Raw genomic sequence first — 144179 nt, forward strand, 5'->3', positions numbered from 1 at the left:
TGGAGAGAGTTTCAGGTCACATGCAACATTTGGATTTCTGTGATGTTCTGAATGTGTTGTTTTGCATATTCTGCTTACTTTGGTTGATTCCCAAAAAAAAAAGTAAGGACAAAAACAGGTACTATTAGCTGTCTATTAGCTATTAATTGATAGAAATGTCTTCAATGTATGCATATAATGCCATAACCTTGCTTCAATTTTTTTTATCACGTTTTATTAGTTTGTTTGTTTGTTTGTTTTTTTGCATATATTATTTTATAAAAAATAAATATAATGAAATAATTATAGTAATATAGTAATATAAAATAAATACAATCCAGATCCATTGTTTTGCACTCTTCTCTTGTATCTCCGTCTTCAATGGGTGGAAAATTACATTAAAAAAAAAAAAAACAGTAATGTTTTGCCCTATATGCCATCATTTTTATCTACTTTTAATAAAATGCAAACACAATGAAAATTATTTCTTAATTAATAAAAAAATAATATTAATAATATTAATGAAATAATTATATATATATATATATATATATATATGTGTGTGTTTGTGTGTGTGTGTGTGTGTGTGTGTGTGTTGTTGTGGATAGCTATGTTTTTATAGTTGATAAATAAAATAATTTTAATAATATAATAATATAAAAAAATTCTTTGTAATATGTATTTTCTGTTTTACATTTTGCACTCATTGTATATATATATATATATATATATATACACACACACACATATATACTTATTTTACATTATTACATTGTATTATTTAAATTATATAATTTATACATTTGTATATTATTTATATTATGTTATTTTAATTATTTTAATAAAAAATATATTAAATAATATGATAATATTTAACGTGCTAAGAAGTTTTATATATATGTTTTTCATACATATCATGAATGCCTGGTCATATATGATATGATTCTGTGACATTTTAAATCTCTCTCAATTATCTGTAAAAAACATTGCAAATGCTGACATGCAACCGTTCAGGGCTGATGGGACAATTTTGAAATTATGATGTTACAGGAAGGTATCACACTTCTGCTGACAACATCCATTGTTGCCATGGAAAAATAAAATCCATCCGCAAACAAAGTCACCCATAAAACACATCCCAGAATGCAGCAGGGAAATGATGTACGGTGGACAGGATGCGGCGAGGATGTGAGTGAGTGTGCAGAGAAACTCCTGAGGAAAGCCAGAGGAAACTTTAGGGAGTGGGAGAGAAATGCCAACCAATAACTAACATCATCAACAGCCACCGGCTAAATTTACACCTCAGCAGGAAGTGACCTCATGGCCTACATCCTGTCCTGTCTCACGGCTCTCTTACCCCGGACAGGAAAGAACCACATAGCGCACATGACCTTTACGTGACCTTTACGTTCTCTCTCGGTAGACGTCGTGCTCATCCAGGCCTCGTGAGCGCACATCTCAGGGTCAGGAGTGTGTGTGTGTGTGTGTGTGTGTGTGTGTGTGTGATTAGTTTTACATCCTGAGGGCCATCAGACAGGATTTCACAGCCCTGTAACTCTTAAGAGTCTCTCTTTCTCGTGATCTCTCTTCTCGGTTGCCTCTTTTCAAAATGATCCGTATGAAAGTCCATGTAGATATTGAATGACAGGCTGATATTAAAATCCTCACTCACAGTTACGTGATTTTGACCCTGCAGGCTTAAAAGCAGAAGATGGATGTGACAACGTGTAGAAAGAAACTCCATAAAGCAGCAACAGGAATCTACAGAGGGCAGACAGAAAGAATAAGGCAACTTTGATGCATTTATATTAATATTGCAATCTGGTAAACATTAAAACACCGATCGTTCCGGTCCAGATCTTTGCTAAGCTGAAGTCACAGGTCAGAGCTTACTAAACTTGAACTTTGTAACGTAATAGAAGATGAAAATGCATATGAATGGAAAACTCTTCCAGCATAAGTATCGTGCTTGACTTTTTCTTAATAAAATAATGTTTTGATGAAAGGTTTCCTTAATATTTGTATTAATATTACATATTTGTTTAATAATAATAATAATGAGTTGTGTAATATACAAATAATATATATTTTAATATTAATTTGAATAATAATAATTTGCAATAATAATAATTTATATTATTAACATTAGTAAAATATGATTAATTTGGGTAATATTTGGAATTAATATTATATAAAATACATAAATATTTTAAAAAATCAATGTATTTACACTCAAAGTCAAGCTACAGAGAAAGAAAGAATATGGGTATAATGATGCAAAATATCAAATCTAAATATATTTATATATATATAAATAAACATATAATACACTATACTATACATACACATACACACACACACACACACACACACACAGAGAGAGAGAGAGACATTTTACATTATATGTATTATACAAATATTAAAGATAAAAAAAAAATAGTAAAATTAATATTTATCTGCATAATAACTTGCAATAAAGAAATAATAATATATAAAATTTACTTTACATTATATATGTGTATATATATATATATATTTATTTCTGTTTTGAACAATATTCATATTTATTTTATATATATATAGTCTTTACATTAATGGTAGCCTATATATAAAAGGTTATATTAATTGAGTCTTTCAAAATAAAATCTTTCACAGTACAACATAATAACATAAATCACTCCAGAGTTATGAAAGAGTCACTATACACAGTATGTATATCATGGAGGTGATTTTAAAATGACTGACATTAGTTAAATATTTTCTCAGCCAAATTAGCTAATAAAGCCCATGGATCAGGTTCAGAGGCAGCGAGAGAGTGTGTATCTGTGGGAATATGTCTGTTTTAAGGTCTTTGCCATCTGGGTTCACATGCTGAGAGCAGGAACAAAAGGCCAAGAGAAGGAAGTTACAAGCAGAGGCGACCCAAAATAACGAGTGAAAAGAAAAACAGCAGGAGGGAGAGAAAGACAAATAAATAAATCACAGGTGGAGCTGAGACTAGACGCTACGACATACACCTGACAACACAGAGTCACAGAACAACACCAGCACACACTCCTGTAAGTCCAGATCTGTTTCTGTGCTACTGTTAACACAGAGTAAATCAACCCACTCCCACACAAGCACAAGCACGCTGGACGGGAACAGAGGTCATTCACCGCAGACTAAGCATGTGGGGGGATATGATCGTGGACAGCAGCCACAAAATTATTTGGACAATTAAAGGAATAGTTCACCCAAAAATAAAAATGCACTAATAAATGTACTCATCCTCAGGCCATCCAAGATGCAGATGAGTTTGTTTCTTCCTCAGATTTGGAGAAATGTAGCATTATATCACTTGCTCACCAGTGGATCCTCTGCAGTGAATGGGTGCCGTCAGAATGAGAGTCCAAACAGCTGATAAAAACATCACAATAATCCACAAGTAATCCACACCCCTCCAGTATATCAATTAACATCTTAAGTGAAAAGTTGCATGTTTGTAAGAAACAAATCTATCATTTAGGTGTTTTAACTTCAAACGAGTCCTCTATCCATAATATTGCTTTCTCCAGTAAAAAAAAATAAAAAATCATCTTGTCTGAATCAGGAGAAATATGCATAGATCAAACATTGTTTTGAAGCAAAAACAGTTCAAAACAGTTCTAAACAAATATGTGGGTGGATTTTGGAATAACAGGATAACAGGGGATGGACTTTTTCACTGGAGGAAGCGGAATTATGGATTATGGACTCGATATTTTGGCCAGAAGTGACAGTTTAACCTTAAAAACGTCCCAATCATGGATTTGTTTCTTAGAAACATTCAGCTCAAGCACAAGCTCTTAACTGATGGACTGGAGTGGTGTGGATTATTGTGATGTTTTTATCAGCTGTTTGGACTCTCATTCTGACGGCACCCATTCACTGCAGAGGATCCATTGGGGAGCAAGTGATGCAATGCTACATTTCTCCAAATCTGTTATGATGAAGAAACAAATTCATCTACATCTTGGATGGCTTGAGGGTGAGTAAAGTTTCAGCGTTTTTAAGGCCAGTGGATGTTTATGCAGTTTAACAGATTAGTCTCTTTGTGCAATCTTAAATTGATGATCGAATAATAAAACATCCAATTTGATTCACTTTCTCCATGATGTCACCATCGTTCTGTGTGTTTGACTGCGGTGTACCACAGCCGTTTGCTTTTTGTGTAAGATTAGTAGCGTGTGTTTTGCCATGCAGAGTGAAATTCTATCCTCTGCACGCTGTCTGCATAACACTTCAAATAAACGGCCTTCAGCTTCTTCCTCTATGCTGATTTTAGTATTACTGATATGTGACCCTGGACCACAAAAGTGTGGTTAAGTGTCAATTTTTCGAAATTGAGATTTATACAGCATCTGAAAGCTGAATAAATAAGCTTTCCATTGATGTATGGTTTGTCAGGAGAGGACAATATTTGACCGAGATACAACTATTTGAAAATCTGGAATCTGAGGGTACAAAAAAATCGAAATATTGAGAAAATCACCTTTAAAGTTGTTCAAGTTAAGTTCTTAGCAATGCATATTACTAATCAAAAATGAAGTTTTGATATATTTACGGTAAAAAATTTACAAAATATCTTCATGGAACATGATCTTAATTTAATATCCTAATGATTTTTGGCATAAAAGAAAAATCGATAATTTTGACCCATGCAATGTATTTTTGGCTATTGCTACAAATATACCCCAGCGACTTAAGACTGGTTTTGTGGTCCCTTTTATTTTTCAAATTTGACAAAGTTTTTCAACTTTTTAATTTTAGTTTAAGTTTAGGTTTAGTTATTGTAATGTTGTTGTTTTTTTGTAATTTCTATAACTTTTTTTTTTTTAAATATGGTATATTTATATAGATATATGGTACATAGATATATTTAAAGATATATATATATATATATATATATATATATATATATATATATATATATATATATATATTAAGTTGTAGCTTTTTGTTTTATTTAGTTTTAGTTATTTTAATACTTTATCTTAAACTAAACGAAAATTAGAAAGTTGCATTAGCAATTAGCGGAAATAAAATTATTTATTTTATTATATAATATTTTATTTCAGTTAATGTTTATTTTATTTCTAGTAAAAAAAAAAAAAAAAAAAAAAAATTTTTTTAATAGTTTTAGTTTTAGTTAGTGATTATAAACCTGATGCTGACTGCAACAAATTCCATCTATTTAAAGCTACAATTTACCCAAAAATGCAAATTCAAATTGACGGCAGCCACTGACTTCCATAAAAAATAAAATACTGTTAATGTCAATGGCTGCCGTCAACTGTTTGGTTACCAACATTCTTCAAAATATCTTCTTTTGTGTTCATCAGAAGAAAGACGCTCATTCAGGAGCAACTTTAGTTTGAGTAAATTATGACAGAGTTTTCATTTTTAGGTGAACTACCCCTCTAAACTGGAGATGATGTGAATTAGAAAGTCAGTGGCAGGATATCTTTGGTGGGTGTGTTTCAGGATTCAGTATTGTTGGCCATGCAGGAGGGCAGCAATGCTGAAATCACTTCCTGTCTTTGTTCCTGGCATTATTTTCAGGCTTTGGAATGTAATTCCTCAGAGACGTGAATGTAAAGTCCCAGAAAAACTAATGTCTAAAAGTCTATCAGCATCTTGTTTCATTCTTGTCTAGCTCACTCAATGCATACAGTTGTCATGTAAACAAATATGGATTTAATTAATATGTGTTTGTTGGGTCAACATGACTCTGGGATTTCAGTATTCATAGTCTGTGTGTGAGAGATGGTTATTTCTCTGTAGGAAACATCTGTCAGCACTGAAGTGATTTGAGGGTTACTGCACATTTTCCATCCAGCATTAATATCACAGTGTGTGTGTCTGTGTTTGTGTGTATGTGTGTGTGCGTGTGTGTGTGTGTGTGTGTGTGTGTGTGTGTGTGTATGTGTGTGTGTGTGTGTGTGTGTGTGTGTGTGAGAGAGAGAGAAACATAATTCTTTCGGTTGAACAACCCAACTCAGATCAGCACAATGTTTTTGTATTGTGCAATTTAACATACATTTAACATTATGTCTATATGCTTACTTCTGAAAGCCAATTTGTTAAAAATGGCCTTAAAAATATAAAACATGACAAAAAACACTATTTGAAATTCACATGTCGGCCAAATTATATTCTGCTTTAAATATACTAATATGGACAGCTTAGTTTATTAAGTAAATAATAATTTAAAAAAGTTTAAATTCCCTAAACTTTTTTTAAAATTATTATTTACTTAATTTTAAGGCAATGGATTTCCTCAGGTTTTTTAAGTTGCCAGCTTATAACTTTTTACAAGTCAATTAAATAATACCATCAGATACAACTTTTGATTTTAGTAGTGCATTAGTAAATGTTGAAAATAATATTAAATTAATACATGCTATAAAAGGATTTTTCTTTGTTAGCTCAAAGCCTTGTTGTAAAGTGTTACTAAACAGGATTGAAATAATTAATTCACACAAAAAACAATAAATCAACAGAAGAATCATTTAAAAACTGTAAAAACAAGTAAATGTGCACACCAGTGTTATTTTAGTATCAGTGAATCATAATTTGATTTTATCCTTTTTTTTTAATTAGTTTAATTTTGTGTGTTTTTGTCTTTTTTTATTCGTTTTTGTTTTAAAATGTCTATATTTTTTCTGTTTAGTTAGTACATCAAGTTAAATTAAATGAAAATGAGAAATGTTTCCTTGACAACTACCTGAAATAGAATAAGTTTTTCATTAACGTTTATTTTATTTCAAATAACATCTACATAATTTCAAATTATTTCTTTTATGGTTTTAGTAATAAACCTGGTACATTCTCCCAAGCATGAGCTAAAAAGATAAAACATGTTATTTGCTTTGTTTTTTTCATATAATAAGAGTGATATAGTAAACTCAACACTGCCAGCGTAAACTGAAAGCACCTTGAGACCATCAGTACTAAAGTCTCCCTAAAACACACCCACACACTGTGCACCTCATGAAGTCACACATCCAAGGCGCGAGGTTCATTAAAAACGTGTCAGAACTGTCACTATCTGTGACTTTCTGTCAGCAGAACTACTGACTAAAATAACACACATGCACACACACCTGGGGGGTATTATGGTAATGCATAACATAAAACATAAATACACAAATAGGTCAGTTGTTTAACTGAATTAAAATGCATGACATCACAAGTCTGGTCAAGCAGATATTTGCATGTGAATACTAATGAACCTCTGATTGGTTCCTTGTGGAACTCATAACAGCGCAGACAGCAAATCATCTGTGAGAATTAGCATTGAGATGAAAAGCATGACCTCTGATTCGTTGTGTCAGCACCTGAGCTGCAATAACAGGCGTGAATGAAAACTGAGCAGCCAAACTCCAAACACATGTCTGGAAAGACACACTAACTATTATATATGAAAGAAGTAAGTATGTTCACTACTGAAAAGTGGAGTCAGTAGGATTTATTTATTTAAATAAATAAAAAAGTCTCCAATGCTCACCAAGGCTGCATTTATTTGATTAAAAATACAGTAAAACCTTCAAAATTAAGAATTATTTTGCCAATTTAAAATAACTGTTTTCTATTTGAATATATTTTAAAATAGAATTTTCAGCATCATTACTCCAGTCTTCAGTGTCACATGATCCTTCAGAAATCATTCTAATATGCTGATTTGAAACATTTCTTATTATTATTAGTGTTGAAAACAGTTGTACTGCTGCATATGTGGAATACGTGGAAACTGTGATACATTTATTTTTATTTTTATTGCTGACCAGAAACCTTTGAACGGTTGTGTATATATGCACGCAGCATACACATAACCTTATATTTCATGAATGCACCAAAATTGGTATCTAATATTATTTGTAACTTTCATTTACTTATTTTACCAGACTGCCAGCAGTAAAGGCATTTTCACATACAATGGATTAAAATGATCAAATAAAAAGATGACAACTCAACATAGTGAGATCATGTGACAGCAATTCAGAATACTATACTGTCTAAACACTTCCATACTGAGTACTGTTATATTTATCAGTAGTCATATTTATACTATTTTCACACTCTAGGCACTAGAGTGTATATTTAGTAGGCACTATGTAGTATAAACTGTACAGTAAGCATGTTAAATAAGTGAAAGAAACAATGGGAGAGAGAGTTTAAAAAACTTGTCACTGCAGGAAAAGTGAACATACTGTCCACTGTGTGTGTGTGTGTGTGTGTGTGTGTGTGTGTGTGCATGTTTATGTGGTTTATGAGGACACAAATTTGTATAATGACATGGGTATGACAGAGGTATTACAATATGAAGGTGGTTTATGAGGACACTGCCTATGTCCCCGTAATTCAAAAGGCTTAAAATACATACTAAATGGTGTTTTTTTGAAAATCTAAAAATGCACAAAGTCTCCTGTGAGGGCTAAGTTTAGGTGTAGGGTTGGTGTAGGGCAATAGCACACTCAGTTTGTTCCGTATAAAAACCATTACGCCTATGGAGAGTCCCCATAAACCACAAAAACCAACGTGTGTGTGTGTGTGTGCGTGCGTGCGTGCGTGTGTGTGTGTGTGTGTGTGTGTGTGTGTGTTATTGAAGGGATTCAGAGTCTAAACACTGTAAAGTCCATGAGTCAATGTGAGTTCAGGAACAGCAGACACATGTTCTTTCTTTCACTCCGTTTATTTCTCTTTTCTTCTCTCTAACTCTCATTTTCTAATGTTCTCTCCCAGAGGAACATTACTCAGAAGCCACTCTTAGATAATGAATTTCTCGGTTGTGATTCATTAAAGTATCAAACTTTTCTAAGACGTTTCTCCTAAAAATCTTTGGTACAATAGTTGACAGTGTACAGTACTGTAAGAGTATAGTGCATCTAATTAATAGAGATAGCAAATATCAGATAATGTTTGTTGACTTTAGATTCTGTACTTCTCCTCCACTTCACTTTTTACAGTAAAGAGTTGGCACAGATAGCAATGCCAAGGTTGTGGTTTAGATTACCAGGGAATGCATGAATTAATTAAATGTATACCTTGAATGCAATGTGAGTTGGTTTGGATAAAAGCGTCTGCAAATGCATAGATTATTAAGCAATGCTACAATTATTCAAATATGAATGCAAATTACCGACAGCATCTGATACTGAGGAAGGTTCTCCACTTCTCTCTGAAAATCAATGCTGACACAGATATTCTGTGATGCATTATGAGTGTACTGTAGATGTGTGTGTGTGTGCTGTTCCACTGCTTCCCTCAGCACTGAGGAATCTGCTTGCTATAATGAATGAGCCAATTTGACATATTTCCACAAACACACTCACACATGTAAAACCATATGTGCTCTCTCTCTCACACACACACACACACACCGTCGTCTTTTCCAGTGGTGACGTGTGACAGCAGGTTCCTGTTTGACAGGATTGTGCAAACCTGCTGAAAGAGTTTATCCAATCAGATAATAATGATTCACCACTGAGATCTAAAATATGAATGCAGCTCAGGATCTATAAACATCATTTACTGATAGATATACTGCTGTTCAAAAGTTCGGGGTCACATTTTTTAAAGAAGTCTGCTCATCAAGGCTGCATTTATTTGATCAAACATTACAGTAAACCTGTAAAATTATGAAATATTATTCAAATAAAGGTTTTCTATTTTAATATATTTTAAAATGTAATTTATTCCTGTGATGCAAAGCTGAATTCTCAGCATCATTACTCCAGTCACATGATCCTTCAGAAATCATTGTAATATGCTGATTTGCTGCTAAAAACATTTCTTATACTATTATCAATATTGAAACTCATGCTGCTTGATATTTTTGTGTAAATCGTAATTTGTTGAGGTTTCCTTGATGAACAGAAAGTCCCAAAGACAAGATTTATTTGAAATAGAAACCTATGTAAGATTTCTATATAAAAACAGAAATCATAAATAATAAAAAAATAAAAAAATATGAATGTCTTTAACGGTCACTTATGATCAATTTAATGCAATTTAAAGCATCTTTGCTAAAGAAAATTATTTATTTCTATAAAAAACAAAGAAATGAACAGCGTCTGTGGCATGAGCTCACTGAACAGATCATTTTGTCTTCTCTCGTTCACTCTCTGAATCCGCCACTTTCCCGCCCGGCTCTCACGCTGACGCAGGACTCTTTCCTTTAAGCTCTTACTCTCATTGTTCACTGTGACCCAAAGCACAATCTTCCTCTTCCACACACTTCCTGCTTCCTGATTCACAGGAAACGCTGTGCAGAGCCATTTCCTCCACTTATTTGGACTAATACAATCAGAATCAGACTCTTTCGTTCTCAAACACGTTCAATAAATATGTAGATCAAAGAAAATCTTTTCAACTCCACTGTGTGTGCATCAGAACACATCACATACCAATTAAACCCTGTAAGCATTACAATGTCAATGTGTCAGAAGTTGAAGCATGAATGCTAAATCTACCAGACCTCTATTCTGCTCTGATTTAATCTGATGGTTCAAATCACCAACCCATAACTCATGACCCCCACCCTCAGCCATTAACCAGACTTAAAGCGATAGTTCACCCAAAATGGAAATAGCTACTGTCATCAGACTTCATGATGTGGTCAAGCTCCAAAGAAAGACAAAATATAACCATAAATAATCCAAATGATATCACATCAAGCCGCACACACAGGACTAAATTTAAGATTTATGTACAGTATTTTAACTGCACAAAAATCCATTTAGATCACACAGATTCATAAACAATGCGTATTTGTCAGTCGTACATAAATGAAAGATTTTTGTTTTAAATACACAATAACCAGATTTATATATGTATCGTCAGTAAATCCAATTAGTTTAAATCTTAATATTGCATTGATTATTGCAATTGAATATCATTTGTTTCACAACTAGCTGCATTGACCCATGTTCATTTTTTGTAACTAAATACATTTTTTACAGTTTTATGCTGATTCAAAGCAATTTGAGTAATATGATTATTTAAATAAAATTAAATAGATCAAATAAACAATGCCACAATTTTGCATTACTTGTTTTATGTTAAAACCATGTGATCCAAATGGTTGGAAATTGTATATGCAATTCAAATACATAAATCTAAATTTATTTTTTAGCGCATACCAGTTTTTTTTTTTTTTTGTGATACTTTTTTTTGGAAAGACTTATGTAATGACTTAAATAATGACTAAAATCTAGTTTTAGGGTTTTTTTCTATTTATTATTATTATTATTTTTTCTAAAAACATTATGTATGTATATATATATATATATATAGTGAAATATTTTTATGATTTTAAATTTATTTTAATATATTTTACAGTTGTTTAGTTATTTTGTAACAATGTTAAAGCCTTTACTGGCACTTTCGATCAATTTAATACCTCCTTGTAGAATAAAAGTATTAATTTATTTCTTTCTTTCTTTTTTTTAAAAGCCCAAGCTGTAGTAGGTTACATGAGAGTATGGCAGTAAATCAACATGGCTACATCAGCAAATGTCATTTTAAGGGTCAAGTCAGAGAGGAATCTCTCCTGAAGGTGCCACCTGCACCGTTTCACTTCCATATTCTTGTAAATATTCCTAGGATAATATTCCTAATATTAGTAGTTGAAATCAACAGGGCCAAACTGGCGCAGTGGTCCGATAGAGATGTGATTAGAGGGACTTGAGGGGCATGAGGAGAGTGTTTGTGCAGCCAGAGGGTTTATCAGCTCCAAACACTTGCAGGATTTCCGGTTTGGGATTGTCCATCCAATTCCTGAGTTCCACAGGAAGCGCGGAATAAAAAGCAGGAGAAAAACGCCCAAAAGCATCTCATTCCTCGCCAGTCGGATCACGGGGAGCATCGAGATTTTGACCGCACGGTGCTCTTTATCAGAGAGAAGAAGAGTTTATAAGAAATGGTGGCCATGGAGAAGCGCGTCAGAGCGCGCGGCAGGTGGATCAAATGGCATCGAGCTCAGCGCGACATCACGTGATTTTATTAACAGGGTGAGTGTGCGAACGTGTATTTATATCTGCATGGGGATTTTCTTTGATTACACTTTCGGTAAGCCTTTGAACATTATATATGGAGCACTTCATATACAAATCAGTATGAATGATATATGAAATTAAAGTTTCATAACTATTTAAGCGGACGATGTAAAATTAGGCTGTTTTTGGAAACACTTAATAAAAAAAATAGCTAAATATGGGCTATTAAAGTTGAAAAACTTTTCATAATTATTAAAATAGTTTTAACGAAAAATAGTTTCTAAAATTTTAGAAGATGTGATTTGGGGAAGCTTTTAAAAAAAATGTTTTCAACATTTTATAACTTATAAAATTAAATTGTTTTCATTATATATCAAATATATAATTTTTTTTCATGATCGTGAAGACATGCGCAGGCATTTTAGGTAATTCATATTTGTCAAGCATTATTCATAAATTCAGTCAGGTAGTGACTAGTAGTGGCTGTCGTATTCATTTATTTATTTATTAACAGCAAATAATATTTGTATCTGGAAGTGGCGTTTTTTTTTTTTTTTGGAACTACTTTAACTTGTCCAAAAAGGATTAAAGCTTCATTGCGTTCTCTTTTATTTCCCCCGTTTATTTCTCGGTGTGTGAGCTGCTGCGGGTGACGTCACGCGGCGCGAGCGTGAGTGTTTCTCCCGGGACGTCCCGGTGAAGGAGGGGCAGTAGTGGTGAGGTTACCCCCCTGCACGCTTTGACAGTTGTGAGAGAACTGAGTGTGCAAAAAAACTCCTAAACACGGAGAGCCGAGCCACGGGAGGCGCGCGCAGGAATTGCCAGAGCGAGTTTGGGCACATGTGTGTTTTTGGACTATTTATAAGATTATTCCAGCCCTGGCCTCTGAGTTTGGTGGGAAACTTTGTTTTTGGGACGCGCTGGGGGACCAGTCTATTTCTTTCCCTTCTTACATCCACGCACGAGCGGTTAATCTCGTGGATACGAGTGATTCAGTGAGTCATTGTACACATATTTGATTTTAAATTGTTTATGTAAATTCATGCATGCATCATGCACTTCATTATTATTTATTTGGGCATGCATCGGCGTAGTACAGGTCATTGTGTGTGTTTGTGTTACTATAATTATAATTAGATTAGACTGAACTGGATCAACACTGGAATCTGTGAATGGTCGCATATAATGTTTTAGAGAAACAGCGCCGCCTGCTGGTCGTTTACCGATAAAGCGGTCAAACTGCATACTATACTTACAACAAACCATGTTCAGAATTGCATACTCCTCTTATTATTTTAATTATGTAGCATGCATACTGTGCATAGTTTGAGTAAAATACTCGCATAACCCACAATGCAATGTACTTGACTTGATCTTGTTTCCAGTGATGAATTGGTTTTTGCAATTGCTTTTTGAAACTATTATAAATGCATATTGCATTTTGTTTCACATACTACTGTTTAAGAGATAGTATGCAGTATATACTGCACACTAAGCAGTATGCTAGTGTTTCATTCCAAATATAAGCACACACACATTAATTATTTTTGTACAAATATCTGAAAATTCCTAAAACAAGATGCATTTACATGAGAAGGAAAATTAAATATCAAAACATCAGTGAATTTGTTTAAAAGAAGAAAAATATCTTACAACGTTTGTTCTTGTTTTAAGCCTAAATTCACTTAATTTTCATACATTTTTCAGAAAACAAGACGTATGTCAGTTTTTCGTCTCAAGTAAATGAATCTTCTTGATTTAAGAATGTTTAGATATTTTTACTGTAAAATAAGACAACTGTACACTTGTTGCTCTGTTATTGTGATTTAATGATGTTGATGGAAATGCTGGAAGTTTGCACCATTATATTTATTATTTATTCTTCCTTAAAATAATAGTTCACCCAACAATGGAAATGTACTCATCTTCAGGTCGTTCAAGATGTCTCTTCATCAGAAAAGATTTGGAGAAATTAGCATTACATAATTTGATCAACAAAGGATCCTCTGCAGTGAATGGGTGCCGTCAGAATGAGAGTCCAAACAGCTGATAAAAACATCACAATAATCCACAAGTAACCCACACCACTTCAGTCCATCAGTTAACATCTTGTGAAGAAAAAAGCTGCATGTTTGTAAGAAACAAATCCATTATTAAGACTTTTTTACCTTTGCTTCCAGCCGTCTGGATCAGGAGAGAAATACGCACAGATCAAACAGAGTTAACAAGTTAAAATTATCCAAAACAGTTTGATTTTGATGTGAGATGACAACAGTGAATAGACTTTTTCACTGGTGGAAGCATTATTAATGATTATGGACTAGTATTTTGTCCAGAAGCAATGATTAAAATGCTTTAATGATAGATTTGTTTCTTACAAACACGCACCTTTTCCCTTCACAAGACTTTAATTGACGGACTGTGTGGATTACTTGTGGATTATTGTGATGTTTTTATCAGCTGTTTGGACTCTCATTCTGACGGCACCCATTCACTGCAGAGGATCCGCTGGTGAGCAAGTGATGTAATATGCATTTCTCCAAATGTCATCTGTATCTTAAATGGCCTGAGGATGAGTACATTTTCAGCAAATTTTCATTTTCATTTTTGGGTGAACTAATCCTTTAAATATTTAATTGCTAATTATGATCCCTCATCTTGCTTGAAAGACTTATTTAGTGTAAATCTATTGGTGTTGCTGCATCACAGCACAATTATGAGATGCACAATGTGTTACACACACTGCTTTTCAGAGAGCGTGAGTCAGAGATCTGGCAGCATTTACATACGACACGTGGTAAGGGTTTACACATGATGGCGATCAGATGAATTGTGGGAGACGCACACATATACAGCATCTGTAACTGAAACAGCCTGTAGGTACGGACCTGTAGAAACCATTAAGCGTTTGGCAGGAGATCTGTATGAAAGTCATCCAGAAGTCCTAAACCCCTTTAATGCCTCATTGTGGTGTCGGACGCTCTGCGGTGGGCCGGCCAACTCAAAACAGACAGGTGAAAACACTATCTGACCCACAATCCTTAGGCTGTCAAACCTCACCAGTGCTTCTGTGGAAAGTGTTGTTATCTTAACAAATCTGATATTAAACAAACAGACGCACACACAGAAATGCTGTAATGCACCTGAGATGAGGAATCGCACACGATTAGCCAGCTACACACACATCTGCATAACTCCACTCATTTCAGCTGAATTTCTGTGATGTTAGCATGTTGCTAAGCTAACAACACAATGCTTAAATAAGCATAAAAATACAAATAGGCCTATTGCGTAAACTGGGTTAATTGTTAATTACATTAAGTTTTTAGCCATTCATTTTGGTGCTGAATGAAACACAAGTATATTCATAACTAATTCTCATTTCCTCCACCATCTTGGGTGTTTTTGTTTCTCATCTGTTTTGTCTACAAATGATACATGTGATTGTCTATTAGAATTTTGTAAAAAAGTATCTTAGATTAGAATGCAGGATAATAATGCTGCCTTTGTGTTAGCATATTGCTAAGCTAATGTCAATGCTTAAATAAGCATTAAATAGATTAAGAAACAAATTTAGGTTAAATACATTTTTAAACCGATTAACTATTAGGTACCCTTGTGTAAAAGAAATACACTGTAGCATACTTTTAAAAAGAGCACTTGAAATTTATAAACTTTAAACAAATATACTTGTTAACTGAATAATGCTTTCAGATGTTTAATTGCATGGTATTTGCAATTAAATGAAAATGTATTATATTGTAAATTTATATTAAATGCAGTTAGACTTTTTTATGTCATGTATTTAAATATATTTGTAATTACACATTTGCAAAGATGAAGTTGCAGTTTGGTCCATTTAAAATATATTAATTTTACATGTAGTATCAAAATAACACTTCAGTGAAAATTATAATCATGTACTTTACCTGTGTTTTAGTATGTTAGTCAATACATCAATGCAAGTGCACTTCTTTAAAGCACAACAAAACATAATTAAAGAATAATGATTTAAGTTGTACTTTAAAGTAAAATGTAGTGTACTTTAAGGAAGCCTAAGTGGCCTTTTATTTCAGTGCTATATTATCTGTAAATATATGCTTTTTTTTTTATATCCCCTTAAACTTTGAAGTACACTAAGTACACATACGATACAGCCACTGTAAGTGCACTTCTTTTCATTACAGTATGTTTTGGTATTTAATTACCAACACACACACACACACACATGTTGGGTTTCCATGTTTTATGGGGACATCCCATAGGCGTAATGGTTTTTATACTGTACAATCTGTATGTGCTATTGCCCTACACCAACCCTACACCTAAACTTAGCCCTCACAGGAAACATGCTGCATTTTTAGATTTTCAAAAAACTTTATGCTGTATGATTTATAAGCTTGTTTCCTCATGGGGACCAAAAAATGTCCCCACAAGATTAAGATTTACTGGTATTACTATCCTTGTGGGGACATTTGGTCCCCAGGACGTGATGAATACCAGGTGCACACACACACACACACACACACACAGGTGTGGTAGATATAATAGCTACAGCTTTAGGGTTGTTGTCAAAAGCTCTCCGGGGAACACAGAGATCTGTTTTACACCACGCTCTAAACCTGAACTCATTAAAGCAGCAATAACCTAATGATTACTGTAAGCTCTTCAAGATGAGAGAACACACGTGTGTGTACATGCTCACATTCAGATCAACCCACGAAGAGAAATTATTTTTAACATAGTTGGCTTTGTGAAGAAATAGATATTTGTACATGCATGTGTGTGGCAGGACAACGTTGTTTCAGTAATCAGAGCCATGTTTTTAATAACATGTTTTTATGAAAATAATATTCAATACCTGTATAACCTGAAATCTTCACGGAAACAGAAATATCTGTTTTCATTACACCCAAATAAAAATTACATTTTAGCTGCATTATGCATTATATTATAATCTGACTGATTTCACTTTTAAATCAACCATACCGTTATAAATGCAAACGTGCAAGTATGTGTGTATTTACACAGATTTCTCAGAATGTTTATGTTCAGTTCAATCCATTATGACAAATGCACTTCTTAATGATGATTAATTGTCTCTGATTCTCTGCCTTTAAAATGCATTAACTCTCTCTCGTTTAAACATGAAACGGGTCATATATCTATCTATCTATCTATCTACAGGTAGCTGATAGAGTTGGTTGTACCTGAGGTGGACACACTCACCTGAGCGAGCGACAGATAGACAGACAGCGAGAGAGAGAGAGATGTACACAGTGGTGCTGCTCTCCTCCTCTTTGTTTCTCCTGCATGTGACCTGCACACCTCAGATTCACGGTCACCACGGGTAAATGCACACACTGTAGTGTCAGGAAATGTCAATTCTCATGCTTTAAGGCCTCAGGGGTCAATATAAGGTTAAAGGTCAATGCATGTAATAGCAGCTAATTACATCAGACTGTCATGTCCAGTTACAACTGATGGACAGAAAAGCTTTTGGTGCAAAAACAATATGTACACATCTTCATTTTGTTCAAAAGTTTTCACCCCCCGGCTCTTAATGCATGTTTTTTCCTTCTGGAGCATCAGTGAGCCTTCTTTAATAGTTGCATATACCTTAGTTGTCCTCCGTGTGAAAAGATGGATCTCAAAATCATACAGTCATTGATGGAAAGGCTTCAAATACACAAAAATGCTGAAAATCCAAAGAATTTGTGGGAGCTGAAGGATTTTTCTGAAGAACAGCAGACAGTTTAACTGTTCAGGTCAAACAAGGGACTCATGAACAACTATCACTAAACAACAACAACAAAAAAAAAACAGTTGTGGATCATTCAGGTAACAACACAGTATTAAGAATCAAGGGGATGCAAACTTTTGAACGGGGTAATTTTTATAAATTCAACTATTTTCTCTTGTGGACTATGTAAACATCTTTTATGTCAAATATCTTATTCAGGTCAGAACTAAATAATAACATGCATTTTGTATGATCCCTCTTATTTTGGTAAAATAATTAACATTTTACAGATTCTGCAAGGTGTATGTAAACTTTTGACTTCAGCTGTATATACATACTACTGTTTGGGGGTCAGGTTTTTTGTTTTTTACTTTTATTCAGCAAGGATGCATTAATTTGATCAAAAGTGACAGTAAATGTATTTATAATGTTATGTTTCTCTTTCAAATAAATGCTTTCTATTCATCAAAAAAGCCTGAAAAAAAGTATATCATGGTTTCCACAAAAATATTAAGCAGCACAACTGATTTCAACATTGATAGAAATGTTTCTTGAGCAGCAAATCAGCATATCAGAATGATTTCTGAAGGACCATGTGACACTGAAGACTGGAGCAATTACATTTTAAAATATATTGAAAACAGTTATAATTTTTCATAATTGTACATGTTTTACTGTATTTGTGATCAAATAAATGCAACCTTGGTGAGCAGAAGTGGCTTCTTTCAAAAACATCAAAATTTTACCAACCCCAAAGTTTTGAACAGTAATGTATATATAAGCAGTATTTGTGTGTAGAAGTGTGTTTGTGTATAATTGTGTGTGTGTGTGTTTCAGGAGGAGAGTGTGTGTTGGAGATGCCTGGAGTCATCGTGTGTCTTACAGCTCAGAGTCGTTTCTTCAGCCCGTACACAAACCTTACATCACCATGTGCCAAAACCACCGCATGTGTAGCACGTACAAGTAAGAACACACAAAACACATCAAAATACACGTGACCCTGGAACACAAAACCAGTCTTAAGTGTCATTTTTAAAAATTGAGAATAAATCTGAAAGCTGAATAAATAAGCTTTCCGTTGATGTATGGTTCGTTAGGATAGGACAATATTTGGCCAAGATATAACTCTTTAAAAATCTGGAATCTGAGAGTGCAAAAAAATCCAAATATCGAAAAAATTGCCTTTAAAGTTATCCAAATGAAGTTCTTAGCAATGCATATTACTAATCAAAAAGGAAGTTTTGATATATTTACGGTAAGAAATTTACAAAATATCTTCACGGAACATGATCTTTACTTAATATCCTAATGATTTTTGGCATAAAAGAAAAATTGATAATTTTGACCCATACAATGTATTTTTGGCTATTGCTACAAATATACCCCATCGACTTAAGACTGGTTTTGTGGTCCAGGGTCACAAATTATACTTCATAATGTATCAGTGTTTCACTGGACTGTGTTTTTTACAGGACAATCTACAGGGTTTCCTACAGGCAGGTGAGCAGAGCAGCTCCTAATGTACACATTTACCCAGAATGCTGTCCGGGATGGCGACGCATGCATTCACACAACTGTAATCAAGGTAAACGGACACCATACTGCATATAAATGAGCCCTAAATGTGTTTTCTCTTGGATTTATAACTGCATGTGTGTTTGTGTGTGTTTTTACATATGTTTCTCTCTCTAGCGGTGTGTGAGCAGTCTTGTGCAAACGGAGGCTCGTGTGTAAGGCCTAATCACTGTTCATGTCTAAAAGGATGGACGGGACGATATTGTCAAACAGGTACTTAAAAACACACACAAATGTTCATTTACAGTTATGCTTATGGCACATGCTGTATAAATGGTTGCATACACAAAGAATTGATTTCCATGGACAAAACCAACAAATATACATATACAAATAAATACAAACACAATTTGAGTCTATAGTTTTGCTTTGTACATTTATTTTAAAGGGCTTTTTTTGCTGTTTGGTTATAATAAATACACACACACACACATATATGTAATTAAACACAAGAGCAAGAAAAGCCCTGTAGATTATTAAATTATTTATTATTATGTAAATATTAATATTTTTGAAATATTTTAATATTTTATATATATATATTTATTTTATATATAACATTTAAAATTATATTTATAAAAATAAAAATAGTATTTAATATTATTAAAACAGGACTTTTCTTGTTATTTTATTATTTAAAAAATCTTAATTTAATTAAAATTTTATAAAATAGTAATAAATATATAAATAATTAAAATATTTTTGTAAATATATAATTATAAAAAGCTTTGAAATGTGGTTTAAGTGTTGAAAGTGGTTATGAGAAACGTCATTTTGACGTTTTAGTGCAAGAAAGCTTTACTATCATTAAAAGTAGGCTTTGGTGGAAAAATACTGAAGATTTTATGATAACATATTTCTAAGACATATTTCAAAAGCCGTCTTTCTCTGTCAGATGTGGATGAGTGTAAGGAAGGTCATCGCTGCTCACAGAAGTGTGTGAATACGGTGGGGAGTTATCGGTGTGTGTGTCAGGACGGATTCAGTCTGGCCGAAGATGAAATAACGTGTTCTAGAATTCCTGCTCCCTCCCCGCCGCCCGCCGGGCCTCCAAAAGCAGACGATCGCTCATCCAGAAGCCATGCTGGTAAGACATGTAGACATTATCATCAACCGCAGACATACTGATGTAGAGACCCATCATCCACACTGGCTTAACACTCAGACTCAGAGTAATAGATACAAGAACGATGAATCCCCAGACAGAATTTCCAGACATGAATTTCTTTACAAATTTTTTTGTCCCCAACTTAACATTTTATTTTTGCAAATCAATTTGCTTATTTATAATACACACTACAGCTATATACTTTGTTTGTGACGATATCAGGACATAAATTACATACGTTTAAGTATGCAAGCATTGGGACACATTAAATGCACCACACTGTTCGTATCTGGATGCATTAGCCTACAATACATCATAAGTTCATACATTTATAAACGGTTTCGTTCCCACATTCCTGACCACTTTTCTGCAACTGAAAGTGGGAAGAGGACAGTCTCAGATTCCCACTTTTCCATTGCGCAAGGCATTGTGGGCAATATTAAACCAAAAAGCATGCACAGATGCATACTTCTCAAATCCCCTGAAAATCCCAGCACTTTTACATACTGCTTTCAAAAGAATAGAGACACGCTTATTCTAAACTTGCATACATCTTCAGACGAATAGTACATAGTAAAAATGGTATTAAGTGGTACTACATTACAGTGTCAGAAATGTGTATTTGTGGGCTTTTATACCGCGGTATATGAGTGTGCCCCCTGCAGGTGAAGCCCTGACCAGCCTCACGGTTCATTATTACTTTTGGTACGCGCTATGCCACTCTCAACTCGTACCGTGAGTAATAGTGCACTGTGACTGGTGACCTCAGCAACAACATACAAACCTGGACCACATCCATCTGAAAACCACAATAACAGACCCGCTGAACAACACCCAGTGGCTCATTCAACAACAGCACGCGGTTTCCTTACAAATACAGTCTCTCTTATTGAGCTTCTTTGTTAAGAGCATAATGTCATTTCACTTTGTGGAGTTGAATTATATTTCTTCAACAGATCTTGACAATAATTTTTTTCCCCTCTAGAAATTAATTATACATATTGTAATAAAATTAAACATTTTACTACATAAAACAAATATTAAATATATATATAATGTAAAAATGATAACTACACTTTTGCTTGAAATTATAGTTGTTATTAATTTTTAATATTATTTATTATTTTAATATGATTAAAAGTGATTCATATTTTGAATGGATTTTATTTTAGTTTAAGTTTAATTTTAATTTTTAATTAATAATTTTGTTATGTGCTTTTGTAATAATAATAATAATAATTATTATTATTATTTTAAACATCACTATTTAGGCTTAATTTATTTTTCTTTCTGTTTTAGTTTTAGTTAGTCTATACAACAACTAATCGTTTGCTTGAAAATGACAGCATGCAGAACAAGTGTTATTTTAATATTATCATAAATGTATGTTATTAATATTTATTAATAAAAATTAGCTTTAATTTTTATATTTTTGGTTTTCATTTTAAGTATTTAAAAAAAAAATTAATGTGTGTATATATATATATATTACAATTTACTATTTAGATTTATTTATTTATTTCTATTTCATTTTTACTTTTAATTTTACTTAATCTATTACAGTTAAACTTTTGCTTGAAGATTATTATTAATATTATTTGAATGATTATTTAATAATTATTTTAAATAATTGTATAGATTTAAAATATTAAATAATATTAATAATAAATAGTCAAATAGTTGTAAATTGGAAATAGTCATTAATATTTTGAATTATTTAATATTTATTAGTGCTGTCAAACGATTAATTGTGATTAATCGCATTCAAAATAAAAGTTGTTTACATAATATCTGTGTGTACTGTATATATTTATTATGTATGTATAAATACACATGCATGCATATATTAAAAAAATATGTTATGTTTATATTAAATATATTTATAAATAATATAAATTATATGAATATACATATATGTATGTAAATACATATTTTCAAAATATATATACATGCATGTGTGTGTATTTATATATAAATAATAAATATACACAGTACACACACATATATTATGTAAAGAAATTGTTTTATTTTGGATGCGATTAATCACGATTAATTGCTTGACCGCACTAATTTGAATATTTTCAGTTTTCATTTGAAGTTTAGTTTGTCTCTCGTTTAGTTTTTCTTTTATATTACTATTTAGGTTTCTTTGATTTCTTTTATTTAAGAGTTAGTTTTAGTTCAGTTGTTATTTATTTCATTTTAGTGCTTTAACTTTCCTAAGATGAGATGTAAAAGTTTAATTTAGTTTTCACGTAATATTTATTTTTTGTTTCAGCTTTATTCCAATTAACAAAAATGTTTTAATAGTTTCATATGAAACTTATTTTGAACTATAACAACCCTGTGCAGAACGAATCACAGCTGATGTGCTTATACTTGTCAGCCTAGTGATGTTTCTTTCAGCTGAGAAGTGTCTAATGTCTTTATGAGAACTGTTGAGCGTTATCCTCAGTTCGTCTGTCTCTCTAGTTTGCCAAAACTTGCTTGTGTTGGCAGCATCTCGCTCCTCTCCTCTTTTTCTTTGTTTCTTCATTTTTCTCTCCCTACACTATTTCAAATCTGTATGCGAATTAAAAATAACAGCAGGATCAGAATCTCCTCCGGCCCTAGATAGTCTTGTTTCCTAGCGACAGGCTAAAATAATCACCACTCGTTCTGACTGCTGGCCGGAGCTCAAACACACATTCCTGGAGTTTGAACAAGAGCACATTTCTACGTCTCAGCTATAATGTCTGGATCCACGCTAGTAGTAAGGACACCGAAATGTTTGGTGAAAACCTTGTTTCTGTAGGGAAACACATTTTAAAGAAAACCTTTAAGTGACCCTGAGCACCAGTGTGGTTGAGTTTGACCCGGAGTCACACTCACACATCAGCATCTGTCTGTGGGACGTCCGCTGGGGCTCAAGGTGTTACATGTTAAATACATGTTAAAGGCAATGTGTGCATGTGTTAAAGATATGTTTAAGTCATTTAAACATGTCTTTCTTGCATTGTCTGTCTTTTTTATTGTTGGACTAAACTTGCTGATTTTGCACATTTTTACACAAGTGGAATGAGACCGTATTTTTAACTTTGGCTAAAAAATGACATTCCTTCTCTTTAAGTGAATTGTTGAAATCTAAAGAAACAGAGAAATATATGGAGAAAGAACATTGCTCTTTGCCCTTATCTCTAGTTATAATGTCATTCTGAGCACGTAAATGAATGTCCAAATGCTCTGTTGAGTTTATGGGGTCCAAATCCTTTTGTAGAGGCCACTGCCAGACACCATTTGTAGCTGTTGTTCCCGCTTTCGCTTTGGCTCGATCTGTAGCTCGCATTCCAGATCTATCAAACTCAGACTGCTGGGGGTCACTGCTTTCCCTCACACAGCGGCTCTCGCTCGCTCCCACGTGTCTTCATAACACCACACATCTGGGACAGATTGACTGGGTTTCAGTGTGTGTGTGTGTGTGTGTGTGTGTGTGTGAGACCCATTGACTAGTTTTTAGACTGCCAAAACATTCCGAATAACTGCTAAGGGGCGGGGCTTACTGGGCTGAGCTCTGATATGACTGGGTGTCAATCACTTCCATTCACAAAACAGCCAATCACAGTCATCGGTTATTCTTTTACTAGAGCTTATGATGAAATTTGACCTGATTTCATGTACAGTGGGGTGAAAAAGGGATTTTCTCAATTTAACCTGGAAATGAAGAAAGTTGTAGGTTTTTGACTCATTTTAAGCAAAGAAACATGAATTTGATTAAATTATTTTGTTGTCCTTCTTGGTCACAAGTAGCAAATTAGTGACATGTGACTATTTGCAAAGATGGCCAGATGTTCCTGCTTCCACTGAAGCAAAAGATGTTCTTTTAGACAATTCACATAGAAGAATCAGATTTTATGTTACCTTGAGTGCTGGTGTTATTAAAGCAATAATATTTAATAAATAAATATTTAATAAATTGTTTAATAATTAAAAACGAAATAAATAATCTGATAACAAATAATTAACTAAATCAATGCATCATTTTTTATAAATAATTTAAAATAAATATATATATGAATAAAATATATGAATACATATTTTGAATAAATAATTTAAGAAATTAATAAAATGCATTATTTAGTAAAATAATTTAACCAACAAAAGCATTATTTCTTTAAAAAATAATTATAAAGCAATATTTCATAAATAAATGTTTATTAAATTGTTTAATAATTCAAAACTAAATACATAAATCATCTGATAACAAACAATGAAATAAATCAATGCATCATTTTCAATAAATAAATAATTTAAAATAATCATAAATAAAATACATGAATAAATATTTTAATTTAGGAAATTAATAAAATGCATTATTTACTCAAATAATTTAATCAACAAAAGCATAATTTCTTTAAAAAACAATAATAAATTAAATATAATTGTAATAATATAAAATTCAAAATAAAACTTAACTAAATAAATTCATATAAATAAATAAAAAAGTTTAACCAAAGAAATAAATGCAATTTTTAAGTTTAAATTATTTTGTGGTTAATATATACTTTGTATTAAATAAAAAAAATATTTCCTCTAGTGGTCTCAGACTTTTGGACACAAGTGCATATTAAATTATTTGCATCACATTCTTGCCAAACCTCAAACTTTCCTGCTTTTCTCACCCCCTCCACTCATTCTCTCTCTTTCTATTTATGTCTGTCTTTTTATTCATCTGTGCTCTTTGGTCTGCTCTGGGATCGCTATGGATATTAATCACAAATACATGAAAGCAGAGAACATGCAGAAATCTAACATAAAACAACAGTGCTTTCTGGAAGTCTTATAAAAGCTCTCAGTCAGCTTGTGTGTTTGCATGTTGCTTGCTGAATATAAGCATTATTTGTGTTCAAAGGATCTTAAAACATCAAAAATAGAGTTGTGTGCTGCATTACAGGTTTTAATTAAGGCTGAATGCCTGTGTGTGTGGCCCATCTCTAATTTCTGTGTGTTTTTCTTTTGTTCTTAAAGGTGGAGGTTTGGGATTGGTGGAAAATGTTACAGAAGAAGTTCAGATCCTTAAAAACAGAGTGGAGCTCCTCGAGCAGGTCTCACACGCGCGCGCACACACACACACACCCTCGGGACACATCCCACTTCAAACGATGGGAAACTGTAGCGCGTTTGCCAAAACAGCTTACTGGTTCAAAGCCTCACTAATAGTTTAATTAAAAGCAGTAGTGAAGCTCACACATCACAGATTCTTACGCATTAAACACAGGCAGATACAGGTGACCGTTAACTGCCTTTGCCGGTCAGAAAAGAGTGTGTTTGGCAGATATTGTTTGGAAATAACAATTACAACACTTGCAGCACACACTCATTACCTCACAGAATTGAAATGGAAACAAAACAATACTCACTTACTGCAGAATATGCACTAAAAACGGCCTAAAGTTTCAATTAAATAACAGTTTGTGACTGTATGAAATGTTATTTTAGCATTACTGATATAATATTGGTTTTAAATTACATTTATATTTTATTTTCATTGTAATGTTATCTGTTTAGTATCATTGAGATACTATTATAGTTTTTATTAATAGTTAGGATTTTTTTATTAATAGTATTTGTTTTCCATTTTAGCTCATTTTTTGGTAATTTGTTTATGCCTTTTTAATTAATTTTAGTTTTTTATATGTCTACGTAGTTTTTATGAATGTTTATTTCAATCTTAGTAATTTTAGTACATTAAGTTAAACTTTAATTTCAAATTTTACATTTTAATTTTTTTTTTTTTTTTTTTTTTTACATAATGTTTATTTCAAATAACAACGTTTTGTTTAATGGTTTATTTGAGTTAATTTAATAATCCTGCAGTGCATTTGTGAATTTTGGAGATTGTAGTATGTCATCCATGCATACAAAAAATCTGCAAAAACATACTGCAAAAATAGTATATAGTATGCTTAATCTTTTTTACAGCATTTATTAATCTTTGTTAAAGACGATTGTTCATGTTAGTTCACAGTGCATTAACTAATTAACAACTTTTGATTTGAAAAATGTATAAGTAAATGCTGAAATTAACATTAATACAATTAATAAGTGCTGTAGAAGTATTAACTATTGTAAGTACTACTAGAAATTATCTCCTCATATTTGCCATTTGTAAAGTTATGATTTCAGTGTCCTCAAATGTTAAAAAAATAAACCTTCTTTTCTGTAGAAACTGGAGATGGTTCTGGCTCCCTTCACCACGCTCTTCCCCTTGGATGGTATGGGAGACACTAACAGCTTCCTGCCTGAGAGGAGCAACTTCCTGTCGCATTCTCTCCAGCAATTAGACCGCATCGACTCGCTCAGTGAGCAGGTCGGATTCCTGGAGGAGCGTATCGGAGCCTGTAAGCATATATTTGTGTGTATGTAACTTATCTGTACAGTCCGTTTCAATTGATAAAATAACAAACACATCTTTATTAGGTGCCTGCCAGGAAAACTAGACGATCAAAGATGGGCTGGATCCTCTGACACAAGTCACAACCACACCCTGAACCCCATAAACATGTTCAAAAGCATGTAGGGACTCAAAATGTCAAACACACAAACTCCTGTTTGGCTACAATTGAGTTTTCTGGCACATGAGCTGGTGCTTGGATATTTTGTCATATTTTTCTATGTATTTCTTTCATTTAATTCTTGGTGTAAGTGCAGCTGTATGGTCTGGAGAAAAGTAAATTTACATATTTATATGTTCATGTCCTTCCTGAGTATTGCTATTGGGAAAACAATACAATATTTTTTTTTGTATCATTTTTATGTTTACATTTTTGTAATAAAATTGCTTAAACTTTAAATGTTTCTTGAGTTGTTGTTCATTAAGTTCACAATTTGTACAACATTGATTATCTGTGGTTTATAATTCTATAGTTTGGAGAAAAAAATTGTTCCAGAAGTTGCTTTTACTATGGAGCTACAATAGTTTCAAAATCAGTATATTTATAAAATATGCAAACTAATTTAATTCACCTAACTTACATGTTACGAGTTGAATTCCTGTTTGTAAATATATAAGCTTATTTTAATGTGAATTAAGCAGCTGTGAATAATATTTTCTAAATATATTAAGCCAAGTATGCAAATGTTCAACCAAATTTACATTTTACAAAACATTTTTCCAAATTATATATTTTGTGAATATAAATTAGGTTATATATTTTATGAATTACTGTTTGCAAATATATAAACTGCTTTTTGTGAATATTTTGTAAACACATTATGTAAATATTCCACGAAATTCACAAAATATTTTTTGTGAAATTTCCAAATTTCATTCTGTGAATAAATTAGGTCATGAATTTGTGAATAGCTGTTTTGCAATAACTTATGAATGTGAATTGAGCATTGGTGAATCATATTTATTTTGTAAATATATTAATAAGCAAAGCATGCAAATGTACATTCACAAAATTTGTTTGTGAATTTCTTTTTGGAACTATATGAATTTTTTGTGAATGAAATTTGCGTGCACATTTGTTAATCCATTCATTTTGACACAATTTTAGCTTCATACTTTAAGTGTGTATATCGGTCTTATCGCAAAAATGCCAAAAATAAATCTTAAAAAAAAAACAGATTTAGTAAATGTGCAAGTAAATAGGTTGACAGACAGACGTCAAGAACAACTTCTACCTTTCCTATTGACGATTTTATTGACTCTTTGTCCTAGATGTTCTTAACACAGGTCGCATCCAGATTCTACCACAATCAACATTTTTATATATAATCATCTTCTTATATGACTTTACAGATTTTACAATGGGCTTTAGCTCATTTGTGTGTCGGGTCACCATACAAACACATTCAACACACACACACTCTCTCTCTTATACACACACACATACACAAGGCTGCCCGTGAAATGTCTGACAGGTTCGTCTAACAGATCGTTTACAAGCTTCACCTGTTGTACATCCTTAATAGCTTTGGTGAAAATCACACAACACCTTGTACACACTGTTTTATGAACGCAGCACGGTTTTCAGTCAGCACGGCAAAAATGACATCGAAAACAAGGGCCTTATAAAATCTGTGAACTAATACACAACATAAAAGGGTTCATATTTGTACTGAATAATAAAAATAACAGGGCCTAATTTGGACATTTAGCAAAAACCAAACTGAACATTCGTTCAAAGCAAAATGTCTTTCAGCTCAACGAGCCGTTATAATAAGTACAATTCAGTCCTCTTAAATAATATTGTACATATTAAATTAAGATGTTATACATTCTTAACAAACAATAAGAACTGCAACATCAAGCATTAAATAGAAGATTCAACAATGCAATGCGATTAGAACGTAATAACAAAATTTAAATATTTAATAATCATCTTACTTTACTGCCCTAAGCTGTCGATACAGTCTGGTTTAATAAATAGGTGTTAAATAATTGGTCATTTGACATATTAAGATTTATATATATTTATTTTTATAATTTTGTTTAAAATATGGACTTTCTTGGTTAACCTGTAAAGTTGAGGATAAAGTTTAATACCTGAACTATGAGCAGAAATAAGCGAACGTGGCTCATTTCTAGACTGCAATTTAGCGTCATTTATGATCACGTTCGTCGACATCCACTTAAAAATATTACAAACCTCAGCATTTTACATTATAATTTCTCGGGATAATTTTACAGCAGGTTTTGGAAGAAACATCCAAGTTTTGCAAACAAATGTAAAATAGATTTTTGATTTTGTCCATGTATTTGTCCTTCAAAATCTGACTATTAATAATAATGGCTCTTAAACACATTTGAGTTAAATTGGTTGCTTAGATAATGCCATAGTCTATATAATGTGTTAGATAATACTTCTTCGATTAGTTATTATAATAACAATTCCCTTGCAAATGATTTTTAGTTTAAACAAAAGGATTGAACAATGTTAAAAAACAATGTTTGTAGCCTGAAAACAAACCAAACAGAGCAAAGCACTGAACTAAAGCCACCTGGAACGTATTTTTATCCTAAACGCTAAACAAACAATCCTGATCACAGATCAATAATCAATATTTTTCCAGAATATTCTCCCATTATACGCAGCCAACTGTTGAGACACTTTTGACACATGGCACAGGAAGAAGCCGCACTTTGTAACGGTGCCAATGGAGCTATACGTTACGAACTACACCTTTTAATGACAAAAGTGGAAACTGAAAAAAGTGACCTACACAAACTAACAGAACGAGTCTTTGTAGATCAGTGAAAGGAAGAAAAACATGGAAAAGGCATGCATGTCGAACGCACATCCACAATGTTCTCAGGACGTCGCTCCAAAACTCAACCCGTCGCCGACAAATGCAGTCTGAGCTGAACCGACATCGAAAATGACATGGCGTCAGAACGCCGCTTAGCGCCCCCTGGAGTCCAACAGGAGATCAAAACTAGGCTAAGATAACATCTTCTGTATGTACTGTAGTCAAGGTGAATGTATGCGTGTCTGTCTGTCTGTATGGACATGTGTTCCTGCTTCATGAGGACGTTGGAGAGGATACTAAAGCGCCTGGCTTTCATGGTTAGCATCACCACCTCCACCACGACGACGATGACGTAGTCTCAAGCCATCCTTGTTGTCGGAGCGAATGAAAGGGCGCGACAGCTGCAGGGTGCTCAGTGGGTGGATGGCCCGTTGCTCTGCACTGTTTGGCGGGAGATCTCCAGGAAGGCCGAACGCATGATGCCAAACGATTGCTCGGAGAGCGTCGTCACATCGTCTGCCGTCAATCCCTTTGTCTCGATCTTTGGAAGGATTTTCAGAGTGATGCTTCCTGTGCAGAAAACGTCATTACAGCCATATTAGCCGACATTATCATCAACATGCTCTTGTTTGTATGGAAGCTTTTTTTCCATCACATAAAAAATTAAAAAGATAATTGCGACTTTTAATCTCACAATTCACAATTTTCTTCTCAGAACTGCAAGTTTCATAAGCCTGTTTGTCCTTTTGCCTTAACATCTCACAATTGTTTTTTTACAGTACAAAATAATTTTTTTTTAATAAAACTTTTTCATTTTTTTTCCCCTCACAATTCTGCTTTTTTGTTTCTGACTCAGAATCTAAACTAATTAGATCTCGCAATCCTTGATTTTCTTCAGAATTGAATGTTTACATCTCGCAATTGTTTTTTTTCTTCCCACCAGAACTCAACCAAAAAAAGTAATTCGGACTTTTCTTGCAATTCTCTCGCAATTCTAATTTTTCTATCTGACAATTCAGACAGAGAATACCCACACAAACACGTCAATATTCAGATTTTCAAGTTTATGTCTCACAATTCTGTTATTCTTCCTTAGAATTGTGTTTACATTCCTTTTTTTTGTCATAGAATAAAAAGCAAAAAAGTAATTGTGACTTTCTCGCAATTGCGAGTTAGTTTTTTGTTTCTGCAACTGTTTAAATCTCACAATTCAGACTGTTCATCTTAGAATTGCGAATTTTAATCTTTCTTTTTTTTCCCCTAAGAACTGAAAGACTCAGTACTGTGAGGACAAAAATAAAGAATTAAGAGATCAAAAGTCATAATTATCTTTTTTATCATGTGGCAGAAACTCAAGCACTAATAAAAATGTCTCACAACATTTTGATCCTCATACACTGTTATGTTATATACTGTATAGCACACAGGTCATATGGGTTACTATTTCTGCTATTGGTTTAGAACAACATGAAGAAGGGTAAATTAAAGATTTTCATTTTTTGGTAAACTTTCCTCGCAAAAGGCCTTTTGTTTCTCCATAGCATTTGTTTGTAATGTGCATTACCTGATTTGAACTGTTTCTCTTTTCGTAGGTAGAAGTTACTGTAGGAAGAGAAGACGATGGGTATGATGGGAACCTGAGAGAGAAAGAAAGAGAGGGGTGGTTGGATAGTGTGCGGCGCAGCAGACAGTGAGCCAACAGGGATTAGAAACGCTCTCACACACAAAAATATGATCACACACAGACCGAACTATCCTCCCAGATTAATAATAGACCCAGAGAGTCATCGTTTCTCATGACGACACAGCTGGACAGTGTGTGTCAATGTGTGTCAGTTTAACCATCATTAATAGCAAAAGATGGGACTCAAAATTATGAATGCCACAAAAATTAAACCAACAAATAAAATAATAATAAAAATTAAACAAATACTAATTTTGAAATTCTAAACAAACAGAAAATAAATGTAAACTAACAAATAAATATTTTAAATGGTTTAGTTCATGTTTAAAGACAGGTAAATTTAACAGTAAAATTACAATTTAAATGTTAAATTGCATTTTGAAAGGTAATCATTTTGCATATATTTTACATGTAAAATACATGCATATAATAAATAGGAATATTAAAGAATCAACTACTAATTTATTTAAAAATTCTAAATACCAAATAAATATAAATCGGCAAATTAAAAATTCATTTTCAAAAATGTAGTTAAATAAAACAATAACATTTATTTATTTAAATATGAAACTACATTTTAAAAGGCTACAAATATGTTGAACATACCTATATAAATATAAACAATAAATAAACTACTAATTTGAAAATTCTAAACAAATATAAATTGTCAAAAATGTTTAATTAATATTTAAATGTATTTAATAGAATGATTCTATAATAATAATAATATTAAATTGCATTCTACATACATTTTTATTTTACACTCATTTTCATAAATATTTTTCCAAGCTTATTTGCTGAAATTCCTACTTTATTAGACCATGTCTAAAATTCCTAGGGCGCACGTTATCTCTATACAATGCCAAAATGCAAAACACAGATATAAAAAGATAACATAACACAGATTGTTCACATTTTTTACCTTAACTAATGAGAACCATCAGGCCTCCATTACTTTGGTCTAGATTAAGTGATGTCTGTCTGCTTCAACTCAACGCTCATCTGGTTTTGATTATGTCGGCCTGCCATTTTTGATATCAGTATGCATCATCACACACATGATTCATATTACTTTATTCTGAACTTAAAAAGCAGCTACATACAAACTTAAAAAAAACAACTAATTACAGTTTTCAGCACAAATTCCTCATTCGGTAACCTCATATGAACTTGTGACAAATGATCTACATGTACAGTCATTACAGCAATCATCCAAAACATTTTCTTGTGGCCATGGAAATGTAGTTGTAGTGATTTACTTTTAATTGAGAGAGACGTGAAAGCCTGGAGTTTTGTTGTTAGATTAGCTTCGAGGTTTTGTTAGCACTAATCAATATGCTAGTGCTCTCCTAAAAGCTGAAAAAATTTAATATTTCAAATTTGCATTTGAAATGCACAGTCCTTCAACTGAAGCAAAAAATATTGAAAACCACAAAGTGGTTTAGTCAGCTGTGACGCACTCTATTGTCTATTATAAAATGAAAAAAGGGAAGCATGTTTTATGACCTGCCCGAACATCCTGTTTCAAAAGAACATGTGTCAAAACAATAAGAAAAACTGCTTTCAAACCTTTGTCAGGGGCCTATAATTTAATGGGAATTTAAAAAAAACAATGTACAAATCATTAATTATTTGTCAAATGGCAGTCACCTGTGTTTGGTATCTCATAACTAATTAGCAAGTAACACCCACAATAAAACATTTAAAGATAGGTTTTAAAATATAATACTTATTTTAAATTGTAATATTCACCTTTAAAATGTAGTTACAACAATAAAATGATGAACAGTTAAAATATTAACTAGCATTTTTTAAAAGTTAATAATTTTGCATATACCTTTATATTTACATGTATAAATATATGCACATAATAAATAAAATAATATTTGTATAACAATTCTAATTAAATATAAACTAGCAAATAAATACTGAAAATTATTTATTTCTTGTTTAAGATTGTAGTTAAATAACAATAAATTATTAATTAATTTACATAAATTGCTTTTTGAAAGATAAAGAATTTCTTCAATATATATACATATATACACACACATGTATATAATATATTTCTACATTTTACATATGTATATAAATAAATCAACTACCATTTTAAAATAAAAATAAATATGTTTAAAATGGTTTAACTCATGTTTTTAAATACTAACTATATGTAGTTAAATATAACAGAATTAGCCATCAATAACATTAAATTGTATTTTGAAATATTTTGCATATATGTAATTAAACGGGAAGCTTAAAAACTGAAAAAGGAAGTATTAAAGGCAAAAAACTGCCAAGCGTTTAATTTTTCCAATACAATCCAATTGGCTTAACTCTCAAGTTTATTCACAAGCCACATGAAAGAAAGAAACACTGAAGGAATGTTTCATGTGGCTTTGGAAATGAGTTTGTTCAGATTCTGTTCAAAATGCACCAGAATGACAGTTTTTATGTGGCTGCGCTAAAACAACACAGGAGCTGAACACTAAACAAGGAAGGACAGCTCTCTCTGCTGGTGAAGACAAGACACAACACCACACCACACCACATGAGTAAAGTCTCCCTTATGACCTCTGACCTGGGTTAATGAGGGACCTTTGAGCTCAAGCTTGTTCAGGTTGTGCCAGGTAAATTACTGAGGCTATGTACGTTGCACTTGCAGGTCAGGTTATATCAGGTCAAGTGTAAGTGAAGGAGGCTAGGAGCAACACTCACCTGTGCTTGAATGGCCAGATGAAACGCTCCCTTTTTAAAGGGCAAAAGCCCGCCGTTCTGATTCCGTGTGCCTTCTGGAAACACCCACAATCGGATCTAGAGAAAGTTCAATGCAATCACAAAATGAGATTGTTTACAGCACCTCGTCCTTACCACATCCCTACTACAAGCACTAAAGACTGATAGTATTAGATCATGCAATATTAAATAAACAGATGGCAATGACATCTCCACCATTGTTTGAACGTTTAGCATTGAAAAATAATGCAAGTTAATAGAAAGCAACAGTCCATGTCTTCAGTGGTCTTGGTTTTATTTTCTCATTCATTTTCTCTATAGAAACCTCTTAGTTCTAAGCCATTAACCAAATAAACTTCATATACAAATTAAGCAAAAAGTATTTTAAAAGCAGGAAAAATGGTCAAAAGGACAAAGCAGTTTTATTTTAATATCATTGAGATACTATAGTTTTATATTAAATTAGATTTTTATATTTCCTACTCTCATGGTAATTTTAATAGTTAATAATTTTTGGTGTTTTTGTGATTTTTATTATATATATATATATATATATATATATATATATATATATATATATATATTTATTTTCCTGTCATTTTTATAAATATTTTTAAATATGTCTATATACTTTTTATTTAATTATTTTATTTAAAATAATGTCAAATCTTTCCACTGAAACTTGCTGGAATAAAATGCATTTAAGTTTTTTTTAAATATTTTTATTTTTCATATATATATATATATATATATATATATATATATATATATATATATATATGTATATATATAGTTTTTACTGAAGTATAATAACCCTGGGTGAAAGAGAATGAACTACAATCACTGCAGCATTACAAATAATGTACTAAAAAAATAAAATAGAACTAATGATAACTGTGCAAATGATTGCTGATTTTAAGCACAAAACAAAATATTTTTAAATGTGCATCAAAGTATACATTACAGATAAAAGTTTGAGGTCTGTGAAACTTTTTAATATTTTTGAAGTCTTTTCTGCTCACCAAAGCTGCATTTATTTTATGAAAAATACAGTAAAAACTAAAACATTGTGAAAAAAAATATTACAATTAAAAATACCTGTTTTCTATTTGAATAAATATTAAAATGCAATTTATAAGGAAAGTTCAAAAGAACAGCATTTATTTGAAACAGAAATCTTTTGTAAAATTATAAATGTCTTTACTGTCACTTTTGATCAGTTTAATGCATCCTAGCTTAATAAAAGCATTCATTTCTTTAAAAAAAATCTTACTGAATGCAAACTGTTGAACAGTAGTGTACATATATATACAACTATATATACAACTATATAATACTGTATGAGGACCTTGTCCTGACATGTTTGCAATGATTTTCTCTTCAAGATTGCTGGGAAGTGAAGTTTTTTCTACCTTTAAGTTAACACAAAAAAAATTACACTTCAATAAGATCCTATAACATCAGTTAAAGGTGCCCTAGAATGCATTGATACCGTATTTTAAATTGTTCTCTGATATCTGATAGAAGGCATGTAGCTTAGGTAAGGGCAAAAAATCTCCAGAAATGATTTTACATGTCCATTTACAACCCTAGGATTTCTCCCTAGAATGAAACGGTCTGTTATTGGCTTATTTGGCAGGGTCATGAATAATAATGAGCTCTGCTCTGATTGGCTGGTTCACAGTGCGGCTCATTTCAGTAACTCACAGCAATAAGGAAACATAGGGAGGAAAATATATATTTAAATACTTTCTCTCGCAGTTATATCGTAGGGTAATTATACTGTATATAAAATGCGGGCATCAGGGAGCCGTTATTAATACGTGAGGCATTGCTTTTGAACGATCGGTCGATCGCGTTATAGTTTCACTTTCAAGATACGCGATCGCACGAACTGTTTATATCATGGAGCAGCAGTACTTACCACACATTTTACAAGATCAGATGTTTGTCATGGTGCTCAGGATCTGTAAATCATTCGCCATCATCCTCATCTCTCCTTACTCTGTTTATGTGGTTAGTGAAATCGTATGTACTGCAGGGTAACAGGCTACAGCTAGCAAGGAGCTAACAATGTCCCTTTAGTGGCTCGTGTTAATTTAGTAGAACACGTTATTTGCCAAGGTAAAGACAGTTTTTCATTCTATGGCACCTTTAATAACCTAAAAGCTCATGCGAAGTGGTTAAAACTGAATTAATTGTTGGGTAAACTACCATTTGTCAGATGTGAGATCTTGGCAAAGACAGACCTTGTCGGCCAACATGGTTTTAGCGGCATCACTCATGACGTTCTTGGCGTCGCTGGTCTTTTGGCGGTTGATGAAGACGATTCCTCCCAGCCAGCAAATCATGCCCACCGTCCCGGCCCATATCAGCTCCTTCTTAGCGACCATTGTGCAGCGGTCCGGCAGGATCTCCATCATGCCTGCAGAGAAGAGGAGAGAATCAGCACAGAAAGACTGGCTGCACAAATACCATCATGTGACATCTGGGTGTGCACATAAAGAGAAGTGAGTGCATGCAGGTCTGGTAATGCAGATTTGATCCTGTGGTAATAATAATAGTAATACTGAACACGCTGTGTTGTGTTGATTGGTCGAGTGTATTCGTTCACCTAGCACGTCGAGTGATGATTGGTGGTTGGAGATGACGACGTATGGTCCGTCTGTCTGTAGATGTTCCCAACCGCTGACCTGATAGCGCACACCCAAGAAGTACTTCACATGGCGAACTATGAACCGGATAACCCTACAGGAAATAAAGACATTACAATCCAGAACATGGCCAATAGCAATCATTCAAGTATTCAGTTTCACAAATATGGCTTCTAGACAGGTTTCAATGCAAGTCTATGGGACTTTTCCACTGTTTATCGGCCACCAGCCACAAAATCAAATGTTTTAGAAATGTAACAGTCCATTAAAATGTTGCAACATAAATCATTGTTGTTCAAATCTCTGGCTCCAAGTCTAAACAGGCGTAGATACAAGCACTAACAAGACACTAAAACACTAAAAAGTGCGGCAAGAATGATGCATTTTTGTAGACCAAAACAGAGAAACGAGCATTTTAGCACTTACGGCTCCATTGCTTTGAGGTCAGTGTGTTTTTTTGGTTAAAAGCCTTAAATGCTGTCTGTTGTGAACACAAGATCAAAATCTTTTACATTACTTTTTGGTAATTCCCTCTTTAGAGGCTATCATGTATAGTCTATGTTTAGCTGTTTACTTCTGGTGATTGTGTACAGGCTTCAATTCATATAAGTTGTGTTCATTTGTTTATTATTATCATGATGAACAAAACATGTAAGAATCATAACCTTTGGTTGGTTATAAAGCTTATTTTCTGCAATAATCCAAAAGCCAGTGGGAAAATCCTATTGTTTTTTTTTTTTCTAGGTAACCAGGGTGATGCTAACTTGCGTATTTACTGCAAAAATATGTTATCGCTGCAGCTCTCTATGTAATTATACTGATTTCTTGTAGTTTGAAATGATTTGTTTTAATCTCTAAAGAAAGATAACAATAGGCTAAGAAAATTAAAGCCATGGCTAACATGTATGAATGCATCAGTATGTGTGCAAGAGAAAGGGTTATTAACTAAAAGGGGAAAAAAATTTAAACTATTAATAACGTTTTTGTTCATAATATTTTTGTTAAAATAAAGCTAAAATAATAAAATAAAATAAAATTTTAAACGAAAAACTGAACAAAAATGTGTTTACACGAGCGCTAAAAATACTAACTGGAAATGAATAAAAATAAATGAACTAACTGTAAACTAATAGGCCTTAGTTAATCATTTTTATGTTTAAAATACTTACACATAAAACACTAAAAATTCAACTAAAATTAAACTGAAAACTGAAAATATTAAAATTAAAGCTAACTCAAAATATTGATAATAACTATGATAATGTATAAAATGACAGTATTGTAAAATCTCAATTATTTGATGTTCATCGTAGGATGTTCCGCGAAAAACAAAGAGATTACAGATACAGTATCTGTGAGACCTTTGAACACAGAAGAGGCTCAGATCAGTAATGTGAATATGTGGAGCAAACGCGGGCATAAAACATCTGCGGTTACATAACACCGCAGCTGAGGAGAGTCAACAAAACCCCGCTGGATTCATTCAAGCACTTCAGGATCCTGAAAGATGATTCACAGTCTAATTATGAGACGGACTGATGACTGTGGGTTACAATGAATCATGTAGGAATATTCAGTAGGTTATGGGTGAATGTTGTGCTAAACCATTAACCTCAACAGTAAAAGTGATGCTTGACTTGGCAAGCATTAAACATTTAAAGCCAATTTGATTTTACCGAGCTCTGGTTTTCTCAAACAAGTCATCAATGCATTAAAACGCATGTTTGTTTTCTGTTTTTACACTGACAATATTTCCAGCAATGCTTTGACATAAATTTTTGTCCCCATTACATGTCACCTCACTAGTGATTGTTGTGAAATTACCCCGAGGCTTTGAGTTTTGACATGTTCTGAATAATAAACAACAGCTCAGTGCATAGCGATCTGGTTTTTAGCAGTCACTGCGTGTGCGTTTTGAGAGACTGAGCATGTTATTACTATAAATCTAGATTATGTGAAATTGCTTAGATTATTTTAGCCTAACAATCTACCTTACCGTCATGCATAATTTATTTTTTTATTAATATTATTTATTGAATATAGTACCATTAGAATACCATGGTATATTTTGCAGTACACTAGTGTTCGATAAGTTCTTATGAAAGGTAAAAGGTTTTTGAAAGTTGTCTTTTATGTTCATTATGGCTGCATTTATTTCATCAAAAATACAGTAAAACAATAATATTGTGAAATATTATTACTATTTCAAATAGCTGTTTTCTATTTGAGTACCTATTAAAATGTCATTTATTCCTGTGACGCAAAGCTGAATTTTCAGCATCATTCAGCGTCACGTGATCCTTCAGAAATCATTCTAATATGCTGCTCAATATTTGCTGCTCAAGAAACATTTCTTATTATTAGCAATGTTGAAAACATATTTCATATTTTTGTGAAAATGTGAAGCTTTTTTCAGGATTCTTTGATGAACAGAAAGTAAAAAAAAACATTTATTTGAAATCTTTTGTAACATTATACATGTTTACTGTCACTTTTGATCAATTTAATGCATCCTTACTGAATAAAAATATTAACTTCTTTCAAAGACCCCTAATCTTATACTGACCCCTAACTTTTGAACACAGCAGACATGCAAATGCTTACAACATGCTACATTTAATGACAATGCATAATGCTTTAAATACAAAAATTTACTCAAAAAAAAACAAAAAAAGTAGCTCAGTATTACTACCAGCTTTGAAAACAAAAAACAAAAAAAACAGTAGATTCTTTTTATTTGTTATTACACACGTCCTAAATAAACTGTTCTCAGAAATGTCAACCTGTCCTCTGACACATTACCTTGGTACATCAGAAGAAGCAACACAAGAGTTTAACGCCTGCCAAGCTCGGCTATTATTGTACATCAGAAACTTCACGAGTAGTCTATCAATATCACAGATCACAATTTAGGTTCAAGGTTACAACGGTCTATTTGAGATGTTTATTCAGCGTAATTTAATTACCATCGTGTCATTTCAAACCTATTTGGCTTTATTTCTATTGTGACAAATAAATGATGTTTTGAATAATGTACAGACAAGGATTATTATATAAAACTCAAACTAAAACCATACAATCATTTTGTTACATTGTTACTTAAAATAAACGTTAAACAATACAAATTTTAGTTTAACTTGGTGTACTAAAAATCACTAAACTATAAATATATATATAAATTAAAACATTTCAAGATCCAAGATATTTCAAAATATGTAACAGTATCTTTATGATACAAAAATAACACTGGGTCACTGGCACAGGCCTCTTTTTTTCAATTTTAAATGAATGGGGACTGGATCTCAGTCCCATAAAAACAAATCATTAAAGTATTACAAAACGACTTGTGCAACATACTCCAAGTCTCCTGAAGTCTGCCCTAGCTCTCGTCATCATAATCACGAGAATCCACGAAAAAAAGAATGAGCAGCATCTCATTCACAAATCTATCATTTTTGAGTCAGATGAAAATAAATTTAAGATGTCACATCATTTATCACTAACTTACTTGTAATTGTACTATTGTTATTCAAAAAATTTTTCTAACATTACGTGTGATGTTTAACATATTATTTATTGACTAAAGTTTTAATTACACCATTCTTTTATTCCTGGCCAAGGACTGCAGACGTCCCTATTTAAAATAAATAAAACAATTAGCCTGTGGCATTTATTAGTTCATTGGAGGGAAAATAACCAATGAATAACAAATAACATTTTTTGTTGTGACATGACTTCAGAAGACACTGAAAAAAGAAACTTAGCATTTATTTGAAACAATGTTTATTTAGCAATTCCTAGTAAATTTCACAAATTATTATTTATTTGAAACAATTTTTATTTAGCAATTCCTAGTAAATTTCACAAATTATTATTTATTTGAAACAATGTTTATTTAGTAATTCCTAGTAAATTTCACAACTTATTATGAAAAAATGGCAATTAACATACTGAATTAAATGTGAAATTTTGAGGTATAATACTTCAATAATGTGTTTAATTTACAATTTCCGGAATTTTTTATAGTTTTACAGTACTTTTGCATCCTTTTGAAAGCTCCACACTGTAAAAAAAAAAAAAGAAAATGAAAAAAAAGTTGAGCCGACTTAAAATTAAGGCAACCATAGTTTTACAGATTTTTGAGTTCTCTCAATTTATTTAACAAGTTGCGAAAACTCACAAATCTGCTGAAGCTGGTTGCCTTAAAATTTTAAGTTGGCTCAACTTTCTTTTTTTTTTTTACAGTGCATTTCTTATTCATTGCAAGTGCATAGAAAAGAATAAACCGATTTTGTGCTACAGGGAAAAAAGTAATTCAGATTTGGAATGACGTGACCGACATCCTTTTCATTTCTGGCTGAACTCTCTTGATCAAATCTGACCTACATGCCTTGTCATCTCTCTCCTTTTACCTAACAAGTTCATCATCCTTACTGCATCTGCTCACCGTGTGGCTCAATCACGCTTTCATATCACACCGATAAAGAGAGAGAGAAAAAGAAAGAGAGGGATAAACTTAAAAGTGAAGAACAACACTGATTCAACAAGACACCACCCATCGTCCCTCACATCATGTGGTCTGTTGTTTGTTAATATGGGTGTTAGGTCACCCTGTTAAAAGGGACTCAACGGCCATGACCAAAACACTTCAGCTCACATAAAGTGGTTTGCACATATTTGACACAATTGGATTCTAGTATGTACAGTACTTGCACACATGTCAACACACGATAGTTGAGCTACGGTAAGCGTACACCAACCCTGACACATGAGCTCATCCTCTCCCGCCGTAATTACCGGGTAACGTCGCACCCCCACGTTCAAACACTGTCCTGAACAGATTCACCTGTGAACTACAAACCCCACACTGATAACTTTAATCACTATACAGCAGATATAAAATATATTTAACAAATGCAATAAATGGACCATGCGTGTGAATGAACCGACTGTTATGAAGAGCAGAAATTGTATCGTTTTTAGTGAGCATGGTCTCTTTCAGAGTTATGTAAAAGCTGCAGAACATCGGGACCGGCGTTGATGGGAACTTTTGTGCATTTTAATTTAACTTCAAGATTTAAAATAAAGCTGAAAATTAATAAGAACTATTGATACAAATAATAAAACAATAAATTAGGCTACTGAAAGTTTATGAAACTTAACTATAAAATTACTCCAATAGTAGTATATCAACTGGTGCAGTTGACAATGTGGTGTGAAATGTCTTACTCTTACTAAAACAGCATTTTGTTAATTATTTTATAATTGGCACTCAAGCATATACCTTTTATGGCTTCTTAATTGAGATTGGAACATTTGTACTTTAAAAAATGTCTCACCTAAGCAGGTCTTTCATTTAACCAAAAACAAAATGTATTTAACAATGAATCAAATTGATTTAATAATAAACAGTTCAAATAAAATCAGAATTAAATATATTTACATTGCACATTTTTGATTATATAATTAAGTTTCTACTCCAATACGCTTGTGAAATATAAACATTTAAATAGTAGCTGTATTAAAAACTTATTTTCATGATGACAGATTTATTCAATCCATTCTGCTCAATGTTTTTGCCTCTCTGAATCCAGTTTTTTTTTTCTTTTGGCCAAATATGCTTGGTTGCCAAAATTTTAGAGCATCAGCTGTTCATACTGATTTTACACAATAGTTTTGTGTTATTTGTGAGGGACAAACTTTTAAATGCTTCATAAAAGGATTAAATGTCCAGGTTCAATGTATAAAGCATCATTCTAGCTAAAGCTTACATAAAATAATTCAGATTAGTTCTTCAGTTTGTAACAAAACTGTTGTCAATAATCCTTAAAGGTGCAGTCACATTTACAATTGTTTGACGTATTTTCGCAAACAAAATCCAGTTATTTCAACTGGAATCCACACAATTTGGAATTTCACATAACAACAGGGTTTGTTAAAGGGATAGTTCACCCAAAAATGAAAATTTGATGTTTATCTGCTTACCCCAAGGGCATCCAAGATGTAGGTGACTTCAGTAGAACACAAACGAAGATTTTTAACTCAAACCGTTGCAGTCTATCAGTCATATAATGGCAGTCAATGGGACTCACGGCTTTGAGAGACAAAATAACATACACAGACAAAACCAAATTAAACCCTGCAGCTCGTGACGATTCATTGTGGTTTAAAGACACGAAACGATCTGTCTGTGCAAGAAACAGAACAGTATATATAGTATTTATATTTCTTGCTTTTTTACGGCAGATCGTAGACTTATAAGTGCATTACCGCCACCTATCTCTCAAATGGACCATTGACACTCCTAATTGAGATTGTAGATATGAGTGTCTGCGATCCACCATAAAGCATGATGACGACGTGTCATAGGGGAAAGGAAAAGAAGAGGGGGAAAAGAAAGGAGAAAGGGGGAAAGAAAGGAAAGAAATTAATATGTTATTTTTTATTTTATTTTTTAACTAAAGTATATAAAACCCTGGTGTTACACACTCCTGTACCGTAGGTGACAGTATGCACCTATAAATACTGGTTTGCGATCGATCCGCCATTAAACTAAAAGAAGACGACGATGACGTGTCATGAGCTGGCTGTTGTGTGAACAGGACAGTTGGACCGTGCAGCGGATCAGAGGTAAAAAACGATATAAATACTGTTCAGTTTCTAGCACAGACCGATTGTTTTGTGTCTTTAGATCTCAATGAATCGTCACGAGCTGCAGGGTTTAATTCGGTTTTGTCTGTGTATGTTTTTTCTTTCTTAAAGCCGTGAGTCCCATTGACTGCCATTATGTGACTGACAGACTGCAACGGTTTGAGTTAAAAACCTTCATTTGTGTTCTACTGAAGAAACAAAGTCACCTACATCTTGGATGCCCTTGGGGTAAGCAGATAAACATCAAATTTTCATTTTTTGGGTGAACTATCCCTTTAACATTAGTGAAACACTTGACAACAGACTTTTTTCGGTTGAAAAAATTCATTAAATTGATCGCACCTTAACTCTAAAACTATAGAGGAAAAAATATTAATTTCTGCATCTTTTTTTTTTTAAACAAAAAATCACATCAGGATATTTTAATATATGGACAGTCCAAGTTTCTGTCAATCAATGAATTTTGACTGTCAGTGAGGGACGTTCCACTGTTCTAGAACGTCTGTTACCATGACAGCAACATTCTAGAGTGTTACTGAAGGTTTCAAAGTGATTTTCGGCGCGAACATTGATTCTAAACTGATGGCCTGGAATCCGCAATTCTATCGATCATCTGTCCAAAGTGTGGAACGCGTGTTGGTTTTAATCTGGCACCATCGACCAGCATGAACTCTGCACCAGCGGAGCCATGAGACCAATCCATCACGACCTCATTAATATAAACTAGAAAATTTTGGCTCGGACAAACTAGAGCGTGCGTTACTAGCAACCCACATCCGTTGAACACCTTATATCTAGCATATCATCAGAAAACAAACACGCTTTGGTCGCCATCTCTGCCTTGCACAAGACGCTAAAGCAGCTAGCACGCTGCTTAAACACTCACGAGAAGCAAAATGCACGCGCGCTAACCACATATTTACATCTTATGCTGTTAAACCACACAGAGCTGCATTTATTCGTGCATCACCCTGATATCGTATTAAATGTGCTATACAGAGGCCTGCATGTGTTCTCGCGTGAACTGGACTTCGCGAGCTGGCTAAAGATTCACAACCGTGATCCGAACATCTGGCCGGGGGTAAACAGATGCAATGCATTCCGTTACAATTGCATTCTCTGTTCAGTCATTAGAAGCATATGCTGGTGCATAAAAGACCATTTTACAGGGTTTAAATGATAAAAGGTATGACTGCATGTATACAGCAACCTGATTTAGTCTATATATTTCCAAGCCATATTTGTTACTGTAACACTCTATTACCACATAAAATGACAGCCTAAACGTAACATTATGTGACTTGCGTTGTTGACAACTCACCTCATATTCTCAATGTCCCTGCCGCCGCTTTTCAGAATGCAAATCGGTATGGCGACAGCGGCCAGCAGCATCATATACGCCACATAGAAGCACTTTTTGAAATAGAAAACGAACGTGCTGCTGGTCCATAACAGGAGCGGGAGCACCAGCAGCACAGGCAGCATCCACATGGCATCCATTCCCCCGACCAGCGCCTCTCTCCCGGCTGTCGAGAAATGATGGCAGGCCAGCGGTGTGAGTGGAGGGGGATCAACTCAGAACCGAGTCTACATCAGACACCGCGTCCAAGTCGCACCCTTGAGCAACTTAACCGTTCTCCCTGTTTGTCGAGTACGTAATACCGGGCGAATGATATGGATGTCAACAAGAAGCGGAGGTTTATAGAGAGCCAGGCGAGGGTTATCTACTGAGAGCGCTGCGTGTGTAACCTTTGGCCGTCTGCTGTGTGTGTAACTGGCGCTGTTTGATTCGCGAATCGTCCGTTTGAACCGATTCTTTGAGATGATTCTGTCTAAGCGTTGGTGAATGACTCGCTTACAACTAGACATTTCCACCAAACTATAGTTACTTCGTTTAAACAGCTAAACGTTGTATTATCAAACATTGTACAATAAATAAATAAATACATTTAAAAAAAAATTATAGCCTATATTTCAGTTGTTTTTTGTAACAGTGGCTCTTTAATTTCTTTATTTTTTCCTGTCACTGTTTGTATTATATTATATGCAAAAAATTACTACTAATAATAGTAATTTTACTATTAAAATACTACTAATAAGCCTGATGATAAAATACGTTCAGACCACAATGTTAGCGAAAATCTTGTTCTTTATTTATTAAATTATTATTTGCTGTGAATATAATTTTATTTATTTGATCTTTTTTCTGTCACTATTTGCACGTATATTTATGCTTTGGCAGTATGCAAAGCAATAAATAAAATACATTTAATAAAATTAACACACAATACAAATAAATGTTAATATTAATACATATTTTGCATAAAACGATTGAGGGTTACGGTATACGTTCAAAAATTATACTGAAAAAAAAAACGATGAAATGCATAATAATGCTTTTTTTGTAGTCAGATAATAAAGTTATTGTTGTATCAACAAGAAAAAATAAAATGCCACATTTTTAGTGTAAAAAATTGTTTAAGTAAAAATTCTTAACTACTAGAACAACTGAGTGATGATTTGGTTGAGTTGGTCGACCCAGTGAATCGTTCAGTTCACTGAAACGAACCGTCCGAACGAACCGATTCGCTCAAATGAATCGGACTTCCCCACGCTCTATTTTATGCACAAAAGCTCCTGCTGTAAGTTTGAATCTCTCCCATGTGTGTTTCCGGGTACTGGTTGCTTGTGTTTCCCTGTCATGTGTGTTTGGTGCAGTGTTACCTGAAACTACTTTATTAGAACAAAGACACGTGTGTCAACATTTGGAGTGTGTAAGAAATGCCTGGAAAGTTCTGGAACAGTGCAGTTTCTTGAAAAGTTTCTGCACCGTTAACAGGACCATCAAGTTACAGGGACAGGTCCTGAGCACTGATCCCACGGAACTGACGTATTTACATCTGATTTGATTATGTAAATATCTATTGGAAAAGACAAATGTGTCTGTGCATACTTAATGTAGAATCTGTGTGGGTATTTTACATGCTGTTTAAATAAAAAAGAGGATTATAGTTTAATAAATGTGAAAAATTTGCAGTGCATTAATAATTTTTATTTTTGCACAATAAAAAAATAAAATTGTCATCAGTAAAAATACACCAATGCACTGCATTAATTTGAAGCAATTTTCCATATTGATTTTTTTTTTTTTGGCAGGTGTTTTACCTGTATTTTGCACTTCATCGCATTGTGTTTTAGAGTTAACGGAAATGTCCATTAAATTACTGGACAATGTCCTGGCAGAAAATTACCAGTTCAGTTTCCATCCATCCATCCATCTATTCATATTTACTTACTGTGTGTGCATTAAATAAAAAGAAGTTGTTCCATAGGCACAGCACACATACTGTACTTTACTGTTTGTAGATTAGCACAATGTGCTACATTCAGAGTTATTATTCCATAAACTTTTTTTTTTTCCTTGAAATAAAAAAAAAAATAATTTGATGTATTAAGACAGGTTTTTATTATTTTATTTATTATTTTTATTTATAAAATTACTAAAACTTCAACTAAAATAAAAATAGAAAATGAAAAAAAAATGCATTTCAATTATACTAAAAGTCAAGTCACCTTTATTTATATAGCGCTTTTAACAATACAGATTGTGTCAAAGCACTAAAATAACACTGCTATATTGCAAAAGAAGTTTCCCTAAAATTTTAAATTTCTTGGAATTTTAGAATGATTGATGAAAAATCATGATGCCAAGTGTTGAGAAGCGGGTAGGCAGATTAAGGATTATAGAAAGTGCAGTTAACAAGATTGAATGGCTGATCAGGGTGTGTAATCTGATACAGCAGATCCTGCGGTCACAGTGTTTAAATGTGCCCTGACCACAGTTACAGCTCTGTGACAGTGTGTGTGCTTATTCCCAGACAATTCATCTGAAATGTAAGCATATATATGGTTTTTAGTGTGTATTATTATGTCAATATGAACCCTCTTCTAAGACACATGAAAGCGACCACACTGAATTAGTATCTTTTTGTGGATTAATATGGAAAGAGTTCTTTTGATGTCATAAAACTGATGTTTTCTCAGATGAGTTAAACAGCCAATCACAGCAGAGTTTCTTCATATCATGAAGTCAGAGAGTAATGTTCAAGTAATCACATCATGTCAGTGACAATTGAGCTAAACTTTGTCCCAGAATAGATGTTGTGTCACACTGATGAGATACTGTATGAACTTTCATATGGAGGTCATCCAGAAATATAACAAGTGGTGTTTTATCATTAAATATATTAGCTACGTCAAAAAAAAAAAAAAAATCTTTAGTGTTTTTGAATTCCTTTCTAATGTAAGACAAACTAAATTCTCCATGAACATTTATCGCCCTCTTTTGTCCTTAACATGAATTGCAAGAATTTCTTGCACAAACTTTTGTACTTGAAAACTGTATTGCATGCAACTTAAAATGATAAAGTAAGCAAATGGGAAATATAAAATACTACATGCTAAGGTATTATTTTAAAGTCACATGAGACTTAAACACACTTTTCATGCACACACACCCTTCACCCTTCACCCATATTTGCATTTGCAGTGACCGTACACACTGTCTTTGCACTGCATAATGATTCGTTCTCAAAGTGCCGCATGCAAGATCAAACCTGTCCAAACACAAACCTGGCTGTAGAAGGAATGTGAAGACTTGACATAAGAAAAGGGCAACCATAATACAACAACACGGATGTGGCCTATACGCGTTACACATGCAATTTACAAACAGTTTAACTTGATCTTTACATAACTTAAAATCACTAATCTAACTGAATTGTTGTGTGTTTTCATGTTTTAGATGTTTACTGTTTGATAATTATTCTGCCACCAAATATCAATGTACACGGCAGAATTTAAAGATTTTTTCTCATTTTCTGTTTAGTCACATTAACCCTAACCCAATGTGAAGATAATATGGTTGAATTTATAGATATTTCTTATTTTCTATTTCATGTTATTTAAAGTAATTCTCTATTTTTCTGTTTTATTATAAAACATTATTGTTGATTATTCATTTTAAATGGATTTTATTCTATTTTTGTTTTCCCTATTAAGCCCCATGGGGTTTTGATCTTAATTATAGGCTATCCTAACGGTATGTATCTAGTATTATTTTATATTTTATTGTATTTAATCTATTGCTGTCAAACGATTAATGTATTAATGTTCTTTTATTTGAAAAAAATCGAAGTTAAAGGTATTTAAAAATCGAAATTAAATATAATTGTCTCATTTTTATTATTTTATTTGATGATATTTGAAGATAACCTATTTTCCTCTTATTTCTATTCTGTTGTAATCAGATGGCATTTAAAGAGACAGTGTTGTTTGTTTTCTGTCGGTAGTGTAAATCAGGGTCTCTTCCCCTTTAAGACGCTTTGTAGAGTCGCAGAGAGGCCGCGTCTCCAGCTGATCCTATGTGATTCTCATTCCAGCACCATCTCATTCACCAGGTTCGCGCTGATCTTTGGGACAATACGTCTTTTAGAATCAAACATCGGTCTAAATAACGTGCAGATGTCAGAGCTGGTTTTTAACGCATCTTTGGCCGCGTCGTATCTCGTCGTAGCGCGAGGATGACGCCTGGAGCTCGCGCATCTCTGGATGCAGCGCGTGCGCGCGTGTCCTTGAGTTGAGCTCCAGCAGCATGGGATGTTTCTCCATCGCACGGCCGATTGCATCTCGAAACGAAAGCACATGGCGATAAAATAAGTGTAAATGTGTATTTTCGCTCTTGTGTGCGCTGGAGAACACTGCTGGTGCGCCGCCTGCAAAGGAGGAGACGAGATGAGAAGGTGAAGGCGTGTTTGGAGAGCTATCTTTATTTGTGTTGTGCATCATCAGTGTTGCTGTGAAGATGCCGAGGGGTTTACGCAGGCTGGTGCACCTGGTGCTCTTCTGTCCCTTATCTAAGGGTCTACAGGTAATTTTTTCACTAGAAAGACAATGTTTGGTTATATTATTCCTTATAAAGATTTCGAAATAACGCAAAAGTACCATGGTATTACCATGTTTTTGAGCATGACACCATGGTATGTGTTTCCTAGGCATAGTATTACCATGAATACTACGTAGATAATATCGTGATACATGAACATGGAAGTCATTCAGCACCACGATAAGGAAAACTGGGGCTAGTTGTCACAATTTTTGCTCAGAAAAAAAAAGTTCATGTTAAATATGTTGCCATTTTGTGACAACATGCCCCGGTTATATAGGCGGGCAGTGGCGTAACTTTGCTTTGAAAAGTGGTGGGGACACCGCACAAAACGTTTTGCTATTTGTTTATTTAATAACCGAATTTACTTGGGGACTGAGTTCAGAGTTGGGAATGCACTTAATTTCCACACATGCATCACATTCACAAATATGTCTATAAACATCCAAAGCAAAAGCAAACGTAACATTCACAATGTGGAACAACTTGCTAAAAGGACAACTTGCTAAAAGTAGGTGTGATCAATGCACGCGCTGAACGAAGAATCAACATTACGTCAAGAGTCAAGACAAGCCCACAAAATGTTTCCTCATCCAATCAAATAATTTAACCAATCCTGAACTACGCAAAACCTTGTGTAAAACATGAATGAGAGTTCATTTGTGTTTGAAATAGTTAAACTACCTTTATTAATTAAATAATTAAATAAATGAAACGTTTTGACGAATCTTTTTTTTATGACGTTTTTATAAAAGCTCTATTTTTTCCTCCCCCACCCCACATGTAAAGGCTAGTTAACGGTAAATGTTGCTACCTATAGCAAAAGTGTTAAAACATCAACAAAATGTCCAAAAGAAAGTGTGGAAGTGATATAAGAAGCTTTTTAGTGAAGCAGCCACGCACAGTAAAGGCCATTGCACACTGAGTCCGAATTTTTCGTCCGAAATTTTCGCACGTTGAAAAATAAATACGAACTCACGTTGTCAATCACGTTTGCACACTGCCTCCGAAATTGTCGTCCGTCAAAAAAAAATCGGATCGGGTTCGATTTTTTGCGTTTTTCGCATCCGTATAAAGCATTTTGAGATGCTTTGAGAAGGTGTTTTGACCATTCAGAGCCACCGTACAAGCGAAAGCCAAAATCCAAAATGGTGTCAGACAAATTAATACACTTCGTCTTGCAGCACAGAGCACTTTATGACAAACAAATTGCGGAATACAAAGATACAGAATATAAAGAACTGCTGTTGCCTATTTTTTTTATGCCTGGCGCGCACCTTTCCGATGCCGCAGTTCGGGGTGTGTGTGTGTCTGTGTGTGTATCCATACCTCAGACAGTCTCTGTTCAGGATAAATTGGTTCACGGAAATTGGTGGTCTTCTTTTTAATATGTGGATTCAGTATCGCTAGCAAAGTATCAAACTGAGGCACTGACATCCTGAAATAAACTTTGAATCTCTCGGGATAATCCCGCAGCTCTTTGATAAGGAGGTGGAACTCTCCTTCCTCTCTGCGCAATCTAAGGATTGGATGGACCCAATATTTCCTTTTTCTTTTTCTTTTTTTAAAAAGGGAGAGGCCAACAAAATCATCCTCACTGCTTGAAGACATTTTGTATAGTTTTGCGAATTCTTTCGCAACGGATTAATTAAAACGCATTGGACTCAGTGTGCAAGGTCTCTGTGCGTGACGAATTTTTAAGATTGCGAATGCGAAAAAACTCAGTGTGCAGAGACCTTAAGACTAAAATACAGTATTAACATTGTAGACTACAAATACATTTTAAAAGAGGTACAGGATCTGTAGACTAATTAATTATAGGGAAAGGAAACTACATATCCCATGACGCATATCGTGTATCTCGCGATAGTTTCACAACGAGACTTAATATTCATCTTTGAGGATGTTGAAAAGCTTCTGACCGGCGGAAAAAAATTGTTAAATGAATGAATTAGATTATGAAGAGTGACGATTTGTAGATGGTGCTTTTCCTTTAATACATACCTTACGCAATCTATTTTTCAGTTACTTTTTAAAAGTGGTGGGGACAATATCGAGCCTGGTAAAAAGTGGTGGGGACATGTCCCACCCGTCCCACCCGTAAATTACGCCTATGTAGGCGGGGACCTGCCATAAAATAACGCATTATAGGCTTTTCAATAAAAAAAATAAAAAAAAATTAATGAAACGTAATTATGTTAAAGTTAACGTATCAAATAATTAAAAAATGAAAATGCATGCATAACTCTACTCCTTATAATTACTGAAATAATGTATTTTGTGAGCCAGTGTGACAATATACATTGTGTGATGATCCATATACACTACCATCATTGTAGCTTCTGTTTTATATCCATTGCATTTTTCAGATTTTTTTTTTAAAGGCATTGTACATAAATCAAATGAAAGAGGAACTGTCATTTTAATTGTTGCCGTTAATTCCAGCTTTAGCTAATCTCACACACACACACACACACACACGGCTGGTCTGAGTGCTTAATGCACACAGTATGTTAACAGTATTTCTGGATATATGCACTAAGAGCCCTCTTTCATAAGTGCACTCACTGTGTGCGCAGACAACAGACCATTATTAAAGGGATAGTTCACTACAAAATGAAAATTTGGTTATTATTTACTCACCTTCATGTTGTTGCAAACTTCATTTCCTCTGTGGAACACAAAATAAAAAAATTGTGTTTTAGTAGTATTTCACCCCATGCAATAACAGTAGATGGGGACTGAGGCTTTCAATCTTCAAGAATGATGCAAAAGCATTATAAAGATATCATAAGTGGTCCATATGACTTGTACTCCATATTGCAAGTCTCCTGAAGCCATATAATAGTTTTATGCTAGGAACAGACTGATCTTGGAGTTACTGAGATAAATTTGAGATCCGAATAAGTTAAATTTGTTAATGAACGATTCAAGCTGGAAATTAAGAACTGTATCAGTGAATTCATTGAAATTGATGGGCTCAAAAGAATAATTATTTCGTGCATACATCATAAACTTTAAGGCATGTGCCAAGAAGTGCTAAGGTAAGATGTTTCAAAACATATCAACTTTTTGCATGCTTTTAATCTGTTAACCCGCACCAGGATGTCAGTGCACCGAACGCTCTGTTAACTCATTCGTTGCCTCATTCATTGCATTTGTAGAAATAGTTTGCCCCAAAATTTTAATTTGCTTAAAATTTACTCACCCTCAAGCCATCCAAGATGTCTATGGGTTAGTTTTTTCAATAGGACAGATTTGGAGAAATTTAGCATTAAATGGCTTGCTCACCAATGGATCCTCTGCAGTGAATGGGTGCCGTCAGAATGAGAGACCAAACAGCTGATTAAAACATCACAATAATCCAATAATCCACAAGTAATCCACACCACTCCAGTCCATTAATTAATGTCTTGTGAAACAAAAAGATGCATGTTTGTAAGAAACACATCTATCATTGAAGACATTTTAAAATCAAACCGTTGCTTCTGGCTAAAATGAGTTCATAATAACACTTCATCCAGAGGTCATCTCATCTGAATAAGGAGAGAAATATGCACAGATCCAGCACAGATACAAGCAAAAACAGTACTAAACAAATATGTGGGTGGATTTTGATGTGAGAGGACAATAGGGGATGGACTTTTTTTACTCAAGGAAGCATTATATAGAGGACTTGTATCTTGTCCAGAAACAACGGTTTAAGTTAAAAACGGCTTGATGGATTTGCTTCTTACAAACATGGAGCTTTTCACTTCTCAAGACATTAAGACATTAATTGATGGACTGGAGTGGTGTGGATTACTTATGGATTATTGTGATGTTTTTACCAGCCGTTTTATTCAGCACCCATTCGCTGCAGAGGATCCATTGGTGAGCAAGTCATGTAATGCTAAATTTCTCCAAATCTGCTCCCATGAAGAAACAAACTCATCTACATCTTGGATGGCCTGAGGATATTTTCAGCCAGATTTTCTGTGAATACAGCACGAATGTATTTTAAAGTGAGCCGCAGTTGTTTTTCGGATTGCGTGTTCAGGCCTTGTATTCAGTGAGCGCAGACACACTGAGTGGATTTAGGTATCTAATAACAGTTGTCACACAACACAAACACACTGGTTTTCCCACTCTAGCACAGAGAACAGTTGCTGCCTTCGGCATTCACTGCCCTTTTACACCTGAAAACTGTCCAAGAGACTACATTTAATCTTGGTAGGGCACATGCTAATGACCACTAATATCTCTTTCTGTCACTTTCTCCCTCTCAGTCACTCAAAGTAGCATAAGCTGCTTTCACATTGCAAGCCAAGTTCTCAATTCTGATTTTATTTTCAAATAGTTTTTTGTGAGGTTTTTGACCTTATAAATGTGGCACATATGCATAAAACACCCCACCCTGGCATATTCATCATAACATCATCACATTTCATAATGTAATTCAATATAATTTTTTTCTTACTATAGGAAAGTAGAACCACATTGTGCTTCCTGCTTCCATTTCTGCTGTCACTGTTCAAAGCAAAACATTTGAGACATAATGTACGGGGAAGGCGTGGCCTAATGGTTAGAGAGTCGGACTCGTAATCGAAAGGTTGCGGGTTGGAGTCCCCGGCCGGCAGGGATTGTAGGTGGGGGGAGTGAATGTCCAGCGCTCTCTCCACCCTCAATACCACGACTGAGGTGCCCTTGAGCAAGGCACCGAACCCCCAACTGCTCCCCGGGCGCCGCAGCATGGCTGCCCACTGCTCCGGGTGTGTTTTTCAATTTTATGAAATATGTAGACAAAGTATGTCAAAGGTTGAGTTAAGATATAAACATTGCAGGATTTTTACACTAAAGCCACTTTGCAAATTTCTGATATATGTATCCAATTTATTTCCATGACCATGTATGAAAGTGAAAATAAGATCTGCATTAAAAATGTAATACAAACGAGAGCTTATATATGTTGTGTTAAATATTGCTGTGTGTATATTAATATTTTTGTTTATCATGTCTCTCTCAGTCCCGTTTACCTGCAGTGAAGGTCAAGTACCTGTTGGTGGCGTGGTTTGGGATTCTGGTGGCCAGCTGGGTGATCTATATGCAGTATTCTTCTTATTCGGAGCTCTGCAGAGGACACGTCTGTACCATGCTCATCGTAAGTCACAGCATCCGCCATAATGCAGGAGTTTAGGTGCACATCACTTCCCATGAGCGCCATTCCTCGTCACTTAGGAGAAACCAACATGGAATAGACAGGATTTGCCACTTTATTGCATTACAGTTTAAGACAGAGAGTGAATGTCTGAGGATGATTCACGATGATTGACAAACACTTCAGTGCGTTCACATACAGTCCATAGCATTTCACTGACAGGATGTTCTTGTACATAACTCGGAACTGGAAAATTAAAAGGAGGAAGCGAGAGAGTTGACAGAGAAATTTAAATATTCCCTTTTTTATTGTAACAGTAGGCTAATTATGCAGTGTGATTGCGCTTAATCACAAATTCTGTATTCAGGATGTAAACAGAACTTCCTCTTACTGTGAGGATTTACTTTCACAGTCATATAGTTTTTCTTAAAAAGGTCATCAACTCATTTTTACAATTAGATTGTGCTTTTCAAAACAACCAAAGTGTATCGTAACTAGTGTGGTTGAGCTGCAAAATGACAAAAAAAAGTACCATAAAAGTTGGCAAGTCAACCTGTGTATCCAAACCTAGATTTAAAGGAATAGTTCACCCCAAAAAATGTAAAACATTCTGATATCATTTACTCGCCCTCAAGTTGTTCCAAACCTGTTTGAATTTATTTCTTCTGCTAAACACAAAAGAAGATTTTTATGGGTAACATAAAAATAGAGAAAAATATGGGTAACTAAACAGTTGCTGTTTCCCATTGACTTCCATAGTATTGAAAAATAGAAGCCAATGGCTACTGTCAACTGTTTTGTTACTTATTTTGTGTGAAAGAAATTCATACAGGTTTGGAACGACTTGAGGCTGAGTAAATGATGACAAATTTTCATTTCATTACTACTTGTTGCTGAAAATCCTCAATTTGAGCAACGTCTTTATTTTTTGAAGCGCTATCCCTTTAAGAACCATTTTGGCTTTCAGAGCCTTAAAATAATGTTAGGATATACATCTATATATGTGTATCAGTGTTGTAGTTTAGACACTTGGTGAGGCCGAGGGGAGGAAAAGCCCTTTTCAGCTCTTGTTTTGCAACATGTGCACTGACAATCGCTTTGGTAGTTTTCAGAAATGAAAACGAGAAGGAAAAGCGAGAACACCGATAAGTAGTTGTAATAAGCTGCCTTTAGGCTGATTTGTGCATTTGTGGGTCATTGTCTGCCCAAGCACCAGTCCATCATGACGTCATGAAGCCCTCTGACTGGCCAGTTTGTCCTCCGGTTGTTGGCACAAAGCTGTTAAATCAAGAAAAGATGACAAGATGTTTGTGGTTAATGCCTGTCTGTTTCTTGTGTGTGTGTTTCAGTGTGATCATTATCGCAGAGGTATTATCTCTGGGTCCGTGTGTAAGTCTCTCTGTGAGGAGAAAACACTGTCTCTTCAACGCTGTCTTTCAACGTCACCGACGCACCAGGTAAACTCTCAAAAACACACCGATAATTGATTTGCACAACAAAAATGTCCAGGTCATATTTAAATATAAATTTTATTCCCAAAATAGGTCATGCCTGTAAAAAAATTTACTTTTATTTGCTTTTTTTCTCTATAACACAATATATAAAATAAAAAAATCTTGTTTTTTAAAGTAATTATTAGTATTATTATTCAACAAACTCTGAACAACAGTGTATTTGTATAGCTTAATTTACTACAAATTCTAGGAATAAATATTTTTCAATTTATTTATTTTTACATTACAGTAATTCAAAAATGTGCGGAGAGTGTGATGTATAACTAATGTAAAAAAAGAAAATATATATATATGCATGTAATTTTTTACATTCTTGGTCACAATGTGAAAAAAGGCATATATACAATTACATCTGGCACACATAATATGTATTTATATGTGATATACTATATTGCAGATATATAGTGCTGTGTGGAAGGAGAAAGCCGTATTGGTGAAGTGTGGGATTGAAGAGAGCATGAGAGGAGAAAACGATCCTGATTCTCCACTACGGCATGACAACAGCCTCTACGATAAACCCACCCGCGGAACGTCCATGGATGAATTCAAAGCAATGCTGCATTCCTTTCTCAAGGTCTTTTTCCTACTTTTTTCTTCATTTTTTACAGTTATACACAAATATACCTATAAATCAAACCTGTAGTTGACACAGAAACCAGTTTTATACTCTAGTTCTAGAACGCTTGTCCTCAAAGGTCCCCTGAAATGCTTTGAAACACGCAGCATTATTCTATGTGTTGACGTCATTTTAACTGAAACAGGAAGACAGGGCGGGACATATCAAGCAGCCCCACCCCTTTTTAAAATAGCCAATAGCGTTTGTTTATATCACAGCTCGGGCTAAAGCCGTTGAGCTCCGTAAAGCCGCATTTGACAGTGTATGACAGCCACAATCTCATCCATATTGCTATAAAATATAGCATTCTGTGTAGAATTCAAATGTGTCCGATGTGTGTGCGGTGGTTAGCGTGACACAGCGCGAAACCAGACATATTTACACTGTCTGAATCGTTCCCTGTCCCTATATTCTATATTCTATATATATAATTCTGTGAACAAGTGACCTATTTCAGCCGCGGCTTCAGCGTATTTTTATAGTGTAGGGGGCAGGCGCTTCGAATTCTAGAGAGCATTTGATTGGACAGAAAGAAGATGAAGTACGATGTTTGGGTCAAAAAAATCATTGAGCTGTTTTGGCGGAAGAGACTCACTGCAAGATTTGAATGCTTATATGTTCTAAATGTGAATTTTGCCACTGTTTTGGAGCACACTGACATACAGATAACCAGAGGTGTAAAATACTTGTAATTTTACTTGATTACTTGAGTATTATTTTGGGGGATTTGTACTTTATTCAAGTAAAATTTAAACTGGTTACTTTTACTTGATTACATTTCTGGAGAAAAAAACTGTACTTTTTACTCCTTACAATTTTATTTCATATTAAAAAGTACATTACATTTTTACTTTATCTTATACACAATAAATATGGTAAACAGAAGTTCAAATGTGCGTGCTTCACATGAAAACCAATGATCATTGTTTTCACGCATCAAGCAAGCACACACATTTCAACTTAAGTTGTGACTTTCATCAGATAAATGTCAGGCTTCAAAAGTTCAAATCTGAGGAAGCATATTGAGGTAGCAAAGTAAAGCAAAAAAACGTTTTGTTAAATAAATTGAAATTTATGTTTAGTGATGTTCTTACCAGGTAGTGGATATTATGCCATTATATGAAACATTGAGTATAGCAATTAAGACAGAGTATTTTTTTTTTTTCTTAATAATTACATGATTTGCTTATTAATTAATCTAATTAGTCACAAATAATTATTTATCAATATTTGCTGAGAAAAAAACTCTAAATGCCCCAAATAAACAATTGTTTAATTATCCTTAGCCAGTGATGTTGAATAGACAACACAAAAAAGTGGCCTTTCAAAACGTTAATATTGCATATTTTAATTCTATTACTCTCCTCGTTAATGCAACACACTCTTGTATTCTGTCTGGAATATGTTTTAGCCTCTGCATCACATCTTGCTATACAAAGGAATGGTTCACCCAAAAATGTAAATTCTCTCATCATTTACTCACCCTCATGTCGTCCCAGATATTTATGACTTTCTTCAGATGAACACAAGAAAATATTTTTAGTCTGTATAATGCAAGCGGACAGGACCACTTCAGAAACCACACAAAGTGAACACGACAGTCAAGTTTAAAATATTGGTATTTGTATTTTTTGTAGTTATCCTTTCACTTAAGAAGACACCGATTCATTAACAGGGGTTGTATGAGTTACTGTCCGTCATATTCATTTTTGGGCGTCCCATACATTTGCATTAAACAAGAGTTTTTGCTCATCTGATAAATGAAAGTCATATATATATATATATTGGATGGCATGAGGGTGGAAAGGATAGGGTTTCCTTTTAATCCCTTTCCCTGTATTTGTGTGTATGTTCCACTGTGTTGCATTTTAAATGTTGTTGTTGCACTAGATGTATGTTTGACCCGTGCATTTTATTTTTCTCCCTTTAACAAAACTTCTGTATATCTGTTAGAAAAAAAGTACTTCTACTTTTTTAATACTTGAGTACAATTTAAAGTTGTAGTTTTTTACTTTTACTCAAGTATGTTTTTGGCCAGATACTTGTACTTTTGATTCAAATTTTCACTAAGTATCTGTACTTTAAAAAGTAAAATTGAATACTTTTTACACCTCTGCAGATAACCTTAAGACTAACATATTGATACTAACACCCAAAAAACTTCATGGGACCTTTAAATTCTAGTTCTGTCATGACAACTCTCGGAGGGATTGGCATGGTAATGTACATGACTATGTTAATGTATTTGGTCTTGGTGGAATAGATCTGCTACGCTGCTGCGACAGAGCAAGTATCAAGACTTGCTACTGCCAATACATCCACAACATGCTGCTGTGAGCATGTAAGAAATACTGCTGCTGCAAATATAACATACATGAAATAACCCCCATAACAAGACTTGCTACTGCCAATACATCCACAACATGCTGCTGTGAGCATGTAAGAAATACTGCTGCTGCAAATATAACATACATGAAATAACCCCCATATAGCATATACATGAATCACCTCGCAGCAGATCTATACAGGTGGAGCTGGGGAAGGTGGAGGGTTTCTGAAGCAAGCTGCAAACTGCTACGGCAAGCACTAGTCATATATTTGAATGTTGAGCAGCGAGCTCATTGGCTACCGATACAGGAAAGAACCAATCAGCTGTGCCATGTTGTAATGATGTCATTAGGTCAGATTGAGTTAGATCTATCGGACTGCGCCATCTAGAGTTTCATGCCAGAACTGTGTAGATCTTGATTTTTTTAATATGAACTTGAATTGTTGTGGTACAGATGTTGTGACTAGTGCTGGTAGATATAGCTAAAAATATTGTATCTCAATATTTTTCAATCTTTTGACGACAATTAATAGATATCCCGATATATATGCAATTAATGTTAACAATTATTTTAACCTAACAAATATTGTTTTCAAGCAGATTCAGAATGTTTAAGGGAAGATTCTAGCTTAAAATCTGTGTTTCCAGTTTTTCACAAAAAAAAATAATCGGCATATATTTAATCATTTTGACTGATAAAAAGCATCTTAATACATTACAAACAAATGTGACTCAAATTAATCATTGAATCAGCTTTCTGAAAGGGACAGTTTAAAATGATTTGCCAAAATTGAACTTATCAACTCTCATGCCATCTTTGTCCATTTTAAATGTAACACAGTATATTGCAGTGATTTGCAATGTTGATTAATTGAATTCACCAATCAAATGATCAGAAATATATCATGGTTATTCAATATATCACCCAGCTCTAGTTGTGACTGGTTGGAGATGTTTATGTCCTGCTTAGCAAAGCAGAAACGGATATAAGACAGTCTGTCTGAGCTTTGGCTGTTCCTCAAGGTCCCCTGTAGGAGGGTGAAAATGGAGAGAGAGCAGGGGAGGGAGTGGGGTAACCGGGAAGAGAAGCCAAAAATAACTGAAGGAGCTTGAAAAGGTCACAGCCAGAACAATACACTCACTCTCAGTGTCATAGGGGAGAATAACACTAACACACACACTTAAACACAACCCACACAAAGTGCTGTAAATGGCCATGCATGCTTCAGTATACATGCATAATGCCAATAAAAACCGTGCTTTAAAGATCTCATGAAATAAACATGAGTTTTGTGGTTCTTAGTTCATGTTGACGCTAATCTGTATGCTAGTGAAAATAGCTACTACTAAAATTGACAAATTATTTTTACTCTCTATCTCAGAGGAAAACAATCCAAAAATACTGACAATGATCTGACCTGACACAAATATATAGATTTTTCTCTTATTAAATGTTCTCTAGAAACCATCCCCTTCTCCTGAAATCATACACACCACCCACCTCTGACTGGAAATAGAAAGTAGTAAATCATAGTTCATGACTGTGACGTAAGATAAAGGTTATTGTTGGCTATTATTTTAAAGAACAAGACTTTCAATGTCCTACCCCTAATTGAGTGTGGAAAATTGCAGGAAATACAGTTGCTCTCATCAAACCATTTAACATGGCAATTTAAATGGCTATTCACATCTTATTTTAAGTTATTTTTTCAATAATGTATTTATTATTACTTATGTACAGGGTTGGAAATTAACACCCTCCAACCCACCAAATGCGGTTAAAAATCAGCTGTGGTGGGTAATGCTGTCAAATCTCTAGCCAATTTGGCAGGTTACTTTTCATAAATTATGTTCACTCATTAATTTCTTGGGCAAGTTCATTTAAGCCAAATCTGTGCAGATTTAGTGCACATACTGAACTTGTGGGTCATTTTGATATATTAAATACAGTCTAATTGCACAGCATCTGCGCACATCTAGCTTACTTGAACATACCCGACAAATAGCCGTGTGGCGGGCACACTTAGTTTCCTTTGTATTGAAGCAAGAAATAACGAAGAGTTGAAAAATGACTGAAGACACCATGTCTACACCGGATGTGAGTGGCATGACAAAATACAATAGAACCCATTATGACGAGTGATGCTGTCTACACTGGATGCGATATGACCAACAATAAACTGATGCCTCATTCTATTTATGACATACTGACACAAAGTTCAAGTGATTTGCAATGCCCGCTTTTTCACATTTTGGTAATTATTTTTTTTTGACTAGTGTATGTTATAAATGGCTGGTAACTTAAATATTTAGTAGCCAGATTGGCTGGTTAGTGAAAAAGTATGTATAAACAATATAAAAATGTGGTAATTTCGATTACTAATAAATTATATTTAATCTACGAAATAAAACATTGGCGGTTCTAAAATCTCTTTCTCCCTTTTCCATTCATTCACAGGACAGTGTTGGTGAGCAATCATCTCTTAGCACTCTTGTAACTCGTGTGATTTCTCTGGCGGATGTCAACGGCGATGGCAAAGTTTCATTAGCAGAGGCGAAATCTGTGTGGGCTTTGCTTCAGATCAATGAATTTGTATTAATGGTGGCACTGCAAGATAAAGAACATGCTCCCCGCTTGCTGGGTTTCTGCGGAGACCTTTATATAACTGAACACGTAGCACACAGCGCCCTCTTCAGGCTGGAGGTGCCCGGTTGGTTGCAGCCAGTGTTTCCTGAGGCACTGGGTGTCGCTCTTAACCAGTGGCTTGCTCCTGCGTGGCCACGCAGAGCCCGAATCACCATCGGCCTACTAGAATTTGTTGAAGAGGTATTCCATGGCGTATACGGAAGCTTCTACATATGTGACGCAAGCCCAAGACGGGTCGGCTACAATACAAAATATGACTTCAAAATGGCAGACCTTCAAAGCGTAGCATCGGAGGCAACCGTCAAGGGGTTTCTTCGAGGGAGAACTTGTGAAGCAAATGCTGATTGCACTTATGGGCGAGATTGCATGGCAACGTGTGACCGATTGGCAAGGCAGTGCAATGTGGAGGTGGTGCAGCCCAACTTGGCCAAGGTGTGTGCCCTCCTGCAAGACTTCCTACTCTTTGGAGCGCCGTTGGACCTGAGGGAGGACCTGGAGAAACAGCTACGCACCTGTGTGACGCTCAGCGGACTTGCCTCACAGATGGAAGTGCACCATTCCCTTGTTTTGAACAACCTCAAAACACTATTGTGGAAGAAGATCTCAAATACCAAGTACTCTTGAGACCAACATAGGGATGATCAAGAGAAAGGCAACGAAGAGCGAGAGAATTGGAGACTTCCAGAGATCAAAAGTGGGGTCAGTACAATAAGTTCTGGAGGGCCAACAGAATAGCTGAACTCTTCACAGCCACTACGGACTTCAAATTTGTCAAACATCAATTGCGGACATAGGTTGGTGAATACAAGTTCAGAAAGCGCATGCACTTCATCTCAATTGAAAAACATGAAACCCTATAGAAACACCTACGGAAGACTTATTTTCTTCTGCCCAAATGTTCCAAGGTGAAGACTGTCCAGTGGGAACAAAGACAACTGGAAGATATTTCTTTTACCATGCAGCCCTTGCGAATTGTGTCCTTTTTGGTGAACGTTTGGCTAGGGATCCAGGCTGCAAGCGCCAAGATAGGGGAGCTATTTCCAAGTAGAAGAAACCCAAGGAGTTTCCAAGAGGATGGTCTTGCTCTACATCCCCTTTTTCTTTTACTTTAGTTACTCAAAAGACGACCCTTTAATCCTAATAGAAAAACCTAAAGAACAATCTCTTTCTTTTTGCCAAAATGGAGGGCAGTTCTTTGATCATGTATCCCCTTCTAAATGATATCTTGAGTGCTTCTTGGTGGACTTGTGGGTAAGGATTTGCAAGCACAAGGATAATGGGGTCAGTTCCAAGATTTATCCCATGGAAAGGAGAGTTTCTGACCCTCTTTCAAACCCTCTAGTTTACTTGAATGAGTCACCTGAAGACCCTTTAACCCTATTGGTACACCTTCAGAAGAATCTCTTTTATTTAACCGTGCAACCCCTTCCCAAATTAGTTTTTTTTTTTTTGGTGAACTTTTGGTTAAAGATCTGGGCTGCAAGCACAAGCATAGTAGGGTCAATTCTAGGAAGTAACCCAAGGAAAGCGTTTCTATGAGGATGGTCTTGCTCTACAACCATGGCACCCTTAAGCAAGATGAACAGCAGGATTGTTCCTGGAATTCTCCTCCGAGTTGCTTTTTGAAGGATAAACTATAGCCACACACATTTTGACTTTCAGCTCAGAAGAATATGGATCTTTAGCAATGTCTGGAAACATCCTTCCTTTTGAAGTCCGGAAATGTTGGGACTCTACGCCAAAACCTGCAACACAACCAAGACGTCTACACTGAATTCACAAAATAAGAACGAGTGAAGGTTATATATTGTCTTTACAGAGTGTATGTTGTGTTCGTGTGTGTGCTTGTTCTGGGAGGATGTTTCTCTCATCATGTAGTTTTCACAGGAAGGATACTGCTTTTCGAGCGGTCTGGAGGGTTTGTGATGGGATTTGTACTTGAACTGTGAAATTACTGTGTTTCTCAGGGTTTGTGTGTTTGTCTGATTGTGTTTGGAACAAGATTAATATTAACATTAATCCTAGATGAAATGGAATTATGTTGTCACGGTAAACAAAGTACAGAGTTTGAGGAATCGAGGGCCAGTGACCGTGTATGCGCAGGATTATAAAACACATCAGCATATAAACCTGAAATGTGAGTGCATAATGTAAACATCTCCGTGACTCACAGTAGCCAGTTATATAAACATCTCTTACACTAGCCTAACAAATCAAATCTCATTTCATTAATAGTACTTTACTTACTTTTATTTTTGTCATTTAGCAGACACTTTTGTCCAAAGCGACTTACAAATAAGAAAAAGTAACTAAGTAACTCTATAAATACTATATACCCACATATTTAAGAAAATAAAGAAATTAAATAAAATTGACACGCATATAACAACATTTCAATAATAAATATATAAATGAATAAACTAAAATAAAAAGCGATACTTCCATCAACAGGCATTTCATTAATATTAAACAACAGGCACATTCCACAGATAACCAACAAGAAGTTCCAAGTGCGTTTTAAAAACAGTTTCTTTTCACTTTCAAGATCATTCTCCTCCTCGACTGTGGAAACGATCCTGAAATTTTGTTCCTGCACCGATCCATGTACATGTATGTGATTGAGTTGATTTAGCAGCCGTGAGACACAAAGGACCACGAGATTTTGTTTTCTAATGTGCACTAGGCTTTAGTACAGTTTCACATTGTTATAAAGTGATTTTATGTATTATTAAGTCATGTTTATTTTGCACCTCTGTAAGGAGGGCAGCACAATTAGCATGGGGCCTTGTTAGGGCTCCTAAATACTAATTTATTTTACCTCCATCAGATATTATTCGAGTAAATGTTTGAAACTTAAATTGTGTGCATGGTGTGTTTTTTTTTTTCCGTTTTTTGGTGAAGCACAGGTACACAAAGTACAGCACTTGTTCGAAGGACAAACACAACAGCACGTATCCTTTTACTCGACCTTTAAAAAGAAACAAGGAATCAGCATATATTAGTCCAGGGAGGCCTCCCAAAACCATCTCACCTTTAAAAGGACAGGTTACCAGCAGGACCAAAACATGGAAATTCACATGCTGGACAAACCTGAAACAACTTTTTTTTTTTTTTTTTTTTTTTAAATGGTACTAATAAAAAAAGATAATTACATTTGCCATTTTGTTAGTTTAATAAAATATGCTATAATTAAACACTGCATTATAAGCATAGCTTACTTTATAAATTATATAACAAAAAACATAGCATCAAAACTCAGTGGGTTTAGTTTGTGATAATGACTAGTTGACATGTCCTTCAAAATAAAGATAAATGTATTATTGATTTGAAACAATTGTACAGTTTGTGGCTCGTAAAAAAAGTGTCATGCACTAATATGGGTGATAATCGGATCTTGTTCAGCTGTTCCAAAAAGCAAGTGGAGACCGACAACTGCAGACACGGACGGGTATGTAACACACAACAGGTGTAAATGTTGCAGTCAGCTGACTTGTTCCACGTGGTTTGTCACATTCCTGAAATTAAAGCAAGATAAAGATTATTTTTGACCCTTATTTAACCCTGTACAGTCTAGGCCAATTTAATTTTGTTTTAATGTATTTTAATGGAACCGTTCTTTAGATAAAATAAAAAAAGTTGCATATGTGCATTTTTTTATTCGAACCCAAACTAAGTAAAATTACGCAATTTGGTGCTGTTGTTTATATTTATATGGAAAAAAGTAGAAGAAATTCTGATTGCTTGAAAATCAGTTACATTAAATGCATATAAATATCAGCGATCATATCCAAGTCTTCGTAAGATGGATGATATTTATGCTTTGTTTTATGATCAAAATATATAATGCAATGCAATACAATGATGATTGAGAGATAAATATATGTTCCTCAAAAGCCTGATGATCATATTTGATACATTTTAACATGCTTTTTCTAAAAACTGATGTATGGATCAAGTAAACCTATGCTGCTTCAGTCCAGTAAGTGTTCATCTTGAAATATTACTATAAATATAAATAGTGTAGATACAAGCATAACAGCCATGTACAGTTGAATGGAAATGGAAAAGATTGGTCTATTTAAACTTTCTCTCTTTGTTGGGTCTTTAAGATGAGTTGAAGGAACAATCTTACAGGATTCACATCCGTGCTTGAAACAGGGTCTCATGCTGGTTTGTAGGGGCTGCCATTCATTCTTTGCACCGTGGAATTATGGGTACAAAGTGTAGTTTCTAGCGCTCTGCTGCTCTTTGCTGCCTCATGACACAGACACGGCACATTCAGCTGTGCTGCAACGCCTCTAGGAGCAACAACAAGTGTGTGTGTGTGTATATATGCGTTTTACTTACTAGTCCAGCTTGCTGTAGAGTTGACCTTTGACCTCTGTTCAGAGTTGTACTGTTTTAAAATTCTATGTCACAACCCATGTGAAGTGCAGCTCCATTTCTTGTGTCTGTTTTGGATTCATGAGTCACATAGTTACAAAAACACGTTAGAATCTACAATACCAAAATACAAAGAAACATTGATGGGGAATAATGGAGTACTTGGAAAGGGTTTCACAGACTGACATGGGCACTAACACAGAGGTCTGGGATGGGTTATCCGGCCTCGTTCCAAGCCCCTGGTCCACCATACAGGACAGCAGGGTCGATCGCAAGCCAGTTTCTGCTTTCTGCCCACTTTTTGCACAACAGTGGCATCACTGCCAGAGTTACGTCTCATCGGGCAAAACCCAGAGAACACACAACTACACACACCTTTACACAAGACTGCACACATGATGGGTAGTTGAAGTGATATGTCAAGCAAGACTTCATTAAAAAAAAACATTTCTGATTTGTATATAATTATTATGCAGTTTTATGATATTATGTAGAATACTTTTAGTATACGTTTTTAAAAAAATGTATATTATAAAAAAATAATATTGTAAAATAAAAAAAATTGTACAATAAAAATAATTATTTTCTGTGAATATATTTTAAAATGTCATTTATTCCGTTGATGCAAAGCTGAATTTTCAGAATCATTACTCCAGTCTTCAGTGTCACATCTTCATCCTTCAGAAATCATTTTCGTCGTTTTCAATTTAATGCATACTGAATAAAATTATAAAGTAATGTATTGACCACAACATTTTAATCTAAAATGTTATTAAAATAAAAAATTATCAACTGTGCGTTTTAAATGCTTTATATAGGCATATTTACTTCACATTAGTTTCTCTAACTTCTTTTATTACCTTGAAATGTTTTTAAGATTTAATTTTGGCAGAAGTACTATATTCAACTTATTCAACATTTTAAGGTGTAACATAATTTGTGCTTCAGCAGATACCCGTCATATATGCTTTAAATTTTGCTGACAAAGTAAATCCTTACCTGATGCTAGAATATCATGGTGGTTTCCAAACAGGAAGAAAAGGTTCTTCATTCAGGGTCTGTAGTAGAATTCAAATGATATATGATATTATATATTTATTTCTGTATATTAGAGACCCTCGCCTTCAGTGTGATTGACAGCAGTGAGTGTTAAAACAGGCACGAGCACGCTACTGCGTCAACTCAAAAGGCAGGGCTGCTGTGCCCAAGAATAAAAATAACCCACAGTACTAAAACATGGCAACTCTGTTAGATTGTTAACATTGTTAATAAGTGCAGATTTCAGGTTGTTTGCACAGCAACGTTTTGGCGTTAAACTACAGGCTGGTCGCGCGCAACACGTGGGCGGTTTCAGCCAGCTTTTAAAGCAGGAAGGTGACACCATTATTACGAGTTATTATGCATGTAAACATTGCTTATGTAAAAATCGACCATATTTTACTGTGCTTAACGCATCCTCAAGTCAATACTACTATAAACCACATTATACGCCAACCTCTACCATTACTAAGTAATCTAATGCACATGATCTTAATAAAGAAAATACGTATACTGTATATAATTAAATATAAATATTATTTATACTTTCCAAGTAGTTTACATTGTTAAATCAAGAATAGTTGTTGTTCTCACCTTCATCGTAGAATGAATATAGCACAAATTCAGTCAAGAGGAGTGGCTAGAGATATTTATAAAGTGGAACTACGGCAACCTGCTGGTCCAGAAGAGGCGGATTTACAGAGCACCGAATCAACGTCTGATTGCCCCATTGAACCAGCTTTTGGTAGCTTTGGCAGTGTGGGCAGGTGCCAAGTCCTGCTGGAAACTGAAATCAGCATCTCCATGTAGCTTGTCAGCAGAAGGAAGCATGAAGTGCTCTAAAATTTCCTGGTAGATGGCTGCATTGACTGTGGACTTCAGAAAACACAGTGGACCAACACCAGCAGATGACTTGGCAGCCCAAATCATCACTGACTGTGGAAACTCTCCACTCTTCCTCCAGACTCTGGGACCTTGATTTCCAAATGAAATACACAATTTACTTTCATCTGAAAAGAGGACTTTGGACCACTGAGCAACAGCCCAGGTAAGATGCTTCTGACGTTGTCTCTGGTTCAGAAGTGGCTTGGTAGCCCTTTTCCTGAAGACGTCTGAGCGTGGAGACTCTTGATGCACTGACTCCAGCTTCAGTCCACTCCTTGTGAAGCTCTCCCAAGTGTTTGAATCAGCTTTGCTTGACAGTATTCTCAAGCTTGCATCATCCCTGTTGCTTGTGCACCTTTTCCTACCCAAATTCTTCCTTCCAGACAACTTTGCATTTAATATACTTTGATACAGCACTCTGTAAACAGCCACACCTTTCAGTAATGACCCTCTGTGACTTACCCTCTTTGTGGAGGCCGTCAAAGTTCGTCTTCTGGATCATTGCCAAGTCAGCAGCCTTCCGATTATTGTGGTTTCAAAGAACAAGAGATACCCGGAATTAATACTGTATGGAGGGTCATTAACTGAAACTCAAATGTAAATATTCTAATATTTTGAGATACTGATTTTTGACTTTCATGAGCTGTAAGCTCTAATCAAAATTAAAACTTTAAAACTAAATTACTTTACATGCAATGAATCAAAAATATGAGTTTCACTTTATGAAATAACTTACAAGAAGAAATTAACTTTTTCACAATATTCTAATTTATTGAGATGCACCTGCCTGTATATATTAATAATAATATTTAAAATTTCTGACACGCAGTTAACTCAGCTAGTGGCACCAAATTAAAGCTTGAATTATTTAACCAGACAATTAAAATTCGGTTCTGAAAGTAATTTTAAAACGGACATTTATGCACATAAATACATGTAGTAAACATCACATTTTGGATTTGTGAAACTTTATTGGGTTCACGTAAGTAATCGATGGAAATTGATTAAAAAGCAATATTCAGCTTGAAACCAGTGGATTTTACATTTTCAAATGAAGCTGGGCATCTTTAGTTCTGTATAGAAGCCCATTGCTGCCAAAGAATAAATAAATAAAGGTAATTGCGACTTTTTATTGAACAGTTCCACCTTTTTTCCCTCACAATTTTGACTTTCTCACATTTCTGAGTTTATATCTCACAATTCTGAGAATTACGAAGGAAAAAGGCGGAACTGTTAGATAAAAACTCGCAGAATACTCAGAATTGTGAGAAAAAAAAAATCTAAATCTAAATTAAACTTAGTTATGAGATAAAGTCTGATTTGTGAGATAAAAAGTAGTCATGACTTTTTTTTTATTAAATATCGGGAAAAAACTAAAATGATGAGATGAAAACTATATTAAAAAAAATATATATTTGCATTGGGGGATATAAACAAAGAATTGTAACTTTTTTTCTCGAAATTCTCAGTTTATGTCGTGCAATTTTGAGAGAAACAAAAGAAACAAAGGAAAAAAGAGTCTTGTGAGAACTGTGAGATAAAGAGTTATCTTTTATCTTTTTTATTCTGTTACAAAAACAGGCTTCCGTAGTACTAGGATGATCACATGTTTTAAGTTTTTAGGTACTGAACTTTAATCAAAATAATACATTAATATGACTGAATTGTTACTTTTTGGACTCATATTTCCACTGAACTTTCTATGTGTGGACAACATCCACATCCACACAAACTCTGATAGAGATGTTGAAGCTCGTTGACCTGCTTCATACTGAGGATGAAATCCCCTTGAGAAGCTCCATCTGTCTCCTCTTGTCCTTTGCTCTGTTAATGGTCATTTTAAATAGCCGGCAGTACATCTCCATGGCAACAGGAGTGTCATCGTTGCCGGGCACTGGGTGCGTGATGAGACTGGGGTTACAGTTAGAGTCCACAATCCCCACTGTGGGAATATTCATTTTGGCCGCGTCCCGAATGCCGACGTGCTGCTGGAAGACGTTATTGAGAGTGGAGAAGAAAACGATGAGGTCCGGCAGCCGGACCCCGGGGCTGTACTGGATGGGGGCGTTGGTGAGCAGGCCGCCCTTCCAGTAGCATGTGTGAGCGTATTCGCCGCACTCTCGCGCCGTCGTCTCTATCAGGTGACCGAACTGCCGTCTGCGGCTGACGAACAGGATGATGCCGCCGCGGTACGCTACGTGAGCCGTGAAGTTCAGCGCTCGCTGCAGGTGCTCTGCTGTCTGCTCCAGATCAATGATGTCTATATCCAGACGAGAACCAAACAGATACGGTTCCATCAGCCTAGACAGAGAAACACACATTAGCCTTCAGAAAGAAAGTTCAGATTCTGTGACATTTGTCATGATTTTTGTATGTTACAAGTGTGTGTACATATAAAAAATATATAAATGCATAGATTCATGTGTGTAAGTGTGTGTGTGTATATATAGTAGTCAGCTTTTGGAGTGGATCAAAACCTTTCATCAAACCTAAAACCAAAATGTGTTCTTGTCTTAGGACAACTTTGATGAAGTGCTGTCAAACGATTAATCGCATACAAAATTTTTGTTTACATAAATGTGTGCATACTGTGTATATTTATTATGTATATATAAACACACACACACACGCATGTATATATTTTGAAAATACTCAATGTATTTACATGCATATATGTATATTTATATAATTTATAAATGTATTATCATAAACATTTTGTGTGTGTATTTATATATACACAGTACACACAAATATTATGTAAACAAAAGCTTATTTTGAATGCGATGAATCGTTTGACAGCACTAATATATATATATATATAATAAAAAATTATATAAATGCATAGATTCCATGTAGTTTCTCAATTATACACAAACAGTTACAAATAATTTTTTTTTTAATAAATTATATACTTAATGTATCATCATTATAAGAGTTATATTATTATATTTAATATAACAATGATTATAAGAAACAATATTTCACACTGAAATATTTAATAGCTCACCTAAAAAGTTTAATTCTGTTATCATTACCCATAAGACTTTGGTTAATCTTTGAAACACAAATTAATTGGCAAATCAATTTTTAATGAAACCTGAGAGATTACTGTCCCTCCTTTGAAAGTCCAGGTAAACAAAACTTAAAATGATCCAACAACGTTCTAAAAGTGTCACAAAATGAACCCAAGTCTTGTGAAGAGATAACTAAACAAAAAATGTTTGCCTTTTATTTACATCCACTTCATTCATATGGATTTGTTTTAGGACGCCTTATAACCTTTTTGGATTGGCCTGTTTTAACAATATCTTTAATTGTTTTTCAAAGATGAGCAAAATTCTCATGGGTTTGGAAATACACGAGAGTAAGTGAATGATGGCAACATTTTGATTTAGGCGTGAACTATCCCTTTAACATCAATAACCCACCTATGCCGGCAGCCTTTCTTATGTCCAAGATGGACACGGGCTTCAAACAGGTCCTTCATGCTGAAGAGCTCAGACAAGCGGAAATAGTCTGGTTGAGTGAGCGGGAAGTTCAGGATCTTCTCTGTAGCAGCTGAACATATAAGAAAGAATAATGAGCTTTGAATGAATATTATGTTACAAACTCTTTATAAGAGTCAAGTTTTTTTATATAGTGCTTTTAACAATCTTCAGTGCTTTACAGGAAAAAACACATTTATCAAGCCCATATTTACATTAAAGTCTACATTCCAAATTAATTAGGATAATTATATAAGCAAGCTGACTCGTTATGTAACATCTTATTAATTTAGGTGAACACAATTAAACAATGTATTTTTAATAAATGTATGTGAAATATATATATTTATTAAAGACTTTATTTTTCATTTTTTTCTCTACACATTTTACAGGGACCCCTGACTCTCCCCTGTGGCCCCAAAATTCCTTTTCTATAGTATAACCTGAGAAATTATATCTGCAGGTCGCTGGGTTTTCTCTATTCTGGATAATCACTTCAGTCTCACCGGTGTCTGTCGCTGCTGCCGGTGATTTAACTGCAGCTGCTGCGGAGCTGAATGTCTGTCCGTGACAAGAGAACACAGTAGAGACCAACCGAGGGCCCCGGAGAACTGAAACCGATCATATTAAATTCATTCATCATTAAAATATACATGTATTTTCATCCATAGTCTGTTGCAAAGCTGCTAAGAAAGTCACGTAATGTTTTATGTCATTGCAAATCACAAGCAAGACGTTATATTATAATGTTGTTAACTGTTACTATAATATTGTTTACTTAATCAAATCTACTTTAAGTGCATTAACATTAAATAAAAACACGTTTTATTTCACCTCCAGTTAAGACGCCCGCTGCCATGTTTCCGTTCAAGCTCCGCCCACTGAGCGTAAGGAAGAGTGGAGGATTGTGGGTAATGGTGTTCCATACAGTGCTTTGGACTGATAAAATCGTTACATTGCACACCACACAAACTACAAATACCACAATGACCCAGTGATTTGTTTCGAAATAAAAACTTTATTGAAGGAACAGGTGTCAATTTCACTACAATGAACAATTTAAATAACGGGAATAAAGAACGCTTTATAAAATTAGTAACTGAAACTTAGAAACAAGTAAAAACAAATATAAAACAATAACTACATATTCTTAAATATACTTCATGTATTCCCCTGAACACGTGAACCTCGTTATATTTTCCAGCGGCTTCATGTTTACCTGTAATAAAACAAAAGATCATGGACAAGTTCCACTAATTCTTAATAACCATAAAGCATCTAAATACGTTTTATATTAATCTATATAAACTGAGCCGTCATTTTATATCAAGTAAAGTGAGCATTATGTCCTGTATTATCTGTGCATTTACCTCGTCAAATTGACTACAAACTTCAGCCTTCGTTTAACTGTTTTGCTTTCCTACACACAAACACAAACACAGACCTATTGGCACACAATCAAAAACTCAACCACAGGTAGGCTATATATTCGCTCACATGGTCTAGGTGTATCAAATCTGTTACATAAGTGTGTGTGCAAGTAAATGCATGAATTTTTAATACAGTCTTTTTATGTACCTCTAGCTGCTTTTGAATATGAAGGCGCCTGGTTTGGAATTTCAAACTCCTCTCTTCTGTGTCCAGGGCGATATATGGACTTAACAACAATCCTGGATCTATAGAGGTGGACAAAGACCTGGAGAAAACAAAAGAAACAGATTTACACATTCATACACACAGTCAATCTCTGCATCTGTGAGCTGCAGTGACCAATAACCAGTCTGATTGCTGATATTACAAACACAAATTATATACATTTACACATTTGGCAGACACATCTCAAACGATGCATACTGTTTTTTTATTAAGATGTGGTCACTGGGAATTTAGCTTTACAGGTTTGAAGCAACACATCTATAATTTTACATGCTTTAAATAAAATCTAAACATCAAAATTTACTACCTGAATTCAGAAAATGTTGGGACGTTTTTTAAATTTGAATAAAATGAAAACCAAAAGACTTTCAAATCACATGAGCCAATATTTTATTCATAATAGAACATAGAGAACACAACAAATGTTTACGCGGAGAAATTTTACACTTTTATCCACTAAATGAGCTCATTCCAAATTTGATGCTTGCTACAAGTCTCAAAAAAGTTGGCACGGGCAACACAGGGCTGAAAAAGCAAGACATTTTAAAAGATTCAGCTGGGAGAACATCTAGCAACTAATTAAGTTGCTAGTGACATCAGGTCTGTAACATGATTAGCAATAAAAGGGATGTCTTAGAGAGGCAGAGTCTCTCAGAAGTAAAGATGGGCAGAGGGTCTACCATCTGTGAAAGAGTGCGTAAAAAGATTGTGGAATACTTTCAAAACAACGTTCTTCAACGCCAAATTGAAAAGGCTTTCCGAATCTCATCATCTACAGTGCATAACATCATCAAAAGATTCAGAGAAACTGGAAAAATCTCTGTGCGTAAGGGACGAGGCCGAAGACATTTGTTGGATGCCTGTGGTCTTCGGGCCCTCGGACAACACTTCATCACTCATCGGCATGATTCTGTCATTGACATTACTAAATGGGCCCAGGAATACTTCCAGAAACCGCTGTCGGTAAACACAATCTGCCGTGCCATCTGCAGATGCCAACTAAAGCGCTATCATGCAAAAAGGAAGCCATATGTGAACATAGTCCAGCAGCGCCGTCGTGTCCTGTGGGCCAAGGCTCATTTAAAATGGACTGTTTCAAAGTGGAAAAGTGTTCTATGGTCAGACGAGTCCAAATTTGACATTCTTGATGGAAATCACGGACGCCGTGTCCTCCGGGCTAAAGAGGAGGGAGACCTTCCAGCGTGTTATCAGCTTTCAGTTCAAAAGCCAGCATCTCTGATGGTATGGGCGTGCATAAGTGTATATGGTATGAGCATTTTGCATGTTTTGGAAGACACTATGAATGCTGAAAGGTATATAAAGGTTTTAGAGCAACATATGCTCCCCTCCAGATGACGTGTATTTCAGCAGGATAATGCAAAACCACATACTACAGCTATTACAACAGCATGGCTTCGTAGTAGAAGATTCCGGGTGCTGAATTGGCCTGCCTGCAGTCCAGATCTTTCACCTATAGAGAACATTTGGCGCATCATTAAACGAAAAATGTTAAAGACGACCACAAACTCTTCAGCAGCTGGAAACCTATATCAGGCAAGAATGGGACCAAATTCCAACACCAAAACTCCAGAAACTCATAACCTCGATGCCCAGACATCTTCAAACTGTTTTGAAAAGAAGCGGAGATGCTGCACCATGGTAAACATGCACCCGTCCCAAATATTTTGAGACCTCTAGCAGGCATCAAATTTGAAATGAGCTAATTTTGTGCATACAATTGTAAAATGTCTCAGTTTAAACATTTATGTTATCTATGCTCTATTGTGAATAAAATATTGGCTCAAGTGATTTGAATTTTTTTTTAGTTTTCATTTTATTCAAATTTAAAAAAACGTCCCAACATTTCTGGAATTCAGGTTGTACAATAGAAACATGCAAAAATAAAATAAAAACTTCACTGCATAATAGAAAGCAGTTTAAATTTGAAACAAAAATCCACTGCTTGTTGTACTGGTTCTGATATATCATGCATCAACAACTTCAATCAACACAGCTTAATTAGTCAATAACACAGCATGTGGACACAACAATGTAATAAAATATTCAATGACAAATAATGAAATAATTTATGTATCACATTACAGAGTAAATAAATCCTCTAATCTTCTTTTGTGATGAAAAATCAACAGGCCATTCTTTTTTGTGTCCTGATGAGTGTTTAATTACTCTGGATTAAAAACATGAACATTCATAAGGACAGAACTATAAAAAATAAAATAATTCTTTGAATATTTGTCAGTCAGTTACATGTGATGCAAGGAAACACAGACTGGCATTAGCTTCCATTTAGACCTATGTGAGAAAGGAAGCTACTTTATATTAAGATACAACAGAGGAAGCTGTGCAAGATACTGATTAGAAACATGTACAGGCATTCACACATTCATGCATGTTTACACACACACACAAACACACACACACACAGTGTAAGAACCACACAGCCTTGTGTGTCAAAGTCAATTTTTATTATACATCTTCAGATACAGTTTGCGTTTTGTTTCTCTGTGCAGAGCATGGGACCAAAAACTCCTTTTAGTTTTTTTGCAAAATATTTATGAAAACTGGTAATGCCCAGCATAGTGAGCATGAGTCTTTACTTTCTTCTCTTCTATAAAGAAAAATAAATAACATTCTTTTCACATAGGAAACACCTACATATAATAAGCAACAGAAACAGGAACTAAGAAACAGGTGCATAAAGGGATGAGAGAGAGAGAGTGGTGTGATTTGATATGCAAATATGTGCAAAAAGAGAAAGATGACTGAATTTTGAGACACTGAGAGAGTGTTTCCTCCTTTTAATTTGCAGACTGATATAAACCTTTGAATGTTGTCCAGTGCCAGTGGTACAAAAATAACCTGGTTATGACAAATATAAAGAATTCCCAACTAAGTACATAAAACAAAATGTGTTAAAAGGGAAGACTGTGAAAAAAATGCTTGTTGAGGGCAAGCGTAAAGGTTACGATAATTGCTAATGACGTAAATGGCTGTTTTTATACACATTCTATATACATATGTAAACTTAAAGGGTCTCATTTATGAAACAAGCAGAACAAATTTCTTGATAAATTGTTCATCAAACTGTTCTTGCATAGACTGTCACACTGAATTGAATGGAACAATTTATTTAAGATGGGCTTTGGGAACTATTTTAATGGAAATTCATTCTGCTTGTGTTTCACAAATGAGGCCCATCTTAGTCATTCACTGTTGCACTGAGGAGATTTTCCTCATTTAGAAACCTCAAGGACTATTTTAACGTTACCGAAAGGTGACTCAGACCATCCTCTCAGAGGTCAAGGGTCTGAATGATAATGTTGAACCATTGTGGACTAGTAACAAATGTGCACTGATGCAAACAAAAGTGTTTTCATTCTCTTGGCCTTTACATTCTACAGTCCTTCATACAGTTCAGTACTTAAAGATGCAATTTGCACGTTTGTGTTTAACTTGTAGAATTTTTTGCAGAAAAAAAAAGAGATTTCCTTATGGATAGGGTAAATATTTAAACCTGGTAACTATTTAACATGTAAACTCACCAATGATATTGTCATTTCATAAACCTTCAGTTTTTAATTGCGATCACTTTTCGTAATCTCAAATAAGAATTTCTCAAAAAGCAAAGTTTGTAAAGCAGGATTCATTCAGAAATGCTGCAGCTGAAAATACAACACAAAAACAATAAAAAACAAAGTTTAATCTCTCTTCATGACATCATGTCTGTTTTTAAATATATTTATAAATGTACAAACATACAAAAAAAGGATGTGGTACACTCAAAGAGTCATACGTGACGTCCCATGGAACCTAAATCATACAGTACAAAAAGTCAGAAACATTGAAATGCAGGATGAGACGCCACAGTCCGTCAGGCTAATGCTAAAATAAAACAACTAATGCTTAAAGCCGAAGGAAAATTTCGGCTGTATGGTTGGGAATCTTGCAAAATACTTGTGAATCACAGATTCAGATCCATAATTCTGCCCAAACCAATTACCAAAACACTCATTAACTCTTTCTAATTAAAGACTTCAACAATTTGTTGAAGTCTTTAGTATCTTAGATGAAACAAGAGCACGGATATGTACTTGGATTTGGCAACCATGTTCCCTCAACTTATATGTGTGTGTGTGTGTGTGTGTGTTTGGAGAGAGGACAGGTGGGTACTCACTGATTATGGGGCTGCGTCTTCCTGTCTTTACTCTTCTGATCTTTCCTTTCCTCATCTGACTCTACATCTGTCTCATCAACACATTTCTCTTCCTCATCTTCCAGCTCTTTCTCTTCCTTGCTAACACTTCCTGTCTCCCTTTGTCTTTCTCCTAAACATGCAGTGGACTCAGTCGCCTCAATCTGGCTGACCTGCAGGTAGTTTGTCTTTGCTAAGGGCATTGTGTCCTGTTGTATCTGGATTACGCTGCCGCCCTCGTGGGGCTGCAATACAGGTGAGGGCTGGCTGAGGTGTGAGGTGGCGTGGGATAAGTGTGGTCTATCGGAGAGGTGTTGGTCCCTTTTCAGGCGGTTATGCAAATAAAGTCCCTCTGTCCTGCCCCCAGGGGACGCCGAGTTCGAGAGGTCACCAGTGGTGACAGCAGAGGAACTAATTTGAGGTTTCGAGATAGGCGAAGGGCAAAGAGAACTAATGACATCCTTCAAAGGTATCCTAGAGGCTGACGGTACCCATTGGCGGCTGATGGCAAGATCATTTCCATCTGCCAAGGAAAGTTCCTTGACGTCACTCATACTGCTGTTAACGGGTCTCATCAGGAACAGGTTCTGGTGTTGATGACCCGATGATCGGGGCATCTCTGAGCTCACAGAGGGCGTAGTGAAGGAGTTGGATTTGATGGCATGACTTGTCGGAGTGTCCTTTCTTATCTGGGAGCTTCCATTCTTTGGATCTCTTGGGGTCGAGATCTCAAATTTCGGACTTTTGGTCCTCCTAAAACCCATAATGCAAGAGCTGCCAGGTGTCAAGACTGGTCCCTTGTTGAGTTCTGCAGGTGCATCCGTTGATCTTGCAGTTGTGCCAATGGATTCCACTTGTGTTTCACTTTTGAGGAGTCTACCAGAGGTTGATGCTGAAGCAGTAACTGGCGTTTCTATTAGAGTCTTTTGAAGTTCTGGTTTAACGTAACACTCCGCAGGTGAGGTCAAGCAGTCTATGGCCTCTTCCACCTGTTTGGTGTTTGCGGCGAGAGGTGTAGACTCCTTGGCTCTCTCAGCTAGAAATCTCCTGATCTCTTGCTCAATGCTATCATCGCTGTCCACAGAACTGTCGTTGTCTTCTGCAAGCAGACTGGAAGAAGGTATGTCCACATCTTGAGTCTTAGGAATCCCACCATTCCCAGTCACCTTGTCAGGTTGTGCAGGGCTTTTAGATTGTTTTATGTTCTGGACTTCTGATTTGCCTTTAACTGCTTTGCTTTTATGACCCTTGTCATTTTTGGTCTGAATGTTCAGTATTTCTTTGCCACCTTTCAAAATGACAGACTGAACAAGCTTGGAAGATGGGACACTCTTCAGGTCTGTAAAAGGTTTCTGTTTTTTCATAGCATCCAAAGATGAAATCTCTGAAGGTCTGGCGCCTTTTTTCGCCTTTATGTCCCTCCCTTTCTTTTTGACTTTTTTCTTTGTCTTAAGCAAGTCTTTAATTGCGGCATCTAGATCCTCATCACTGTCCAGGGAGCTGCTTTTGTCACTGCTGTCATTTCTCTCTGAGCAAATCGCAGTCTTTGGACTGGACATACTGTAAAAGGAACCTTTGTCTTTGAGTACACTACTATCCGTACCCTTGCGAGGTGGGGAGTTCTGCTTCAGTTTGCTGATTTTCATGGTGGTTAGACTACTTGAATGGGATGTTACAGTGGGAGTGGTTGAAAGCTCTGGTCTGGTGGAGTCACTATGATTCAGAGGTGTCCCTGGAGGCTCCTCTTTAATATTCAAAACCAAGTCACCATCTGTAGAAATTTTGCTTTGTTCTTCTTTGAACTTGCGTTTTTTTGACAGGGAGAGCCTCACTGCTTTATTCGGCTGGGTTTCCTTCATCTTCTTCTTTGGCTCCTTGCTTGCGGTGGGATCTCCTGAAGCTGGTGGAGGTGCACCTGTCATTGTCAGAAGCTCTTTGTTCATCTTTGCTTTATGCTCCAAAAATGTCCTTATCTCCTGTTCAATCCCGTCCTCACTGTCAACAGAGCTTTCATCACTTTTATCTGCAGATGGTGCAACAGTGGGGAATGCTGGCATCTGAAGCAAATTTCTATTAGCAATGCTTAAGTTGGACTCAAACACCTCAGGCATGACGGTTTTGGAGATGTCTAGAATGGCTTCAGCACACATCAGCTCAGCAGTGTTGACCTTCAGGCTGGAATGGATCTGATGTTCAGTGTGTGTTTGTTTTGAGTCTGAAGGGGGTGGTGCACACCCTTTGACTTCAGAGCCCTGGGATGTACACTTGTTCAAAAAGTGGCTTACACCCAGTGGTGCAGGGAGATTAGACTTCTTGGTTGTCAACTTTTTCTTGCTCTTCTTGGACAGTGCTTTGAGTGGCTGAGTGCTCATGCATTCAGGAGAAGTGTTGGCTTGTTTGCTACGTTGCACAGGCACAAGTTGGGCAGGTTTGAGAGGACTTTTCTTTTTCTTCTGCTTGTGTTTTTCTTCCTGGAAGCGGCGTATGGCTTCCTCAATACCTTCATCGCTGCTCGATTCAGAGTCCTCCCTTTGTCTTGAAGATCTCAGGGCATCTTTTTCACTTTCCAGTATTTCTTTCTTCTCTTGCTGGAATCTCTGAATCTCCTCTTCAATTCCATCATCGCTGCTTGAATCGAGCCATTCCTCTTCCTCTTTAATGACAAGATGAGGTGGAGATCTGTCCACCTCTGAAGATGAGGAAGATCCTTTCTTAGCTCTGGGTGGAGGAAGGCATTTTACAGGCAAAATTTTACTTGTTTCTGCTTTCTTAAAGGGATTTTCTTTGCTTAGCTGCTTCTTCTTGACTTTCTTCTTTAGGGGCTGTGTCCCACTCAAGGCTCTCTGTATGTGATTGCTAGCAGTTAGCACCTTACCACTACTGGAATGTGTGTGTTGTTTCGCAGCATCCGGGACAGTTGTTTCCCTACGCTGAAGCTTGGGTGCTGGGGGCGAACTCGCCATCGGATCCCCTTTGCGCTTGTGGTCCACCTTCTCCTTCAAATACTCCTGAATAGCCTCTTCAATGCCTCTATCCACAGAATCGTCACTGTCCGAATCATCGCCAGTATCAGATCTGGCGGTCTGTGGTTTAATGTCTGTCCCTGTTCGCCGGGATCTTGCAGAAGTGTCCATGAGTCGCATTTGACCCTTGTAGCCAACCTCATGGCTGGAATGAGCAGCCTTTTCGGTCTGCATGTTTTCGCTCATGTCCGAAGACTGGGTGCTTTGGAGGCTCTCTATAATCATCTGGATCTTCTGTGGGATGGGGGTGCCACTAACAGAGGCAAGTTCGCTGTCGGAAGCACTGTCATTGAAAAAGAGAGGCAGGCTGCAGCTCTTATTGGACCTCCATTCCGAGTGAATAGCCACCACCGGAGGAACTGTCTTCAGGAACATTCTAGAAGGCCGGAATGGAAGGGATGTAGGTGCATGGGGATGCTCCACCGGTGATCTTGTTTACATTCTAAAATAGAAAAAATTGAATTTGTAATTTTAACAACATTAAATGACAACATAAGCAGTGTTTAGCAGAGTGATTACAACATCATTTAAACTGATAAGGATACATTTAAAAAAACTGTCATTGAAATTGTCTTTTTTACAAATTTTCTACAAGGATGAAGTCACATCCAACTATTTAGACAATTTAGTGGTAAAAAAAAACCCCAACAACATTCACATCACTAATGGATTATAATTTGATTGCAATCAGATTATAAATATTAACTGACAGAACTGCTATCATCAACAGATTCTCTTGTTTCATTTGATTTGACATGTATAGGCCTGTTTGCTCAAAACTTTAATCTAAAATGTAGGCCTATATTAAATGAAAGAAAAAAAAACTAGAAAAATTGCTGATCGTTGTGACAACCTTGGGATAGTGTTTAAGCTCACAATTAACAATTATTTAGCACATATTTTGGGGCAAATTATTTAAAAGACTGATTGTAAAAAAAAAAACAGTGTTACTGACATTAAAGCAAACAGATGTTACAACATTCCCCAGTCTCCCCTATTACAGGCAGAGTTGTCACAAAAATGTAAAGAGCCTGGTATAAAAATTATGGTTGGGCTCCCCAACCTCTAGGGCAAATGAGTAGGCCTACGACTCATTTGGGTCAAATATGGGTCACGGCTGGGTCAAAGACAGCACAGAAAAACAATGCTAAATGCAAATTTTAAAAAATGCAGCTAACCACATAATCCTGTACTTTTAAAAAAAATGTAATCAAACTAATTAATCTTTCACTTGGTGATACGGCTAATACTAATACAATATTTATCCAAGTGTTGTTCCATGTAGACTGGTAAATCACAATTCAATGTTAATAGTAAGCTTATTGGAAGTGTATTGTAATTATACAACATCTAAAATAATCTGATAATGAACATTTGTGGGGGATATTCAGCTTTATTAGCTATTTATAAACAATATGGGCCTATTAAACATTATAAATGTCATGTTCTGTAATTTTAAGATTAAGATTTGTAAGATTTAACACCAGAACAGGTGTTTCACTGGCAGGAGATTTGTTTATGAACATCGAAATCATCAAACCAAACTGTGTGTGTTGTTGTTTTTTTGACTATCATTCACGAACAAACCGCGATGTTCGAATTCCAAAATAATGACTCTTATGATCCGGTTCGTTTCACTGAATCATCAACATTTTGACCGCAGTGGTACGAGGTTCGAACGAATGACTCTTATGGACTGATTCTTTTAGTGAATCACTTGTGATTCGGAGCATTTGCTGAATGAATCTGGCTCACTGACCTGTACATTATTACTTTCTTTACTTCTAATTAACCAAGAACTGCCAGTGTGTGATGCTGTAGTTAAGGCTTAGTGTAGTTACGGTCTACTTTGTCTATATGATAACAATTATGAGTTTTGATTCAGTGATGATGATGTTTTATATAAATGAATAAATTAAATTATATACATGTATGGTAATATTTAGTCGTATTTATCTAATATATAGTTAGAATTAATTATTGGGATGGTTTACACCAGAAAAATCCGTGTAAACATTTATTTGTGCTTTGTTGCGTTTGCTAAAAGATATCATCACCTGAGGAGAATGAATATGAACAAGAATTACATTCTTTTAAAATACTATATCCGTCCGATACTAAAAGAATCATCCATGGAAGAGTTAACGAATCAGAATCATTAAGAGGAATCAGAATGGCTATCTTCATATTGATTCCTATTGCTAATGTTAAGGGTGCATCGGCTACATGCATCGATACCCGAGCGGTCCCGTAGCCGAGGCCCCTTTACCGCTTCATCTCCTCAGACAATAAACTCCTGTGAGTTATGACAAAATAACTCCCTCAGCTTTGATGCCACAATGAAACTCCCGCCGAATGGAGACATTGTATCTCCTTTCCACTTCACTGCGAGAAACTTGTAGTGTTTTTGTGCTTTTGCACCCCGCCGTCAGAGCTCCGTCTCACCGGCGCACCGGGCTGTCCCTGCGCGCAGCTCGCGGCTCTGCCTGCACTCTAAACCGGGGAGCGGAGCTAAGAGACACCGTAGAGGAACCAGCGTCTTCCGCCTGCCGGCCACGGTGTCTCCGGCCGTGTTTACACCCGTTTAGTGTCAAAAGAGGGTCTGTTCGGGGGAAGTTCGGAAGTCGTGCGTTTAAATGTGACATTTAATGAACCAGCTCCTAAAAATGTAGCAAAGAACGGGAAGGAGGAAAGCTAAAGTTCGCCTTGAGATGCTCAAGGGGCCTCTTCACTTCTCGCCGGTTCATTTGGCAAAACCCTCTTTGTATCGTGTCTCTCTAGCGAAAAAAACATCACAGAAGTAACACCCCGCTGCATGCAAGCGACAGATAACGGGATGAGGCTCACCTTGCGACTGATGAACAGCTGTTGCGTTTATCTTCCAGTGTTACAGATACAGCTTTTGTAATTCTTAACACATTTTTTTGAGTGTCCACATACGGGAGCGGGCGCGCGCAGCCGTCTCGTGCACCGCTGCTGCCTTCCGACTTACCTTCAGAAATCACTTAAAGACACAGTACCGCAGAACACACTGGAATTGTGTTGTGACATTAATGATGTAGACAGATGGGTAGCCTATTGTGGTTACATGTGCATTTCCTTTCAAAACGTTGATTTTTAGTTAGGTTTGATTGAATGGTGAAGAAAAAAGCCAACAAGTGTTCAGCATACATGCGAAAAGCGTTGTTATATAGAGAATGCACATAGTTTGCAGATCTGGAATCTGTGGAAGTCAGTTTTTGCCACGAGATAAAAATAAAAAAGGAAATTGTGACTTTATCTCACAATTCAGACCTTTTCTCACAATAATCAGATATAAATTCACAATTACAAGATATAAACTGGCTATTGCTAGAAAAAAAATCTGAATTATCAGATTAAAAAATAGCATATTTTTGGTGGAAACAACAACAAAAAAAATCAGGATTATCAGATTGAAAAGTATAATTTTTGGTGGAAGCAAAAAAAATAAAAAATCAGAATTGTGAGATAAAAAATTACAAGTATATATTTTATTATATACATATTATCATGTGCTTTAGCAAATTGTTATTTTTATATTCCGTGGCCAAAAAAAGGATAATGAGATGTAAACACAGAATTCTGAGAAAAGGGAAATTAAGAAATAATGTAAATCCATGAATTGTGAGATATAAACTGGCAATAGAAAGAAGTTTGAATTTTGAGATAAAAAGTAACTTTTAATTTTTTTTTATTTCATGGTGAAAAAATCACATAAAATTGTGAGCTGAAAACTCAGAATTCAGAGGGGAAAAAGTCAGAATTGATATCTTGCAATTCTGACCTTTTTTTCAGAATTTTCTCATAGTTTATAAATCTAGACAAAGAAGTTCAAATGTGTCTTAAAGACTGTACTATAAAAACTAAAAATAGTAATAAAAGTAGATGTTCAAATTTTTAGTTGTATATTTAATTTATCGTATATATATAAACTGAAAGGCTGTCAAATTGCAGGCACCATGTGAAAATGTTCCTTATATAGTGTGACAACATGCCCCACAGTTGGGCACAAAAGAGCACCATGCATTTAATGAATCTGGTCACTTTTCCTGTGCAATAATAATTAAAAAAATGGAATAGTTTTTTTGTATCCATGACTTTGCAGTGTAAAAGTTTGAAAGTGTATTTCTGATATTAAGAATGGATATTAAAAACACAATTTTGATATACTGCAGATTATTTATTTACAGCTATTTAACCATATTTTGGCTATTATATTAATTCATATTGTGCTTTAGACACTACAGCATATCATTATGATTAATCTCAGCATTCTTTTTGTTAGAATCAGGCAGACTTATAGCGCTTTAGGAAGATAAATGCTCCATGAGATGATATTATAGTCTTTATTTTGTGGATCAGTGGGTAGCTTCAGTCCTGCAGAACATCTTCCTCTTTCCTTCTGCTCTTTCTGTGATTCCCACCTCACCGGCTCAAGCTCACCTCTGCTCAGCCATCACACAGACATCCTTTAGTTTTACACTCAACTCTTATTTATGCATCATAAATCTGACTTCCTAAATTATTATCTTTTGATCTATTCCTGAAACTGAGGCTCTAGTTTGTTTCTTGTATTCCAGGAATAGAAGAATCATCACCAATCAGTTAGACACTACAAAGCAGTGTTATTTTATTATTAATTATAGTACACTGATGTATTTTTCATATTATTATTTACAATTAGCTTTTATTTGTATATATATATTTCATACTTTTTCATATCTTTCCATTCAAACATTTCTTTTACATCTCTGTCTCTATCTGTTTTCTTTCATATCTCTTCTTTTATATATATTTCTATATCTCTTCTCCTTTTTCATTATTTTTTTTCCATTGTGTTAATAGCAACAAACATAAATAAAGACAATAAGTAATACTGATAATAAACAGTAAAGATTTGGGTATAAATGATAGAAATTAATATCATAAAATGGACCACAAACGTCGCTGGGGTATATTTGTAGCAATAGTCAAAAACACATCGTATGGGTCAAAATTATTGATTAAGTAAAGATCATGCTCCATGAAGATATTTTGTAAATTTTCTACCGTAAAGATATCAAAACTTAATTTTTGATTAGTAATATGCAACTTCATTTGGACAACTTTAAAGGTGATTTTCTCAGTATATTGACTTTTTTGTACCCTCAGATTCCAGATTTTCAAATAGTTGTATCTCGGCCAAATATTGTCCGATCATAACAAACCATACATCAATGGAAAGCTGATTTATTCAGATTTATAAATCTCAATTTTGAAAAACTGACCCTTATGACTGGTTTTGTGGTCCAGGGTCACATATGATGAATTATCAAAATTTTCTAGTTTTTTTTTTCTTTTCATTTTACTTTATTATTATTTATAGTTATTTGGTTATGTTTGTTTGCCATTTTTATAATTAATTTTGAAAATATTATTTTGGCATAATATATTTTCATTTCAGTTTGAGTTTTTATTGATTTCTTGTTTTTAATTTTATGCCTAATTTTAACTTTCAGTTAGTTGCCAATTAAGGCAATATTTTGAATTTTCACTTAGTTGAACTTTTTCATATAATGCTTAAGTTTTATTTTATTTCATGTTTATTTCAATTAACAAAAATGTTCTAAATAGTTTTAGTTAATGATAATAACCAATTCAATTATATATTCATTCACACACTGTAAAGCAGACAGTAAAATTGATAAGTTCTCTTAAATGGTTCATTCCTGAAGGGATGAATAAGTAATAAGGCTGAATGCAGATATTTATTACTGCTGTCAAATGAGTAAACGCGATTAATCGCAGCCAAAACAAAGTTTTTGTTTACATAATATATGTATATATATGTATATATAAATACACACACATACAGTATATATTTAGAAACTATTTACATGTATTTATTTATATTTATATAATTTATATTATATATAAATTAATTTAATATACAAATATAACATATTTTTCTTAAATATATACATACATGTGTGTGTATTTATATATACATAATAATTTGGATGCGATTAATCGCGATTAATAATTTGACAGCACTAATATTTATTAATTGTATTAGAGTTAAGAATAAACTTTAGCAGTTCTATTGTTGTATCGTGTGAGTGGTGTAGCAGTGTTTGTACACATGGTGGCGCTGTTTACTAGTGTGAGAATTAAGGCAGCCTGACTGTTTTCTCCCTCCAGAAAACCATTATGCTTTGATATTTTGTTGTGAGTTTGGAGTTTCTGAATGCTGTGCTGATTATTTACTCAAAACTAACTTTATCTCTCTTCAACATTTTTATTTTCATCATTTTTAGTTCAAACAGGTGACTTAGAGTAACCACAGCTATATCACATTAACTATCTATGGACATGTTTTTTTAATGTATCTATTGTTTTATCATCTAAGAAGTTTAGCATCACTGGAGTGTATCTTTGCTAAATCTGGCCTGTACAATTGGGATCTTGCATATATGTGAATCATTGTGAAGAAAATATTTGTATGCATGTGTGGGAGGAAAAGAGCTGGAGACAGAATGGGTGTGATTTTCAGATTGATTTGGCGGATGATTCAGATGTGTTTCGCTGTCATTATAATTTTTACCTGCTGTCTCTTCTCGTCTGCCTATAACACCTACACAGTCGCAGACACACTGTCTCTCGTCTGCTCGTTTCTCTCTGATCATTTTGGTGGAGTTATTTAGGGCTGAATGTGGCTTTATACTTTTGCAGCACCTGCATATTCAAGCTTTCCTGCGAATGAATGACATTTGCACTTAATTTATTAGCAAATCACAGAAACAAACACACACACATCTAGAACAACATGAGTAAACGATGAACTGATTCTTAAAGGTTTATTTTGCACCTAGTTGTGTTGTCTTAAAAGGAATAGTTCACCCAAAAATGAAAATTTGCTGAAAACGTATTCACCCTTATGCCATCCAACCTGTAGATGAATTTGTTTAATCATCAGAACAGATTTAGAGAAATTGGACATTATATCACTTGCTCACCAATGGATCCTTCGCAGTGAATGGGTGCCGTCAGAATGAGAGTCCAAACAGTTGATAAAAACATCACAATAATCCACAAGTAATCCACACCACTCCAGTCCACCAGTTACCATCTTGTGAAGTGAAAACCTACATGTTTAGTAAGAAACAAATCTATCATTAAAACATTTTAACCGTCACTTATGGTGAAAATACACATCCATAATCCATAATAATGCTTCCTCCAGTAAAAAAGTTCATCCTCTGTTGTCCTCTCACATAAACATATTTGTTTAGAACTGTTTTGGACTCTTTTTACTTGTAAAGGGTACTTGATCTGTGCAGATTTCTCTCCTGATTTCAGACTTTTTCACTGGAGAAAGTATAAGGATAGAAGACTCATATTTTGTCCAGAAGCAATGGTTTAAAGTTAGAAACTTTTAATGAGAGATTTATTTCTTACAAACTCAGCTTTTCCCTTCTCAAGATGTTAATTGATGGACTGGAGTGGTGTGGATTACTTGTGGATTATTGTGATGTTTTTATCAGCTGTTTGGACTCTCATTCTGACGGCACCCATTCACTGCAGAGGATCCGCTGATGAGCAAGTGAAGTTTTACTTTTCTCTAACTTTAATAAACAAACAAACAAACTCATCTACTTCACTGGATGGCCTGAGGGTGGGCAAATTATCAGCAAATGTTCATTTTTGAGTGAACTATTCCTTTAATGAGATTCCACGAGAGATTCAACAAAGAATGCAAATTGTCCATCCAGCCCTTGTCTCTCATACGTTATCTGAATGTCAATAAGTGAAAAGAATGAGGAAGGAAGAGAGACATTTTAAGCAGAGAGATGAAGGTGATGAGTATTTAAATGAACGTGTTAGTATTCAAGTGAGGTGTAAGAGTGAGAGAAAATCTAGGAAATTGCACAGGAGCATCATTACCAATGATTTAGTGATGATAGGAAAAGAGTGGAAAGTGAAAGATCGAGAGGGAGACAAAATAAGTGTCAGATGAATGAAATCAGATATGTGTTGCTAAACAAGTTTGCTTCCCTATGGTTTGAGCTGCCAATTTCCTCCAATGAAATATGACCCAAAGTTTTCAATGGCAGCAGATTTATCTATCTGATAATTGTCTTTAGATTATGGATGTTTTTGGAGTGATTTATTGCAGGCAGAAGGTCCCTGTAAACCCGGTTACAAGGGCACCTTTAACTCAGCAGAGATTTTGTTAATATGCCTTTTGAATAAATTAATCTATGTGTGTGTTTGACCCTGCAGTAGGGCACATGGGACACACATACACACACACACACGGGCAGCTTAATCAAAGCCAACCTTGTAACGATGTTTGTCTTTGGCCCCCAAAGTTTGTTTTATTCAGACCAACTTCGAAATACAAACACAGAAATTTTACTTTGTCTCCTTGAACAGACTTTGTTCTCACCTGAATATACTGTACACTCCCAAAAAATATGTGGATGTCTGTTTTAGCACAGTACAGTTTACTATTTTTTGTTGTTGGCCATAGCTCAGAGGCTCCCAAAGTAAAAAAAAAACTAAACAAAACATCTTTTTAGTCCCCAGAGAAATCGAGGAGTAAATCGGCTGCTAGCCAATGATCTCTCATGAGAAATTTGTGCTGTTGGTTTATAAGTATTTTGATTTATACACTTAATAATACAGGGTTTCATTTATTAACATTATTTAATGCATTAGGTATCATGAAATAATGAACTGTAGATTTACACCATTTATTTTCTAGGTTAGTGTCTAGAACGTTCATTTCTCCATATGCTAATACATTTTTCAATATTAAAGTTGTATAATAGGTTCATGTTTAATGAACAAACATGAATTAGCAATGAGCAGAAGTATATTTATGACTTAACATTAACCTAGATTAATAAACACTGTAAAATGTATTTAGTGTTAGTTCATCATGCATGTTAATGATGTTCATTTTATTTTAATATAAATATTTGGATTTAGTAAAAAAAACAAAAACAACAAAAAACATGCCAAGTGTTTAAAATATGGGTGTTTCAGTGAAATTAAATATTAATATCTATATAAAATATGCACAAATGTTTTAAAATAGATTTAAATAAATTTCAAATATTTTTATGCTTGGTTTTAGGGACACGTTTATTTGGTAAAACTTTACAATACGGTTTAGTTAGTTAAAATTGGTTACATTTTTAACATTTAAAATTGTATCTTAAGTTCAGGTTTATTGAACAAACATGAATTCACAATAAACGGTATAGTTTATTCATGGATTAACATTAACTTAGATAATAAATGCATTAAAAGTCTTGTTTATTGTTAATTTATAATACATGCTGCATTAACTAATGTTAATAAAGTTAACAGTTTTACCTAATTTAATATACATATTGGATTTATTAAACAAAGCACGCCTAGTATTTAAAACATGGGTACTGCAGTGAAACTAAATATCACTATCTATATAAAATATTAGAAAATAATTATTTTAATATATTTTTGCTTGCTTTTAAGACTTATGGCAAAGACATTTTTTAGAATATAGAAAACACATTTACAATTTATGATAAGGTTCAATTAGTTAACACGGGTTAATGCATTAACTAATATTAACTAGTGAGCAACACATTTGTTGCAGTATTTATTTTTAATGTTAGTTAATATAAATATGATTCTTCATTGTTAGTTCATGTTGGTCCATTAAATATTATAACAGATGCAACTTTGCATTTTAATAATGCATTGGTAAATGTTGAAATTAGCACTGACTGAGATTAGTAGATCATTTCATATATTTCTAGTGCATGTTAACTCATTTTAGCAAATGGAATCATATTGTAAAGTGATACTCATCTATTTTCAGTGTCAAAACAATAACTTTATTTAAAAAAACTTGCAGTTACTCTGCAGTGGCCCACATCTATGGCAAAGGGCAGTAGCTATATTGATTTTTTTCCTTAACAAAAGTACAGTTCAGTAACATTTTCTGTTGTTCGGTCTCAGATCACAGAATAAACCTCGCACACCCTGCAGGGAACTGTGGGTAAAGTGTTTTTGATGAGGATGGTCATTGCTGAGGCGCAGCAGGACGGAGGTTAGCAAGCATATCTCTGAGACAGATATCAGGCCATTACACTTGAATTTCTGCAGGAGGGATTTTAGATATCCTGCTCCGTCAATGTGCCATAGAAACGATTCAGCTATTATTTTTAGTGTCTGTTACACATCGATGAAGAACACTTGGTTAGCGCTGAGAAGTACGAATCATGTTAGTGAGTTGGTTTGTTTGGACAGTTTGTTTCAATGAACTGAAAAATAGAAACAACTCACTGATTCGTTCACTCACTAATGTTCTCAGAAGCATATTTTAGTTAAGTGCTGCTGTTTGTTTCTTGTGAAGCTGGTTTAGGTCACTGCATCTTACAATGTAATGCAATGTTCTCTGGTTGACCTTCCATTTTCAATGTGATGATATGGAAGTATCAACTGTTTTATTCTCTACACGCTAAAAAAAAATGGTGCTATATAGCACTAAAAGTGGTTCTTGGCTCGTAATCATATGGGAACCACTTTTGGTGCTAGATAGCACCATATATTTAAAGGTGCTATACAGCAACTTTGTCAAATGGTGCTATATAGAACCATAAGAGGTGTCATATTGCATTGTATTTCTTCAAAATGAATGTATTGCATATGTATTTCTTCAAAAGAAAATGGTGCTAAACAGCATCAGCAGTGGTTCTTTGGCTCGTAAAGAACCTTTAAAGGAGCTTAACAGGTTCTTTATGGCAGTGGTGCAATATAGCACCTTAATCACCCCAAAGAACCACTGAAGAACCGCTGAAGAACCATACAGGAGCTTAACAGGTTCTGTATATAGCGATGCTATATAGCCCCTCAGTCATGCCAAAGAACCAGTGAAGAACCACTGAAGAACCATACAGGAGCTTAACAGGTTCTGTATATAGCGATGCTATATAGCCCCTCAGTCATGCCAAAGAACCAGTGAAGAACCACTGAAGAACCATACAGGAGCTTAACAGGTTCTGTATATGGTAGCGATGCTATATAGCCCCTCAGTCATGCCAAAGAACCAGTGAAGAACCACTGAAGTCCCAAGATTTGGTATACAGCACTAAAAGTGGTTCTCCTATGATTAATATTAGAATATTAGAATGATTAATGGAGGCACGTGACACTGAAGACTGGAGTAATGATGCTGAAAATTCAGCTTTGAATCACAGGAATAAATTATACTTTTTAATATTGTCAAATAGAAAACAGTTATTTGAAATTGTAATAATATTTCACATTATTACTCTTTTTTTAACTGTATTTTTATTAAAAAAATGAGCATAAGAGGCTTTTTCAAAAACAAACCTTTGAATGTTACTCTCAGAAATAAGGATATGCTAAAATGAAATACAGTATTTTACATGTATAACCTATTTTTTGTTAAAATGCTGCTAGATCAATTACATAATAAGCCAAAAATTAGATGCTAACATTAGTTGATATTACTTCTGGTTCATTTATCACACTGGAAATGGAAGGTCAAGACAGGTGCATTGTGGGAGACAGTATACCATGCAGTGTGTTCTGCTGTATATTGCACATTTTAATAAATATAATAGGTTTTCATTCAGGTATTATTATGTGCATACAGAAAATTCACATACTATGCACAGCAGTCATATAGAATATCGAAAAAATTGTATTCGCCAACAGGGGGCACTGTTCTCCTTTCTTTGTCTTGCATGGCGCTGAATAGGAAGTCATTTACACATTAAAATCACTTTTCAGGTGCAGGACAGAACAAGCCTCTTTTGTTTCGCTTATTACATTTAGCATTAAATTCACGATTACATATAAAATTCCACATTACGGGGAATCAGTATAAGGTTTTATGGTCTTATCCACACGCAGACCCCTGAAGGGCAGGAAATTGAATCAATAACAAAAGTAGGAAAGACAAGTGGCTAGTGAGCATCTTAAAGCAATAGAGCCATTATCAGGCTCTCACATGTAAAGATAGTGATGTTCCCGGGATTATAATTGTTTAATGAGCAGTTTGCTCCTTCTCTTAGTTGAATTGATTCAGTTTTAAAGCAGCAGTTCATCCAAAAATGAAAATTTGCTGAAAATGTACTCATCCTCAGGGCATCTTAGATGCGAATAAGTTTGTTTTTACATTAGATTTGTAAAAATGTAGCATTACATCACTTGCTCATCAGTGGATCCTCTGCAGTGAATGGGGGCCGTCAGAATGAGAGTCCAAACAGCTGATTAAAACATCACAATAATCCACACCACTCCATTCCATCAATTAATGTCTTGTAAAGTGAAAACCTGCATGTTTGTAAGAAACAAATTTATCATTAAGATGTTTTTAACGTCAAAACGTTGCTTCTGGCCAAAATATGAGTCTCTATCCATAATATTGCTTTCTCCAGTGAAAAAAAATCTCATCTTGTGCACAGGTCAAGCACCATTTACAAGCAAAAAACAACAGTCCAAAACAGTTAAATACAAATATGTGGGTGGATTTTGATGTGAGAGACGAGCGGAAAGACTTTTTCACTGGAGGAAATGTAACTATGAATTATAGACTCAAATTTTGGACAGAAGCGACGGTTTGAAGTTAAAATGTCTTAATGACTAATTAGTTTCTTACAAACACACAACTTTCCACTTCACAAGATGGTAATCAATGGACTGGAGTGGTGTGGGTTACTTGTGGATTATTGTGATGTTTTTATCAGCTGTTTGGACTCTCATTCTGACGGCACCCATTCACTGCAGAGGATCCATTGGTGAGCAAGTGATGTTATGCTAAATTTCTGCAGATTTGATGAAGAAACATCTACATCTTGAATGGCCTGAGGGTGAGGACATTTTCAGCTAATTTTAATTTATGGGAATGAATGTGGGAGTTCCTGAGGTGGATAAAATCAAACTCACGAAGGACTGCATCCCAATAGACACTGCACCTGTGGGATCTCATGAACAGCTGTGTGTGTGTGTGTGCGAAGTAACAGGATGAAAAGGATAAATCGGTTATAAAGAATTATATTGTTCCTCCAGCCATCGGAAAAGACCACTGGAACCAGCTGAGCCCATTCAACCTGACTTGCTGCAGTTTGGAACTGAACTGCTGGTTTGTTTGGCCAGAGGAGAATTGGCCCCCTGACTGAGCCTGGTTTCTCTTCTCTATTCTGTCACCGATGGAGTTTTGGTTCCTTGCCGCTGTCGCCTCTGGCTTGCTTAGTTGGGGACGCTTCATTCCAGCGATATCGCCGACCTTATTGCAAAGACACTATTCAAACTTATTGACACTTTATTTTCCTTTTTTGATATTGTGCAGTGCTTTGACACAATTTGCATTGTAAAAAGCGCTATATAAGTAAGGTGACTTGACTTGACTTGACTCTTCAGTTACTTCTATATGTTCTATATGCTAGTTTTTGCTGAATATGCCATATTAGTGTCTATGACTACGGGAAGAGTCATGTGATAATGTGTGTGTTGCTGTGGAGTGATTAATGTTGTGACAGTAAAAGCAGTACTTAGCGGGAATCTAAATCACCTCGTGTGGGAACATTTGTGTGTGTGTGCGTGCACGCTTAATGATATTTGTCAGTATCTAATATCATCTTACTTTACTGTTTCTGCCCCATAGCACAGACACTGAGCGAGAGAGGAGATTAAAGTAAATGTGTTCATATCAGAGAGTTCATCAATTCAAAGGTGGAAATTATATAGAGGAAGTTCATTCAGAGGGCAACATCAATCCTCTGCTGTAAAGGAACTTTAGCAAGGATCTATATGTGTACTCACTTCCTGTTTGAAACTTACAAATCCTTATGCATAGTGACGAGTTTTGCATGGGCAACAACACTGATGTTTTCATCAAAAATGACTTTTTACTGCTGTAGTGAATCTAATGTTGTCCAAATAATTTAAGTTTGTTGTTGACACAAACATCTCTGTGGAGTTTCCCACTGGGAATAAAGGAAAATACACTTCCTTTCCCCAAGTTGATTTTCTTTTTCACACAATGTCCTTCAAGGGAAACATTCCCCCCTAAAGTTGTGTGAATAATTTATCAGCAGGTTCTCAAACAGCAGGACTGGGAAACAATTAAACCGGGTGAAAAGACACATACAGGCAACCTTACAGCAGCTTTTGAGTCCGTTTACATAATTCAAACATTAAAAAACAGCATTCATAACACATTTAACTTTGGTATTGTAAGGTATTTCTGAGGGAAACAGAATATTCCTTGAGAAATAATGTAGGACAGGACTTTCATTTGTACATTAGTATTTGATTAAGTTAAACATGTTAGGGAGTGATATTGATTAATATTATTAAATATATTATATATGTATGTATGTATAAATAGGATCTAGTCTGATTTAATGTTGACTACAAGAACATGAATGTCTATGTTTTGCTTTATATGTGTTTTATTGATTACATTTAGCTTGGTCACTGTATATTTATAAACATTCTGTTACTAGAACCTCGACAAGTGTTAGAAAATCAGTGAAAGAATCGGTGAGTGTTATAATAACACATGATCGTTATAAGGCCTCTCAGAATGGAAGTGAATTGAATTAAACGGTGTTGGCTATAGTGCCTGCTGTGAGGATATATTTGGGAGTGCTCGAGCTGTGAGATGCGAGTTTAAACGTGGCATCGGCCTTGAAAGTGCTCAGCAAAAAAACACAATTCAATTAGCCAACATTTAACTGCCATGATCAGACACACAATACTCGTAAAGTGGCTGAAGAATCAATCTGTCTCTGGCGCTCTGGTTGCTAGGAGATAGTAAAGAGCAGGTGCATACGGCTATATGAAGGCTCTTGACTTGAAGATGAGATCATCGTCTCCTGCTCTCGTGCTGTCAGAAATCTAAAGGTAAACCGCTGTGTGGTGCTGCATTGATGATTTCATGTCAGGATACTATTGGCATCGTCTTGCAGGAAGCCCAAGGTTTAGAAAACATTGAAAGGTCATAAAAATCTGAAGATACGAGGTGTACAAAATGACAGGAAAAGCTGATTTAATGCTCATAAACATGCAAGAATTGCACTGAAAATCTGCAATCCAAAATCTAACTTAAACCTGGAAATTATGTTTTAGGATTCATTATAATTCAAAACAAAACAAAATAATCTTTGAGATTCTGTACTGTTTAGATTTCCAATCAAATTGAACCCTTTTACTGTGCTCAAAGTCCTTTACCTAATTTGGTGTTTCTGGTTAAAAATGGCTTGTAAATCTCTCATTATGCTATATTATCACCAAACCTTGGACCTTTTTTTGTTATCTTTTTTTTATATTTTTTTTATTAACAATTGATAGGCCTTATCTGTGATTGTGCAACTCATTTTTTGATTGAAAAAAAGTGGATAATTTTCGTTATATACAATAAAAACCGAGGCTCTGATAAGGCCTACACGATCATTCATTCATATGCTAAATGAAAGACAACAAGATGATAAAGATATTGAATTTTTGGTAATAACATAACATAACAAGTAATTGGCAAGCAATGTAGTTTTTGTAGCCTAGACTGTAAAAAAATATTTTTCAAGGTTGCAAATAAAAGATTATTAGAGTATGTTTTACAAGAAAATATAATTTTAGTCCTCCTTCAATTTCTGAGTGTAAATTCTTTCTGCACTATTTTTTTTCAGTGTAGTAATTTTTGATCACAGGTGTAACAAGGTGAGAGAAAAAAAAACTCCCCAAAAAGTAAAAAAAAAAATTAGCGAAAAAATATATAAATAAATAATATAAAAAATAAATAAATAGACTCAATTTGGATATGGAATTTGGATAAAGACTATAAATTAATGGAGGTGTAACAAGGTGAAAAGAAATTATAATAATAATAATTTAGGACATAGTTATACTTTGTGTAAGCAAATTTGTAAGTCAAATTCGGTAACGTTGATTTGAAAGACTATAAATTATTGTAGATGTAACAAGGTGAGGAAACAAATTCCCCAAAAAGTACAAACAAAATTATCAAAGGAATAATAATAATAATAAAAAAGAAAGAAAGAAAGAAAGAAAGATAGAAAGAAAGAGAAAATTATAATGATAATAATAATTTGGGACATTTATAAGTCAAATGCGGTAACATTAACGGGACAGTTCACCCAAAAATGAAAATTCTGTCAATAATTACTCACCCTCATGTCGTTCCAAATGCGCAAGACCTTCATTCATCTTCAGAACTCAAATTAAGATAAACATTTTTCAAATTTTTGATGAAATCTGAGAGCTTTCTGACCCTCCATAGACAGCAATGCAACTGACATGTTCAAGGCCCAGAAAGGTAGTAAGGACATTGTTAAAATAGTTCATGTGACATCAGTGGTTCAACCGTAATTTTATGAAGCTATGAAAATGCAAAACAAAAATAACGACTTTACTGAACAATTTGTCAGTCTTTGCCATGCATTCAGGGTGCGCAAATGTGGGAGGAGCCAGATAATGGAGGAATGTGCTGCAGGTTATTACTGAGAGGCTGTCAGTTGAGTGGAGGACAAAGAATAATTGATTGCTGGGGTGAGTTTGATGTGTGGAAATGTTGTGTTCCAGAGGGAGTGTGATTTCTGTGAAAATTGTGAGTCTTATTTTATCTGCTTGGATAAAAAGTTAAAGCAGGTGGGGAAATCTCTTCCAGTTGTTTTTGAGGTTTTTGTTGTTGTTTTGGGAATTTAGTGGGGCGGTGCTTGAAGGAAGTCTCAGATCTGTTTGAGCTTTTTCTGAAGGGGTATTTCCTCTACTTTCTCTCCACCTGAGAATACAAAGCTGTTTAAAGCCACAGTCATGCTATCAGATGTTAGAACCACGGTACAAAATGAGATATACATACTGTGGTACTTAAAGATTATCATATCATGCTTTATTTTGTTCTTCAAGGTATGGAATAATACCGTAATACTTTTTAAACGGTGAATTGTTTTTTTATGGTTAAAAACCCAATGTTTTCTATATTGATATTAATAAATGTTTATTATGCAGCAAATCAGCATATTAAAATGATTTCTGGAGGATCAAGTGGCACTGGAGTAATGATGCTGAAAATTCAGCTTTGCATCACAGAAATAAAATACATTTTATAATATATTTAAATAGAAAGCAGTTATTTTAAATTATAATAATATTTCACAATATTGCTGTTTTTACTGTATTTTTGAACAAATCAATTCTTGATCAAAAGATCTTGCTGAACTAACTGAAAACAGGAAACAAATGAGACTCGCTACAGCTTTCTCTTATAGACTAGTTTGAGAGATTTTAAAAGACATATACTGTAACAGATGATAGATAACCACAAGCCCACCCAGCCATTGATGGGCTTCCTGTTTATCAAAATGGTGTCTTGACCACTTCCTGGCAAAGTACCTTGTGAGAAGATGCCCTGTGTTATCAAACAGATGAAGCTGAGGTATAATCTTTAACATAATTTAGAGCTCATAATGAGCTCAGATCTGGAAGGTCTTGTGGAATGAGTGTCAGTTTGAGGAAAAAGTATTGGAATGAATTTCAATACATGCACAAATGTATAAAGTTGTAATATAATCTTGAATTTGCTGAATTTGTTGTTTAAATCCTGTCTGCAGTTTCAATTGTTCACAGCATCTCAATCTCAGTGGCTAATGACTAGCTTGTGTCGTTCAAGTTATCATTGCATCTGCTGTTCTATTTAAGCAGTACAGCAGCGGAAAACAATCATTGTGCATCACAGGTGCCTCAGCGCAGACAGCAGTGCTGAAGGGCCCAAACCAAAGCAACCGCTGCAGCTGACTTCACTCAGGAGAGCATAATGTATTTAATGAAGTGCCCAGCATGCATTTAGCCATTCTGGAGGTCAACGTTAAGAATGTCAAGTAGTTAAATTGATATGTTGACCTTTACAGTGAACACTAAAATGTCATCATTGCATTAGCAAACTACCTTTGCATCCATTTAGTGTGTCATTATTATTTTGCATTGTGTTTAATTGCATTGTAAAGTACTGCAAAATAAATTTTATCAACATCAGAATGAATGTAAAATGTTGCCATATGTTTAATTTAGTAAATCCAATCAAACCAAACTAGTCATGTATTGAGTTACACAGAAAGTCATTGTAAGTGTTGGGTAAAGTTAGATCCGTTATGATAATATTGAGAAGAATGAAAGGTGTTGTTGGTTAACTATGATCTGCCACACTTGCACACTTCACACCTTGACCAGAAAACAGACGTGAAAGAGAGGGGGGAGATGAAGCTTTGGCCACACTGACACTCGAGGAAGTAATGACTGATGGTGTGTTTTAATGTGAGCGAGTGTGACAGCGCTAATGTTTTGTTAGTTTGGATTTGTGATTAAACGCTTCGAAATGAAGTTCTCCTGCCCTCTGATCTGTGGCCTCATTTTGTCCTGCATTTGCTTCAGAGGTAAGAGCCCCATCTGGCCTAAACACCTATTATTTAATGTGTCTTATCTGTTTTATGTATTACATTAGGGTGTGTTTTGCTGCAGTGTTTATAGCATTATTTTGGTATGTTATGCTGTTGGCGTTTTGACTTTTTTTTAATCTGTCAATATATGTTTACCATCCATAATTCATGCAAAAGCTATTTTTTTAATAAACTTTATTACATATTGCCTTCTATTTTATGATAGTTTTTAAATGACAGATCATATCAGAAGTTAAAGTATTGGTATGTCAACATTATATCAATGATGCATTGTACAAAAACGTAGATTTTTTTTCTATGATTTGTGTTTGCATTGATCGTAAAAAAAAAAAATAGATTTCCATCATCCCATCTTCTCTAAATATGGAGGACCAGGAAAAACCATACAGAATTTTTCTTTTTGTCCTTTTTTATCATAAGTGTGTTATGTGGCCTTATAGACTTTACATTGCCTGTCCAAAAATAGTTGCATTCTTTAGCTTTGATTAGAGTGTGCATTCGCTGTGGCATATTGTTTCGACAACCTCATGCAACACCACAGCATTTATTTCCATCATGAATTGCATTCATTTTAGGCTTATTTAAATCCAAACGGTGACTTGTTTTTGCCCAGGCAGTGTATGTTATATACTGCTAATATGAGGAAGATGTTGATGTTTTTGTTTTAGAATTTACAGTAGCTGTTATGTTTTTTAAATAATGAACTAGGACTCCTTTATAGAACATAATTACATTATATGCTTCAATCACACCTCTTATTCACTTTTCATTTAATACTAAAACAAATTGTATTGTACTGTATGCTTCTGTAGATGTTTCTACAGCCCAAAATATTTCTAAATATCAAATGTACAGTATATTGCCAGAAATATTGATCAACACAAAATTTATCTCCTCATTTGTCAGCTACTTTGGATGAAGGTGTCTAATAACAAATGCATATGTTAATGGTTTGTTTATCATTTTTCAGTCACAGACTCACATGAGCATGAGTTGTTTGTGAATCAGAGTCCAGCCAGGCTCACTGTGAAAGAGGGAGATTCTGCTCAAATCAGCTGCTGCTGGAATGAAATCAAATATAAAGTTAAAGTTACCTGGCGCATAAATGAGACAAAACTTTCAGATGTAAATCAGGAACTCCATGAACATAGAACACATAACTGTTCAATGCTCAACTTCACAAACATACTTAAAAACGCTACAGGTCATTATGTTTGTGAAGTGACTCAAGACATACCATTCCTGATTCAGCAGATAGGATCTGGAACAGCTCTATCTGTCAATGACAGTCAAATAGAAACGACAACGACTGGTAAGTTATTAAAAGACTAAAAGAGTGCCTTTATTCATTTTCATTCAGATCACCAGGGGCCAGAATAATTTTGATTACGTTTTTTGAACAACCGGCCCCTGCTGCTGGAATAAAACCAGTCTGGAAATCTTGTCCCAGAAAGAATTTCAGCACAAATGTGCCTTTTACAGGCATCACCGATGCTGAACTGATTTATATTAAATAAAACTTATGTAGGTGATTTCTTTTCAGGAAATATCATTCCTGCTTGAATATGTGGAAATAAAAACATGTTTATTCATTCAACAACTGAGACTGTATCACACAAATTCCAACCAATTAACACGGGAGATAATTTAAGCAATTTTAGATTTAAGGACTGTTGCATAAAAAAAAAAAAATCCAATTCTTCTGCTGTTTTACAGTCATTGTTCACACACTTTTTAACCCATGAGTACTTATAACATGTTACTGAATGTATTTTTGGTTAATTATTATCTGTGTCATGGATCATGTTTCTCAGTGGTGTCCGGTCACTCTTTGTTGTCTCTGTCTAATAAAAGTAAATAAATAATATATTCAGAATATTTTAAATGTGTAATAGTTTCTTAAATCAGCAGGCTATTTGTCAAGTGTCAGAATTAATTATCATCATTAATATTTCTCATTAAAGTAAAGCCAGATGTTCTTGATAATCCTAAAAGAAATCCAGAAGATGAGAAGCATAATTATTTGGATCCTAAAGGTAAGATGTTATATGAATATTGATGCTTAGATGTAAAAGTTCAACATACAGTAATTAGGTACAAATGAAAGGTACCTTTTCAAAAGATACACCTTTGTACCTTATTTACCTCTAAAGGGTGAAAATGATTGCCTTAAGGTACATATTAGTATACCTAAATGGTACATATTAATACTTTTTTAAAAGGTACCACCCCAGTGACAGCGTTTGTACCTTTTTTCTGATAGTGTACAACATGGATTTTTTTAAATGAGTGTTTTTGGCTAGTCTAACTTAGGTTTTCCCCTTTTTTTTTGTTTTGTAGAATTCCCTCATATGCTCTCTAAAAAGTAGGATGTTCCACAAACAAACTACAAAGCTGTTTGGTTAGGTTTTATTGCTGTAAAAAATCTTGAAAGATCAATTGTTTTTCACAGGTAGTTCGCGCAAGGTTGTGATCATTTATATTTTCAGAAGTCTGCCCTTCATCTGTCTGTTGGTGGCGTTCTTTTACCTAAACAGGGATGACAACCGAGTCACAACATCAAGACCAGGTACAGTTCAACATATCCAACACAAACTTCACAACATCATTTAGTTGTTTGTTTAGCCTCTAACCAAACAGCGCTGTGATGAAGAATTTGATTCAAACTTGAAAATAATACAAAAATATATACGAGAACTGATAACTGTGCAAGACTGTATGCTTAACATCTTTCATGAGACCAGTATCACATGTATCCTAAAAAGATAGAAATCCAAGATTCCAGAATGCATTGCTACAATGATTAAAAAATTCCAAGATACACAAAAAATAATAAAAAAGCTATCAATAAAAAAAAATCTTATCTTGAAAGGTTTAGACTTATACAGTGTAATTACAAATACATTTAATTACGGAGATCTTTCCTAAACATTTGACAGAATATTCAGATTTTTAAACCGCAGCAGTGATGTATGAACTTGTGGTCAGAGGTTCATTTGAATACAGTCAGTGTCTAACAACATCTCAGACAGTTTGTTTTCATGCATGAGCACCAATAGACTACTTTTGTCTCTGTTATGACAAAGTGCGGTAAGCAAAGTTGAATAATACTTTTGTACCACAGTTGAAGTAGTTCAAAGAATAGTTCACCCAAAAATGAAAATTTCTTGATACTTTACTCACCCTCATCCAGGATTCAGATGAGCTTGTTTCTTCATCAGATTTGGAAAAATGGATTGGATCACTTGCTCACCAATGGATCCTCTGCAGTGAACGGGTGCCGTCAGAATAAGAGTCCAAACAGATGATAAAAAAATCACAATAATCCACAAGTAATCCACACCACTCCACTCCATCAATTAATGTCTTATGAAGCGAAATATTGTGGGTTTGCAAGAAACAAATGCATCATTAAGGTGCTTGAACTTTAAACCATCGCTTTTAGCAAAAATGGCGATTCATAATCCATAATAATGCTTCCACCAGTGAAAAAGTCCATATCCTGTTGTCAAAGTCCACCCACATATTGTTTAAAACTGTTTTAGACTGCATATTTCTCTCCTGAGAAACTGGAGATATTATGGAAAGAAGTAAACAAAAAAATCTTTGTCTTGATGGATTTTTTATTTTTTACAAACACAAAGCTTTTTGCTTCACAAGATGTTAACTGATGGACTGGAGTGATTTGGATTACTTGCAGATTACTGAGGTGTTTTTATCAAATAGTTGGACTCTCATTCTGACGGCACCCATTCACTGCAGAGGATCCATTGGTGAGCAAGTGATGTAATCACTATATAGGATGGCCTGGGGGAGAGTACATTTTCAGCAAATTTTCATTTTTGGGTGACTGCTCCTTTAAAGTAAAAGTTTAGATGTTAGTGGGGTCTTACGGCTTTTTATGTTTATTTATTATTTTATTTTATTCCATGGTCTGTCTGAATACTCGATTCTGATTGGCTGGCAGGTGTTGATTAAATTCGTTTAACTGCACAGGTAGTTCCAGGTCAGTTTAATCACTGTTCCATATTAATGCGCTGCTTTAATTGATGCACACCAGAGCCGTTGAGAAATAGCTTAAGGAACATTAATACATTTTAGAGAGCTATAAAGACCTCATTTCTAATAGGTACAAGAAATGAATGGTCAGTTCTTATAGAGGATATGCCATACTATATGTACACCTCATATGAAACCATTTGACTGCAGCGTTTTTGAGCGTGCTAGGGGTGTGCGATACTGCAAATTTTGGTATCGATCCGATACAGAGTAAATACAGGGACAGTATTGCCGATACCAATACGATACCGATACTTGTCATTTAAAAAGAAAACATACATTTAAAAGACCAACAACAATTAAAAAAATAACAATACTAATGTTGATATGACTATTATATTCATGATACTATCAATATTAGGATCGATACGCCCACCCCTGTGTGCATTAAATGTAGTCCATTTCTGCTATAAATATTACGCCAAATAGAAACAGAAAATCGTGCTATAGCCTACGCACTTTCATGAGATCGTGTTAGACAACACTTAACTATTTTACAAATGGGAATAGGCTACAATGAATTCATAATGTTTTACATTCAAGCTACATTAACCCTTAAAATGTATAGTAAAAAGTTCTTTAAAAGTATCTGGAATGCAATAAAGTAATTTTAAAGCTGTTTTTAAAGCATTTGCTGCATGGATTAAAAAGATAGGCCAATAAATAATTCACATAGGCCTATCAGTCAAACAAAATTGCGTCGCAGCAAATCCTTTACATTTCAAGGACAAAGATTTACTTTTTTTTTTTTTTTTTAAATGTATTATTGAATAACATTATAAAATAAAACGCAAATTATAATCAGGCCTGTTTTAGTCTTTTCCTTATTTTTATATTTTAGACAGTGAAGGGAAAAAAATGACTCGAGCAGAGAGAAATATATGCATCTTAACGGATTACATAGGCGAATGAAGAGTTTTTGCTTTGCTTTGAATTATTTCGTTTTAAAGTAGTAATTTAAAGCTTTCTATAGATATATTTATCATATCTGTGAGCCAGTTTCGAGTTGCCGAGTTTCGGTTCATCATCTCTGTTTTCCTATTTTATAAAAGCACAATGTTGATATTGTGAATGCACACAAATAAAAGTAGACCCTTTACAGTTCCAAATGATATATTACTCTTACCTTTATGAGCAAAAATCACATGGCGAATACAAGTGACCCCGCTGGAGCCTCCGTGTCCTAAAGCTTCCACTCTCCACACAAACTGTTGGATATGCATCTAACAGCGCACATTTATATAGGTTAAACATTTAAACTAACACTGTGAAATGCTTGAACTGTTTTATAGGCCTATTGATTTTATTTTAGTCAAGTCATGATGATTTGATAAGGTTAAATTAATCAAATAGCTTTGCTTAAAAAAAAAAAAAAAAAAAAAAAGTTTAAAACAAAAAATGCTCCCAAGGTTTTTCTAAATTAACTTTATGGAAAAAAAAATATCCGAAACATAGCCTAATCACTTTTCCATTACATACAAAACGGAACTATTTTAATAGGCAGCTAAGCTGTTTTGGGAGAAGGGGGAGACTCATATGGCTGAGAAAAAAAAAAAAAAAAAAAGTTTTTTTTCCCCCAGTACATCCATGATATTTCCATGTTCCGCTTTTAAGCCACAACCTAGAGATCCCACAACACAAACATAAAAGCAAGCATCAGCATATGCAAGCAAGTAGCTCTGCATCAGTTTAGTAACTTTGAAAACTTTAATTGCTACAACTGTTAAATTAATGGGCAAATGGTAAATATGTTGAAGAGCACATAGAAATAGATAGCAAAATAGCCAATGTAAACTAAATGTTATAGACATCGGAGCAACCATAGAAATGTTTAAATGAATCTTTATTATAACAAACTTCTCTTAAGTTACGCAACTATTCACACTTCATTCAAAACTATTTTTTACACGTTTAAAAAGTAAACATTTTATTGTTCTCGTATAACACGTACACAATACCTCATTAACACCCCACATTTCTACAAACTTTGGTAAACAGTCCACCAGAGAGAGAGAGAGAGAGAGAGAGATTGAGAGAGAGAGAGAGAGAGAGAGATTGAGAGAGAGAGAGAGAGACTATAAGAATGCTAAAGTTTTACTCTACAGCCGATTCAATGCAAGTGACAGATACAGCAACGACTATAAATTCTCTTTTGCGACATGCTCATGCGCTTCATGTCTAACTGAAATTATGTCCCTCAAGGTAACCTTATAACTCAAAACTCAAACATAATCAAATCTCTTTTCTTAGTCAAATCCCAAATATTCAATTGTAAATATACAGTATAATATATATATATATATATATATATGTATATATTTCTTTTATTCACAACAGTTTACAGTTGCCCCGGGAAAAAAACAGGGGGTGCTGCAGCACCCTCAGCACCCCCTGTTCCCGCGCCCCTGTGGCTAGCTGTTGATTATCCCTTACTTATTTTCCATCTAAAGCAGTTAAGCATGCTGTAGAATTGGGAGAAGAACCAGATGAAGACCTGGAGGCCGGAGAGACACAGATGAATGAAAGTGAAGAGGTGAAACAGGGTAAGAAAGTTTTAGAACAGGAGAAAGAGAGGGCCAACAACGAGAAACCTGCAACAGAACAAGAAAAAAATGAAGAAACTCTGACTACTGTAGTTGTGAGCATTGAACAAGGTGCATGTCCAATGCATGACAATGAAAACAAGAATATTTCTGTTCTGAACACTGATGAAATGACATATGCTGTTGAAGAAGGGACTGTTTCTGTGCTGGGCAACTTAGTTTCAGCTTTGTGAGACACAGGAAATGGAGATATGTACTTGATGTCACTTCCTGCATGATAGCTTGTTTGCAGACTCATAATGGTTTGCAATGACTTTCACTGAATTTTGAAAGATGAAATAAAATGTCTTGTGCATGCTTGAATGTTTCTGTTTGATTGTGTGTATCGTGTGATTGTGTATATGGTTGTGTTCAGTGCCTCTGGGGTGAGAACAGTGTTGTGGTTTACTCTGGGCTTCACTGTGATAAAATTAGTTGCGTGGGGAGGGGGTGAAAATCTGAGAGTACAAGTGTCTCATGCGTGTGAAAAGTTGTGATGTGGGAGTAAAGCGGAGTTCAGATTCTCTGCAGATGCTCAGAAATGAAGTGTTCCTCCAGACTCCTGTGTGGGCTCCTCGTGTCATGCCTTTGTTTCAGAGGTAAGTGCCACAACTCTTTCTTGAATGGAAAACCAGCACAGATGCTCCAGGATACTGTTCAGTATTAGCACAAAATAAAGTAAATCAACTGTTTGTAGATCTGTGAGATGATGCTGCCTTTTTGTGTTTGAAGTATTTTAATGAACACTTGTGGAGTGTTGTCCATAAAACATGATTAGTGTGCAATTAGTGTATGGAAATGTGTCATTTACTGCTGTATAGAAAAATCTGCAGAAAAACAAACTTTCTTCTGATTTTATTATATGCCTTTGTTTGATACAAAATAACTTTTTTTATATGATGTTGATTTTTAAAGGGGTCACTTTTTTATTAGGTAGCTGTATACGCAATTAAATTAAGCAATTAGCAATTAAGTACTACTACTGAAGAAACGTGGAAGATTTGTATATTTACATTACAGCAAAACACTTTTAAAACTAGCCATTTAAAAAAATCTGTAACATTTACACAATGTCCTTAAACAACAAGTAGTCCAGTTTTTATGTTTATCAACGTACCACATAGATGAAGAGTTTATGTAGTTGTCATACTATTATCATCTTTCTCACATAAGGGAGAAACGTATATATGCAGAAATCTCAGCAAAATTTTAAACTACAACAATATATATTTTTATTTGTAGCTGAAAGGGAAATATGTAACCTCTTTGGGAGTGTCTTTAATTTTTGTTAATTGTAATGAGCATTGGATAATATCGACTTTGTGGTCTTTTATTTATTTTTGTTTCACAATTAGCAGACATTATTTTAGACAATACTTTTCCACTTTTTTAAACCAGAGGTTTCACACAATAAACAGCATTTTTTCTTCTTCTTTGCGTGGTCTTAAAATCCAACTCAGCATGATAAACTTTTTTAAAATTACAACATTACAGCATGAAAAATTTATTAATTTTTTAAAAATGTATCAAATAAAATGTTTTTTTTACATATGAAGTTGCATTTGATTTTTTAACGTTTCCTTTATTATTATAAAACGTTAATGCTACAAACGACAACATCAAGAATGACAGCCACAAACATTCATGTGTTACTTCGTGTGTTGTTGTTTTTCAGTCACAGACTCACATGAGCATGAGTTGTCTGTGAATCAGAGTCCAGCCAGGCTCACTGTGAAAGAGGGAGATTCTGCTCAAATCAGCTGCTGCTGGAATGAAATCAAATATAAAGTTAAAGTTACCTGGCGCATAAATGAGACAAAACTTTCAGATGTAAATCAGGAACTCCATGACCATAGAACACATAACTGTTCAATGCTCAACTTCACAAACATACTTAAAAACGCTACAGGTCATTATGTTTGTGAAGTGACTCAAGACATACCATTCCTGATTCAGAAGATAGGTTCTGGAACAGCTCTATCTGTCAATGACAGTCAAATAGAAACGACAACGACTGGTAAGACTCTTCCGTTATAATATTATTCATAATATAAATTCCAATACAGAAAAAAAGACTAAAAGATCACTATTATTAAAGTCATACAATAATTTCTGTCCAACTAATTCAATCTATTTCTCTTGTTGAAGTTTCTCCTCCAACTCAAACTAGCGAGACTACAAACCATACAACAGAAAGACCAGATTTCATCCTGCTTCTATCTCTGGCCGCTGCCGTTGGCCTGCTGACCCTTTGCTTGGCCATCAGCGTGTGGAAAATGAGAAACTCCTGTAAAAAATCAGGTACACTGAGACTTATTACTGGTGTGTTTATGAGTGTGCATGTGTACCACATTGCTTTATCATCCCCAGTGTTGTACAGTACTTATATTTTTCCTGCAAAGCTGAGACTCATTAAAAGTTCATTGCGAATTATGAGGCATTTTACACCACTTATACCCAGTTCAATACTTTAATCACAACCAGAGTGTCCATTTATTTACGGATCGGACGAATTGTACATTTTCTGCAGATGACTAAACAACACAGCATGCTGTCATACAAACATCCAGACACTCAAAAAAAACTTACACTGACTAACAGCACGGTGAATGATGCAAGTGCATGTAATATGAAAATAATGTAGCTTATGTGACAAAGTTGCTGTGTGAGCACGTCTTTTATGTCAAAACTTGTCCGATTTTGTAGCGGTGTGGCCCCTCGCACAGGAAGTGCAAACATTGAGCTTATTCAAACATACTTTTTAAAAGTAACAGTTATTATTTTGTTCTAAAGTTCTAAAAAACTTAATTACTAACATTTTGTAAAACATTACTTACATTACAGTATTACATTATTTTTATATTATATACAAATTATTAATAATTATTTGTTAAATGATATAAAAATGTATATTATATTTTCAAATATATTAATATAGAAATACATGCGTTGTATTTTACACACAAATAATAATTTTATGTTTATGTAAAAATAAATAAATGTTACATTGTTAGTTTTTGCAGTCATACTCAAATGAATGATCGTGAAAAGTGAGGAAAAACAATGCTTGCAATTAATAATTAATCAGACTCAGGTGTTTTGGAAGACATTTTGCCATTTGGTGTTATGGTGTAAATAGTATACCATATTAATATTAAAATTAATATTAATATAGACTGCACAGGCCAACAATATGAAGATGACTAATATAACATTTTAAATGCATAAACAGCCAAGTGCTTTTTTTTAAAGCAAACACTGGTCTTGTATTGAATTGATATTAACGACATAATTTTACTTGATATATTTCTACAATATCCCATGTAAATCTGGTTCCTGAAGCAGAACCATTGCTTGAGTTACTTGCATTATTTCAGTTGGCTGAGCCTCTCTCAAACACTCTTGCAGGTGTTTTTTTATTTGTGGTAAAGTGGGATTTTTTTTTGCTGTAGACAGTTTTTTTGTTGTCTGGACATAGTTTGCATGTAACGACTTTAACACCTCTGTATATACATTGCTGCTTAAAGTATAGACAGCTTTGTTGATTTATAATGAGATGAGTATATTTCTGTCGTGTCACATCGCCTGCTTACAGTGCAGACATGTTGTCATGCACACTGCATAGTAAATTTTTTTTATAAAAAATAGATAAGCGCATTACTTTTTTGGAGAGGTTTGTAAAGTATATCTGTTATTTGTTACTTGTGATTAAAATTGCAATCTGTAATTGAGATTATGTAATAATATATATAACTAGTTTGAAACATTTTAAATGGTTTTGCATTGCCATCATAGATATTTGGATGTAGTCCCAAATATACAACATCCAAAAATCCCTATGTCTGTCTCTTCCCTCAGAACGAGTGGTCATTCACCAGCCGCCACACAGTGAGGGTGAGGAGCATGAGAACATGGAAGAGGAGGAAGGTAGCACAGGTTCCTCTCGAGGATCCCTCCAGTGGGTAAGCCAAATAAAGAAAACATGCAGTAAATGAATAAAGAGAATAAAGTTTTTTTTTTTTTTGAAGTTGAAATAATTGGTACAAGATGGCAAAATTGTGTGCGCCGATTCATGCAAAAACATACGGCCCTAACCTAAGTCTATCTATAAGGCCTTACCGTGTTTGTAACAGAAAATATTTGTTCAACTAAGTTGTTTTCATGAATGTGTTTGTTGGTTTCTAAATACATCCACAGCTCCAAATGTTGGTGTTTGGCTCTGTTCGAGCATGCTGCAAAAATATTATTTTGTAAAAATTAGTTTTTGGTGTCACATGATCTTGTGTTGTTACATGTTCAGTCAAGTTGATTTAATGACAACACAGCATTACAGAAAAATGGTCTTAAATTCTTAACACTCATTTTTTAGTTAAGTGATTTGTACGCAGTTATATCATTTTGGAAATACATAGGTTTATTTTGCATTTTTATTGTAACAAATGAAACTCTGGCTAATATTTTTTACAGTTGTTTTGTCTCAGTGGACTGAAGTGTGTCGCATTGCATTGTGTATCCCACACAGTCACAGTCGGCACATGACATTTAATGTTGAAATGTAGTTGCAATATTTTCAGTTGTAGTTTAATTGAAAACATTGAAAACATTGAAATAGCCTTTAATGCTAAGTGGTTAGAAAAAGGTTAGCAAAATACTTATAAGGCTGAAATTCATTCACCCGTGTCGAATAGATGTTGAAACAAAAAAGTTGCAATATTAACATTAATTCAACAAAATCGAACAGTGGTTCAACTTTGATTCATGACATTGGTTCATCTGTGGATAAACAATGAAATGATGTCTAGGAGTGTGTTCTGTTTTGTGATGTTGTAACATTTTGAGAAATGTAATAGATCATTTGGGTATTCATACATATGCATACAGAAATTTGCATACTGCAAATTACAAAACACACTGTTTATGAAGGACCCTTGACCCAAATCAACATTAATGCATTGCAATACAGAGCAAAATAAAATGCATCGTCTCAAGTAGATGCAAGTAGCCAGCTAGATCTTCTTCTGAATTAGAGTGAATTAAAAATGTATTGTTTTGCTTCTCACGTTACTGTATGATGTCATATAGCACAATTTCTAAGCAACATCTGCAATTGCACTGTGAGAGCATGCGGCGAGATCTCACTGATGCACTTCTGAGCCTCATTCTGTGTCAAATCTGCTCTTTTATATCACGTCTCTCTAAATTCTCAAGGATTCTGATGAAATGATTCCATATGACATCCATTTCAAATGACATGACTGTTTGATTCATGCCCTCTTTCTCTCTCTACAGTATCAAGTGCCTGTTTACTGGTCTTACTTTGATCTACGGAGGGGTGAAGACAAATGACAACCAAAATATATATTGTGTTTTTGCTGCTTCGTACATTGCATATTTGGATATTTGTATATTCTTTTATTATCTGTGTCCTGTCCTGTTGCTGTCTTTCTGTTGCTCTGTGGAGCTTCTGTCACTACAACAAATTCCTTGTATGTGTAAACATACTTGGCCAATAAAGCTCATTCTGATTCTGATTCAAAAAAGAAAGACGAATGTACTGTTCACTGCATTGCATGTTGCATTCTCTCTTCTTTCATGAGAACATCTTTGTAAATAGCAGAAGCGATTTTTATCTTCAGATACGGTTGAAACCCTTTGAGCTCTTGATGGTGGTATCAGATCTTAATCTCTCTGTTTGTAGCAGCTCTATTATTCTTATATTATTTTTTTTATATATGAGTCTTTTTTAAATTAAAGTGAAGATGTGTCATACTGACATGCATAGTAAACTACTTGGATTTCATGCCCTGGCAGATGCAATTCAAACATGTATAAAAGTAGCACACACTGCCAGCCTTGAAGGTTTATTTGTGTCTAACTGTGAAAAGTTTTATAGTCAAGACTTTTATGCTGTACAGATGTCAGCCATGCTTTTTAGCCTTCTTTGAAATGTTTCTCAGACTTCATTCTGACACTTTCATACTGTGGTTTCTTTTGCCGTTTACAATAAAAGTCTGTGAAAACCATTGACTGTGGTACTTGTGTCAGTACAGACAGAGGAGAGTGAGGTAAATGCTGAGTTGCAGGGTGGAAACTGTGATGGTATTGACAGGTCAATTGCAGGAAATGGAAAGTGCAGTGCCTCTGGTTTCCTTTGACCTTATTTTCAACATGATGCACTTGTGTGTACTTCTGTTGAACAAACAAATAAAACCAGAAGTAATACTTTAAATAACATTTACATTGACACAGAATAAATACACCAGGTTATTTCTTATACAGGAAAATAAAACTAATTATGTCACTAAAATGTCTTCAGATTTTGACTAAATCTAAAGAGATGGCCAACCAGAAGCACACCATCGAGCTGCACTGGTCCTCTTCATGCACTAGCATGACCTAGATTCAGTTTTTCTCTCACACACCTCATACTTAACAACTTGCACCTGTCTATGAGCACCGAATGTTTAGAGTCAACTTTATAGACCGTAAAATCTGTTGTCCGAAACACATGAATGACCAAAATGTGTTTCGGTTTCTCAAACATTTCAAGTCATTCTTGGTGTGATCGGAGACTGACTGATATTGAAGGTTTGCTTGTTCAAATGGCTAGCAATTTCCCCTGGAGGAAGGAAAGACAAAGTAAGAAAATATGAAATATATAGAGACAGGAAGAGAAAAATAAAGAATACCAAGACGTATACCTACTTGTTTTATAGACATATACAATATAACTTTATTTAGCAGGCAGCAAAACGGTCAAAGCCCTTTGAAGAAAACAACTACTCGAGGCAGTGAAGTTCAAGCACAAGTAAGGGAGGATTTTGACTTTACTTTATTTAGGGTACATGTCTAGGGGCATTAGTGTTGCTCATTAAAACATACACATGCAGTTTAGCATGTTAACTGCAGTTTTGAACCGTGCCCACAGACCTTTGATGTCAGAAAATGTTTGTTTGCGGTTGTCATAAAAACTGTATGCTTTAAATGCGTCATTATTAAAGGTCACACTGAGGCGTGAATTCACAATGAATAGGACCACTAATATTGTTTTTAAGCTTGAAAGAGCAGTACATTTTTCCTTCCGTTAATATTTGTATTGATGTGTATGTGGGACACAGCCCACATGAAAAAATACTATAGTAATTTATAGTAAATACTATAGTGTTTTTGAACCATACTATAGTAAAGTGTATTATACTGTATATTATTTACAACACTTTGTTAATGAATGCTACAGCAAACTGTAGTATTAACTGTAGGTAACTGATAAACTGTAATAAATACTGTAGTATGCTTTAGTTTTTACTACAGTAAACTGTAGTGTAGGGTAGACTGAGTACATTTGAGACATTTGTACAGTTGAAACACCTTAAATAACTTGAGTACACAAGAACCCCGAGCCGTGATTTTTGCTCTACACATGTGTATTAGTGTTCTCTTTGAACGTGGGAAATTTTAACATTAATGTTAAAAGGATTACATAGCATTTTAAGAAATATACAAGGTGGTAAAGTGGGTACAGTTGAGACACCCTTTAGGTTGCTATGTATACAGTAACAGTTCAATCATAGAAAATAAAATGCATACAGAGGCTGTGTGTGTTTGTGTACTGCTATTACCTACGTTATGGGGACCAAATGTCCCCACAAGTACAGTAATAGCAGTAAATTCTAACCTTATTGGAATATTTTTTAGGTTCCTATGATGAAACAAGCTTATAAATCATGCAGAATGATTGAAAATGTAAAAATGCAGAAAGTTTCGAGTGATGCGTATGTTTAGGGGTATGGGTTATAGAATATACAGGTATGTATAGTTATTTTTACTGTTATGTTTGCATTTGTACTGTTTGCCATATATTTTCTAGTGTTAAATATTTGTTCCTATTTTGTTTAATTAAATCTCAATTAAATAAAGCAAATAAATAAATTTATTTTAAACTGTAATTGTTTAAAACTGTAATTATGTAAATTATTACATTTGCAATAAATGGTTAGCCAGCTTTAGAGCATTGGGTGTCTCAACTCTACCAAACTGTTTCAAATGTATTTTTTTAATCATATGGGTACAGTTGAGACAAAAATGCACCTCATGTTTATGAGCTAATTGTGGAAAATATAAACTACTTATGCCTATTATCAATTTATGATATTTTAGTACACAAGAAAAATAAATATTATGTGAAAAATCACTTCATGTCAACATCTAGTTTTTGTGTAGTGATGAAAAAAGCAGAAAGGGTCTGCTTAGTACAGTATTGGGTAAAGTAATTTGTTTATATTACTATAGTTGTTATATTACCACAGAAACTATAGAATTACAACAACAAATGAATTCAAGTACTTTACTGTAATTGTCACGTGTTGATTTCTGTTTAGTTCCTGTCTGTCCTTATTTGGTCGGTTCCTGTCATTAGTTAATCATCGTTTATTCCATTCACCTGTTTAGTATTAATCATCTCGTTTGTGCCTTTGTTCCAGTCCCTTTATAAGTCCTCAGCTCTCCCTTAGTCTTTGTCTTGGTTTAATGTTTATAATGGTATAGTGTGTTGATGCCTATTAAAACGCCTTTCATCTACTCCTTCGTGCACCTACCTTTACAACCACAACCGTTACAGAAATATGGTTCAAAAACACTACCATTAATTACTATAGTATTTTTTTCATGAGGTAGGGAACTTATTTATAAAGCACATTTAAAAACAACCTAAAGGTTGACCAAAGTGCTGTACAGAACATTAGAAACAATAAAATAAAAAAAATTAAATCAACAAAGTAAAATAGATACGCTAAAAAATGAATATGATGTTAAATGCCATAGATAGAAAATAAGATTTAAGATTAGATTTAAACATAGAAAGAGAAGATTCTAAAGCTTCAGGACCAGACGGTTTTTCACCTGCCTGCCTAAAAGTCTGTGCTGACCAACTGGCCCCCATCTTTACACAGATCTCTGGAGCTGTGCGAAGTTCCCTGCTGCTTCAAACGCTCCACCATCATTCCCGTCACCAAAAAGCCCAAAATCACTGGACTTAATGACTACAGACCTGTCGCTCTCACGTCTGCGGTCATGAAGTCATTTGAGTGACTGGTCCTGGCCTACCTGAAGGACATCACTGGACCCTTGCTGGATCCTCTTCAGTTTGCCTATAGAGCAAACAGGTCTGTGGATGACGCTGTCAATATGGGACTGCATTACATCCTGCAACACCTTGACAAACCTGGGACTTACGCAAGGATTTTATTTGTGGACTTCAGCTCGGCCTTCCATACCATCATGCCTGACCTTCTCTCAGACAAACTCACACAGGTCACTGTGCCCACCTCCATCTGTCAGTGGATCACCAGCTTCCTGACAGACAGGTAGCAGCTAGTGAGGCTGGGCAAACTCACATCCAGGACTCTCACCATCAGCATTGGCGCCCCTCAGGGATGTGTTCTCTCCCCACTGCTCTTCTTCCTCTACACAAATGACTGCACATCTAAAGACCCCTCTGTCAAGCTCCTGAAGTTTGCGGATGACACTACAGTCATCAGCCTCATCAAGGACGGAGACGAGTCTGCTTACAGACAGGAGATTGAGCAGCTGGCTGTCTGGTGCAGTCACAACAACTTGGAGCTCAACACGCTCAAAACAGTGAAGATGATAGTAGACTTCAGGAGGAACCCCCCTACACTCCTCCCACCCACTCACCATCATGGACAGCACTATGGCTGCAGTAGAGTCATTCAGGTTCCTGGGCACCACCATCTCCCAGGACCTGAAGTGGGACAATCATATTGACTCTATTGTGAAAAAGGCCCAGCAGAGGCTGTATTTCCTTCGCCAGCTAAGGAAGTGCAACCTGCCACAGGAGCTGCTGAAACAACTACTCTGCCATCATCGAGTCTGTCCTGTGTTCATCTATAACTGTTTGGTTTGGCTCAGCTACCAAAATAGACATCAGAAGACTACAACGGATAGTCAGGGCTGCTGAGAGGATTATCGGTGCCCCTCTACCCAACCTCCAAGATCTTTATATCTCCAGAGTGAGGAAAAGGGCGAAGAAAGTCACTCTGGACCCCTCACACCCAGCTCACTCTATCTTTGAACTGTTGCCCTCTGGCCGGCGCTACTGATCACTGAGCATCAGAACAGCCAGACACAAGAACAGTTTTTCCCACAGGCCATATCCCACCTGAGCAACAAATAACACACACCAGTACTGTCCATCTATAAATAACTCATCAAACCCTCATCTGTACATAAGACATATGCACATTCACAGTTCTGTCTATGGACATTTTTTCTCTTCTGTATATTTGTATTTTTATTACTGTTGTTATTTATAACTTATTGTCTATTCTCTTCATTATCAGTCTTTTTATTACCTTAATTATATGTTGTCTGCACTATGTTTGTACTTCTGTACTGGAAGCTCCTAACACCAAGACAAATTCCTTGTGTGTGTAAACACATTTGGCAATAAAGCTCTTTCTGATTCTGATTCTGAAAAGATATCGTTCGAATTGACAGTGGTGACCTGTTCCATAGTTTAGGGCCAACCCTTGCAAAGGCTCTGTCCCCTCTATGTTTTAGCTTAGTCCTGCAAACAGAGAGTAGTCCAAGATCCCCAGACCTAAGTGACCGAGTTGGATTATGAGGAAATACCAAGACAGAAAGGTAGCCTGGAGCTAAGCCATGTAAAGATTTATAAACAAAGACTAAGATTTTAAACTGTATTCTAAATTTAACTGGTAGCCAGTTAAAACTCTTGCAAGGCGACGTAAATGGAAAAAGCATGAGTTGACAACCGAATTAATCTGTTTATCAGACCGCAATCCTGAGTCAAGAAACGTTTTTTGCATATGGAGTAACATTAGAGCTTAAAAAGCCTAGATCCAGATTACTACCATTATAAAAATCACTTGGTCCAAACAATACAGCTTCAGTTTTTTCCTCATTTAAGGCTAAAAAATTTTGTGACAGCCATGATTTCAAATCCTGCAAGCAAGCTAGCAAAACCTCAATGAAACATGAATCTTTACGTTTAAGTGGGAGGTACAACTGGGTGTCGTCAGCATATAAATGAAACAATACTCCATGTTTAGAAAACAAGGATTCCAGAGGCAGCATGTATAAAGAAAAAAGTGTAGGAGCAAGGATTGATCCCTGCGGAACACCACAGGAGAGGTGTGCTGCTGACGAAGAATGTTTTCCAATACAAACAGAAAACTTCCTATTGGGTAAGTATGACCTAAGCCATATTAAAACTGTACCCTGAATGCCTACATAGCTTTCCAGTCGAGAAATTAAGATTTCATGATCAACCATATCGAATGCTGAACTGAGATCTAAAAGGAGCAAAGCAACAGCATTCCCATTATCAGTGCACAGCATAATGTAATTTGTGATTGATCTTATCTAAATTAAAAGACTACAAACTTTAAAAGTGTAGCAGGAAAGTTGAGAAAATTTTATATTTTTACATTTTGACACAAATACGCTTCATTTAGCCTACGTAAACACAGGCTCTTTTGTTCAGAAACTAATTATAATAACTTAATTTTGAAGTTGTACTGCCACTGATGTAGGCAGGGTTTGAGCGTTGTTTTGTGAATCTAGCCTTTCATTAGCGCTAAAATCGTCTGCACAAACATCCTCCGCCGTTTCATTTCACCTGACAGACTGCAGGAGGCCGTAACTGGATTATCACACAGCAAAACCCGCATGTCAGTCAATAAGTTTGTCGTAGACGGCTTCGCCTGTGTCTGGGACAATAGCAAACACCTGCATATTGATTGTCTGTCATCACGGGGTTTAATAATAAATGTCTCCCTCAGTCTTGCATTTTGTCACTCAGACTAATAGAAACTCGTGTCCAATAACAGACTCACTCAATAAACATCTCTATGCTTGTATGACAGATGTGTTTGGGTATTGTAATACTGAGCTAAATTATGTTTTCCGGAGTTTTATTGCAATGTCTCTTTCTGCATACACATACAAAGACGTAAAGTATTAAATAAATAATATCAGTCAAAAGTTTGAACACAGCTACTTTTTCTTTAACATTTTACAACAATAGCATTCATGTTTTGAACACATATTACAACAAAACTATAATACAACAAATGGAATTATGGGGATATGCGACTAAATAGTCTTTCTTGTTATTTATTATTTAATAACTTATTTATCAAATAAATAAAAATAGTCTCATATTTATTTTAATTTACAATTACACTTTATATATTTCTAAAAAACAATTTTTAAGCCTTAAAGTATAAACTTTCAGATCAAAAGCATTTAAAGATCATGAGAAACCTAAATTTAGTCAACAATGGTAGTGGTTTATTTCTCTTTATATCACCTTATGATCATCCTTTTCATTTCTTTTCCAAGCTGTCATATCACATGTGGATTTGCTTGTATCTTTCTTCTGTACAGCTAAAGGCTGCAGACCCCTGGCCTCAGCTGTCACATCAACACAATGGTAATTAATATCGGTGTGTCTTAGTGACAGCTGCGAACTCAGACACCTCTGGAAGTGTGTGTGTGTGTGTGTGTGTGGGCGAGCTGTATTTCAGAGATAAATTTGTACCCAGAAGTGAATTAAATTTAAGAATGTCGCTTTGTGGACATGCAGAAGCATCTGTTTTTAACTGAAGAAATATTCATACATACAAATATATACATATAAATGTTTTACACAGGGCAGGCTGGATCATGTCACTTTATAAATTAAACCCATGGTTTCATTTATATATGAAAGATTGGGGCAAGTTGTCACATTCTTACTTAAAGTCGATTTCTGTACACACAAAACTTGACGTATATGGCTATTTAACATGTCTATTATTAGTGCATGTTTTCAGTTTTAATTTAGTATTATTGATATAGTATATATTTTTTTCATATGTTCTGTTTTTGTTATAATTTTAGTAATTTTGTTGTGTTTTTGTCATTTTTATTAGATTTTTTTTACAATATGTCTGTATAGGTCTTATGAAGTTTTAGTTTTTAATTTTAGTTTAAAGTTTGCTATTTTATTTTAAACTAAAATGTATAACAAAAATTAGTAGCCTTGGCGACTAGCAGAAATAAAACCCTGACATTATTATAATTTTTTTCAGTTAATATTCATTTTATTTCAAATAATGAAAAGCATTTTTATGATTTTAGTTTTAGTTAAGGATAATACTTCTGAATGTAATCTCCTATTAAACAACCTAAGTTTAACCAATAAAACATGAAACACAAAATATTTCAATAAACAGCAGAAATGTAAGACAAAAGCATTTTAAACCAACATGCAAAAGAAAACAAGCATTTGTGTTTTTGTTTTACTCAAAATCTTCCTTGTGTAACAACCAGCCCCAGTCTCCTTTAAATCCTCCAGCTGCCAGTTCTAATGTTTATGTGACAGTTTGTACAGCAGCTTTGACTGTAGTGGTGAGAAAAGGAAATGTAAGAACATATAAGAGGTCACATCGCTCACAGACGATGGTTGTGTTCATCCACTCCGCTGCTGTTTGTGGGAGTTCTGGTGGGAATGCCGAGTCCTTATAGCCCGCTAATAGAGCTACTTTCTGCCTGATTTGGCTGAAATTACACCGCATTGGTCTATCTGTCCTTCCCTTATTACTGCCGTTCTCATTAAGTACAGAATGAGATCTCTCTCTCATGCACACACGCTCTCACAAATGGGATGTCCCAGTATATTTCTCTTTCCATTCATCTCATCTTCAACCTCACCTGCTACCAGCTCTTGCTCTCTCTCTGGCTCTGATGTGGCTCCATACGCTGGATATTGGCCTGGTTGTGACATTGATGATGATATCTGAATGAATGTTTATGCAGCTTATTTTTCATTCAGTGGCGCTTTGTAAATGCATGAATATAGTTCGTCTGACTATTTTACTTAAATCAAGAACAATCTTTTCCAGATATACACTACTGGTTAAACATTTGGAATAATTTGTTTTTCTTTTTTTTGCAAGACGTCTATTATGCTCACCAAGGCTGCATTTATTTGATCAGACACAGTAAAAACTGTTATATTGTGAAATAATAATACAATTTAAAATATTTAAAATAGTATTTTGTAATTTGTGACCCTGGACCACAAAACCAGTCATAAGGGTCAATTTTTCATTTTTTTTATACATAATCATAAGCTAAATAAGCTTTCCATTGATGTATGGTTTGTTAGGATAGGACAATATTTGGCTGAGATACAGCTATTTGAAAATCTGGAATCTGAGGGTGCAAAAAAATCTAAATATTGAGAAAATCGCCTTTAAAGTTATCCAAATGAAGTTCTTAGCCATGCATATTACTAATCAAAAATTCAGTTTTGATATATTTACAGTATGGAAATTTACAAAATATCTTCATGGAACATGATCTTTACTTAATATCCAAATGATTTTTGGTATAAAAGAAAAATCAATCATTTTGACCCATAACATGTATTTTTGGCTATTGCTACAAATATACCCCAGCTACTTAAGACTGGTTTTGTACTCCAAGGTCACATTTATTCCTGTGATGCAAAGCTGAATTTTCAGCATCAGTACTTCAGTCTTCAGTGTCACATGATCCTTCAGAAATCATTTTAATATCCTGATTTGCTGCTCAATCATAAGTTATTATTGCTGCTCAGTTATTAATAATCTTAATCTTACTATGATCAACATTCCTAATATTTTTTGTGTAAACCGTGATTTTTTTAAGGATCCTTTGATGAATAGAAAATTCAAGACTGGAGTAATGATGCTGAAAATCAAGCTTTGCATCACAGGAATAAATACAATTTTGAAATAGGAAACAGTCATATTAAACTATGTAAAGTTTTTACTGTGTTTTTCATCAAATAAATGTAGCCTTGGCGAGTGACTTCTTTCAAAAACATAAACAAATTTGAATTATTCCTATATAATAACTACTATACTGTCAGTTGGTGATGTAATAAACTAATGTCTGTTATAAAACGTGGTTTCTGAAGCCCCCTAAACCCCATGAACGGCTAGCACACTCACTTCCTGTTGCAAAGGTCATGAGTTTGATGTGTGCCTCGAGCAAACGCGGAACTTGCCAAAGTCTTGCTCTGAGTACATTAACACCTTTGGTAATTCACACGCAACATTCTGCCCTTTTCCCCCGGTTTTGTTTATTTCCAATTAGCTTCTTGTGGTGTTTATGTCATACGAGCTGCCCGCAGGCAGACTGAGAGACTTTCAAGGCATCGGACTCTGGCACTCTGGGGCCATTTGATGGAGCGGGCTGAGACTGCGGTAAAGGGAAAGATAGAGGGCAGAGGAGAAAGAGTAAGACAGGAAACCCCAAACCACTCGTTGAGTTCAGCTTTTATTCACTCACCCCTCCAACCGGGTATTCAGAAGAGTGAATGTGGCCTAATAACCTTTTCATTTCACAGGCAATTTAGGGAATCATCTTTTGAAGAAAAAATCCTTTTATTTGGTCAAGATACTAGATGACTTACAGATTTATCTTTGCCATTTTAAACATTAAAAGTTTACCCCAAAAGGATACTTTTGTCACTCTTTACTCATTTGAATGTTGTTTGTGTGATTTTATTGCTTCTTTAGAACAGTTATTTTGCTTTTTTTCATTGTTTCTCTTTTCCAGTGGAATTGGATGGGGACTGGGACTTTGAAGGTCAAAAAATAACAAAAAAGCAACATAAATTGTAGTCCATATGACTTATTCACTACATTCCAAGCTTTCTGAAGACATACAGCGATGAACAAACTGAAAAGCACATTGTTATTTACTTAAAATGTTCCCTTTCCCTGTAGCTTTCAAAACTGGTTTGCATTTGCATGCATTCAGCATCAAGTTGGACATCAGTGATGATAGTTCAATCATGTTTGATGTCACTGATGTCAAACCTGACTTCATAAGACTTGAAATATAGTGCACAAGTCATATGGACTACTTATATGGTGCTTTTTTGGTCAGTTTTGGAGTTAGAATTTTTAACAGATTTTTATTATTTTGAGAACACTCTTTATTTAAGAGCTGCATATTTTACAGTATATTTACAGTGTTCCCAGTTTGACTTATTATGTTATAAGTTATGAGTTAATTTACTATAAATATTTGCCAATAACTGTCAGTGTGAATCTATAGCAAGCCACAGATGCAGTATATAGACAATAAACCCAGAACATTCCTCTTAAAACAGTCACTTGTTAAAGACTGATGAATGAGGTCAGAGTTTAAAGGACCTGAAGGAAGACAAAGAGAAGCTCTGACATTCAGATCTGTCTTTGTTAAATTGAGTGCTCTGTCTTTATACTGCGGTTTGTAAATCAACTTTTGCAAAGTCATTTTTCAAAGACTGTTTGCAATGGGTGGTAGAACGACATGTAACCAGTAGCCTGATGATAAAAGCTTTTCCAATTTCCAATATGAAATAGAAAATAGAGTAGAAAAGTATGAGGTACAAAGCATATGAAATTTGGGAACAGCAAGAGACAAATAAATCATTTTGTGGAGAGAGAAGGAGAAAAGTGTGTGAGAAAAGTAATTTCACCGAAGAGCTGTTTGTACTTGAGATTGCATTAGTCTGCTGAGATGTGCTTCTGTTTGTCTTTGTAATGAAACATTGCAACAGGGTGTGGAAAATAAAACAAAAGGTCACAGTTTAACTGTCTCGAGTCAGATGTGTGTATCAGGAGGCGAGTAAACACTCTTCTTGCGATGCATGCTAAATACTGATATAGTGACTACAGCATAAAAGTAAGCAAAATAATAGTCATATTATTAGTTAATGTGAGTTTGACATCTCCAACTAACTAACTAACTAACTAACTAACTAAAATGTATACATTAAACAAAAATGAAAAAAAAAAATAAAGTAACTAACTAAATAAATCTATTAAGTAATTTTTTTAGAGTTGGTTTAGAGTTAATCTGTTGTAATTATAATTAGCTTTATATAAAACCTCTAGCAATCTATGGTATGAAAACAGAAGGGTAAAAACTGAAAAAAGCTCAAGAGGCAAACAATGGGGCAAAATGACAGAATACAGCTGCGTATGAATGGCTTTGAAGTGATGTTTTGAGAGCAGAAAGACTCTTTCTTCCCTATTTCTTTTCGCGTCTTCTCTTTCCTCTGATGCTGAGGGGACACGTTGACATTGAGTGTCAGCTTGTGTTTTCCACGTTAGCTGCTTTGACAGTCACGCGCTTTATCATAAACATTGTGAACACGCATCTCTTAAATAAATTCAGCCGCTGCCTGTGCCTGACTGACAAACGCATTTTGCACATTCAACAGATATTTGAGTCTTATGTTATGAAATTATATATGTAAAAATCATATATTTATAGAATTATATCTACAATATAAATATAAAAACAATACAAAAATATATTATATAAAATATTTAATAGTATATTAATAATTGATATATTACTATGTATGTGTGTGTGTGTGTGTGTGTATATACTAAATTATATACTAAATATATAAAAACATCAAACTTTAACAATCAAGCTAAATATTTCAAATATATATTTAATTATATATAAAAGTGTATTCATATTACAATTATATATGATATATTTATATAATTACTATTTATAAAATACTATATTATTTAATAATATATATATATATATATATATATGATATATTTAATATGATATATTTATATAGTTGTATATAAAATGTCTTATAAAAATATATTTATATGAAATATTTATATCAATATTTATATCGCAACCATGCAACATATTCAGGAACCTGTCTGAAAACGCTCATTATATTTGCAGTTCCATTGAATGCCACTAGAGGCTCAAAAATGATACATAGCAGCCATAAGAATATTTGCTTTATATAAACAAAGCAGATATAATTTTAAAAAGACTTAAGAGATCATCATTAGCAAATGTTGATGTAAAGATGTCTTTGTGCTAATGCTCCAGTGAGCTCTGACACCATGCAGTGCTACAGGGCTGTTTATCTCACACACACACACACACACACACACACACACTCACTCACACGTATGTGCCCGTCGCTCCACACATTCACTCACAAGTTCATGTGCCTTTCTGTCGCCATAGCAAATGAATCTCCAGCAGCATGAATAATACATGAGTCTCTATCTCTCTTTATCTTTGGCTGCTTCTAGACAGAGAAAGAGCAAGCAGGTGAGACCGACAGACACAGATGCTGTCTTAGGTGGCAGCTCTGTGTGTGTGTGTGTGTGTGTTCTCGTCATACTACCACTTGACAACTCGCTGTTATTTCATGCCACCTGCTGCTGACTTCCTGTCTCCCCAGGAAGTGCCTCTTCACCTTAATGAGCATTCAGCCACTGAGCTACAAAAAATGAAAGATGAAGGAAGAAAAAAAGAGAGAGAAGAAGATTGAAATAATAAGCGATAAAAATAAAATAAAATAATTGCTTGACTATTAGCGTGACCAGTTTGAGCATCCGAGAATCTGTGCAGCTCTTACACACAATAAATAAAACATGAACCATGATTGCAATGTCTGCATGACTGCAGAAGCATTTATATAATTTATAATATTTATTTTATTTCATATTTGTATATATTATTTAATATTTTTAATTTATTAATAAAGTAAACAACTAAATAAAATAAATATGAATTCATAAAAGACAGTATATGATAATCATGTACTGTATTTGAATTATTATTTGAATTAATTCACCCTCTTGCTCTTTTAGAAGTCCTGCAATACAGTGATTAAACCAAACTAGTATCACAAAACAAATAAACACACACACATACATTTATTCTCTCACTCACTCATTTTCACTTTAAAGTGAAAAGAAAACAACAGCGGATTCGTTTAACTCTCCCAGCAGACATCACAAGCTGACCCAGTTAAAAGTGTGTGTGTGTGTGTGTGTGTGATACCTGGAGAGAAATTAAATATCTAGAGCTACTTCAACCAATTAACATAAATGAGGGTTATGCTGAATTCTGTTTTTATTTTTGGATTTCCTTGATATCGTTGCGGTTTATTTAAAAAGAGAATATTCATTGGGAAATAACCGAGGGTAGGAATTTGCTTTGATATTAATGACTAATATTATTGTCTGCTGCATTCACAGTCATAGTCACACTAAAATAAAAATTGCTGAGTGTTTAATATAGTTTGCACTTTTAAAAATACTGCATATTATCACAGAATGCATGAATAAAACATGAATAAAGCATAATACAAAACAAAATTTTGCATGTACAATATGTCATATCATAATGTTTAGTTGATAAGGATTCAGCATTTCTTATGGTGTGTCTTATGGATATTTCACTTGCAGCCAATCCTGTGGTGTTCCAGTGTTTTAGCATGCGTTCCAGAGTCGCCCCCGGGGTATTCTGGGATGTCAGGCTGGAGGGTTTTCTGGCTCAGAGCGGCTCCAGAAGCGTCCAGGAGAGAGCTGGAATGAGCCCAGGTTACAGAACGATAGACACGAATAAAATAATGGAACTGAGCGCTTGTGGCATTTTCATATAGTATATAACTGGTGTTTCTTTATGATCACTTTGGCCCCTGTGGACTTTAAGAAAATAAACTAAAAACACCACATTTTCATTACATCTCATATTATATGTGATGGAAATGTTGTTTAAATGTTGCCAAAATATAGCTGATTCCTTTGTCTTGGTAAAGCTCATGTATAGCTAGCTTTTTATGTGTGATGAATATAAACATTAAAATATCATTTTAAAAGTAATTTGACAAAATTACAGCTGAATTCGAAATTAAGTACAAAAAAAGTGTACGTAATAAATACAAAAGTCATATTTGAAGAAAAAACTCTGCACCTGAAGTAGTCCAAAAAGTCTAGGTGCATAAGTCAATCATCTATTTAATAGGCAAAAACTCTGTGAGGATGAAAAAAAGCCAACAAAAAAGTAATGTGAGACTTAAACCACAGCTTTAGAGGGGAATAAGGATTGTATTGACCAAGCCATACAGTATTTACCTTGACTTTTTTGTTTTGTTTTGTTCAATACAGTTCTCTCCACTCTCCACTTTGAAAATGGCTACACTAACTTTTATACTATTTTGAAGTTTATTAGTGCCAAATAGACTGTTGAAATTGTCACAACTGTAAGACATTCGTAATTTGAATAAAAATGATAAAAAAAATGAATACTACACAATAAATACTTAAATGGTGTATGATTATTTATTATTATGGTTATACATGATACACGTGCACGCACACACATGCACACACACACACACACACACACACACACACACACACACACACACACACACACACACATATATATATATGCAGTGCCCTCCATAAGTATTGGAAAAGTAAAGACAAAATTGCTCTGTTGGCTGTGGAGTCAAGACATTTGCAAATATGATTAAAAGATGAATATGAGACAAAACTACAGAATATTACATTTTATTATTAGCCGTTTCAACACATACATGTTTTACCAAATAAAAATAACAGCACTTTTAGAGTTCATCCCACTCATTGATGTGAGCATAAGTATTGGGACAGTCTTTTTCCTGGAGTAATGAAGTAAACAATGATTTTAAACTGTTTTACGATATACACATTTACATTAAATAGTCCAAGATTTGCCTGTTTCTTTTAAAACATACTTTGTCAGTGACGTGCAAGTTAGACAATTGTTTTTACACTGCAATAAATAGCTTACCTGTTTCCACTAAAAATAGCTAAAAGATCTTCACCTTTTCAGCATAACTACATAAGTTTGATTTGTTTAAAACAATTGAAATACTATTTGGTCAGTGAAAAGAATGAGGTCGAGTATATTCTAAAATAGCCTATTTATCTGAGAACTAAACAGCTTTGTTTTTATGGATATTTTGATATATTATAAAACATTCTGGATTATTTTGGAATTCAAAATTAATGTGGCACATGGCATTTAGTCCGTATCTCATATTTCCTTAACATCTTGTACCTTTGATGGTGTTAAACATGGTGTCACGTGGATGGGAATATGCATGGAAATGATATGCAGATGAGGTTATGAATCGTAAAACTAGGCGTTGTAAGCTCCATATGGTGATTTCTGGGAGGAGACGGGGTGGAGATGCACTTATGCACAATCTTCCCCTGACTGGGATTTATAAAGGGATTTTTGTGCATATTCTGGTTCTGGCATGCTTTTATAAATCTGAAAACTTTTGTGCGTACGGAAAATCTAGCTTTTGTGCATATGTACACGTTTAGGATGAAATCTACGGAGAGTTTTATACATGAGGCCCCAGATCACGAGCTGATCGCCTCCACAACGTGCTTCACTTTGAAACGCGCAGCGAAAACAGACTTGATGAAGGCATTAAGCCATATTGTGCTTTCGGTTTTAGTTCGTTTGACTGATGTGCCAAAGCATAATGGCACAAAACACAACTTTAAAGACCTTTTATGTTAGAATAAGACCCTGGACCATAAAACCAGTCATAAGTGTCAATTTTTGGAAATTGAGATTTATAGGTCATATGAAAGCTGAATAAATAATCTTTCCATTGATGTATGGTTTGTTAGGATAGGACAATATTTGGCCGAGATACAGCTATTTAAATATCTGGAATCTGAGGGTGCAAATAATCAAAATACTGAGAAAATTGTCTTTAAAGTTTTCCAAATGAAGTTCTTAGCAATGCATATTACTAATCAAAAATTAAGTTTTAACATATTTACGGTAAGAAATTTACAAAATATCTTCATGAAACATGATCTTTACTTAATATCCTAATGATTTTTGGCATAAAAGAAAAATCAATAATTTTGACCCATGCAATGTATTTTTGGCTATTGCTACAAATATACCCCAGCGACTTAAGACTGGTTTTGTGCTCCAGGGTCAGATATATATATATATATAATCATCGCAATGGCAAAATGTATACCAATTTCCCTGAACTCACCCTATATTGTTTTATATTGTTTATATGTAATGTCACCTGTATATTATTTGTATACTCTCTGTAGAGGAGTAATCAGTAATGCGGTTTTGTAGTCATTTGTAGACAACTATACACTTCAACTTTAAACCCACCTTAGATATATTAAACAATCTAATTTATCACTCTTAAAGCATTATTTAGAACATTTAACATCTATATATAAACATTCTAATGACTAAATCGGGATGAAAAGGTCATTGTGAACAGAGGAGGTGAAGAGGTAACACACTTTCATAGCGATGAATGTGAGAGCAATTATACAGACCTTTCCTGTCTCTGACACACACACACACACACACACACTCACACACAGTCTCATACTGTCACACTCTCCCTCTGCTCTGTGCTGCATGCGCGCGTGAGAGAGAGCAGAACCAAACGCTTGCTCTGCTGTGCCCTGCAGTCTTTAATTGGCTTCTCCAGCCTGTCAGAGGGGGAAAAGAGAATAGAGAGAATAAAAGAGAGCAAGAGAACCACCTTACAGAGGGAAAAAAAAAACCTGAGAGAAAGAGACTGAGACAAATTGCAGGCAGTTTATATAAATGCATTCAGTGTATGTGTGTGTGTCCCCTTTTAAGTAGCCGCTATAGAAGATTAGATCCTTAGAGAACAAAGGAAATATTATTTCACTCTGAAGGTGAATGCACATACAACATATAAAGAAACTGAAATGATAAACAATGAAAATGACAAATTGTACTATTAATGATCCATCTTGCAGTTTGGGTGGAATATGGGTGTATATTTACGCAATAACACAATACATTAAAACATCACTTGGGCAATCAGATCAGATCTAAATGTAAAACTAACTGTTGTATAACCATAATCGAATCCCTAAAGGTATATAAACAGTTCTGCTTCAGCCTAATTTGTCTGTTTTTCTCTTTATTCAAATTCACAGGGGAACTCTGAGTCTCGACCCCTTTCAATGTCCCTGTGCACATGTGAGCTTTAAACCCATAGATATGTCTGCTGAGAAACAGAACGAGCGTAAAGGAGGGTGGAACAGTGTATACTGCAAGGTAACGATCCTGTTAAAATGAACAAAGCTTCGACTGTGCTTGCAGTTTAGATGACTTTGAAGATTTTTAAAATTATTTACACTCTCGCTATTTACACTACAAGCTCAAATCGGTGGGCGGGGCTAAACAGGCACTGATGTAGAAGCAGGTGTTGATCTTCTTCAGAGGCGGTGTTTAGCCACACTATTACGTCATAGAGTGGTACATTTCACAAGCTGTCGTTTTGGCAGACTGGCTTCAATATAAGCAGTTTTTAGACTAACAGGAAATTCAGAGTTGTGAAACTAAAACAGGATGTTTTTACAGTTACATCTTATATGTCAAAAGATCAAAAGGGAATTTTGATTTCTCAGCTCATGACCCCTTTAAGCTTTAATGTGTTTAATTCTGCGTTGAACCAATGTTCTAGTATCAACTCTGAAGTTGAGTCTACATTATGACCATGCAATGATACAACAGCAACAAAACTTAAATATGCTCATAATCTTTGAAGCTTTAAGTATGTATGCAAAGAGCAATGCAACAGATTTTCCTATTATAATCAACAAAGCTGTCTTATAGCAAGTGAGCAAACAAAAATAGAACATTCCTGTATATCCAGTATGCAACAAATGCATGCAAACAAGCGATGCATCAAAGCTTAATTTTCTGCTCATAATAAGTGAAGCTATCTAAACTGAAAGTCTGCAGAGTAACAACACTAAAATTCTTTTAAGTAAAAGTTTAAGTAGAAAACAATCTACACTGCAAGAAATGCTGTGCAGCAAACTGTTTCATCAAAGAACATTATCATTGATTTAGCCAGAATTAAAGCACTCTCAAAAACTCCCATTAATCACTGAAGTTACTTACATTGTGAAATTAATATCTTGCTTACATCCTATGCACTTCTGCACTTTGTTGTTTCTGATGAGAGAAATCGGCAGAGAGCAGAATTTATTCAGGGAGCGCGCGCACTGAACAAAACAGCTTTTTCAGCGATAACTCATCTGGATGCCTCTTATTGGCCATTGTACTCATAATCTCAACAGAATAATGTGTGATTGGTAATAATGCGCAGTGCTGTAGAAAAACGCGGCTGTCTCTGGCTCCGTGCCAGCCAGCGAAGTTGAGCCAATGCAGATTTTAATTTAGCAGCTGTGCCGCACTGAATGATCTAATCACACCGGTGTGATCGTTTATTAAATATAAAAAATATTATTTGGCTTTTTGTTTTGTCTTTTGGAAGCTGCATTCAAAACCCACTTGCCTCAAAAATCTGAGGGAGCACGGTTGAAATCGCGTTCTGGGAGTAGCGGTATTTCGGCTGGGCCCCCCTCTGGTCCAGTGCCCTGGGTACGTGCCCAGTAGGCCCGTGCGTTAATCCGTCCCTGTGTGTCTATATTGCAAGCATGCAACACAAAAAAACTTAAACGGTCTTGTAATGATCAACAAGGCCCCCAACAAAGTTGCAAGTGAGCGACGTGACCAAAATAGCAAAGTCGCGCACTTGCATCGCAGACCACGCTGTTGATTACAACTGGAGTAATGTGAGTGTGAATCTGAGAAAGTAAGTGGGTAAATTAGCACCAGAAAGAGACAGAAAAGAGAGAGACAAACAAGAGAGATGTAATGAGTCTAAAAATAAACCAAGCGAAGAATGAGCGAACACTTGCTTCTGCAAAACGTCTCTCGTCAACGTCTCCCATGAGCTACATGGTGACACAAAGGGAACAATGTGAAATAAAACGCTCTCATTCTCTTTTACATCATTTCCCCTTTCTCTTTTTCCCACCAGTAGCCATACTGGTGTTATTGATTGTAATCTGTCCTTGTGTTTTGTGAGGTCTCTCTTGTTTTTTAACTCTTACAGTAAATATACTTTGACTCGAGCACCTAATTTGTTCCCCGGAGATGTTTGTGTAACTTTCCTTCTTCCTGCTGTTGCTAGTCAGTGTGAGAGGTGCTTTTTCCGATGGTTTATGAGACTTGAGCTGTAAATTTAACAGCAAAACTCTGTGTGAGATCTTAATGACTACAGAACACAAATAGAGACAGAGCTCGCTCTCTCTGACATTCATCCCCCCGGCTAAAGGATTCTTTAATGGCATTAGGAAACAGATACTGTGGGGAATAGATGAGGTGTAGTTCATCTTTGCTATATTTCTTATAAATAGCAACATAATGGTGCATCAAATACTGATACTACCTAGTTTTGGAGCTCAGGGGTTCATAAAGACTATACCTAATGTGTTTTAAATGTTTTCTGTATATACACACTGTCATTCTAAAGTTTGGGGTCAATAAAGATATTTAGAATGTTTCAAAATATTTACATTTTAAAGTAAATGCTGTTCTTTTAAACTTTCTATTCATCAAGGAATCCTTAACAAAAAAAAGGATCATAGTTTCCACAAAACTATTAAGCAAAACAACATTGATAATAAACATAAATGTTTCTTGAGCAGCTGAAGGATCATGTGACATGAAGACTGGAGTAATGATGCTGAAAATTCAGCTTTGTGTCACAGGAATAAATTATATTTAAAAAAATATTCAAATAGAAAACAGTTGCTTTAAATTGTAATAATATTCCATTATGACATTGTTTTTACTGTATTTTCCATTAAATAAATGCAGCCTTGGTGAGCATATATATATATATATATATATATATATAATATGTGTGTGTTTGTGTGTGTATAAGGATATTTTTTTATTTGAATAATGAAAAAAGTTGAATTAGAAACTGAATAATAATAATGTAATTGTAAGTACTAAAATTAATTAAACTAATACTGAAATAGAAAAAAATTAAAGCTAAATAAATATACAACAAAACTTGATAGAAATGACAAACGCATGTAACAAAAAATTACTAAAACCTGAATTAAATTTAGCACTAAAAATTTTAAAATATAAAAATAAAAGCTAATTAAAATAATAATAAATATAGAATAAATATATATTAGAATAAATATTATAATTGTACTTTAATAATATAAAATAACACTGCTGACATATAGGTCAACCAGAGTTTTGTTTTTCAGTACTGTTTAGGGGCATCTAAAGTCTAAAATACGTGATATCTCACAAACAGGTCAAAAGAAATGAGCAGAAATATGTGTAAACTTTGTAATCATACTTTCTGTACACAAAAATGTACATAGATATAACAGATTATTCAGTTCTGCTCGATGATTTCTGGTTAATATGCTACAAAATGTGTCAAACCTAAATTTGAGTACATTTCCAAGATTGAATTTTACCAACCTTGGAAATCCAGAGATTGTTTCATCTTCAAAAGTCATCACTGCATGTCTCAACCAATGGCAGGTTTTAGGTTTAGGGTTTAGGAAACCTGTTTGGAAACATACATCTTTGCTGTTCCATTTGGTATAACTAGTGGCATAAAAACCACACCCCACCTTTATTACATGCTCATTCACACACACACACACACACACACACACACGCTCATTCACACACACACACACACACACACACACACACACACATGCTCATTCACACACACACACCCACACACACACACACACGCTCATTCACACACACACACACACACACACACACACACACACACACACACACAGACACACACACACAGCACCACCTGTGTTTTTATGTTTTGTCATGCATGAGTCACTCTCTTACATCATCACAGTGGGATGTCTGGACTAACTGCGTAGATGCCAACGATCACAGATCAGATGCGCTCAAAAAAAAAAAAGTCACAAACAACTCACAGACACACAAACATACATTCAGAAACACACTTTCTGGCTGTGAAGCGAGTGTGTGTGAGAGAGAGGCTCCGGCAGTGGTCCAGAGACTAAATGAAGGGCAAAATAATGGTGGAAGTTGTTACCTCGATCTGCTCCACAGGTCAAACCCGCACGGGCCGTGATAAAGAGAGGTCAGAGGTCATGGATGCATGAAAGAGCACAGTAATATTGGGAGATCAGACAACGATATGTGTAGTTTACAGAGGAACAGAAAGAAAAAGAGAAGTAGAAAGATTGAGCGAGGAGGGGAGATCTGGCACTGCCGGACAAAACAGATGGACCAGAGTGCATGTGTGTGTGTGTGTGTGTGTGTGTGTGTGTGTGTGTGTGTGTGTGTGTGCTGTTAATGTGTCCAAGTACCGCACTCAACAATGTGAGAAAGAGAGAAAGAAGACAAAAAGAAAGAGAATGAATGCCAAATAAAGTAGAAGTGATCAGGTAAACAGACAGTGGACTGAAAAAATTGGTTTACGAACGTGTGGCTGCTTTTTACTTTTATCATTTACTTTGTGTATATACTGAGTGAATCAAGCAAATCTCTAAATTGAATCATCTCACAAAACTGTTTGCATTTTTGCATTTATATTAAAGGAATAGGTCACCCAAAAATGAAATGAAAATTAGCTGAAAATGTCCTCACCCTCAGATCATTTAAGATGTACAGTAGATAAGTTTGTTTCTTCATCAGAACCGATTTGGAGAAATGTAGCATTCCATCACTTGCTCACCAATGGATCCTCTGCAGTGAATGGGTGCCGTCAGAATGAGAGGCCAAACAGCTGATAAACACATCACAATAATCCACAAGTAATCCACACCACTCCAGTTCATCAGTTAACTTTTTGTGAAGCAAAATGCTGCATGTTTGTAATAATCAAATTCATGATTAAACCATTGCTACCGGCAAGAAATATCTGTCTATAATCCATAATAATCCTTCCTCCAATTAAACAAATCCTTTAACATCAAAATCCACTGACATAATTTTTTAGAACTGTTTTGGACTGTTTTTGCTTATAAATGGTGCTTGTGCATATTTCTTTCCTGATTCAGATGAGATTACTTTTTTTTACTGGAGAAAGCAATATTATAGATAGAGACTCATATTGTAGCCAGAGTGGTTTGCAGTTAAAAATGCCTTCTTTCTGGATTAGTTTCTTACAAACATGCATCTTTTTGCTTCACAAGATGTTAACTGGTGGACTGGAGTGGTGTGGATTACTTGTGAATTATTGTGATGTTTTTATCAGCTGTTTGGACTCTCATTCAATGCTATTTCTTTCAAATCTAATATATAAATTTACCCTATTTACCTTCTTGGTCTTATTCTGAATGGTCCCTTGGTTGTTTCAAAGCAAAACAAGTTTTAGTCTATGCAATCTTTCATCAAAAATAAAATAGCTCGCCCCTTCTTCTAAGATGATTTTGCTTTTTCGCTGGTGTCACTGAGGCCATGTGGGCTATATGATAATGTAGCCATTAGCCAGATAGCAGCATGAGTGGGCAGCCTGAAAAACAACAGCCGGAGATGTCTGGCATGAAAACACATTTGAGAGATTTTGGATGCCTGAATAATGAACTTCAAGTGAACTGAGGACAAGTTTCACAATGAAACTGCAGTGAGTGCATCATTTATTAATATTTTTCAAAAAGGCCAAAGACAATTTTAATAGACTGGAAATTTTTTTCTTTAGCAGTTTGTACTTTGTACATATATATATTTGTACAGTAAAAAGAGTAAAACTGTGAAATGTTTCTACAATTTAAAATAACTGTTTCCTATTTGAATATATTTTAAAATGTTATTTATTCCTGTGATGCAAATACTTCAGTCTTCAGTGTCACATGATCTTCAGGAATCATTCTAATATCCTGATTAATGAATGTTCCCATTCAGTCGGTCACTCCGAGTCACGTCGGATGACCGACGAAATTGGGATCTTGCCAGAGAGACCAATCCACTACGAGTGTAACTAAACGAGCCAATGGACATTGGCATGCGAACACTGTATCCAGCTGCAGCTGATCACAGCGTGAGTATAAGAGGCAGCAGGTGCACTGCATTAATTCATCCTTTCGCTTCGGAGCCGAGCGGTAGTGGTGAAGCTACTGCTCTCCCCTTCAAGAGAGCGTTTCTGCGAGCGAGTGCGGGCGTTATGGCACAGCAGCGGTAGTCACGTCGGACGGGAGAGAAAGATCGTCTTCCGGCTAACAGCCACACTAGGAGTGTGCGGTGGCCAGCTCCCCTGCGTGCTTCAACACTAAAAGAGCATTTCTCTGAAAGAGCAATTTCTCTAAAAGAGTAACACGGGTGATAGTGTCTTTTTAAAGATGTCTTATCACCTGTGCATTTCTGGGTGTGGTCGTTTCCTGGCGCCTCAGGACGGTCACGATTGCTGCCTCACGTGTCTGGGCATTCAGCACGCTGAGGAAGCTTTCGTGGATGGTTCATGTTCTTCTTGTGGGGACATGACCATCTCGGAGTTGCGTAATAGACTCCGTTATGTCAAACATGGCGGAGTCCCTCTGCCTCTGCCGCGATCCAGCGTTCATCCCGGCACCTGGGGTGGCGCTGCATCCGGTGGAGTCAGAGGTGATTTGAGGATCACGGTGAGGGCTTACCCAAGTGGAGCTCCTCACCCCTCAAGCACTCCGCAGCTGAAGGAGCGTGCTGGGCCCTCTGCTGGACGGGGTGCACCAGGCGTTTCCTTCAGTGCCCCCTCTGACGACCAGATGTCGATCGCTGCATCGGAGGGTGAGCGCTCTCTCTCCGGGGATGATGACTCGACTGCGTTGCCCCCTTCGGGTGTGGTAGTGCCCCCCTCCGGTGCCATTCTTTCCGGAAGTGTATGAGGAGCTTACAGGATCACGGAAGGCACCTTTTACTGCCCGAAACAAATCTTGTGGCTCCTCCTCCCTCACCACCCTTGATGGTGGGCAGTGCTTATAGAGCCTGTGGGGAGGCGGCTTCTGCCCTCCATGCCATGGCGTTACTGCAGGTCCACCAGGCCAAAGCCCTGAAAGACCTGCACGAGGGGGTGGTCACGACCTGGCGGTTCTACATGAGCTGCGTGCTGTGACGGACCTCATGCTTCAGTCTCTGGGCCGTGCGATGCCCACGCTAGTGGTCCAGGAGCGCCATCTCTGGCTGTGTCTTGCTGACATGGAGCAGGAAGAAGGTACAGTTCCTGAATGCTCCCCTGTCACAGACGATGCTGTCGAGAGCTTTGCCCAGCAGTTCTCGGCAGGACAGAAGCAGACTGAGGTGATCAAACACATCATGCGCCGGAGGAAACCTGCTGCTTCTTTTTTGCCACGATTTTAAATCAACTAGGTGTCACCAATATCAACAACTCTACTGACTTAGCTAAAAATAAAAGGAAATTATCAAAGCAGGTGGTTCCTTACAAAACACAGTGTCAGCCTTTTGTGTGTTTTACCAAATCAAAAAGAATACAGATTCTACATGCAAACTTTAGTCAACAATAAGACAGAGATATCTTTTATTACATCCTACCACAAGATATGATCCCTCTGAAAGTCTTGCAACAAGATTCATTAACATAGACAGTTTGGCTTTAAGCATCTGTCTCGGTGCAGTAACACGTCTAAATCAGACGTGACATTAAAGAGCAGTGGTTTCACGGCACTGGAGTTGTGAACACACGTGTGATTACAGCTTTGTATTGTTCTGGGCATCAGGTAAGAAAAACATCAAACAACAGCCCCTGATGGCACGTTTATCACACACAGGCTCAATTAAATCACACAGCTTTCCAGAGCTGATAATAAGTGTTGAAATAGCTTTACAGCGCTGTTGTCATTTACACACTCCTGGAGTGTGACCTTGTGTTAAACAGTAATTGGATCGGATCCCGCTCTCTCTCTCTTAGGATGCTTTGGGTTCTGAGGCAAAATGTCTAATTTCGGCTTCAAATCACATTGACAAATAACATGATCATTAATGTTTCCAGTAAGACTGTAGGTTAAAATTAGGGCTGTCAGTCTTTTCATACTAATCAAATTAATTACATAACATGCAATTAATCACATAAATCAACAGAAATTTTCCTTGAAACTAATACATTTGATAAAATGAACTGAAAATATTACTTTAATATATACAAATAATTAATTTAATGTATTATTAAACAAGTAATATACATTTTTTTTATTCTGGTTGAGTAAAATCTTTTGTCATCCTTTTCAATTTTTTTTGTTAGATATTCAATTTTTTTATTTTTTTATTTTTTTATGTAATTAATCACATGAGTCAACAGCCTGGCTTCCAGCCATGCATTTTTTAGATACAATATTAAACATTCTGTATGGAAACAGCAGGACTAATGCAAACAAATATATCATTTTAACTAAAGAAGAAGTTTACTCCATAAATGTTCAGTGTAATCCTTATACTGTATGTCATGTCATAAAATATATATTTTTTCATTATATGGACATTTTTCCTTTAAACAGCTAAATAAAAAAAAAGAATTGAAAATATCACTTGAATAAATACAAATAAATAATTTATATATTTCAAATGAAAATAATATATGGTGTAATTTTCATCTGCCTGTTCCAGTTTTATTTTTCTTCATCCTTTTCTTCTTGAATCAGTTTTGTTAAATATTCAAGCTCTGATATTTTTTACATAACATGCATAGCATGAATTGCATAATTATGCAAATGTTGGGATACAACATTAAAAATATGAAATATGAAAACGGCAGGAATAATGGAAAAAATAGAATTCACAGTGCAATTATTACATGTCAAGAAAGATATTTTCTTCATTATATGGCCTTTTGTTCTGTAAAAATACAACAAAATAAATTTAACAAGTATTATTCAAAAATTATATTACTCAAATACATTTACATACTAATAAATTATTTAAATATTGTTAAACAAATAATGTCCTTTCATCTCCCTATTCCTGTTCCTGTTTAGTTCTATTTTTTCTTTATCCTTTTCTCTCTGTATCACTTTTTATTTTTATAAATATTCAAGCTTTGTGTTACTTATTTTTATCTATTTATTATGAATATTTTACATATGAAATTACAGTTTTTCTCCATTGCTTAAACACATTTCTTGAAATCATTCCTCTTTTTTGCAAAACTCTAAACACAAATCCATAACTTCTAACTCAGTTCCCCGAACTTCATAAATTTAGGTAAAAATGAAGCTCTCCACTCAAAACAACTCAATGTTGCTGAAAATCCAAACTTTGCTCTCAGACATGACACAAACCCTCAAAAACACACACACTACAACACAGTCTTACACACTGATGAGATAAATTAAAAACAATACTACAAAAACGGTAATAAGTGTTGCTTGGTACTCCCCATGTATTTTATTCCTTAATTTAATGTATACTGTAGAGTACAGTACAATATAGTCAAGTCAAGTCAGCTTTATTGTCAATTCTTCCACATGTACAGCACATACATACAGAGAATTGAAATTGTGTTACTCTCAGACCCTTGGTGCATACAGTTAACATTAAACACGTTCAGATACAGATAAATACAGTTTAAACATATGTACATGCAACTATACAAATATACAAATGAGGATCTTAAAGACAGGTAGACGAGACGAAGATGTGCAAAAACATTGCGACTTACAAGACAAAAAACACAAAAACACCGATTTGTCGGGAGAGAGAGAAGCCGCTGCGACTGTGTGCGCCGCCATCTTAGGTAGATCAAACAACAACAAAAACAATTATTCTGCCCCAGCACCCCGTCTTTGGTCTGGGAAAGGCCTCTTCCTTCACATCTCTCTGGATCCATTGTTTAAAACCTGAATACAGTTTTTCTCAGTCTCTTTGGTGCATTTCTCGAATCATCCTTGCTGTAATATTTGCAAAAAAGTATGTGCATTTCTTAAATCAATTCGTACAAACAGCATCACACAATAGATTTCCTGCAAAAGCCTGCAACATACTCAAAATCTTTAGTTCAGCTCTCAAAAGTAAGTATTTGTCAATGAACATATTAGTGCCATCAGAATGAAAAGTCCTTGTGTCGTTGTTCACAAACAAGATAGGCAAAATGCTTAGTCATGTTGTCAATATAACAGTGCACTCTGTTAGCCTTACCTGCTGTAAACTATGGCAATAATTTGGATGACAGTTACTGTACTGAAATGCAGAAGGCGGCACTTCTTATGTATGCCATATATCCATTATATCCAAGTATAAATGTACACATTACTGTATGAGGGATATTGATTGAAAAAGACTGGATATGATTCAAAGTTACACTTTTACTAGTGGTCTGACAAACAAAAAAGAAGAAGAAAAAGAAATATGGGCACAAAGGTGAAAATAAAAATGAAAAAGTCCACTGTCAGAATTTGTTACTCTTGTGTTGTCCTCTGTCTATATGCTTTCCAATTGAAGGTTTAAGAGATGTATCTTTGAGCAATTTCAGAGAACTGGTTTGTTATTGGTTGATCTATAGTCTCTTCGTTAATGAAAGTCAAGATTCACTTGAACAATTCATGGCAAATTTATAAAAAGTCTAATAGAAATGTGTAGAAAATATGCTTGACATTTTGTGACAACTAGATCAACCATATAATGACTTATATGAACTAATGCCTAGATGTTTTGAGGGGTAAGACTAGAGAACTATATAATACATTTTCAACAAAATGACAATAGTAACTGATGATGTAGGAAACCACAGACAAATGTACATAATCAATTGCATGAATGTACCATGTGCAGGATCATGGACTGTTTTTGTTGTTTTTTGCTCCCCGTGTGTTCCATGACCCAGTTTCTCCCTCATGTTGATTGTTAATTTGATTCCAGGTGTGTCTCGTCTTCCGCCCTGATTGTCTTTATAAGCCCCAGTCCCTTCAGTTAGAATTTGTCGGCACTTGAGTGTCTTCCCTGCTTGTGCTTCATGTAACCCTGTTGGATATTAAAGACTTTCATTGTGTTACTTCCTCGTCTCTGTGCTTCCCTGAGAAACGTGACAGTACCAAAGCAATCACACCTTGTTCAAAAGAAGGAGAAACTTTTTATGATGTGCACAAGTGACTAGATGATGTGGAGGTTGAACAAGTAGTTTTGAGCATTTCATTTCTGATCTGAGAATTGCACCAAAGCCACTGAGAAAAACTGTAAGCTGACTTTGGCCCTTTTATCGCTATCGAAGTTTCTGATTGGTGTGTGATAAATTTGGACACCTTGTGTTTCAACTTGCACTGTAAAAAATTACTGTGATTTTAACGGTAAAAAACTGTGAAAATGCTACAGTAAAAACCTGTTTAATGGATAACGGTAAGTTCCTGTAAAATTTACAGGGAAAAAACGTAAACTGACGTGCCCAGAATTCCCTGCGTTGCATTTCAAATTTTGTTTGAATTCGATTTTTTTTTTTAAATAACTATGTTTCTTAGTTTTTTCATATCAGTTTTGTTTATTAGGGTTGTATGTTACATCTAATGTTGTTAAATGAATGTTTATTGCATTTTTCAGTTTAATGAGTCTCACCATGATGGTGTTTAGTGCTTGTGTGAATGACACTGTGCAACTTCTACATATGTTATTATTTAAAAGCTGCTTGTTATGGGCTTTGGTTCATCATGTGACTTTCACATCACCACCTACATTAGATGGTTATCATTGTATTTCAAATGTACAAAACAGATTTCAGTATTTTAATAGGTTAGTATATTAACATTATATCAGTTAATGAAATTACGGTATTTAACTGTAAATTAATTTTTTTTTTTTTACCGTAAAATCTAAAATGTTGCTACCGTATTTTTTATGGTAGAATTCCAGTGACCACAGCTGCCGTTTTTTACCGTAAATTTTACGGATTTTTTTTAACAGTGTGGGTAATTATGTGCTAATTGAGCTCAAACTTTGCAGACTTGAGTGAACAATATTGAATGCTAGAGATTTCTAAATGACCACATCGTGTAAACACTTAGGGAAATGGGTGTGCTTTAATAAAAAGGGCATTATGGTTTTGAAATTTTAGTTATAAGCCTGGTTATAGTGATTTAGCATTCGAGAAAAACTGTAATTGCATAAATCAGCGTTAAAGACCAAAGAGAACGGCATTCACAATGCATTTCACTTCCCTAACGTGACATACTTATGAGTGAAACGATATTCAGCAAGAAATAATGTATGGTGGGCTTTATCCATTGGGACTGGACTAAATCATGAGGAGGAGACATGTTTGGCTATTTAGCATCAATATATTTCAGTACTTCTCATACATGACGTATTTGAACAAACCTGTAACCCTTAGGAGGGATATCTAATCATTTCTAGGGCCCAGATATTTCAAAGAGACTTGGGCAACCAAATAGCAACATGCTAAAAACCACTATAAACAGCTTACTTAAAGTGCAAACAAATCAAGAACAATTCAACAGTTAAAGTCAACAATTGAGAAAAGTGAAGAAAAGCCAAATGCATTATGATTATGATCACTCTTGCACTGTTCATAGTCAAAAATGACTACATTGGAAATAAATGGAAAGCAAATGTCATCTATTGGAAATGTTTGCTACTGCACCCAAACTAAATCTTTCTGAAAGCTAATTTTTTGAGATACCAACCTCAAATTTGAAACACAACTTTAGATTTATGGCTTTAATTTTCTTTCAGCTTTAGAGTAAAATGTTTTGAAAAATATATTTCATACAAAAATTAAAAATGTTTTTTGGGCATTTTTCACAATAATATTTTTTTTCCTCTGTATTATTATTTTTTCACTAGCAATAATCTGCCAAGTGGCTTCTTTAAAAATAAACCAAAGTTTAAACCTGTGCTCCAAACTATTCAAGATTTACAGCAGTTAATGATGGGAATTTAATTTTCAGGTCTTATGTTCAAAAAGTGGACAACAGAAATGGATCACAACTATTCTATAAATATAATTTAGTACTGTAAAATCCCCTAAAAATGCAAAATAATAAATAATAAACAATCAAACTAAAATATAGTACATTCATTTCATTGGAGAAAAATAAATAATTTTTGACCACCACATGCAGCATCAGAGGGTTATTGCACTCATGAATCGTGCACAGCGAGACGTTTAAATAGGGTCCATTCAATTTCATCTCTAATGAAACAAACCAAAGTGGCTTTTCTTGAGTTTAAACACAGGGCTTTTTTTATCCTTTCTGGTCAACTTAAAAGGGATCTCAGAAGACGACTGAAGAACGCATTAGACATTAGCATCAGCATCTCACACACACAAACACACATCTCTACAGCTTTAACACACACTTCCACATTCAACACACTGCTTGTCTCCAGGGCTCAGACAACCGTGAATCTATTCCTCTGTCTCTTCCTGTGTTTGAAGGTGGAAGAGTGAAAGTTTACTGCTGAGAACAGGGTGTGTGTGACGTCTGTGTGAGAGCGAAAGTGTTTTGATGGTTTCCCATTTCTCACCTCATAAAACAAACCAAAATGTCAGAGTGAAGGCAACAAAGACGATAATTTATAGATGTGTGTGTGATTCCCCATGCTCTTCTTTCCATAAAATTGCCTCACAGCTCGTGTTGAGACATGAAACCTTGGAGATTAAATTAGGGACCAAAAAATACAGGCAGCTTTATAATCGATTCTGAAACAACAAAATGTAAGTCAGCGAAACAACAGTTGAAAGAAAGCGGAGACTGCACTGGAATTTTTTGTTACATTTACAGTAAAACACAGGAAGCTGTGGTTGGCTGATATTTACTGTAAAAAAAAAATATATATATATAAAATGAAATACAAAATATAAAAATAGTGATGTTGTCAATCATCTTGCTAATTATATATACAATATACTGTTAATATCTAAGCTAACTACAGAAAATACAAAAATGTAATATTCATTCATTTGAAACTATAACTTTTTAAATAAAATCTAAAACATTGCGATGTTTTGCAAATTCAGAATTAAAAAAGATCAAATGATATCTCTGCGGATTACAAGGTAATTCTTAATTACACATTAATATTCAGTTAGCATATTTTTAATTTTACTTAAAACAATTACAATATTTTACTATATATTGTATGGTGTCTTATAATTAACCAATTAACTGGAGAATTTTTTTCATTATGTTTTTGGTTAGAATTACTCACACTGTTTACAGTGTGGAAAGACATTTTTGAGAAACAGGTGTGAGAGCCTATGAAGTAAACAACAAAACAAAACCAAAATGTGTGAAAGACAATAAATCAGACGTCAAATGAACAAAAGATTAGTAAGAGAGATGTGGTGTGTTTTGTCACTGAATCACCTGAAGTGAGGACACACGTTAGCTGACAGAAAATGCCACTTTCCTCTGTCTCACCCAGTGTTGGACTCCAGAGGGTTTTCATCCTCCTTAAGGTGACAGTCTGAAGCAGGTGTGAGTTTTTAGAGTGCACAATGCACAAATAACCATCGCCCAATCACACACACACAGACACACACACAGACACACACACACACACACACACACACACACACAGTTGTTCTAAAAAAGTCTTCATTCACAGGCCAGAGTATCCCAAGAGAATCACATTGGTATTACAGTGTTCTCAAATCATCCCAGTCACCCGCTTTTATTAAAGCCACCGCAGATGGTCGAGTAAATGCCAGAATGATCAAAAAGTTTGAACTTTTTCAACTTTAAAACCCCATGAACTCAAAATGGGAGTTTTGTGGCTTTTCGGCCATAATCTTTATGGCTGAATGAGGACAAAAAAACCTGTGCAGATACAAAATTTCAATATTAAATCTTGCAGGAAAATGGGACTAAAATATTTAAAACTTACCTTGGCCAATCAAATGCTCTCTACAATGAGAATATCCCACCCCCTAAAACCACCTGCAGCTTTTTTGTTGTGATGTCACTTCCTGTTTCATAAGGAAACACATGGCGACAGGTATAAAAACTGTGGCTTTGTCCAAATACCCACACTTAAAGTCTTTGCACTTGACCACTTGACTACTTAAATGATGTATTTTCTGTGTTTGGCCCAAGTGTTCAAGTGAGGTTGAAGACCACAAGTGTGTGTCAAACTTTTCATTACCTGATGGGACACACTTATAGTGTTGTAAAAATGCAAGTGTTTACATAGATTTATTTTTATATTAATTTGAAATACTTTTTCAAATGCATTTTTAAAATCAACTTCTAAATGTCTGTTCATTCAACATGACATAATTTTAATTTGTGGTGCTTCTAATTAAATGATAAAAGGCAGTTACAAATGTTGTACAAAATAAATATCACCACTACCCATTTTTCACCAATAAAACGTAAAAACTGTTTTTCTACCAAATTATTTGTAATATCTAATTATTATATTAATATTTAACTTACATTGAAAAGGTTTCTGTGACCTCTCGCAAGATCACACAATTTTTTTTCCAGAAAATGATGCATGATGGGATACAATTAGCCTCAAATAGCGCTCCGGAGTGTGGATTTAGTGTGCATTAAGGGCACTGTGCTTTGCAGTTTTTAAGACCTGGGACAGTCTTGCACACTTACTTCCTGACGCGCGCACATGTTCTCAAGTGGCCACGACCGCAAGTGTAGGTGTTTGGACAAAGCTCTCGTTTTCTAATTTCTCAATGTCTGGAAAAGAAAGTGAGAGCAGCTTGTTTTTATGTGTGTGTTTGTAGGCTACTCTTGTATGTGGGAGAGTTTCTATTGTAGCAGGTTGATTCATTTGGTGGCCATTTTTGGAAATGTCTCAGTTGTTCAAGTGTTTACTGTCAGCTTGAATAGAGAAAGAGAAGCACCTGGAAAACTGTATGCAGTAGAGTTAAATATGTCAAATCGGGAAATATTTTGGATAACTATGATATTTTTAAGGCAAAACACTACAGGTAAACCCATTGGTTTTTCAGGCATTGGTCAATTTTGAGATTTTGGGCTGTTTTGTATCCATATTATTAGATTATTTGAATGAAAACCTACAAAATACACATTTAAGTGTTTATTTTATTGCACCTCCTTTTTGTTAATTTCA

At 34.9% G+C, this 144179-nt stretch overlaps 7 protein-coding genes and 1 long non-coding RNA gene across 11 annotated transcripts; 4 read left to right on the forward strand and 4 right to left on the reverse strand.

The window, feature by feature from the left end:
• Positions 1-11834: 11834 nt before the first annotated feature.
• Positions 11835-27253, forward strand: LOC306862532 (epidermal growth factor-like protein 7). 3 transcript variants are annotated; one of them, XM_079405378.1, is made up of 9 exons: positions 11835-12014; positions 17187-17349; positions 18580-18705; positions 19215-19327; positions 19435-19530; positions 20213-20404; positions 25430-25506; positions 26628-26802; positions 26882-27253. In XM_079405378.1, the coding sequence occupies exons 2-9, from the start codon at positions 17270-17272 to the stop codon at positions 26899-26901; spliced, it is 879 nt and encodes a 292-aa protein (XP_079261504.1). In that variant the 5' UTR covers positions 11835-12014; positions 17187-17269; the 3' UTR covers positions 26902-27253. The 3 variants fall into 3 exon arrangements, with proteins under 3 accessions (XP_079261504.1, XP_079261506.1, XP_079261505.1); XM_079405380.1 differs by having other exon boundaries at positions 11847-12715; XM_079405379.1 differs by lacking the exon at positions 11835-12014 and adding an exon at positions 12681-12994.
• Positions 27254-28038: 785 nt separating this feature from the next.
• LOC306862533 (1-acyl-sn-glycerol-3-phosphate acyltransferase alpha-like) lies at positions 28039-45157 on the reverse strand. The gene is made up of 6 exons (XM_079405381.1): positions 44703-45157; positions 36691-36824; positions 36326-36501; positions 34059-34154; positions 31224-31296; positions 28039-30229 (listed from the first exon to the last, which is right to left on the reverse strand). The coding sequence occupies exons 1-6, from the start codon at positions 44879-44881 to the stop codon at positions 30072-30074; spliced, it is 816 nt and encodes a 271-aa protein (XP_079261507.1). The 5' UTR covers positions 44882-45157; the 3' UTR covers positions 28039-30071.
• A 3600-nt stretch (positions 45158-48757) lies between these two features.
• LOC306862534 (divergent protein kinase domain 1B-like) lies at positions 48758-64895 on the forward strand. Its single transcript, XM_079405382.1, has 5 exons — positions 48758-49310; positions 54331-54465; positions 55812-55919; positions 56374-56550; positions 61380-64895. Exons 1-5 carry the CDS (start codon positions 49245-49247, stop codon positions 62190-62192), a joined length of 1299 nt encoding a protein of 432 aa, XP_079261508.1. The 5' UTR covers positions 48758-49244; the 3' UTR covers positions 62193-64895.
• LOC306862536 lies at positions 64692-67692 on the reverse strand. The gene is made up of 5 exons (XR_013783578.1): positions 67584-67692; positions 66951-67009; positions 66138-66248; positions 65916-66019; positions 64692-65083 (listed from the first exon to the last, which is right to left on the reverse strand). It is a non-coding gene; the product is annotated as an uncharacterized lncRNA (long non-coding RNA).
• Positions 67693-68621: 929 nt separating this feature from the next.
• LOC306862535 (small ribosomal subunit protein uS2m-like) lies at positions 68622-72242 on the reverse strand. The gene is made up of 4 exons (XM_079405383.1): positions 72194-72242; positions 71866-71970; positions 71303-71432; positions 68622-70175 (listed from the first exon to the last, which is right to left on the reverse strand). Exons 1-4 carry the CDS (start codon positions 72216-72218, stop codon positions 69641-69643), a joined length of 795 nt encoding a protein of 264 aa, XP_079261509.1. The 5' UTR covers positions 72219-72242; the 3' UTR covers positions 68622-69640.
• Positions 72243-72364: 122 nt separating this feature from the next.
• Positions 72365-83241, reverse strand: LOC306862340 (uncharacterized protein). 2 transcript variants are annotated; one of them, XM_079405096.1, is made up of 5 exons: positions 83099-83241; positions 77211-80693; positions 72938-73055; positions 72730-72779; positions 72365-72578 (listed from the first exon to the last, which is right to left on the reverse strand). In XM_079405096.1, the coding sequence occupies exons 2-5, from the start codon at positions 80624-80626 to the stop codon at positions 72575-72577; spliced, it is 3588 nt and encodes a 1195-aa protein (XP_079261222.1). In that variant the 5' UTR covers positions 80627-80693; positions 83099-83241; the 3' UTR covers positions 72365-72574. The 2 variants fall into 2 exon arrangements, with proteins under 2 accessions (XP_079261222.1, XP_079261223.1); XM_079405097.1 differs by lacking the exons at positions 72365-72578; positions 72730-72779; positions 72938-73055 and adding an exon at positions 75466-76698.
• Positions 83242-98565: 15324 nt separating this feature from the next.
• LOC306862383 (uncharacterized protein) lies at positions 98566-105714 on the forward strand. The gene is made up of 5 exons (XM_079405170.1): positions 98566-98727; positions 99722-100063; positions 100716-100787; positions 101204-101320; positions 105261-105714. Exons 1-5 carry the CDS (start codon positions 98670-98672, stop codon positions 105584-105586), a joined length of 915 nt encoding a protein of 304 aa, XP_079261296.1. The 5' UTR covers positions 98566-98669; the 3' UTR covers positions 105587-105714.
• A 176-nt stretch (positions 105715-105890) lies between these two features.
• LOC306862384 (uncharacterized protein) lies at positions 105891-111415 on the forward strand. Its single transcript, XM_079405171.1, has 5 exons — positions 105891-105991; positions 107068-107409; positions 107541-107693; positions 109251-109354; positions 110682-111415. The coding sequence occupies exons 1-5, from the start codon at positions 105934-105936 to the stop codon at positions 110736-110738; spliced, it is 714 nt and encodes a 237-aa protein (XP_079261297.1). The 5' UTR covers positions 105891-105933; the 3' UTR covers positions 110739-111415.
• The last annotated feature ends 32764 nt before the right edge of the window (positions 111416-144179 follow it).

This window comes from Barbus barbus (genome assembly GCF_936440315.1).
Source record: "Barbus barbus genome assembly, chromosome: 43".
NCBI lineage: Eukaryota > Metazoa > Chordata > Actinopteri > Cypriniformes > Cyprinidae > Barbus > Barbus barbus.

Bases quoted from the DNA above. Each gene is read 5' to 3' on its own strand.
- LOC306862532 (XM_079405378.1), top strand. From the start codon at position 17,270: ATGTACACAGTGGTGCTGCTCTCCTCCTCTTTGTTTCTCCTGCATGTG. The intron at 17,350-18,579 runs GTAAATGCACAC...TGTGTGTTTCAG, and splicing joins CAGATTCACGGTCACCACGG to GAGGAGAGTGTGTGTTGGAG. The intron at 18,706-19,214 runs GTAAGAACACAC...TGTTTTTTACAG, and splicing joins CGCATGTGTAGCACGTACAA to GACAATCTACAGGGTTTCCT.
- LOC306862533 (XM_079405381.1), bottom strand. From the start codon at position 44,881: ATGGATGCCATGTGGATGCTGCCTGTGCTGCTGGTGCTCCCGCTCCTG. The intron at 36,502-36,690 runs GTGAACGAATAC...TCTTCTCTGCAG, and splicing joins ATCATCACTCGACGTGCTAG to GCATGATGGAGATCCTGCCG. The intron at 31,297-34,058 runs GTGAGTGTTGCT...TTTCTCTCTCAG, and splicing joins ATCTGGCCATTCAAGCACAG to GTTCCCATCATACCCATCGT.
- LOC306862534 (XM_079405382.1), top strand. From the start codon at position 49,245: ATGCCGAGGGGTTTACGCAGGCTGGTGCACCTGGTGCTCTTCTGTCCC. The intron at 55,920-56,373 runs GTAAACTCTCAA...ACTATATTGCAG, and splicing joins CAACGTCACCGACGCACCAG to ATATATAGTGCTGTGTGGAA. The intron at 56,551-61,379 runs GTCTTTTTCCTA...ATTCATTCACAG, and splicing joins TGCTGCATTCCTTTCTCAAG to GACAGTGTTGGTGAGCAATC.
- LOC306862535 (XM_079405383.1), bottom strand. From the start codon at position 72,218: ATGGCAGCGGGCGTCTTAACTGGAG. The intron at 71,971-72,193 runs GTGAAATAAAAC...GATCGGTTTCAG, and splicing joins AGCGGGCGTCTTAACTGGAG to TTCTCCGGGGCCCTCGGTTG. The intron at 70,176-71,302 runs GTGGGTTATTGA...TTCTCTGTCTAG, and splicing joins AAGAAAGGCTGCCGGCATAG to GCTGATGGAACCGTATCTGT.
- LOC306862340 (XM_079405096.1), bottom strand. From the start codon at position 80,626: ATGTTCCTGAAGACAGTTCCTCCGGTGGTGGCTATTCACTCGGAATGG. The intron at 73,056-77,210 runs GTGAGTACCCAC...TGTTTTCTCCAG, and splicing joins AAGACGCAGCCCCATAATCA to GTCTTTGTCCACCTCTATAG. The intron at 72,780-72,937 runs GTACATAAAAAG...GTTTGTGTGTAG, and splicing joins ATATTCAAAAGCAGCTAGAG to GAAAGCAAAACAGTTAAACG.
- LOC306862383 (XM_079405170.1), top strand. From the start codon at position 98,670: ATGAAGTTCTCCTGCCCTCTGATCTGTGGCCTCATTTTGTCCTGCATT. The intron at 100,788-101,203 runs GTAAGATGTTAT...TGTTTTTCACAG, and splicing joins TAATTATTTGGATCCTAAAG to GTAGTTCGCGCAAGGTTGTG. The intron at 101,321-105,260 runs GTACAGTTCAAC...TTCCATCTAAAG, and splicing joins AGTCACAACATCAAGACCAG to CAGTTAAGCATGCTGTAGAA.
- LOC306862384 (XM_079405171.1), top strand. From the start codon at position 105,934: ATGAAGTGTTCCTCCAGACTCCTGTGTGGGCTCCTCGTGTCATGCCTT. The intron at 105,992-107,067 runs GTAAGTGCCACA...GTTGTTTTTCAG, and splicing joins GTCATGCCTTTGTTTCAGAG to TCACAGACTCACATGAGCAT. The intron at 107,694-109,250 runs GTACACTGAGAC...CTCTTCCCTCAG, and splicing joins AAACTCCTGTAAAAAATCAG to AACGAGTGGTCATTCACCAG.